The sequence below is a fragment of the Tursiops truncatus genome, chromosome 20 (genome assembly GCF_011762595.2).
Source record: "Tursiops truncatus isolate mTurTru1 chromosome 20, mTurTru1.mat.Y, whole genome shotgun sequence".
Classification (NCBI taxonomy): domain Eukaryota; kingdom Metazoa; phylum Chordata; class Mammalia; order Artiodactyla; family Delphinidae; genus Tursiops; species Tursiops truncatus.
In genome coordinates, this window is record NC_047053.1 from 56,737,037 (window position 1) to 56,879,111 (window position 142,075).

The 142,075-nt window shown below is 51.8% G+C and overlaps 1 protein-coding gene, 1 long non-coding RNA gene and 1 pseudogene across 3 annotated transcripts; 2 read left to right on the forward strand and 1 right to left on the reverse strand.

The window, feature by feature from the left end:
* Positions 1–7,274: 7,274 nt before the first annotated feature.
* Positions 7,275–9,668, forward strand: LOC109550473 (uncharacterized). Its single transcript, XR_002176982.3, has 2 exons — positions 7,275–7,421; positions 9,187–9,668. It is a non-coding gene; the product is annotated as an uncharacterized lncRNA (long non-coding RNA).
* Positions 9,669–11,178: 1,510 nt separating this feature from the next.
* On the reverse strand, positions 11,179–11,260 carry LOC117309925 (small nucleolar RNA U3; annotated as a pseudogene).
* A 5,413-nt stretch (positions 11,261–16,673) lies between these two features.
* On the forward strand, positions 16,674–81,658 carry RGS9 (regulator of G protein signaling 9). 2 transcript variants are annotated; one of them, XM_073798383.1, is made up of 19 exons: positions 16,674–16,848; positions 28,231–28,327; positions 31,857–31,907; positions 33,245–33,351; positions 33,548–33,599; positions 33,853–33,911; positions 34,916–34,992; positions 40,853–40,934; positions 47,816–47,887; positions 56,148–56,177; positions 56,908–56,969; positions 58,837–58,950; positions 62,200–62,315; positions 65,724–65,811; positions 66,283–66,421; positions 68,059–68,144; positions 70,674–70,791; positions 79,397–79,854; positions 81,239–81,658. In XM_073798383.1, the coding sequence occupies exons 1-19, from the start codon at positions 16,792–16,794 to the stop codon at positions 81,387–81,389; spliced, it is 2,016 nt and encodes a 671-aa protein (XP_073654484.1). In that variant the 5' UTR covers positions 16,674–16,791; the 3' UTR covers positions 81,390–81,658. The 2 variants fall into 2 exon arrangements, with proteins under 2 accessions (XP_073654484.1, XP_073654485.1); XM_073798384.1 differs by lacking the exons at positions 79,397–79,854; positions 81,239–81,658 and having other exon boundaries at positions 16,680–16,848; positions 47,816–47,878; positions 70,674–70,890.
* Positions 81,659–142,075: the final 60,417 nt, after the last annotated feature.

Consider the following 142,075-nt stretch of genomic DNA (forward strand, 5'->3'; position numbering starts at 1 on the left):
TTGAAGCATCAGTAAAAGACATGCAGAACCAGAGATGGGGCTCAAAATGCAAAGCCAGAGGGTCCTGTAATCAGGGGTCCTTGTGACTTAACAGGTGATACCGCCTGTAGCTCAGGCCAGGCCAGGCCTGGAACAGACTGCAGTTTTCTCCTACAAATTAACTCAGACTGGAGGACTCAGAGGGAGGAAGGAAAGATGCATCTGATCTTGCTTCTTGAAACCACTTTCCCTGAGGTCATCACTTTCAGGTGTGCACCAACATGGTTTACGATTTTTTTTTCTACTAATGTGATGACTTACCTTGACTGACTTCAGTATATCGCATCACTTGCATTCCTGAAATAAACCCTAGCTGGATGCTTGGTTTTATTTGCTAGTAATTTATTTAGGATTTTGCATCTAATATTCACAAGTGAGGTTTTTTCCCCCTCCTGACACCAACCAGTTCTCTAATTCTCTGACACCAACTGGGTGTCTAACAATTCAACTCAATTTTGACACTGTCGACTGAAAGGAAAAAACGCACAACCTAAAAGTTGTGAGTTGTGTTTTATTCTGGGACCTTACTGAGGACTATGGCCTGGGAGGCAGCCTCTCACATAGCTCTGGAGAACATTCCAAAGAGGCAAGGAAGGAGTCAGGATATAGAGGAGTTTTTGCTGAAAAAAAAATTGTGTAGTCGAATGTCAAAAGCTTACTGCTAATCACAAAAAACAGACGCGTCAAGCAAATGATTTTAGTCCTTTTCTGTGTATGGGAAGATGCGAGGGTCTGGGCTCTTTGAAATTCCGTAGATCTGCATCTTAACCCTCTGGGGCCAGTAGCCTGTTTTTCTGTATCCGGTGTTCCCCTCAGGGCAAACCACCAGGGTGGCCGCAGTGCCGCAGTGGCTGACGACTTGGCCGCGGGGCACCATTCTTTGCTTGCTGAAATGGCCGGCCACTTTTTTTTGTCTGAAATACTAATTACCTGGAGTTAGGTGTAGGGGGCTCAGTCCCACAACACCGCCCCCACTTCAGACACCAGTCCCAGGCTCAGGTCGCCAGTACTTCTGATCAACTGGCCGTAAACTGGGGGCTTCCACATGCCCGCCCCCCACCCCACCCACCAAGTTTAGATATTTCATTAAACGACTCACGGAACTCAGGGAAGTGCTTTACTTACTGCTACCGGTTTATTGTAAATGACAGCGTTCTGTAATAGGCAAATGGAAGAGAGGCATAGAGCAAGATATGGGGGTGAGGTAATGCTTGGAGCCTCCAGCTGTCTCCGGGCAAGTCACCCTGCTGGTACCTTGATGTGCTCACCAACCCAGAAGTACTCTGAACCCTGTCGTTTAGGAGTTTTTATGGAGGTTTCATTATGTAGACACGATCGATTGAATCATTGGCCATCGGTGATTAGCTCAATCTCCATCCCTCTTCCCTCCCTACGGTTTAGGGGGCTGGGCTGGAAGTTTCAATCCTCTAATCAAGCCTCTTTCTTTCTGGTGACCAGCCCGAAGGGCCTCCAGGCACCAGCCACCTCATCAGCATACAAGAGACACTCGTGTTACCCTGAGATTCCAAGGGGTTCAGAGCTGTGTGCCAGGAACCTGGGCAAAGGCCAAATATTTATTTTTATTATATCACAACGTGAGTGACTGGCCAGTGATTTTTCCTTCTTGTAAGATTCTAGTCCAATTTTCTATCAGGGTTATGTTGGCCACGTAGAGTTGGGAAGTATACTCTGTTTTTCTGTTCTCGGGAAGAGTTTGTGCAAGATTCGTGTTATTTAAATATTTGCGAGAACTAACTGGTGAAGCCATGTACGCTTGGAGTTTTCTTTGTGGGAAGTTCTTGAATAACTTCAATTTATTTATTAGATATTAGATATTAAAATGTTCGTTTTCTTCAGTGGGCTTTGGAAAGCTGCATTTTTCAAGAAAATTTTCCATTTCTTCGTCTGAAATTTCAAAATTTTAGTGTGAAGTTTAAAAAATAATATGTTTATTAATCCTTTTGATGTCTGTAGGCTCTGTAGGGACATTCTTTTTCATTTCTAATATTGGGAATTTGTTTTGTTTTTGTAGGACAGTATTGTTAGTTTACCATTTAATGATATTTTCAAAGAGCCAGCTTTTGATTTTGTTGATTTTCTCCGTTGTATATTTGTGTTCTACTTCACTGTTTATCATCTTTCTCATTTACTTCCTTCTATTTTCCTTATATTTAATTTGCTGTTCTTTTAATACATTCTTGAAATAGAAGAATAAATCACTGATGTCCAGCCTACCATTTTTCTAACGTGTACATTTTTTTTGGATGTCTTTCTTCCAATGAATTCTTTTTTTTTTTTTTTTAAATATTTATTTGGTCGCACCAGGTGTTAGTTGCGGCTCTTGGGCTCCTTAGTCGTGCCATGTGAACTCTTAGTTGCGGCATGCATGTGAGATCTAGTTTCCTGACCAGGGGTGGAACCTGGGCCCCCTACATTGGGAGTGTGGAGTCTTATCCACTGCGCCACCAGGGAAGTCCCTCTAATGTGTACATTTTTAAGGTTATAAGTTTCTCTCTGTGCCCTGCATTAGCTGAATCCTGTGAGTTTTTATATAAGTTATGTCTTTATTATCATTCAATTAAAAATATTTTCTAATATCTGGGGGTTTTCTTTAGTTTATGAATTATTTAGGAATATATTTTAAAATTTCCAGACAATGCATATAATCTTTTTATTACTGATTTCTAAGCTTAATTCCACTGTGGTCAAATAACATTCTCTGAATGCTTTCAATGTTTTGAAATTGGTTGAGGCTTTCTTTATAATTCACTATACGGTCAATTCTGGTATATGTTTCACTTACACTTAAAAATGTAAATTCTGTCATTGTTGAGTACAGAATTCTACATATAGCCACCAGGTCAAGTTTGTTAATTGTGTGTTTTATCTTCTATATCCTGATTGGTCTTTTATCTGCTGGTTGTATAAGCTATTGAGGAAAGTGTGTTAGTTTTTCGCTATGATTGTGGATTTGTCTCTTCTTTGTTTAATTTTTGCTGTATGTATTTTGAAGTTATGTCATTGAATATGTACAGATTTGTGACTTGTTATCTTCTTGTTGGATTGACCCATTATGATATTTCTTTAGTTCTAGTAATGCTTCTTGCCTTAAAGTCTTATTTGATACTGGTATAGATACACTTGATTTCTTTTTGCTAGGGTTTGTGTATTCTATCTTTTCCCGTCCTTCTACTTTAATCATTCTGTCTCTGTATATTTAAAGTGTCTCTCCTAGAAGTTACATGTTTTCTTTTTCTTTATCCCATCTGACAATCTTAGTCTTTTTCTTGTATTATTTAGTCCGTTTACATATAAAGTAACTGCTGATATAGTTGGATTTATTCCTACTTTCTATTTTTTTTTCTATTTGGCTAATCTGTTTTATGTTCCATTTTTCTTTTTTCTTGCCTTCTTGTGGATTAATACAATATTATCTCTTACTCTATTCCCCACCCCAAACTTGTAGGTTATATGTTCTGTTATTATATATTATTTTCTTTTAGTTGTTATCCTAGAGATTAGACAATATGTAATCTTATCTTATTTCTGTCTAATACAATTTATTACTTTTACCAGTTTCCCAGTACTGCTAGAACCTTAGACAACTTTACCTTTCCTAAAAGTTTCTCCCTTTCCTCTTTTTGTGTTGTTTCATACATTTTTAGTTCTACACATAAATTTAACTGCACAAGACATGATAATTGTTGGGTTGACATTTAATATTTATTACTAATTCCCCATATTTTTATCCTTTCTGGTATTTTTCATTCCTTCCTGCATTTCCATGTTTCTGACTAGGATGATTCTTTTTTTTTTTTTTTAATGATTTTATTTATTTTTGGCTGTGTTGGGTCTTCGTTGCTACGCGCGGGCTTTCTCTAGTTGCGGTGAAGGTGGGCTACTCTTCGTTGCGGTGCACGGGCTTCTCATTGTGGTGGCTTCTCTTGTTGCAGAGCAGGGGCTCTAGGCGTGCAGGCTCAGTAGTTGCAGCACGCAGGCTCAATAGTTGTGGCGCATGGGCTTAGTTGCTCCACAGCATGTGGGATCTTCCCGGACCAGGGATCGAACCTGTGTCCCCTGCGTCGGTAGGCGGATTCTTAACCACTGTGCCAGCAGGGAAGTCCCAAGGATGATTCATTTTCATTCTGCATACCTATTGACAATGAATTCTCTCTTGCCTGTTGTGACCAGGAAATTATTTTTAAAATCTTTGCTGGTTGTTCTATGAAATTAATTAGCAGAAAAATTATATTTGGCCTTTCTCTTATGCCCCTTCCCTATTCAGACCGTTCTCAATCATAAAATTGGGGAACACTGTAATGCCTCTTATGGGGTGAAGGTCAAGGGCCTGAAAAACATCAATTGAGAATATATCAACAGATTGAAGGTGAGGGAGATCTCAGTAAAACGCATTTTGATTAGCATGTTATATGTACATATATTTTAATCGAAATATAATATTCACTTAGAAAAGACAACATATACAGATCTTTCGAACATGTTTTCACAACCATGATTTTCACGGACAGAATGTGGTGCATATACTTTAAATCATTAAATTCTGTTTAAAGAAGCAGAATTTTGCATTGCAGGCACACGTTACTCACTGTTCAAGCAGATGGCTTCCTGAAGAAACCTGTGTGACTTTGCACTATGTGGCCCTCTCCATCAGACCTCCCTGACTGCCCCAGCTGTGATCTTGCTTCTTGTCAAGGTGCCCTCCACAATCCAGTTCACCTGTGCTTCAGGCAGACAGAGACAGGGTCTCCCAAGCAAACTTCTGGCTTCCTCTGCCCCCAGGGAGGAAAGTCTCTGTGTGACCACTCAGTAGCCTATCTTTCTGCCCCAGGTGCAACTTCACGGAGGTCCAGCTGGATGGCGGCTGTAAACAGAAAAGATTGAACCAAGTCAGTTGCATTGTACTCCAGCTCGAGAAAGAATATGGGGCGAGCATCTCTGAAAGAGATGTTCAAAGAGATAAAACGGTTTATCTTGTCTCTAGCACCATGGATGAGAGTGCTTTTACCCAGGAAAATGAAGATCTAGCTAACCTGACAGGTACATCTGTGGGGTGAAGACACCCAATGCCATTAAACTTGGGTATCATTCTGGTTCTGATTCCATGCCATGTGTCTCCTATGTGATATACCCATAGTATATGAATCTGGACTCCCATGTAGATCTTCTTTCAAGAAGGAACACACTGTTGGTGAATAAAGTTTGCCAGCTGCCTGATAGTTACATTTTTCACTAGAAAGGAATTACCTTACACTCTGGGTTTATACATTGGTCCCTTTTGAGTTTGGTTAGCATTAGTGTGTCCTCTGGAGCCTGGTTATCTCTGTGCGAACGGTGTAGGTTTCTGGCCCAACAGGATGGAGGACCAGACACTGGAACAAGGACACTGTAATGTCTTGTTACTGTCATCCTTAGGCAGGTCCTGCTTGAAACTGCAGGTTTAGTAACATAGTAAACTTCCAAGTCACTTCAAAGCTCCCCTTGATAGAGGTTTGCACCAAACACATGAATCAGCAGCTCAGTCATCGTGAATAAAGCTGGAGACAGTCCCTGTACTCAATTTTATTCTATAATGTTAGGGCAAGTTTCGCGTGAACGTCACTTCATATATACATACAACATACTTAAGCGTTTCTTAGCTGCATTCTATTTATAGCAGGAAATGTTAATCATGTTTTACTAAAGTAGGTCCTTCAACAAATGTCCAAGGTTTGTCATTCAGAAGCCCTGAATTGTAGAATTTCCACTTGGAACGATCTGTGTTTTTCAAAGTAATTATTCCTATTGCTTTATGAGTAATATGCTGACAATACGCTGATAATACCGGCGCAGTGATGTTAAGATGTTATTTACTGTCCATGATGTACGAAGGAGGAAGGGTGAGGAAGGTTCACTTCCTTTTCCAAATGTTAACAGCTTGTAGTACTTCATTATTTATGGACCAATGTCTCCAATGTCTGTAAAACTGAAACTATCCTTACTGAAATCCAGTCAGGTGATTTTCAGAAAGTTCTGAAATGTCTTTTGAGAAGTGAGAGTGACTGTTGCACAGGTCTGTGCTCACGCGAATGATTTATGTCAGCGTCTCCCAAAAATGTGTTCCGGTCAAAACCGCGTTGGGGAGATATTAATAGGGTGTTACTCAAGTTTCTGTGGTCAAATGCTGGAGAAACGCCCGCCTAAACAGAGTTAGGTGAGTTCCATTACTGCAAAGCTTCTCAGAACAATTTAATATTCTATCAGTAACTGTGGCAAGAGACCGCAGTTCAAATCCCAAACTTGTCCATCTTTTATTTTCCCCTGAGGAACACACTGCGGTAACATTCCCCCAACACGATCTTATAGTGTCAGAGAAGGTAAATCCGGTTCACTAAAGAACATATGCCACAGTACAGTCACACACAGTAGGACAGGATTACACACAGTAGGACAGGATCACATATGGTAGGACAGGATCACACAGTAGGATGGGATCCCACCCAGTAGGACAGGATCCCCCCCTGCAGGACAGGATCCCACAGTAGAACAGGATGGCCGACACCATCCTCACTTTAAAATCGAGGACACTGAAGTCAAAAAGTCTAGGCAGTCAGCACCTGTAACGAGCGCGGTCCTGAAGAGGAAGAACCGCGGCCCGTGCTCCGCAGGGGTCTAATCGCCAGGCCCACTTCCGGGCGACAGCTCGGTTCGGAGGCTCACCCACCCCGCCCCCCGCCCGGGGGAGGCCGTGCCGACCTTCCGGGCCGCCTTGTCCCCCGGCGCCCCGCTCCTTCCAGGGCGCAGGGCCAAGTCATGCGCCCCAAGTCCTCCCCCCGCATCTGCACACGACGAAACACGAAGACACACTTCTTTGTTTTAGCTACTTGGCTGTTTTTCACACAGGCAGCCGGTCGTTCTCTCAGATACACCAAGACAAGCCTAAATCACGTATTTTTAGGGCGGGTTTCACCACGGCTCGAGGAGTTATAACGAGGAAACAAGTCCACATCGCTGGGGGTTCGAGGGGCCGACCCCGATCCCCCACTTCGGGGAAGGGGCCCCAAACTTCCGGGCTCCGCGCCCCCCACCAGCTCCCCGTAGGAAACCCACACCCAGCTGGCACCCGGGCCCGGAGGTGGGGGCCGGGAATGGCCGCCGGCGGAAGTCCGCCTCCGGGAGCCTGCGCTTCCTCCCTAGGACTTTGGAGGTATCCGCGCCTCTATGGTCTGGGCCGGGCCCGGCCCCTCTGCGGGAAGGGAGGTGGCGCTGGGGACCGCGGAACCCTTGCCTGCCCTTGCGTGTCTGTGCGCACCTGGAAGCACTGCTAGCAGAGCGGCGGAAATTCCCCTTATCACGATGTTTAAAAATGGAGATGCAGGAACACGGTAGGGTACCCCCAAACTCCCCATCAGTTTTCTAGCCGGTTTTTTTTTACCAGTGCAGGCGCACATCCGTTTTTTAATGACGTGAAGTCTAGCTTTTATGCAATCACACAGCTGAAATGACGCTAAATAATTTTTTTAAAAAAAGGTTTTACACTGAAGTGCCTTTTGAACGTGAACCCCAGCCTGGGTGCTGGACCTGCGGCTCGTTTTCTTCTCCCAAACGCAGCCCTCTTCACCTCTAAAACGGCAGGGATGAACGGGCACACCTGTCATTCCCTTCTACCGGGGCCCCTTCTGGCTCACCTGTGGATTCAGAGGGTCACCTTAACAACTCTGAGATAGTACCCTCTTATTTGGATTTTCTGGTCTAAAAAGGGAAAACTATGCACGTACAAATACAGAATCTAGGAAAAATTAGAATTGTCTAGGTATAAGAAACGTAATAGCACCCAACACAAACAAGGGCGTGGTGAAATTAGTTCATTCTGGGCAAACAGAATGTAAATATGCAATCCTGCTGAAAAACTGCTTGGCGCTCTGTGTCAGAAGCCATTGAAGAAGTAAGTTCAGACTCTGACACGTGAGATAACCATCTGTGGAAAACTCATCCCAGGCCAACAATCCGAGAGAGAGAGGAAAAGCTGCGTTTCTGAAGTGACTCTACCATGGACAGCTGTTGATTTTGCTTGCCCAGCACCCAGTTTTCTCTGTTTCTGGTTTTAACACCATGACTTTTCTGTGGGAAACCAGCTAGCTCTCAGTGCACGACTGAGGCGGGCACAGGACGCAGTTCCTGGCTGATCCGAGGACCCTGGCATCGCATGGAGGTGAGGTGTGAAGTCAGAGGCCAGGCTGCCTGGGTCCCAGTCCTGGCTCTGCTCTTAATAGGGGCAAAAACGTCAGCTTGTTATTTTTTCTCTTTACTCATTTAAAAAAAATTTTTTAAATTTTATATTGGAGTAGAGTTGACTTACAAGTGAGTCATATATGTACCTCTATTCTTTTTCAGATTCTTTTCCCATATAGGTTATTACAGAGTATTGAGTAGTGTTCCCTGTGCTATAGTAGGTCCTTGTTGCTTATCTATTTTATATACAGTAGTGTGTGCATGTTAATCCCAATCTCTTAATTTATCTCCCTCCCCGCCTTTCCCCTCTCTTTACTCATTTGTTGCCTGGGGGTCTTAATAATAGACAGCGACTCCTAGGTTGTTGCGAGCCCTCAGTGAATGGGCAGGTACACGAAGGCCTGTTACGCGAAACCATTATGATTTAATCTGAGCAGGCTCTTACCACCTTTCTGTTCTTTCCTTTTCTTTTTTGCCTTCCACATGCTCCCACACCATCCACTGCACTATCCCAGAATTATATTTTATGTCTTTCTTTTCTACCGGAGACATCTTCAAGGCAGGACCGTGTCTTATTCACCTTTATACCACGGGTGCTTGACATGGTTCCCAGCCCAGAAACGGTGCTCAGTCAAGGTTGGTTGAACAAAACTGAATACTCCCTGACACAGAGCAGAGAGTGCCGGAACAAGGAGTGAAAATGTCATGAACCCTAGAGGAGAAACAAACGGGAAATGGCAAAAACCACATGAAACTAGAACAGTTTTCTTAACAAAAGAGGTGTGATCCCTGGAGATTGCAGACTCCATTTCTTCCTGGCCCTGGACTTGCTCTCTTATGGTGGGCAGGTGAGTTCCAGCAATAGACTGGTACCCAAGACTGACTTTCTGAATTGCTGCTTCTTTTTTTCTGCCGTAGAACCTATTTCTTCCCTTGGAGACTGGCAGGCGAAATAACCACCGCCTTCAAGGAAGTCAAATCTACCCGCAAGATATCAGATACCACCCTGCAAGCCCAACGTTCGTGTGCAGAACTTCACACATACGATGCAGAGTGAAGAGTGTGCTTAAAAGGGCAGGCTTCCTGAGGCGCGTGGAAGAGGTGGATTGGGGCAGCCAGAAAACCCTTTCTAAGGGGTGATTGCCCAGCTCTGAAGGTGATCTTGGTGGAGTGATACCAGCCATACAAGACTCCCTTGGAACCACACCCATCTGAGACGCAATAATTCTCAGAGTCGGAAGAGATGCAACCATTGAGTGTAGTGTAGGTCTTGTCTACAACATCCTAGACCGTGGCCTCTTAAGCTGCGAATATTCCAATGACTCCCCGTTCCCTGGTCCATGAGATCACCTCTGAAGTTTCTGGAACAGTTCTAGTTGCTATAAAGTTTTTTTGTTGTTGGTGGTGGTTTTTTTTTTTTTTTCTTTTGCGGTATGCGGGCCTCTCACTGTTGTGGCCTCTCCCGTTGCAGAGCACAGGTTCCAGATGCGCGGGCTCAGTGGCCATGGCTCATGGGCCCAGCCGTTCCGCGGCATGTGGGGTCTTCCCGGACCAGGGCACGAACCCGTGTCCCATGCACCGGCAGGCGGACTCTTAACCACTGCGCCACCAGGGAAGCCCCTAGTTGCTGTAAAGTTTTCTGCTCAGTGTTTATGTAACGATGCTCCAGTTCAGGTTTTGCTAATCCTTAGCAGTTTTTGGTGCTGCAAAATGAATCCAACAGATACAGAAGCATCTTCACCTCCCGTCCAGTGATTCTGTGGTCACTGATGTCACATTAACAGGAGTATTTACACCTCAGAAATTGGCAGTGCCACAGTCAGGTCTACCCCCGCCAGAACCAAAACCCAAACCCAGAGACCGCTGCTCACAAGCTGCTGGCTGACCTTATTCTTGGTGAAACTCATCGATTAGCAGGGGATGTAAGATGTTCACCAATGATGTCCCACCCAAATTTGTGCGTGAAAAAGTGCCACGGGAATGGCACCAACTCAGTGGTGAAGGAATGGGGAGGAGGGAGGTGTCAGCAGAACACCTGGTGGGAAAGACCTGGGGGGAGAAAATCCACCACAGTCTGGTGAAAAAGCAGACTTCAAGGCTGGCGAGAGAAAGAAACTCCATGTTGAGGGGCAGTGACACTGCAGGTGACAGTTCAGGTCGGGCCAGACTGGGAGAGAATTAATTTTATTAGGGAGGCGATAGGGAGCCGCTGAAGATTTTTGAGAAAGAGAGGGGGCCTCATAATAGCAAAACCTGGGGAAAATGATTTCTCTGAGCTTGCGCTTTAAAAAATTGAGGTATAATTCCCAAACCATTACAGTTCACCGTTTTCAAGTGTACAGTTCAGTCCTTTTAGTCTATTCACAAGGTCGTGCAACCATCACCACTGTCTAATTCCAGAACATTTTGATTATCCCCAAGAAGCAACTCCATACTCATTAGCAGTCACTCCTTCCTCCCCTAAAGGTTTGCACTTCTTACAAAACACCAAATTTGGTTGTCTGTAAAGTGACTTGAGTTTGACCCCAGGAGGGCTGTGTACCAAACATAAAGAGGGAAAGGGAAAGAGCAGGACTGGCTTTTCTAAGGTTCAGGTGATGTAACCAGACATTATCTATCTATCATCTATCTATCTATCTATCTATCTATCTATCTATCTATCTATCTATCTATCATCTATCTACCTACCTACCTAGAAAGAGAAGAGAGAGAGAAGAGAGAGCAGTATTAGACCCACACACAGGAGCCAAGAGCATGGGTGAAGTTGATCTTCAAATGCAGCATCTGGGTGATGTGGAAGCAATGGATGTCAGAAGAAAATTCTTTTTTTTTTTAACATCTTTATTGGGGTATAATTGCTTTACAATGGTGTGTTAGTTTCTGCTTTATAGCAAAGTGAAATCAGTTATACATATACATATGTTCCCATATCTCTTTCAGAGAAACTTCTGTAGTAACGAACTATAAAAATGATCCCTGAAAGTATAGTCTTAGAAGAAAATTCTTGCATGGGCTAATATTTTTATTTCCCTGGCATCTCCTGTAGCATTCATCTTCCTGTACCCTTCCAGACATTGCTGTTCTGGGGAAACCAAGGGAAAGAGCAGACTGTGCAGGAACTTTGGAAAATCCCTTGCTTTGGAAAGCCCTAAGAAAGACACTTGCTCTCCGTGGACAGAGGTGGCTGCTGGGGCCAGGACGAGGGGCTGGGAACCCAGGGTTTTGGAGGCTGAGCCACCCCACCGGCAGGGGGAGCACCTGAGCATCAGTAGAGGACCCTCGCTGGCACGCTTTGGGTTTAAAAATCCTTCGCGGGATGGGCATGTTTGACAGAAGAGAAGGATTTCAGTACGATTGATACAGATGGGGTGCACCAAGTAATACATTTTCTTGGGGTCTCTTCTCCTAAGGTGGGTCCCTCTTGCCCCTCTCCCCCAACCCTCCCCGATCACGTGTGGCAGGAATGGTTGGGGGCACGTCCAGGGTGGCACCCAGCTCTTCGGCTCTTTCGAATGTCTGCCACGTGGAATCCCGTTTTGGGATGGCCGGTCTAAGTCCAGAGAGGCCTCGCTTTGTAAGGAGCGCTAAATCCCACTTTGTTAAGGCTTCCCTGGTGGTGCAGTGGTTCTGAGTCTGCTTGACGATGTGGGGGACATGGGTTCGTGCCCCGGTCCGGGAGGATCCCGCTGGGCCCGTGAGCCACGGCCGCTGAGCCTGCGCGTCCGGAGCCTGTGCTCCGCAGAGAGGCCCGCGTACTGCAAAAAACAAACAAACAAACAAAAATCCCACCTTGCCAGCCTTCAGGCTGATTGAGCTGTGTATTTATTTCCGTTCACTAATTGAAGTCATGTGACTTTCAAATTGGAGGGGAATTTTGAATTCATCAAGTCGGGCTCTCTCTTATTACTACTGAGAAAGTAGAGACTTGGAGAGATTAGGTAACTTGATCAGATTCACCCCTCCCACTAATTCAGGGCGACAGAAAGCAGGTCGGGGGTTGCCTGGGGACAGCGCGGGGGAGGGATCACAAAGGGCATAAGGAAACTTCAGGGGGTAACAGATGTGCTCCCCGTCTTGACCGTGGGTGTAGTTTCACGGGGGTATACATGTATCGAAACTCATCGAAGTGTGCACTTCAGATACATGCAGTTTAGTGTATGTCAGTTATCCCTCAACAAAGCTGTTAGAAAAAAGTCTCACATCTGGTGAGAGGCAGAGCAGGGACCAGAGCACAGCCTGGAGGCCTTCACACGTCCCCTGAAGCCCTCAGCTGTCTTAAAACGAAAGCCTATTGCAAGCTGTGAAAACGCCTTTCCCCATAATGCCATTTTTTCCTTTTTTGAATTAAAATTTTTTTAAAAAAAATTGAAGTATAGTTGCTGTACAATATTATGTAAGTTACAGGTGCACAATGTAGTGATTCCCAATTTTTAAAGGTTATACACCATTGGTAGTTACTATAACATTTTGGCTATTATAAAGTATTCCCCATATTGTACAATGTATCCTTATAGTTTGTTTGATACCTAATAGTCTGTACCCCTTAATCCCCTACCCATATTGCCCCTCCCCTCATACCCCTCCCCACTAGTAATCACTAGTTTGTTCTCGGTATCTGTGCGTCTGCTTCTTTTTGTTACATTTACTAGTTTGTTGTAGTTTTCAGATTCCACATATAAGTGATATCACACAGTATTTTTCTTTCTTTGTCTGACTTATTTCACTAAGCATAATGCCCTCCATGCCCGTCCATGTCGCTGCCAATGGCAAAATTTCATTCGTTTTTAATGGCCGAGTAATATTCCATTGTACATATGGACCACATCTTCTCTATCCATTCCTCTGTCGATGGACATTTAGGTTGCTTCCATATCTTGGCTATTGTAAATAGAGCTGCTCTGAACATAGCGGTGCTTGTATCTTTTCGAATTAGGGTTTTTTTTCTTTTGGATAAATACCCAGGAGTGGAATTGTTGGGTCATATGGTAGTTCTGTTTTTAGTTTTTTTTTAATTGAAGTAGAGTTGATTTACAAAGTTGCAGCAATCTCTGCTGTACAGCAAAGTGACTCAGTTAGACACATATGTACATTATTTTTAAAGATTCTTTCCCATTATGGTTTATCCCAGGAGATTGGATGTAGTTCCCTGTGTTATATAGTAGGACCTTGTTCTCCATTCTAAATATAATAGTTTGCATCTACCAAGCCCAAACTCCCAGTCCATCCCTCTCCCTCCCCCCTCCCCCTTGGCAACCACAAGTCTGTTCTCTCTGTCTGTGAGTTTGTTTCTGTTTTGTAGATAGGTTCATTTGTGTCATATTTTAGATTCCACATGTAAGTGATATCATATGGTATTTGTCTTTTTCTTTCTGCCTTAGTATGATAATCTTTAGGTCCATCCACGTTGCTACAAATGGCATTTCATTCTTTTTTATGGCTTAGTAGTATTCCATTGAATATATAAACCACATGTCTTGGTTATTGTAAATAGTGCTGCTATGAACATAGGGTGCATGTATCTTTTAGAATTAGGGTTTTTTGGGGTTTTTTTTTGCTTTTCTTTTTTGGATAAATACCCAGGAGTAGAATTGCTGGGTCCTATGGTAGTTCTGTTTTTAGTTTCCTGAGAAACCTCTATACTATTTTCTATGGTAGCTGTACCAATTTACGTAATTGTCATTTTTAAAAGACCCATAGCTCCAAATCTTCTATAATGAGAAACAGTGCTGCCCTTAACAAAAACCAGTTCCAGCCTGACCTGCTCCACAGGTAGACAGAAGTGCACCCCACGGAGTTGGGAAGAGGGTGGGGCCAGAGGGAGGCGTGATCTTGTTCTGTTTTCCTGTGTTTATCTCTAGCCATGCTTGTGACAAGTATCACCTCTGGATGCATCCAATTCATTTAATTTAGGAGAAAAAAGATAAGGATGGGATTTTTATTCTAGGACTGTACTTGGTGGTGGTACCTGGTAGCCCCTGCTGGGCCAAAATAGTTTCTGAACAATCCCCAGTTGATGAAGAAGCAGGAAGCCTTCCAGAAAAGTTCCTCTTTTTCTCCGTCTCTCCCAGGTCAAGCACTCAGAGCCACACCAGGTGTGGTCAGCTTCTGAAGGTCTCAAGTAGCTTCTTCTGGAGAAGGTGAAAGGCAGGGAGAAGCGTAGGTGTGGGCTACGTAGGGCTCCACCTACACTTCCTTCCCTTTATTGCTGAACTGGCGCTGACCAGTGGGTGTGCAGAGAGGGTCTGTCTGTGGGCCCAGTGTGCTCACTGCGTGGAAATTAAGGCCCTCTGAGTTCCCTCCCAGAATATGTTTTCATGAGCTATTGCCTCTCTCAGCGGAGCTAGGAAGAAACATTCATGCATCTAAGATTTTTTAATATATATATGACTTTTTAGAATCGCCAGCATAATACACACTTGTGACAAAATGCAAACGAGACAGAATTATATGAAATGCAAACATGGCCCAGAGCACGGGCAGTGGCCCAGGGAGTCAGGTGAATTCAACATGACTTCTGTCTGAGTCAGGGAGACGTCTGTGCGGGCTGGGTGGTGCTGTCACCGAGCTGTCCCGAGTGCTTGGGGACACAGAATCAACTCCAAGATCTGTGCTCTGGGCTTCCACGCTATCGAAGACATTTAACCCATGGTGCTGCTTCTTCACGATTTGCCTCCCCTAAGTCCTTCCCACCCCCAACCCTTTGCCCTTCTCTGCCTGGCTGTGTGCCCTGGGAGGCTGATCCGGACAGGCTGCATCCCCGGGCCTCTATCACCCTCTGGCTTCCGGTCAGGACCGACAAATGGGAAGCACTCAGAGGAGAGAGAATCGGGGTATTTATTCCGCCAGCACCCTTTCTAGCCATGGCTGTGTCCCTCCAGGATGACAGCCCCCCACCAGGGCTCCGGCTCACCATCCCTCGGGCCTGGGTGAGGGCAGTGGTGTCCCACGGCTGCTCTAACCCTGACCCCTCTAAGAAAGTCTCTGCCTGCAGGCGGTCTGAGGCATCCATCATGGAGAGATGAACTGTTGAGGATTCTGCCTCTCCTCCCAGTCTGGGAGGAGGGCACAAGGGCTGAGAGCAGGACGTTTTAGGTTTTATCTCCTGTGCATTAAGCACGGTGGACTGAACTTAGTTGTTGTGTTGACCAGAGGTGTTGGGACATTTTCCTGGGAGGTGACCTTGGAACTGGGGTTTAAAGGGCACTGCTGTGTAAAGGACCATATCATTGTGTTTGGATGTGGTTTATCCTACAGGGGCCAGGCTCATGGAGATCCCATTGTATGGTATCCAGGGCAGCAGGACCCCCATATAGGTCCTGAATCACACCTGTGTGTTGATGAAGAGGAGGCTGCAGATGACTATAGTGATGACGATGGTGATGGTGGTGATGATGATTAGATGTCCACTTACCTGACCGAGTCACAGGAGAATTTCATTTTAGCACGATGTCCCTCTGCCATCTTGCAAGATAATACTTGCTTTTTCGGGTCAGTCTTTTTATTGGGGTATAGTTTACAGACAATGTCATGCTCCAATTTTAAGAGTACAGTTGGATGAGTTTTGACAAACATGATTACCTGTGTATAACCATCACTCCCATCCAGATATAGAGCATCTTAAACAACAAGGATTTCCTGTATAGCACAGGGAACTATATTCGATCTCTTGTAATAACGTATAACAGAAAAGAAACTGAAAAAATAGACCAGGCAGCTGGCCCAGCAGGGACTTCAACTTTCCTTCTTTATTCTTCACGTCCTTTCTTTTGTTAACCAACATCTCACCAATTCCACGTAGAATTTGCTTTTCCCCTAAACACTTCTAAACATTTTTAAAAATTTTAATTTTTTTATTGGAGTATAGTTGAGTTACAATGTTGTGTTAGTTTCAGGTGTATAGCAAATTGATTCAGTTATACATATACATGTACTACCTATTCTTTTTCAAATTCTCTTCCCATTTAGGTTATTACAGAATATTAAGCAAAGTTCCATGTGCTGTACAGTAGGTCTTTCAGGATTATCTATTTTATTTTATTTTTGCCATAAATGTCCTTTTTCTAGAAACTAATTTTTACTGGAGTATAGTCATTTTATCTATTTAAAATATAGTGGTGTATATATGTGAATCCCAAACACCGAAACTATCCCTTCCCTCCCTTTCCCGTGCCTGTCGCCCTTCCTAACCGAAGTCCCATCCTCCTTAAGGGCTCGCCCTCGGCCACAGACCCTCCCACGCGGGTCCCGGGCGCGCGGGGCTCACCTGCGGCTCCGCGGGCCCCGGCGGAGCCTGACACCGCCCTCTGGCGGCAGGTGGGCGCCGGCGCGGAGCACGCCCGGCCCGCGGCGCGGCGCGCTGATTGGCCGGCGCGGATTCGGGCAGCTTCCCGAGGGCGCGGGCGCGCGGGTCGGGGGCGCCGCGAGCAGCACAACCCAGCCCGGGCACGGGGACGCCGGCTCGCTCTCCGAGGGCTTTCTCTTCCCTCCGGTTGTGTCCAGGTTCTGCGTCCGCCAGGGTCCAGGATGACAATCCGACACCAAGGTCAGCAGTACAGGCCGAGGATGGCATTTCTGCGGAAGGTGAGCGCGGCCCCATCACCTGGGCCCGGGAGGGGCGCGGGGACCAACTCCGGGAAGTGCCGGCGGCGATGTGGGCAGGGGCGGGGGGCAGCCCTTGTGGTCGGTTAGTGCCGCTTGATGTCATTAAGTGACTTATTTGCCTTGTGTTTCTGTCTGTCCGTCTTTTAAAGACTCTAATGATTAGGTTTCCTTGTTACCTGTTTATAGTGGAGAATCTACAGCCGAGGGCGACTGCCGGCTGGAGGCTGAAAACAACCTGTTACTTGGGAGAGCAGGCGCAGGAAGGCAGTTCAGCGAGGCTGGGTCAGATTTGAGACAGTCTCCTGATACTATTAGAGGCTCCCAGATGTTAAATTAACATGTTTGCTGTTTTTCTGATTCAACACTGCAGTATTTGAAAGCGTGTCTGTGTGGTGAGTGTGTACACACAGACCGTGAAAACGGTGTGATTTGCAGGCTAAAGGGACACCCCACTTGAAGCGCTCCTAGATTCCTTATTCAAGTGTGTGTATTTGTGGATCTCAGGTCTCTCTGTGTGCAGCGGAAGTCAGGACCCTCCCCATGCAAAGGCTTTCTCAGAGCAAGTGGCTGGGCACAGGGGGTGTCCACACTGGGGACTTGTGCGGGGTGGAACGCACCTTGTGTGGTGATGTATTTGGGGATGAAATGGCTCATTTTGTTCTAGGCTTTTGAGATGACCGGTATCAGAAGGGGTCAGCAGAGGATTAGGTCCTGGGTCACTTGCCCGCCCTTCCTCCCACTTGCAGCCACTTTTCACAGTGTGGTGTCCACCGTCTTAGGCTTGTCTTGAGTAGAATTAGCTGAATGCTTTGTGACAGTAAGAGCCCTGCCCTGAGCCCTTGGAGCTCAGCAAATTGGCGTAGTCAAAACTGTCCTGATTTGTCTAAGACTTTCAACGCTAAAACCTGGCCAGTCCCGGGCACACTGGGACAGCTGGTCACCCTCGGTCCAGCTACTTGAATAAGCTTGTGCGTATTCCAGGTGGTAGAGGTGTGAGGATATAAAACAGAGGGGGAGTGCTGTCTCGCTGGGAAAGAGCCCTGAGAGCCTCTACTGCAGACACCACCTCCTAAAATCAGAGAAAACTGCCCAGACTGGATCTCTGAGAGCCATCAGGCATCTTCCAGGAGTTCCCAGGACTGCCGTCTTCTCCCAGACAGGGCAGCTCGAGCGCTGAGGCTCTGAGAGCGATTGTCTGGAGACATTCTGTTTGTTTTTGAGCCTCAGACATTGTGTTTCATCAGGACTGTTATGTGGTAGACATTCCTGTCTTTACCTGGGCCTTCTGACTGGTGTGTTGGTCTCCAGCCCATCCTCCTCCACCGCTGCCTCCTCTTTTCCACCCCAGCCTCCCGTCCTCCACCCCTGCCTCCTCTCTTCCACCCCAGCCTCCTGTCTTCCACCCCACCTGCCGGCCTCCACAATACCATTCATCGGCATGTTGGGTTTCTTTCGCAAACCGACATGGATCCCCTCGCTCTGAAACCCTCCGCTGGTTTCCCCCGTGCACAGGGTGATGTCCAGCCTTCCCAGCCCGGCCACTGAGGACCCTGCTCCCACTCACCCCTCCGGCTTGACCTCCCGCCGGCCTCCCACACCTGCCCTGCAGGGACACAGAACAGAGCAGCCCCCCTCACTCAGGGGGGCTCTGGCCTCAGTGACCTCCTCGTCTTTCCAGGAACCCTGTGCCCTTCAAGCCTCAGATCCCTCCACTGGGAAAGCCCTTCTTCCCCTTCTCACCGGCCGAGCCCCCGTCCCCCCCACTTCCGGGCCCAGCTCGGGGGGCCCCTCCGCTGTGACGGCTGGCTCTCCCCACCCCCCCTGCCCTGCAGACCCTGCCCGCACCTCAGCGCTGCTCTCTCCCTTTGCCTTGTTGGATGGGGGGAGACCCCCGTCTGTCTGTGTCTTCTGAGGTCCTCGGTCAGATCACAGAGCAGGTCCCAAGAGCCTGTGCCAGGGGGCCCTCAACCGTGAAGCAGCTGAACGAGGCGCCCAGCCTTTGGAGAGGAGCCCAGGCCTAAGGAATGTGGACTTGGGTGCAACTCTCACCCACCACTCAATGGATATTTTTGAAGTAGGCTGTGTCCCCAGTGGGGCCCTTACATGAGTGTTCTCATCTATTCCATGAGACAGAGTTATCATCACCATTTTACAGAGCGGGAAGCTCAGAGGGGTGAAGTCACTCGCCCCAGTCGTAGCCGCTAAGTGGTGGAACCAGGAAAAATACAGATTGTCGCCAAATGTGAACCAGTGCTGTAAGCTTTCCTAGGATGTTGGGGGCAGGAGAGGCCGTGGGAAGGCCTGCCCGAAGGTGCCTGGGGGACGCGGAGCTGAGAACTGAAGGATAAATGGGGGTTCTAGGCAGAGAGAAAGAAGGCTGTTCCAGGCAGAGGAACGGCGTGTGCTAAGTGCGTGTGCTAAGTGCATGTGTGTGTGGGATGCCGCACAGTGGACCGCCTCCCGCGGCCCCTGTGAGCTCCTGTCCTAGTGCTGGCCCGTCCCCCCTCCATCCGCCCCTCCCCCGTGACGTCCCGATCTCCACACCAGCCAGGAACAGCTGTTGCTGCCCTTGGGATGCGCCTCAGGTCTGACTGTCTTGGTGCCTCATGGAGAAGCCTCGACTGCTTTGCTTTCCTGTGTGGCGTCCGGCATCTCCTTTTGCTGCGGGGCAAGGGGGTGCGGAAACAAAAGGGAGGAGACCCGGGCAGAGCACGGGAGCTTTCGCTTGTATCATTCTTTCATTCAGCACGTGCACAGAGTCGTGCGCGTCTGTGCTGGGCGCTGTGCCTGATGCTGGGGACACTGTGGGATTAGGACACGGCCCCTTCCTCCTGGAGCTTAGGGTCTAATAGAGAAGGACCGCTGTATAAGTAAGAAGAATGTTCTGCAGGTTGTGGGAGGCGTCATTAGAGGAGATGCACGTATATAAAACGCAGAGCAGGGAGTGGTCAGTGCCATCTGGGTTGGGGACCAACAGCCTTCACAGGAGGGCTTGTAACTGAGTGAAGGTGTGAAAAATTAGTAGGTGTTTTTTTTTTTTTGCCAGGAGGACGGGAAGATGAGTGGCATTTGGGGGAATGCGGAGCTTGGAAGTGTGGAATAGCGTTGTGCCGTGGGAGAGTCTTCAGGGGTTGGGGTAGCTGGCCGGGGGGCAGGGGTGGGCAGGAAGTTGGTGATGGAAAGGCTGGTAGTGAAGGAGGCTCTGGAACTGGGGGCTTCGCACATCCAGCCGGGGGTCTGACGCTTTCTGTGTTCGCTGAGAAGCCATTTGACGTTTTAAAATCGGGTACGAATAAAACGAGTTGGTTCCCATGTTAGAAAGATGATTCTGATTAGAGGGTAGGAGTGCTTCTCCACCCTGGCTGCACTTTAAGGAACATTGTTATCAGGTCACCTTCCTTAGAGTTTCTCATTTACTTAGGAGATAATTAAGTAGTCAAGTCAGATGGAGTCCAAACATTGGTTTTTTAAAAAAAAAAATTTATTTATTTATTTGGCCACACCGGGTCTTAGCTGCGGCATGTGGGCTCTAGTTCCCTGACCAGGGATCGAGCCCCCTGCATTGGGAGTGTGGAGTCTTAACCATTGGGCCACGAGGGAAGTCCCAAAACGTTGGTGTTTTCAAAGAAAAGCTTCCCACGGACTTCCCTGGCGGTCCAGTAGTTAAGACTCTGCACTTCCACTGCAGGGGGCAAAGTTTCCGTCCCTGATCAGTGAACTAAGATCCCACATGCTGTGCGGTGCGACCAAAAACCAATATATATATATGTATATGTATAAAATCAAATACAGAAAAGCTTCCCAGGTGATTTGAATGCACAGCCCAGAGGAAAGCCCCAGGACATTTGGTGACATCTGGAGACATTTGGGGTTGTCCCAGCTAGGGAGGGGGCTGCCCCTGGCAGCTGGAGGGAAGAGGCAGGAACGCTGCTAGACACCTACGGTGCACAGGACAGCCGGCCCCAAATGTCAACAGCACCACCACTGGAGGGCGCCCTGGAGGCTGGGGACCTGCCAGGCCCAAGGCAGAGGCCGGGTGGGCCGAGCCGGACGGTCCAGGAGGGAGGTGAGGCGTGCCGCAGAGGCCTGTTAGGAGACGGGTCAGAAACAAAAGCAGAGTCCGCAGAAGCTGACCGGGGTCGTGGAGGATGCTTCCCGGGCTTCTGGCTGGGGTGGCCTAAGCGCCGATCGAGCGTGTGTGGTGCCCCTGAGGGTCCGAGAGGCTTCGGGGTGAGATGGCCCAGGGGTCTGCTGGCCTCTGGGCGGACAGGCTCCTTAGTGGGAGCCCCTTCTGTTTGCCAGACAGCCCCGTGGTTGCAGGTCACTTGCTCCCTCTCTGTACAGAAAAGTACTGATTATTACCATCCCCCGGGAACCTTCTCCGGCTCAGAGGAAAATCCCAGCCCGAGATCTCGCACAGGGAGTGACAGCGAGGGGCAGCGTGGGCGTGGAAGGTGGGATGTCGAGGCCTTCGGAGCCGTCGTTCCTGTTCCTTGGTGACACGCCTGCAGTCACGCAGAGGCACGTGGCATCTGACGCCCCCATCCCGCCCCCAGCTCGGCGTCACCCGGGGTTCAGCACCGCCTGGTTACCCCGCCGTCCTCGTGTGGCCCAGGATCGCGGGGAGCTGCGTGTGGGAGACGGGAGGGCGCCTGACGTTTGGGGCGGGGGTGGCCGTGCCTCCCTGTCTCTGGGGGGGTGCCCACCAGGCGCGAGGAGGAGGGCGCGAGAGTTGGCAGCAGTTGGGAGCAGAAAGGCAAGGGCTCCTCACCCTCTGGGGACCTGGGGACACAACTCGGGTTGTCCCCTGTCCGTGGTGGGCAGAGGGGCTCTTCTGCTGGAAGCAGGGCTGGAGCCCAGAGCCTGTATGACTGGGCTGGGGCCGCCACGGCAGAGCACCGCCGGCCCGGGCACAGTGTGCGCAGCGTGCTTTCCGGCGGCCTCTGTCCGGGGCCTGCAGACGCCGTCTTCTCCGCGTGTCCCCACGTGCTCGCCCCCCGTGGTGTCTGTGTCCTCATCTCCTCTTCTTCAAAGGACACCAGTCACACTGTCACAGGGCCACCCTAGTGCCCTCCTTTTAACTCAGTTACCTTGTCAAGGACCCTCTCTCCCAGTCCAGTCACATTCTGAGGTCCTGGGGCTTAGGTAGGACCCCAACCTATGAATTTGAGGGGTGGGCACCGTCCAGCCCATAACAGAGACGGAACCAGCAGCCTGAGTCCTACGGTTTCCTTGTTGGGTGCCTGGGGAGACCCCTCAGGGGAATTGACACACGGAAAGTTCTGAGGAAACTGGATCCAAACCCCAGTGGGCCGAACGCCCTCAGAAAGTTCTCGAGGTCCCTGTGGTGTTCCCTGCTGCCCTCAGCCCTTCTCTTCTGTGAAGGTGACACACCCGCCAGAAAGAAATCTGACTCCCCTCATTGTGTTCCTAAAATAGCTCTCATTATTCCTCCTCTGAAGGTTATTTTCAAACTCTTTATAACTAGATTTTTTTTTTTCTAATGCAGAGAGAAGGAATCAAACCCCCTGACTTTCTATTGGAGAAGCTCAGGTTTCTAACTCAGAGCGGGGGTTTCTCTTTCTTCTCCAATATATGGGCGCCCTGACGCCATGAAATGCTGCTGTTTCAGCTGATAAAAGTTTTGGAGCAAATGTGGACTTTCCTCCGGCAGTTACCCTGGGAAAGGGGAGGCCCGGGCTCCGACGTCAGAATGGCGGGCACTTCTGGGAGGAGCAGGTGAATCCGAGGCTCACGGCCAGCCAAGAATTCCAGAAAAGCATAACGGGAGAGGATGTGCATAAAAAAGAATGTCTGTATGCGTGTAACTGAGTCACTTTGCTGCACGGCAGAGACCGGCACAACACCGCAAATCCACTGTGATTCAGTTAGAAAAAACAACTCCAGAAAAGGTGACCCCTGCCGCCCGTGGCCCCTTGGTCCCCGCCCGCGTCCGGGGGAAGCAGCCGCCCTCCGGCCACCTCCTGGGGTGTCCCGCGCCCCCTTCTCCGCTGGGAGCCGCTCGGTGCCCCCGTGGCCCGAGACGCCCCCAGGCCCCGACCTTGCAGGAGGCCAAGCACTGCAGCTCCGAGTGGAGCGGAAACGCGTCATTTCCGTTCCAGAAGGATCCCGCGAGCCGAGAGCGCGTCTGTGCGGACGGGCTCGCGCTGGGTCTTGCACGAGGAGCCCCGGGCGGCCCTGGGCCCTGGCCGGTCCCGCGGGCAGCTGAGGGTCCGGCGCTGGGCCCGGAGCGGCCGTGACCTTTGCCCCTGATCTCGGCCGCTTCTCGGGATTGTGGTTCTGCTGCCGGTGCCGGTTTAGCAGCAGGTGGAAATAGGACAGCCCAGCCCTCGGCGCTGACCTAGGACGTCGTGTGTCCCCCTCCTCCCGCCCTGGGGACGTGGGGGGCCTGCCAGCTTCCGGGGTGGCGGGTGGCGTGTCTCCAGTTCGGGGCTCCCCGCCTGACCTTTCCCCTCCAGCGCAGCCTGGCCATCTCTCTTTCTCTCTCTTTTAAAAAAAATTCTGTTTTATTGTGGTGAGAACACATCACACAAGAAACTACCCTCCTACATTTTTCTAAGTGTATAATTCACAATGTTGTTAATTATAGAAACAATATTGCAGGGCAGGTTTCTAGAACTTACTTCATCTTCTTGACTGTAACCTCATGCCCAGTGATTGCATCTCCCCGTCTCCCCCTCCCCCAGGCCCTGGCAACTGCCCTTGCACTGGTTCCGTGAATTAGCCGATTTTAGGTAGTGGAATCGTGCGGTCCTTCCGAGACCGGCTTACGCACTTAGCATAACGTCCTTCAGGTTCATCCAGGCTGTCGGAGATTCCAGAATTTCCTTCCTTTCTTTAGGGCTAAGTCATAATCCCTGGATGTGCCACATTTTCTTTACCTGTTCACCCACCAGTGGACACTTAGGTGGTTCCACATCTTGGCTGTTGACCACGGTGCTGCTGTGAACTGGGGAGGGTCCATATCTCTTCGCCATCCTGATTTTGATTCTTTTCGATAAATACCCAGAAATAGGATTGTTGGATCATCTGGTAGTTCTGTCACTGACCAGGGTTCTTGGCCTCCTTGAGCAACAGAAATTGAACAGAGACCAGACAAGAGATTCAGGCAAGGCTTTACTGGGGCCGCTGCTGCAGCAGGGGGACTGAGAACAAACAACAGGTCCCCTTGCTGGCTGGCTGGGGGGGGGCAGCTGGCTCCTTACGTGGGGTGAGGGTAGGGGTGCGTCCGGGGGTCGGGCGGGAGTGGTGGCTCAGGCGTTCTGCCCACCCCTTGGTGGTGTCGAGTGCAGGGGGCCTGTGCAGCACCCTGCTGTCGCTCCTGGCTCTTCGGAAGTGGCAGCTGGGTTCTTTGGGCCTTTTTGTATCTTGTCCAGAATTTGCCCCAACTGGGCATGCGTGCAGTCTTTTTTCGTCCCTTATAGTTTCTTTGTATTTTGTTGCTTGAGGTGACGTGTGTCCAGGTGTGGGCACTGCCTCAAAGGGCCCCAGGTCCCAGCCTGTCTCAGTTCTATTTTTCATTTTGGGAGGAACCTGCATACATTTTGCATTCCCACCAACCGTGCCCGAGGGTCCCAATTCAGCCTTTCACTTTCCTGCGTCAGCCAGCGCGGGGCCCCTCGCACCGTCCCTCCCTTGCAGTACGGCGGCCGGCTGGGAAAATCCTTCTCGCTCTGTGTGATGTTTGGGGATCATCTCCGCCATCCTCTCCTCCTCCCGGCTCTTGCTCCCATCCCTGCTTTCCCTGTTTTTTGGTGCATAATTCAGTCTGCAGTCGCTGTCTAATAGATTCTTTGTGCATAGCGTGGTATTAGGTGCTTTCGCTGCTTCATCTCCTTTGATCTTCACAACATCCGTCTGACGACGTAGGTACTGTGCTCATCTCTGCTTTACAGAGGATGAGCCTTAGTGAAGTTTAGTGATTCACCTCACCTGCTCATTGGAGGATGATTTGAACTGAACTTTATTCGCACCCAGATCCCTAGTGTTTATCTTAGTTCATTTGTTTATCTTCACACCAATATCTTCCCAACTCTCTGAGGCCCGGGAGGCTGTCTTTTATCTTCCTGTACCAACCCCCCTGCCAGGGCTGGGCACCTAATACACGCTCAGTAAACATCTATATTTGGATGATTGGTAGAGCAGGGTTTTTATTCCCAGGCATCTAAAGACAGCTCTGCATGCACAATTTTAAAGATGCACTGATGATACGAACACTACTGATGTTAATGATTCCAACCCACAAACACTAACAAATCTCTCTCCTTATAAAGTATGTATCTTTTTTTATTATTATGCTGTATTATTTGACCTACATGTTATTTATGATTGTATTGATTAATTTTAAATTCTTTTCCTTTTTTCTTTTTTAAACCCCGCATTTGTTTATTTATTTATTTTTTTGGCTGTGTTGGGTCTTCGTTTCTGTGCGAGGGCTTTCTCTAGTTGCGGCAAGCGGGGGCCACTCTTCATCGCGGTGCGCAGGCCTCTCACTATCGCGGCCTCTCCCGTTGTGGAGCACAGGCTCCAGACGCGCAGGCTCAGTAGTTGTGGCTCCCGGGCTTAGTTGCTCCGCGGCATGTGGGATCCTCCCAGACCAGGGCTCGAACCCGTGTCCCCTGCATTAGCAGGCAGATTCTCAACCACTGCACCACCAGGAAAGCCCAAGTATATATCTTTCTGCTTATATATCTTTATATATCTGTCCTTACAAAGCATTTTTACACAATTACTTAGATTCTAAGAGGTAACAAAATGCTATCAATTGTGAATATACTGTCATTTTATGGTAGAGGAAGGGAATTCAGAGAGGTTGAGTGGACTCCTGCAGTTACGAGAGAACCTTGAGGACATGAGAATCTTGGGTTCCTTTTCTTTGGGCCACAAGCACACGCAAACTCTAAAAGGACTTTGGAAATTGTAAAGGGCTGTACAGTGTGAGGATGAGTTATTTTATGAAGCAGCAGGAGAGAAAGGATCATGTAACCAAGCTAGTTAAACCGGGGGAAGAGCGGCGCAGTGAGCCATTTTGCTTTGGGTTGTGGTTGGGACGTGGACAGGTTGGGTTTGAGGGGAGACCCTCCGTGAGCATCTGTCCAGCCGTGCGCAGCTGCCCTGACCTCAGGAGAGGGCTTCCAGCCGGAGGAGGACAGGAGAGGTCTTTGTTTCCACTTACTCGTTCGTATTCTGTGTTTCTGCTTTTGCTGCTCACTGAGCCTTAGGGTCCTCACCTGCCATCCTTTGCCCTTTCTGCCTCCTCATTCCTATTCGTCATTTTATGACCACTCCAGGAGTGCCTCTCCCGGCCACCTCCTCCCTGGCACAGGTGTGTTGTCAGGACACCGTGGCCTCACCCTGGTCACTGTACTTCCCGTATCGTCCTGTAATATCCTTGCACTAGACGGTGAACTCCTTAAGCTCAGGGACCAGAGCTCTTTATCTTTGGTTCCCTGAGTCCACCATGGCTGCCTGGTTGTTGAATGACGGACTGATCATTTGCAGGCACCTGGGGGGGCTGGGGGTGTGCACGGTTTTCCCCTCGCGAGGAGTTTCCTGGAGCATGAACTTTGAAGCGTCTGCACGTGAGGCTTTGTCGATGCCTGTCATCAGCGTTGACCAGAGAAGTGCTTGGTGTCTTTTTTCAATTGTGTCAACCCATCCAGTTTGTTTTAAAATATCCTTCAGTTAATTTTACTCCTATTAATTTTTTCAAGTGGAAAAATGTTTTGTATTCATCAATGTTAAAAAAAAAATACTCTGAAGACAATCAGGGCTGTCCTTGTGGGTGTCTCCCTGCAGTTCCAGCTTCCTCCGATGGTTCGTGGATTCTCTCTGGTGTCAACCCTCTCGTCGATGTTCGTGAATCGAGTTCTTATCTCTGACGGTCGTGTCCTTTGAAGTTGGGACATTTCCTTTCCAATCCCCTTCCAGACGTCGTGGCTATCTCAGCAGCCCTTCACAGTCAGCATTCCAAAAGCAGAAGTGTCTGCTCTCTCAAAGCGCTCCTCCTTTTGAAATTTCTATTTTTGTAACTGGCAACTCCGATCGTCTAAGTTATAAACTTTGCGGTTATTCTTTGCCACCCTCACTGCACCAGTCACTTGCACCTACAGTTAATCCTAGGTAATTAGAGTCAGAACGAGGGCTCTAAAAGCCATGCGTTCTTGTTATCTTCTCTGCCCCTGCCTTTATTTATTTATTAATTCATGCGCCGGCTCTTTACTGGGTACTGTCCACGTGCTGGGCACTGTTCCAGGCAGTCAGAATACAGCAGCAGACAGCAACAGACAAAAGATTTGCCCTCGGGACTTCCCTGGCGGCCCAGTGGTCAAGATTCTGTGCTTCCGCTGCACGGGACGCGGGTTCGATCCCTGGTCGGGGAACTAAGAACTCACATGCTGTGCAGCGCGGCCAAAAAATTAAAAAAAAAAAAAAGGAAGATTTGCTCTTGAAGACCTTACTTTCTAGGAGTGAGGGAGACACATGGCAAACGTTATGATCAGCAGGTAGATTATTTCGGACGTTGGAAGGTGAGTGCTATAGGAATGGGGGAGGAAGTTCGAGGTTGCAGCACGAGGTAGGATGCAGCTGGGCGTGGCTTCTGAGCCTATGAGGGGGAGAGTCGGGGGGAAGAGATCCCAGCCACGTAGACCAGTAGGAGAGCTTGGCCGCTGACTGAGTGGAATGGCCCTTGCGGAGTTTCAAGCGGAGGAGAGATACAGCCAAAAATAATTGAAAGTCTCGCACGGGCTGCCCTGCTGAGGACAGACCGAGGGGCGGAAGTGGGAGGGGTGGAAGCGCCATCATCCTGTGCCCGGACGGCCGCAGTGGTGGTGAACAGGCCCCTGCTTTTCCCTGTTGGGGCGGGTTTCTTCGTGCTTCGATGCTCCTCTCTCAGGTGTGGGCCCGATGACACCGCTCCCCAGCCAGAGCTGCTGGGACAGAGCCCACCCTCTGTGGCCCCCCTGAGACCCGGCCCCTCCCCTACCCCCGTCCCACTCCCACCCTGGGCGCTGTCGTTCTCCCGTGCCTTGTAGCTCTGTCACTTTCTAGCCAACAAAACCCTTTTTTTTTGCCAAGTCCCACCTTCTCCTAAAAGCCTCTGCAGCATCTCCTGGGCAGAATGAATCCGTCCGAGCTCTCACACCTGGGGAGGTGTTTGTGCCTCTGACGCGCGCGTTTAGTTCTCAGCTGCGCGCTGCCCACCTAGGCGGTGGGCTCCTGGGTATAAGGGCCCCGTGTTCCTCTTTGCATCTTTTGCTCCCTCGGTGCTGCCAGAAGGGCCTCACTCAGCCTTCGAGATGGTTCTGCTTAGCCAGCTTTGGCGGTTCTGTCTTGCAGATTGAAGCCCTCGTCAAGGACATGCAGGACCCAGAGATGGGGGTCAGAGTGCAGAACCAGAAGGTCGCGGTCATCAGCGTCCCTCACGCCATGACGGGTAATGTATCTTGTGATTTGGTCTTGGCCTGGAACAGACCGTACACAGAGGTTGGCAGACTATAGCTCGTGGGCCAGATGCGCCCCGTGTTCTGTATCTGTGAATAAAGGTTTATTGGAACAGATGCACGTCCTCATTTATGTATTGTCTGCAATGGCAGAGTTAAGTAGCTGTGCAGAGACCGTGACGTGGCCCACAAAGCCGCGTATACTTACTGCTTACTTGCCCATTCGTGCAGGCTCCTTCTGGGCGAGGAGTCAGAAAGGAAAGAGAAAGGAATCCAGTAGGTCCCCTTGTGAAGCCATTCCTCGTCCCCAGGAGGTCATTTTAAAAACTTCTACTGTTGTTTTTTATTTGATTGTCTTGTTTGATTTGTTTTAATAAAATCAAGTAGCAGAAAAAATACTATTTGGCAAAAAAAAAAAAAAAAAGAATTGGCCTTTGTTTTCTCCATCCTTCCCTGTCTTCTAATTAACATTCAGACCCTTCTTGACTCCCCCAAGGGCAGGGCACCTTAGTCTCCTTTCTCTGGGGGCGGGATAAAGGGCGTCATTTCAGGATATCGGCAGAAGGGGCTGGACCCCCAAATAAGAATGCATTTTGATCCGTGCGTTGCGATGGTTTTGTGATTTTGGTAAAATCCGTGCGTTGCGTTTGTTTTGTGATGTTTGCAGTAAGGAGTCCCTTTCCCACCGAGTCGTGTTGTTGGCAGAGGGGGGCAGCTTCTCAGAGCGCGAGCCTGGGACTCGCCGCTGTGCTGAGTCCCCTGTGAGCCCTCGCTCTTGACCCCATCCATGACCTGAGTATTTGTCACTCAAGGCACTGGGGTCTCTGCAGAGGCAAGCCGGCCGGAAGGAGGCGTGTCCCAGCCAGCACAGCATCTCTCGGGCTCCCAGAGTGTGAGTGACAGACGGCGGAATGATTGGCATGCGACAGGCTAGCTCACAGAAGAAAAGAAAACTCCAGTGGTCTAGACTTGGGAAAGACTAGGACCCAGAGCAGCCTGGGCGCCCCAGGACGTTGCAGGCTGCCTCTGACCCCTGACCCCACCCCCTCCCAGCTCCTGGTTGTCATGAATTCTGGTTGAATTCTCCACTGGATTGGGCAACCCTCGAGGGGAGAGATCTCGTCTAGCTCATCTGAGTAACCCCTGCGCTTAGTGCAGCTGGGGGTCAGGGTGGAAGTTTAACAAAAGTTTATCGAGCGCGTGAATCAATCCTGGTCTCGAACTGTCCAAAGGGCACTGGACGTTGACTCAGGCACCCTGGGATTGAATCCTTTGGGTGCCTTTCTTTTTTTTTTTTTCCGTGTAGCCCTAGTCTCCATTTCCTCATTTGACAAGCAGAAGTAGTGATCCCTGCCCCAGGGGGTGCCTGCAGGAACCAGACAAGGCTCTAGTGTGCACTGGCCGGTGCTCAGTGACGCCCCACGGGGCCCATAGCTGGCTGTGTCACCACGATAAGCGTAGGGAGAGATGTGACCCCCCAGCCCTTTCTTGCAGCCGGGGACACGGAGACGCAGAGTTCTAGCATCTTGTCCCCAGGTCTCTAAACGCATCCAGGGCTGAGCGTGGGCTTGAGCCCGGCTACACCGCTCCAGCGTCCATGCTCTCATCCCCCGTCCGGGATTGCAAGCTGCTTTCCTTCCTGGCAGGTGGGGCCCCTGGTTCCCTGGATTTGGTGGGGGGCCGCCCACCCAGCCACGTTCTGCCTTGTTCATCCTACTCGGGTGAGTCCCAGCTGCGGTCAGAGCCCAGGAGGAGCCCTGTCCTGCAGTATCGGCCCTAATCAAAGCAACCGGGATCAGTGCCACCCGACTCCTCAGAGGGCAGGGGACTCAGGACTTAAGGGGACGACGGTGGCCGACGTGGGCTCTGAGCAGCCTGTGGTGCTGTCGGCATAGATCACGTGGTGGACACACCGGGGCCCCCGTAACCTCATTCGACCCATTTCAGGAAGCGGTCAAGTGGATGAGAAAACCTTCAGCGCCTTGGTGGGGAGCGCTAACCTGTCTGCTCTCCGCCGGGGGCTCTCTTTCCTGGTCTGCACACCACCGTGTAGAGACTTGGGGTGGAGAGTCTAAAACACCCAGTCCTGGGATTTTTAAGTAGGGGTTTAGGTGAAGAATTTTGCTTTTGAATAAGCAAAGCGCTGACTAAAGCCAGGAGCCACAGGGGAGCCTCTGAAAGCCGTCGCGGTGGGCATGTGGGCGTGGAGAGCTGATAGCTGGATATCTGTGGCCCGGGGCGTGCGCAGGAAGGGCAGTTACAGGGGGTCCACCCTCAGCCACACTGCGGGCAGCTCCTTCAGCCCAGAGAGTGGGGGAGGGGCCCTAAGCCCTCCCACCCCCCCGCGGGTGTCAGAAGAAACGCCCCTTGGCCACCCCCAAGTGAGCGAGGAAGTGTCCTTTGCGACAGTCCGGCTACAAGGACACAGGCAGCGGGGTTTCAGACCCTGACCCTCCTCCTTGGTGTGTTTCGTGGGCCGGTTTCCACACAGGCAGGGGACCCAGCTCGGCCTCTGGAAAGCAGGCCGGGGTGGCTGGAAAATATGGTTGTTGGCATTTGCAAGATGACGTCGGAGTTGGGGTGCATCTTTCTCCCGAGATGATCCCGCCCGCCTCCTGCAAGGAGTGTGTTCTGCCGATGGGGCCAGAGGGCCCGGGCCGAGTGGGAGGCCGCGGCTTCCCTGGGGTCCTGCATCAGCTCTGGACTTGGTGGGACCCGGCTTGCCTTGGCCCTTAGATCAATCTGAACACTTGCTGGGGGCGGAGGGGTGCACATTCCCTCCTGCTCTTGTCCCCGTGTGCCTCCCCTGGTTTCTTCCACGCCGGCCTGCAGTCTGCGTCGCTCCCAGGCCAGCCCCTCGGCTTCGTAGGGCCCAGGGCGAGAGGGCGCACGGAGCCCGCATTCCACGGTCTGAAGTTGTACATCACCCCACAAAGTGTTCCTAAAAAAGCGGCTCATCTTAACTGCTTCGACAAAAGCGTCATTACAATGACCTGGAAAGCCAGGTTTCGCTTTAGAATTCTCTGACTCCTCAGAGTTCTGCCTGGGAACTTGGGGGTGTGGGAGAACCAGCCCTGCCCTTGGCGCACCCCTTTCCCCTCCCGTCCCTGGCTCCGGGCTCCATTCAGAGTTCCACGGACAGCTTGCTTTGGGTCTGTTTTTTTTTTTTTTTTTCATTGTTAAGTCTTAGTCTGTTTACTTCCTACTCGGTGAGTGACAGTCCAGGCACCAATTATTGTAAGGAAAGAGAATAAGTATCACAAGAGAGGTGAAGCCTGAAGGGTGTAGGGGACGTTAGGCTGGAAACCTGGCCAGAGTCGGATCATGGACGGCCCCGAATTATGGGCTGCAGGGTTCGGACTGAACTTTGCTGGGGAGAGGGGAGGAGGGGCATCCCTGAAGCTTTTGAGCAGAAGGACGAGATCACGGCTGAACAGGGAGGAGGCCGGCTGGGCGACCGTGTGGAGGGGGGCGTGGAGGTCGGGGAGGCTCTGACGGTGGCCAAATGCTTCTGCTTTGCAGGGAGTGATGTTCTGCAGTGGATCACCCAGCGGCTGTGGGTCTCCAGTCTGGGTGAGAGCTCGTCTTTTCCTCTGAGACCAAGGGCTGCTGTGTGCGCGTCACCCTGGGGGCATCTCTGGAGGGTAGAAGCTAAACGGGGGTCAGCCCGCGTCTCTGAGAAATTGACATTTTAATTGGAGAGATGAGAACTTCATGGGTAATCAAGAAAGACTTCCTGGAGGGGGTGATGCATACGTACCCTTGGTCGCCAAACAAGCGATGCCTGTGAATCCTGGAGGGAAGCTCAGAGGGTCTGTCTTCCCAGCGGGGAAATTAGCAAAGACGTAAACATGGAATGAACCAGGAATGGAGCGGTAACAGGGGAAATGGGGAGTAGTGACTTCAGCTGGGTGTGGAGGGCAGTGGACAGGTGGGGTGCACCTGGTACATTCTTGGATTCCAAATTTTATCTGGGAGAGAGGCAGTGTAACCCACGCAGGGTTTTGCAGCGTGGCGGTGTGTACAGTAATCAGATTTAAGCTGGGATGTTAGGCAGCAGTCTGAAGGATGGATTGGAGCAGAAAGCCTCAGGGACCTGACTTGCCACTAGCGAAAAGGCTATTGGTACAACGAGGGTCTGGTCTCTGATAGAGGGAGGGAGATATGAAGAGGGAGGGTGGGGAGGAAGCCTCCCCGCTCCTGGGAGGCTGAGCTGTGGGATAGGATGTGGGTTGGGTCATTGGGCCTGCAGGATGGGAGGGCTGGGATTCTGTCTTGATGGTAGAAAGACACCTGCTCTCACTGGTGCCTCTGAGAATGAACCAGGACAGTTATCCTTTAATCGCTGCAAATCCAGAACCAAGACTGTGTTTCTGAGCAGACTGGAGGCGGGTGGGAGTTGAAGGGACGTGGGGAGGAGCCTGGGATCTGGACCCAGGGTGCAGACAGAGCTGAGCTTGGGGTAGAAGTTGACCATAAACACAGCCTCACCTTCCTGCCCCTCGGGATGAAGAGGTGTCTGTTGGTCAAGCAGAGACGTTCTCTCCCTGCGCCTCTGGACTTCTCCAGACCCAAAGGGCCCAGCGATGCTCCTCCAGGATTTCCCCACCTGTCACCCCAAACGCCTGCAGTGGATGACCTGTGGCACCGTCAACACTGGGGTCACTGACTGCCCTCCAGACTTACTTACATTCGGGGGCTGGGCTGGGGGACCCTCCTTTTAGCCGTGGCTACCCAGCTGGTACCTGTCCGCAGCTAAGTTCAGGAGCCACTGTCCCCACTTCTCGGCTGAAGTGCTGTTAGGATGGGGGTACCTGCCCTGAGTTTGGGGTGCTCTGCGGGGGCGGGGCCGTGAGCTTCTGCGCTTGGCCCCTGCTCTTAACTGCCTTGTCTCAACCCCTTCTCCCCAGAGGCACAGAACTTGGGCAACTTTATTGTCAAGTACGGCTACATCTACCCCCTGCAAGACCCCAAGAACCTCGTTCTCAAGCCTGACAACAGCCTCTATCGATTTCAGGTGAGCCTTGGCCTTGACCTTGGGTGTTAACAGGGGATTAGTGTCATCTGAAAAGGTAATTGGTTGGCTTCACATCCTCACAGATCTTCAGAAACAGTGGAGGGGGCTAAGGCAGCTTTATGTTTTAAGCTAGAGGGCTGGGGGCCGGGGGTTCACAGCCCAGTGTGTAAGCCTGCTTCCCTGGTTTCTCTTGTAGACACCGTACTTCTGGCCCACCCAGCAGTGGCCGGCTGAAGACACAGACTATGGTAAGGCTCCGCCCCTCCTCCTATGCCTTGGGGAGGGCTTGCCATGCCGCTTACTTACTTGCTGCGTTTTGGTGACACTTGGCTTGCTGTCATCGCGACCTTTATGTCAGTTCTCACCTGTATTGGGAGTGATTCCCAGGGGAGGGACTGGGTCAGCTGAGTGTTCTCTTCACTGAGCTGAGCACGACAGTCTCACGCATAGAGGGGTTTGAAATATGAGGATGATGGGAAATGTCATTGTTTTCTTTTCCAGCCATCTATCTGGCCAAGAGAAATATCAAGAAGAGAGGGATTTTAGAAGAATATGAAAAGGTACAGAGATGCTTTCAAGTATAGGTCCTTATAATTGAGTGGAATATAGTCCTGAGCTGTTTTCCTCTGTTCCCCCCATTAATCGATTCATATGTACCCTCATCCATCCCTCCATCCCTCATCCATCCATCCATCCATCCCTCATCCATCCATCCATCCATCCCTCATCCATCCATCCCTCATCCCTCATCCATCCATCCATCCATCCCTCATCCATCCATCCCTCATCCATCCATCCATCCATCCATCCATCCCTCATTCATCCATCCATCCATCCATCCCTCATCCCTCCATCCATCCATCCCTCATCCATCCATCCATCCATCCCTCCATCCCTCATCCCTCCATATATTTAGAAGCAGCCGGCTGAAGTAAATTCTCCTCCGTGTTGGGGTTCAGCTTCTCCTGCTGTAACTCAAGGCCTTGCCTCAGTAACTCCTGGGCTCACAGTAGCCACCACTTCCCTCTTGCTGTCCCGCAATAACAGGACTTCATTAATATGTGTGATGATGCATATTACAGGACGGACACGTTTGAACTTGAGTTTGAGACGGGGAGACACGAGTGCAGACTTGTTTTAGGCAGCATGAGTCATACTCTCAAGGAGCACACTCTAACCCTCACAAGGCTAGACTTCTGGGCAGGCGGCGACAATCTTGCTGCTTTTTGCCTTTTACAAACATGTTTGCAGAAAGCCGGCGCCACAGCAGCTTTGTGGGTTTGTTGTGCTCTGTGGCTGAATATTAAGCTCCCATATTCTCCTGCACACTGCCCCCCTCTTCCTTATCAGATTTGGGGTACACTTATTAAAAAAACCAAGCCAACTTGTGGCTTCTGTGGTGAAGGCTTGTGGAGCTTCGGTGCCGCCCTGTGAGTGTCTGCCTCTGCACAGCTGGGCCGGGAGACCGTCTGGCTGGGTCTCGTTGTTGACTTAAGGCTTCCTGCCCTCTGCACGCAGCATAGGTTGTGGGGCTCAGTGTTCTCATTTTGTTTTCCTCCTCTAGGAAAATTATAATTTCTTGAACAAAAAAATCAACTACAAGTGGGACTTCGTCATCATGCAGGCCAAAGAGCAGTACCGGTGAGTCAAAGATCTTGTTGGTCCCCTGGCTGTCTCTCCTCCTCCCTTCCTTCTTTGTTTCTTTTTAATAAAATAAACTTTTATGGAGTGTTTATGTGTTAAACAGTGGGTGAGGCATAGGGAAGGTAGAGGCATCGTCTAGCGAGCCCAGCAGACAAGCAGACAGGCCATGGTGCCTCAGTGAGTTGAGAGCCCCACGTCGGGGTTTGGAGAAGGAGCTGCAGAAACAGCATTGAATCTGGAGGCTGCAGAGGGTGTATCCAGGTGACGGATGGTGATGGTAGATGGAGGGGAGAGGAGAGGAGAGGTGGGAGGGAGGGTGCTCTAAGCAGACAACCAGAGTCTGGGGGCATGGGAGTGCCCGCCTGATGCCGTCCCTTGGAGCTGGTACAGAGAGTGCAAAGCCCCAAACTGGCGGAACTGAGGCTGGATGTGTTAGCAGGAGCGGATCGGGAGAAGGTTTTGTGCTCAGGGCCGTGGGGAGCCATGGAAGGATCTTAAACATGGGAGAGCTGTCATCAGAGTCACCTGTTAGAGCCCACTCACCGCTCACCCTCATTTGCCAGCTCAAAACTGGGCCTGAAGTTCCCCCTGGGGGCCCTGCCTTGTCTGTAAGGGCCAGCTGTACATGTTGGGGAGCGTGTATCAGTCAGGACGAGGTTAGGCTGTCGTAACAAACGTCACCCAGCAATCAGAGGCATGCAACCACAAGGCTCATTTCTTGCTCGTGTCACGTGCCCACCGTGGGCCAGCTGGGGCCCTGACATGCCTGCAGCCACTCCAGGACTCACGTCACTTCTGCGCACAGTTCACTAGCCAAGGCAGCTCACGTGGTTGTGCCTGCTTCAAAGGAGGGCGCACGGGGCGTGCAGTCCTCCTGTGTGTCCGAGATGCAGGAGGGTCAGGAATACCTGGGGACCAATACCCGTGATCACCAGAGCAGTGAGTCCGGCCGGCCCGGCCTCACTCACCCTGGCAGGTCCAGACCCCAGGAGGTCTAGAGCGGCTGGCACATGGCTGGGCTGGATGGTGGAGACCCCGTCCTCCTGAAGCAGCCCTGGAAGAAGCGTAGTGGTGGGTGAGTCAAGGTTCTCCAGAGAAACAGAATCTCTGTGTGTCGATCTAGCTGGAGAGGAGGTGGGGGAGGGGAAGGAGGGGGGAGAGAGAGTAGAGAGATTGAGATTTGTTACAAGGAATTAGGCCACACAGTTATGGAGGCTGAGCCGTCCCCGTACCTGCAGTCGGCCAGCTGGACCCCCAGGAGAGCTGATGTTTCAGCTGGAGCCTGAGGGCAGGAAGAGACCAATGTCCCAGCTCGAGGCCACCAGGCAGAGGGCACGTCCCCTTATTTGCAGGAGGATCAACCTTTCTGTTCTATTCAGGTCTTCAACTGAAAGCACCCTCATCCGAGGACATCCTCACAGACACCCCCAGAATAATGCTGACCTATCACCTGGGCACCCCTGGGCCCATAAAATTAACCATACCAAGCGGTGAGCACCGTTACACAGGCTGCCGTCCGGGCAGACAGGAATCCGGAAGGCAGGATGGCTTTGTTGCTCACGGTGGGGTGGGGGGGGAATTTGTTCTCAGGCCTGAATTCACGCGGAGGCGCATTATGGGGAGGGCTGGCTCTGCCCTTTCGCCGTGAACGTGCCTCTGCCTGGGTGTTTTTCAGACAGAGCGGCGGGGGGAGCGGCGGGGGGGAGGGGGCAGTTTGCTAACCTTTGTCACGTGCACTTGTGTGTGAGGCTCCACTGGGTGGGTTCCGTGCACTGTCTCATCCCACCCTGGGGAGAGGAAATGCCGGGAGCAGTAATTCTTGTCGCCTCTCACATCTGCAACTGGGGAAGCGGAGGCTTAGAGGGGTCAGAATACTTGGCCAAGGTCACTTGGTGGGGTCGTGGTCCAGCCTGGCCTAGTGCTACTTCCACTCAGTGGGCGGTTTTTAGTGCCTACTGGGTTCCAGCACTGGGCCAGGCCCCAGGGACACAGAATTGACTGGGATGTGCCCCCGCCCCACCCCTGACCCCTCTCCACCTTCCTCTGCCTCTCTGCTCCAAGCAGGATGAGCCCATGACCCAGAGGACTGTGGACCCCTGAGCTGCCTTGCAGCACAGAGGTACCCCCAGTGGCCCCCGCAAGCCCCGCCACTCAGGCCTTGGCCTCAGCCTGGGTAGAGCTCTGAGCTGCCCACATCACGGGGCAGCCCCTTGGCCAATCGTTTCTAGACGCCTCGGGATGGGCACTTCCTGAAAGCCACTCTCCTCCTGAGGTGCTGGCTTTTCCCCACTGATCCTGTTGCTTCCCTCAAAGGCTGCCTCAGATTTCAGGTTTAGGATCTGTGATGGTTAATTTTGTGTGTCCGCTTGGCTGGGCCAAGAGAGTTGGTCTAGTGCCTAGAGAGTTGGTCCAGTACCCGTCTCAGATGTCACTGTGAAGGTGTTTTTTAGGTGAGATTAGTATTGAATCAATAGACTTTAAGTAAAGCGGATGACTCCCCCCAATGTGGGTGGGCCTCATCCAAACAGTTGAAAGCGTTACGAGACTGAGGTTCCCAGAGGAAGAAGCAATTCTGCCTCTAGACGGGCTTGGACTTGAGCTGCCGCATCAGGTCTTCCCTAGTCCTCCAGCCTGCTGGCGTGTCCTGCAGAATTTGGACTTGCTAACCTCCCCAATCGTGTGAGCGAATTCCTTGGAATAGATAAATTCTGTCTCTGTCTCTCTCTCTTTATCCTCCTACTGCTTCTGTTTCTCTGGAGAAGCCTAACTAATACAAGTACAAGGTCTCACCACAAAATCAGGTGGCCATGTAGTCTGGCTCACGAGGCACCCATTTCGTTCCCGAGTCTCTGCGCACAGACCTCTCTCCTGAATCCCAGACTCAGCATCTCAGCTATAAACTCAACATCTCACGTTGACATCACACCTCAGCCTAACTTTGTCCATACTTGAATGTTTTCCCCTCGCTCCCCAAGCCTTCTCTCCCTTCAGCATTACACATATCAGTACAATGAACCCCCATTCACCTCTCCCCGATCCGTGTCCTGTGTTCAGTCATCCAGTCCCGCTGGTACTGCTGGCAGAATCCCTTCTGCCACACCCATCCACTTCTGTCTACTTCCATCACCCTGGAGCCAACCTCACTGTCAGCTGGGCCACGGCAGCATCCTCTGCTCCCATATGCCCCCAGTTTTGAAACACAAACAGGATCCAGTCCCACCCTTTCGAGAGAGAACCCTCAGTTCAAATGTCATGTGCTCAAAGAAGCTTTTATTTCTTTTTTCTTGTTTAATTTTTATTGGGGTATAGTTGGTTTACAATGTTTTGTTAGTTTCAGGTGTATAGCAAAGTGAATCAGTTAGACATAGACATATATACAATGTTTTTTAGGTTCTTTTCCCATCTAGGTCATTACGGAGTACTGAGCAGAGTTCCCTGTGCTGTACAGTAGGGCTTTATTAGTTAGCTAGTTTATACACGGAAGTGTGTGTATATCAATCCCAATCAAATAAGCTTTTCTGATTAGCTGTTATTCTGCACACAATCATCCTGAAACTCCATGGCTCAGAGTGGCAACAGTATTTTATTATCTCTCAAGGGTTCTGTGGGTCTGGAGTTTGGGACGGCTGGGCTGGGCAGTTGTGGATCAGAGCCTCTCAAGTGCTTGCAGCCAGAGGGCTGGAAGGTCTGCCCTGGGCTTCCTCACAGCACCAGGCATATAACACTGCCTACAGGTGGTTGGAAGTCCCAAGGGCAAATACTTCACTGAGGAGGGTGGCAGCTGCCCCACCTTCGATGGCCCAACCTCAGAAATCACACGGTGTCATTTGTCATATACTCAGTTGGTCAACACAGCCACAAACCCCACCTGGTCTCAGTGGGGGAAGACATAGACCCACCTGGCAGTGGAAGGAGGGTCACAGGACTGTAGACATACTATTTAAAAAGTACCACACTGGCCATCCCTGATTCTGCACTATAGTGCACTGAATGTGTCCTCACAGCTCACGACACAATTTGTAATTTTATATTTACTTCTTGACTATTTGTGGAATGTTTAGACCTAAAGGTACTCAAGGAAGGGCAGGAAATATGTCTGTGTGTCAGTCTGCTCAGGCTGCCGTATCAGAGCATCGTAGACTGCGTGTCTTAAACAACAGACATTTATTTTCTCAGAGGTCTGGAGCGGGGGAAGTTCAAGATCAAGGTTGTGGCAGGGTTTGGTTTCTGACGAGGGCTCTCGTCTCAGCTTGCAGACAGCTGCCTTTTTGTTGTGCTCTCACATGGGGGAGAGAGATGGACAGAGAGACTCTTCTGTTATCTCCTATTACCAGGGCACTAATCCTGTCATAAGGGCCCCACTCTCATGACCTCATCTAATTACTTCTAAACCCTAATTCCTTCTTAAAGGCCCCATCTCCAGATACTGTCGCACTGGGAGTTAGGGCTTCAACGTGTGAGTTTTTGGGGGATGCAAACGTTCAGTCCATTACAGTCTATTTGGTTCACCCGAATTCTCCCAGTGTTTGGAACATAGTGGAGATCAGTAAATACATGATTGAGTCAAAGTGTCATCGACTAAGGGATACTGTTGCTATAAAGATCACAACATGACAAACTAAGATAATTCTTTGTTTACTGGTTCTCTTGAATGCCGTTCATCACCACTCTCCTCCAATAACCTCTGTCACACAAGAGCAAAGCCAGAAAGGGCATTGCAGTAAATTAGCGATCAACTCTATTGCCAAGGTGGTCCAGCATTATGGAAAGTCCACAGTGCCTCAGGCCATCTGCAGCCCACCTTCCTGAGGACACGGGGTAGTTAACCCGGTAGAAAATCCATTTCAGTTGGCAAGGGGGAAGTTGGAGTGACAGTGTTTATAGTTAATTTCCAGAGGATGTTGGCAAACACCCCCCTGGAAGAGCACTCTCCACCCACCTGGCTCTCTGGATATTATGTTACTCACAATACATGAGCTGGCACGTAAATCCGCCGACTCTGTCTTGAGGAGGGCGTGTGCGTCATCCTGCGTTGCCTGGGCAAACAAGCATCGCCTAGCGGAGCGCACGTCGCCGTGGCAATGGCGCTGGATGGGGTATGACAATGAACACTCCCTCACCCCTGTCATTTCCTACCTGTGATGGGAAAGAGGGAGACTGAGAGATGAGAGGGAGCATGAATAGCCTTTCACAGAAATCAGCTGGGCTCAGAGAAACCCTGCCTTGCTGCGAACTCTTTGAAGTGACAGAGTGGCACTGACGGCTAGAGAGAAACCAGAACTCCCCAGGGCCCGCGTTTTCCCCATCCCAGGCTCTGGCATTGCCGTTGCCTCCTGACTCCGGTGTTGATTATGTTGTTTATCAGAGCAGGGAAACATCCGGAAGCCAGGTGGGCCGAGAATGTTGTCCACGCTCACTGCAGTGGAGACGCTGGGGGAGACGGTCTGATCCTCGGGCTGGTCATGGGGGCACGATCGCATCACACGCTGGTGCTCTCAGGGGGAGCTGGACTCGGGGACCAGATCCCTGGTTCGGGTCCCACCTCTGCCCCCTGGTGACAGCACGACCCTCAGTGGGACATTCAACCTCTCTTTGCTTCAGCCCCTGAACTGCAAAATTGAGAATTGCTCCCTGGGAGGGTTCGAGTTAATACGTATAAAAGTGTGTTGCAGGGTACTTAGCACATAAGGGTGATATTAATGTTCGCTCTTTTCATGATTCTCATTATGGCAAAAGCAGAGATTACTCGGGCAGATTGGGAGAGTGGTCCGGAATGGGGCTCAGCAGGAAGGGCGTCCATCCGTGAGCAACAGATGCAAAAGCTTACCGGCCTTTAACGTGGGTTTTGGCTTTTCAGGGCTGGAAAGGAAAGGAATAAAGCGGACAGGTACGCGCTGGATCGCCAGGAGAAGGCGTACTGGCTGGTGCACCGATGCCCCGTGAGTGCCACCTCCCCCCTGGTTTCACCCGTCTCTTCCTGCGCCCGACCGCTCCCAACCTTGCTCCCCATCCCCCTTTTGTGGCTCATCTCTGCCTGGAGCTAGAATTGAATCTGCAGGAGCTGTTGCTCGCTGTGGAGTAACATCCACGGGCCTCTGGCTGCAAGAGGAAATTCACCGTCTGGATGGAGTCCGCCCGTGGCCCATCCGTTGCTGTTAGGACTGAGCGCATTTCCGTAGCGGAGGGACCTGAATGAGTCTGCCTCGTGTGAGGGCTAGGACTCGATGCCTTAGAAGAGGAGTGTAAGAAGGAAAAGGTGGGACACGTGTAGGGAACCGGAAGCCGTGCGTCTCTTGCTGCTGTCCTTTTCCTCTCCGGATCCGGTCCCCGGCAGAGATGGGGGCGGGGATAAATGTGTGCTCGGCCTCAGGGCTTAGAACACGTGGCGTGTCTGGCTTCGGGACGTTAGGTGGCCTAGAGGCACAAGCTGGACATGCGAGATGCGACTTGTAGCGGCTCCTTACTTGGGAGGGAAGCCGCGTCCCCAGCGCGGAGAAGCAGGCTGTAACCGCCGCCCACCGCGGGCGCCTCTGCCGCCTCGGTTCCCTCCCGCATCAGACCCGTGCGCTGCCTGCCGGGCACTGGAGGTGGGAGAAGCGGAAGGAATTCTGCGAAGTGGAGCATTCGGAACACACGTTCCTCGTCTTCCCCCTTTAGTTTTCTTGCCTGACCGGGAACCAAGTTCTCAGAACCGGAGAGCGGACTGCGTCCCTCACGGGGCCAAAGCTTCTGGAGTTTTGAACTTGGAGCCCATCAGACTTGGGCCGTTTCGCTACTTTTCTTTCTGCATCCAAGACAGGCAGCCGTAAGGTGTTCCAGCTGCGAGGACGTTGGTTCCGATACCTTGTTGCCGAGGTTAAGGCCCTGGGGTTGAGGCGTGTTTGCTTTTGCTTGGTTTCAGGGCACCTCCTCCAGTTAGACCACGTGGCCGACGCCCGACGCAGGTCCCCGGGGGCCTGAGCGGAAGGCTGCTTGGCCGAGCACAGGGTCCTGGAGGTCAGAGCCCACACCCGCCGTCCCGCGGGTAGCGCAGGAGCGAGATCTTTGTGTGCGAGGGAGGCAGGCCGTGCTCAGCCCATATTGTCATCACATCCTGAAGCCGGGGGGGACCCTTGGTGAGGAGAATGGCGAATGGTGGATAAGGCTCTCAGGTGGTAAGAGGCGCTGGTGCCCCGTGGCACCCGTGACCGAGGCGGTCCTGCTCCTTGTAGGGTGGAAAACGGCCTCTGTATCACGTGTGGAGACTCCGTGCTGTGGGACGCCCGTGTGCCTGAATCCCTTGCCAGGCGACAGAGTCTGTGCACGCGAGCTGCCCTGGGACCCTCTCCTCCCCTCTGTCCCTGCAGCCAGGAGGTCTACAGGGACACGACGAGAAGCAGATTATCCGCGTTGTTCCCAGGCCTCCCGGGGCAGCTCTCGGCCCCGACGCCGGGCAGGTGGCCAAGTGGCTCTTCCCTGTGTGATACAGAAGCACAGACGTTCAACAGTGTGTCCCTGACAGTGGCTTCTACCACCACCTCCCGCACGATCCCCACTTCCTCCACCTCCATCACCTGCGTTGTCACGGTCACCGTCACCGCAGACCTGAGTGGAGAACTTGCGGTGCCCCGGGCTGTGCGCCAAGCATCGTCCTGCACGCGCTTTCTCGTTCCATCTCTGCGGCCCTACCTGAGAGGCTACGTGATTAGTCCCGTTTTGCTGATGAGGAAGCAGAGGCCCAGGGCTGCTGCTGACTTGCCAGTGACAGCCAGTGAGCGAGCACCGGGCCACCTGGACCCACAGACTGCAGAGCCTTCCCTCCTGGTCTCCATGCTCCTTTGCCTCCGGTGACAGTGTCACGTGATGTTGTTGTGCGTTTAAGGCCTTTTGTCACCTCCTTGGTCACTAGAGCATCACGTGGTTGCTGCCACTCTCACGCACATGGTGCCGGGTTCAGAGGTGCCTGTCCCTCACTGGCGGCACTGGGGGGGGCCACGTGCAGAAGGAAGCCTGCTGTGCTTGGAGCAGACATGAAGCTCCCCGGACACAAAACCTCTCTCCCCGCCCCGGCCCCCTCACTGCCGATCCCCTCGCCCAAAACCGGACCAGGAGTCGGGGCCGGGGCCGGGTGGCCCTGGCTCCTTCTCTCCCTGACTTTCGTAAAGCCTTCAGCCTCTCGGTGGCCCAAGGGCGTCAGGATGACGGATGCGTCCCGTTTGAAGAGCGTCCGGTTTGAAGTCTGTCTCGGCTGGAAACTGAGCAATCTGACCGACAACGCAGCAGCCCAGGCGCTTGGGGGCCGTCAGACCGTCTCCAGGGGCCCCAGACACACTGTCAGCTGGGTGGGAAGGAGCCAGCCGGGCAGACAAAGCATTTGGCTGGGTGGGGTGACTGTAGCCAGCTGCCGTACTTACCGAGCACATTCATCCCCTGTTCGTTTGTCTGGCCCTGGATCCGCGAAACCTTCCCGGGGCCCTGAGTCTGCACCAGCCGGGGAGCCGGGCGCCGGGCATGATGTAACAGCCGAAGGCCGCTGAGCACCTGCCACGCGCCCGGGTTAAGCCCTGAGCCTGGCTGATCCCAGGGACCTGACGGAAATGCTGTGACATAGGGGTGTCATTGCCCTGTCGTTCAGGTGGGGAGATCGAGCCTCAGGAAGCCGCAGCGGCCTGGGCAGCGCTGGGACGTGAACACACCTCTGTCTGGCATGCTGCTGCCACGGAAGGTGCGCCCACGGGCAGGCCCCTCTCTCAGCTCAGGCAGCTCCAAGTGCAAACTGCTGACACTGGAGAGCCATGTTCCTCTCACACTTTTCCCCAGCGGAACAGGGTACAGATCTGGGCACGAAGCAAACGAAGGTTCATTGTGTAAACGGACAGAAGGAGAAACGGTTCCTTTAGAAAAGTCATCTCGGGGCCCCCCGTGCATTGTTGCTGTGCCATCTGTGGCATCCGTGTCTCCCCAGGATACAGGCCGCTGACACGTGGACCATGGGTACAAGGAGGATGCGGTCCGGGGACAGAGGCGGCCTGTGGCACGTGTGCTCTAAGTCAGGCGGTTGCTGGTCCGAGCGTCGAGCTAAACGGCCTTTGTTTCAACCACAAGTGCAGACACTCACCCGAGAGGATGTCTGTCCTCCACTTCCTGCTGAGGGTGGACTGAATGTCCAGAGAGGGGCAAAGTAAATTAAGTTACAGCTCCGTGACTGGACACTGTGACACTGTGAAAATAATATTTCAAAGGCCATTTATGAACCTAGGAAAGGGGTCTGACATACAACGTTTTACCATTAAAACAGGATGGGAGACTCCATCGACTCTGATCCAGATTAAGAAAAAAAGCCCCAAACATCTGCTTTGTGAATTTCCACTCTGTGCCAGGGGCCCAGGAGGCAGTGGGGGTCTTTCCACTGGGAGCCGAGACAGACGTGGCCCTCAGGGAGCTCACAGTCTGGTGGAGGGGCTGAGACTGGAACACACAGATGAGTGTGCCCTGCACGGGTGCGGGGACAGCTGTGAGGGCTGGGGTCCTGCTTCAGACCAGGGGTCTGGGGCCAGCTGTCCGCGGAAGTAACGTTCACGCCAAGATCAGGCTCCTCCAACCCTTCCCTCGAATTCTGTGTCTCCCTGTGTCAACCTCATCTCTCTCTCTGTCCCCTGTTTTGTTTTGTTTTTAAAACTATCTGGTGTTTTATTCATTCTTTGTTTTCTGTGCCGTGCACCAAAAAGGTCCAAACTGTACGTCAGGGGAGAGAGTAATGGTGAGAAGAGGAGAGAACAAGACAAGGGACGGGAGGGATGCGGCGCAGCCACGTGGCACCGGGACGTGGCACCAGCGCCCACCCCGGCCCTCTCCGGATGCCGGCTCTGGGACTGTCCCCTCCTCGTGGGCAGCCCTTGGGGGTACGAGGGTCCTTTCCTAACCTGAGTTAAGGAGCCGTTAGCAGATTGTCTCTTGGGCTTTTGCGTCGGGGATGTTCTCGGGCACCACGCCTTGGCGTTCAACTTCCTCCAGCTGGAGGGGGTGGTGGTGGGCTTGGCGTCTCTGGGCAGGCGGGGCTTCCTGCACTTGGCCCGGGCTGCACGCGGCTGCGCGGCTCCCTGTCTGCTGACAGCCCACCGCCAGGCCACCGTGGCCCTTGTGTCCTGTGCGCCGACGGTCAGCTCTGCGGTATCTGCGTTCCAGCTGCCTCTTGCATCCCAGAAACTGTGTCAGTGGTGGCTCTGGTGACTGTTGTGGAGAACAGAGACCCCCATGCTACCTGGTGAATGAGTGGATGAATGAATGAGTGCGTGAGTGAATGAGTGAGTGAGTGGGTGAATGAATGCATGCATGAATGAATGAGTGAATGATGAATGAGTGAGTACATGAGTGAATGAATGAGTGGATAAGGGAATGAGTGAATGAATGAATGAGTGCGTGAGTGAATGAATGAGTGTATAAGGGAAGGAGTGAATGAATGAATGAGTACGTGAGCAAATGCAGCCTGGGAGTCTCCCCAAACAGCAGCAGGAGAAAGGCAGCCCTGCGGAGAGTTCTGAAGGCAGGGCCCCGGGGTGGGACCGCAGCTCGATGGGAGCAGCTGAGGGGTGGGGAGGGCCGGCGGGGACCGGCCGCAGGACAAGGCCCGCGGGCGGCTCCAGCTCAGGGTCCTGCGCCGGTTACACAGGTGCACCGTGGAGCAGCTGAATTCACATCAGAGTGTGGATCAAGTGCAGAGCCAAGAGTTGGAGAAGGGGTCCAAGACACGAGCAGACGACTGCACGGAAGCCCCTGAGGCTGGAGGGCCTGCTGGGGGGCAGGGGCCCCGAGGGGGGCAGCGTGTGTGTGTGCGTGTGTGTGTGTGCGTGTGGCTGTGCCGGTACGTATGTGTGTGAGCTGCAGATGTGAGCACATGTGGCTGCGTTCGGGTGTGAGTGCACACCTGTGAGAGTGCGAAAGAGTGATGATGTGAGCTGTGAGTGGGAGGGGGTGTGTGCACGTGAGCGAGTCCTTGAGTGTGAGAGTGAGTGTGCGTAGTGTGGGAGTATGCGAGTGTGTGTGTGTGATGTCTGTCTTCCGTCACCCTGGGGGGAGTTCTTTGTACCAGACGGGTGTCCGCACCAAACAGAGGAGGTGGAAGACCCGAATCGCTGGCCTCGAGGGGCTGAGAGACCGAGCGGGGCTGGCTGGGGAGGCCGGATGGAGACAGGCACACTGAGGCCAGCTTTGGGCCAGGTGTTCACACACGCGCCCTTACGATGCACACGGCCGTTGCTTGGTAACGGTGACGCCCTGCTGACAGCTTCGTACTCCATCGTGTGCTAAGCCCTCACGAGAACCCGACAGGCAGGAGGGATCGTCCGCGGTTCCCAGGGTGGGAAGGGCGGCGAGGAGAGTAGTTGCCAAGACCTTCCTCCCAGCTGGGAAGCGGCAGGACCGGGATTGGAACCTCTGGGTGCCTGACGGAAGCCTGGACTCTGCAACACAATGAACTGTAGAGCGGGAAGGGAGTCGGGAGTCCCACGTGCCAATCCCAGTGAACTCTGATTGAGTTTGCAGGTTGTTTATCCATCTGTGCACTCACCCTCCATCCATCCATCCACCTACCCACCCCTCATCCACCCATCCATCCATCCATCCATCCACCTACCCACCCCTCATCCACCCATCTATCCATCCATCACTTATCCATCCATCCATCCATCCATCCGTCCACCTACCCACCCTCCCTCCCTCCATCCATCCATCCATCCATCCATCACCTACCCACTCTCCATCCATCCATCCATCCATCACTTATCCATCCATCCATCCGTCCACCTACCCACCCTCCATCCATCCATCCATCCATCCACCCATCCATCCATCCATCCATCCATCCATCACTTATCCATCCATCCATCCGTCCACCTACCCACTCTTCCTCCCTCCCTCCCTCCATCCATCCATCCATCACCTACCCACCCCTCATCCATCCATCCATCCATCCATCCATCCATCACTTATCCATCCATCCATCCGTCCACCTACCCACCCTCCCTCCCTCCCTCCATCCATCCATCCATCCGTCCACCTACCCACCCTCCATCCATCCATCACTTATCCATCTATCCATCCGTCCACCTACCCACCCTTCCTCCCTCCCTCCCTCCCTCCATCCATCCATCCATCCATCCATCACTTATCCATCTATCCATCCGTCCACCTACCCACCCTCCATCCATCCATCCATCACTTATCCATCTATCCATCCGTCCACCTACCCTCCCTCCCTCCCTCCATCCATCCATCCATCCGTCCACCTACCCACCCTCCATCCATCCATCCATCACTTATCCATCTATCCATCCGTCCACCTACCCACCCTCCCTCCCTCCCTCCATCCATCCATCCATCCATCACTTATCCATCCATCCATCCGTCCACCTACCCACCCTCCCTCCATCCATCCATCACTTATCCATCCATCCATCCGTCCACCTACCCACCCATCCATCCATCCATCCATCCATCCACCTACCCACCCTCCCTCCCTCCCTCCCTCCATCCATCCATCCATCCATCCATCCATCCATCACCTACCCACCCTCCCTCCATCCATCCACCCTCCCTCCCTCCATCCCTCTCCCCATCCCTCTGTTTTAGGTTCTGGGGATGCTGTGGTGGTGGAACAGCCCCATGAAACTCACCAGCTCGCCTGGAGAGTCGTGCACACCCCTGCAGCTCCCCACAGGCTGGGCCACGCCCCTCAGCTTGGCCTCACGATCGGCGGCTTGACCAAGGTCCAGAGTTAGTCAGAAACCGGAGACTCTCCCAGCAGCGGTTCTTATGTCGTTTTTCTTTTTGTTTCCCCACTCAGCCGGGAATGAACGACGTGCTGGACTATGGCCTGGACCGAGTGACCGATCCAAGTGAAGTTCAGGTAAAACAGGTAGGTCTCTGCTGCGTACGCTGGGCGGGGCCTAGGTCAGGGTCTCAGGCCGGGAAGGTGTCCACATGTCTGTTGTCTGTTTGTGTCTGTGGGGCACTGGTACCTCCCCTTTGAGACTGCCAGAGAGGGGAGGCCTATGGGCTGTGTGGTGTCAGAGCAGGGAGGCCATGGCAGGGGTTCTGGTCAAGAGAGACCGGAGTCGGCAGCGTGCAGGTCAGAGCCAATGGGATCTAGATGGCTGGCTTTCAGACTTTCCTGAGTCACTTCCCCCTTTGAAAACCCGATGAAAGTTATGAACCCATTTCACCCAGGGGTGTGCAGACAGGCATTTCAAACACAATTTCTGCCAGTCCCCCCTCCCCCGCCCCGAAGTCTATAGGCCCCAGGCTCACAACCCTTGAATCAACTTTGGGTTTAAACCTTAATCCGCGTGACAGGACCTGGACTGTCCCACTTCCTTTTGCATCTCGTTGGGTGGGATCTTTGCAAAGATTCTCCTGTGCTTTTTATTTTAAAAGGACCCTTTCCCCCCAGTAGGCCACCATTGATGATGGCTGGCAGATTTCCTAAGATGGGTTTTTATTTAAAGAAAGCTGGTGCAGAAGCTGCTGAAAGAGTGGGCATCCCGGTTAGGGTTTCCCGACCATAGCACTGTTACTCGGGGCCAGACCGTGCTCTGGGGGCTGTCCTGTGCATTGTGGAGTGTTCAGCAGCATCTCTGGCCTGAACCCCCTGGAAGCCAGTAGCTCCGAGCCTTTCCCTGCCTGCCCCTCAGTCCCAACTATCAAAACTGTCTCCAAACTTTGTCCGGTGCCCCCCGGCGGGGCTGAGAACCACAGATGCCAGTAAACCAGCCTAAGCCCACGTAAACTGGCGGTAGGTGGTTTCCTTGCTTTCTGTCTACCGTTGTCTTTGGGCAGCAAGGGGTCAGGGGCCTTGTTAGCCTAGTGTGTCATCCGTGAGCCAGTGCCTGAAGCCCTGGGCGGGAGCCGGGGGGGTGAGCCCGGAAAGGAGGAGGAAGGACGTCGAGGGGCAAGAGGAGGGCGCAGGCCAAAGCTGGCCCGGAGGCTCTGACTCGTGTGTGCTGCCCACCGGGACCTGGAACTCAGGATGGCTTTGGGGACCCCCCCAGTGTGTGGGCTGGAGGCTTCGGCTGGAGTCCCCCTGGAGGGGACGTCGCGTCCCCAGAGGGCATCCCCCGGGGCCGTTGCTGGGACCCTCATCCGTAATTCAGAGTCACCCTTCCTTTGATGCACGCTTGGCACTGTCAGCCTTCAGCGGCCTTTCCTACGTTCCTCTCGTCAGATAACAGATCATTGCCAGGGCCTTGTCAGGCTCGGTTACCAAGGAAACAGAGTCATCAAGGAAAATACTGAACCCGGCTGGGAGATTTGCAGTTATTAGGAATCAGGCAGCTGTGGAAACCTCTGTGGTGTGGCGGGGCGGGGGGGGGGGGGGGGGGGGGGGGGGGGGGGGAGGGGGGAGGAGGAAGGCCCATCGCTCGCTCGGACCAGGCGCTGCTGTGTGTGTGTGTGTGTGTGTGTGTGTGTATATGTGTGTGTATGTGTATCTGTGTGTATATGTGTGTGTCTGTGTCTCTGTATGTGTGTGTGTGTCTGTGCGTTGTGTGCATGTGTCTGTGTGTGCGCCTGTGCACGTGTGTGCGCCTGTGCACGTGTGTGCGCCTGTGCGCGTGTGCGTGGGGCGGGATCTCTAGCTTCAGCCCTGGCAGGACAGCGCAGATGCTGAGTGAGCTGCTTCCTCTCGGGCACTATCTGGGGTGCCTTCGCAGGAGGGCGCCAGGCCCCGCCGCTGAGGAAGTGTATCCAGGCTCCCTGGCGGGCAGGCTCGGGGCCGAGATGCTCTCAGCCCGGAGTCTGCGCAGGGGCGGGGGGTGAGGCTGCGGCCGCGGCACTGTGTGTCCGGGGCGCTGTCACTGCTGTTTACTCTGTGCCTTCTGTGTCTCTCTCCCACCAGCTCTCTCTCTCCTGTCTGCACTCTGGCTGCCCTGGTGCATTAAGAAGAACAAAGAACCGTAATCCTCGTGCGCACGGGGCCCCTCCGTCCTCCCCTCGGCCAGCGCGGGTCACAGCCAGCTGTTAGGGGCTGGGCTTTACCTGTGTGACCCTCCCCACAGTGGGACCCAGTGTCCCCTGTTTATCTGGCCTGAGAGGAGAGGGTCCGGAGGACGGGGCGTGTGTCCAGGAGGCCTTGGGGGTGCAGAGGCGTCGGATGCTGCCTCGTTCAGAGAAGATCTCGGTGCCGCTTTGAAGAGATGACCCATTTCCGAGAATTCGTAAATTCGTGAAAAGATCTCTTTTTCCTTAAACAGGGGAAAATGATCCAAGAGCCACAAACACCATCGAGCACAGGAAGGAGGCTGTGGGGTTGGCAGGTGTCCACGACCCTGGGTGACCCACTTCCTCAAGCTGATGGCCACTGGCCGCTGGGGCACCCAGCCCTGGGAGGAGCCAGCCAGAGTCAGGGTGACACACAGGGAGCGTGTCCTCTCTCAGTCCTGATGCCTGGAGGTGGGGGGCCACCTTCCCGTTATCAGAGGATTTGGCCCTGCAGGGAGGGGCTGAGTGGTGGCCGGGCCCCAGCCTGCTGTGGGCAGCAGTGCCCGGGGCCGGCCCTCCCTCCCCGGCCCCGACAGGGTCACCAGGGTCGTTTTGTGACGAGGGCCAGTGCCGTGTGCTCGAGGGAGCTCTGACACCAGAGTGACTACAGCTCCGCCACCCCCTGGAGCTGTGACCTTGGACAAGCTCTTGAGCTCAAGGTCTCAGTTTCCTCATCTATAAAATGGGAATAAGAGTAGTTCCTTCCTCAGGGGCCTCAGCGAGGTCATTTATGTGAAGTGTCTAGAATGGGATCCGACGTGTACACTGCAGCTTTCACTGTCATTACAACTGTCTCCCTGCTGCCAGAGAGCGTTTATGGGGTCTGGAGGCCCTCGACCCTGCTTGGGGGACTGTCCCTCGCCAGTCTCCTTCTTGTCCTTGTCTCTTCTCATCCTGCTGCCCTGGCTGGGGGTGGGGGGAGGCAGGCACACGCCAGTGTCCACACCCCTGCCTGGTGCGTCCAGTATTAAGTACTGTGCTCTGCAGAGCCCCCGCCTGGAGCCCTCCGTGAGCAATAACCCCTCCCGCCATGTATTCCCCCAGCTGGGGACACACGGCTGTCTTCCTGGGGCTCCTGCGTGACCGGTGGTGGCAGGGGCAGGGCTGAGGCTTGCCCACAGCTCCCTGTGTGCCGGCCGCGGGGCCGGCCGCCTCCCCCCGGTCGGGGCTCTGTGCAGGTTCAGCAGCTCACGAGGCAGAAGCTTCAGCATCTCTGCTCCACAGTTGAGACAGGCCGAGGGACCAGGCAACGTACCCGAGTCACACGTCTCGGAGACGGTGAGGCTGGGGTTTGCGCCCCAGCGGACGGGCCCCTGAGCCCACTCCGTGTCCTGCTGACGGGCCCTGATGTCCGTCACGCAGCTTCCAGAAGCTTTGCTGGATTTTATGACCTTCTTCCAGCAGCTTGGGAAGTGAGGCTTATATAAGTTCCCTTTTTCAGAGGACAAAACGGAAACAGACAGATTGAGCCGTTTGCCCAGGCTGGGCCAGCCCCGGGGACATTTAGGTCCTCCGGGTACCACCTCTGCTCCCCGACCACACCCTTCGGTCCTGCACCCAGGGCCCCTTTCAGGAGCAGACGGCCTGTGCTCAGGCCCCCAGCTCCACGCTCAGCAGCCCCGCACCTGCCTTGATGTTCTGCTGTCTTAGAATTCTTACTACTTTTTCGGACCAGGGGCCGGGCGCTTTCATCTTGCCTTGGGCCCTGGAAGCTGTGTGGTCACCCCCCCGCCCCAGCCTGATCGGGAAGGACATGGCAGGACAGACCTCGTTCGGAGGCTCACAGCCTCGGATTCTCGGCTCCTTGGCCAGCCGGCTGCCCCCATCTCTTTCCTGTGTCTGCTTTGCGTTAACGGCCTCCGTTCCCGGATTTCCTGGTTTCTGGCCTTTGACCCATTCTCTGCTCTCCAGGCCTGTGTTCCCCGGTTCCCTGTGGTTCTCCCCGCCTTGTGTTTCACTCCATGGCTTGCTGGGCTCTCAGCCCTGTTTGCACAGATTCCCGCCTGGCTGCCTGACCCCAGGGTCCCTGCCCAGCCCTGTCTGGGGCTCCCGCGCCACTGTCCACTGTCACCCCAGGGTCTTCCAGGGCACGGCCTTGAGCCCTCCTGCCCTGTGACAGTCGTCTGCAGCCTGCATCTGGGTTTCAGGGCCGGCAAGCTGGCTGCAGAGCTGTGTAAACAAGATCTGGATGCGTCCCTATGTGGGCAGCTCTGCGAGTGAAAAGTCCGAAGTCAGAACCCCAAGACTGCAGAGTATTTGACAGTCCCTTAGGCGAGTGTTCCTGCTGTAGCGACACCTGTCACTGGGATGAAGGATAAAGAAGTGAGTTCATCCCAGGTGGACCAGCTGCCGAGAAAGCCAGGGTTGTGCGTCCTTCCACGGCGCGACCAATGTGTGTGTGTGTGTGTGTGTGTGTGTATTTTTTTTTTTTTTTTTGCGGTACGTGGACCTCCCACTGCTGTGACCTCTCCCGTTGCGGAGCACAGGCTCCGGACGCGCAGGCTCAGCGGCCATGGCTCACGGGCCCAGCCGCTCCGCGGCATGTGGGATCTTCCCGGACCGGGGCACGCACCCGCGTCCCCTGCATCGGCAGGCGGACTCCCAACCACTGCGCCACCAGGGAAGCCCGTGTATTTTTTAATAACTGCACGTTAATGTTTCTTATGGCCTTTGGCTAGGTGATAATCATATTGAAAGTAGGTTGTGAGGTTTAGCAAGTAAGATACAGGATGCCCAGTTAAATTTAAATTTCACATAAGCAGCGAATAACTTTTGTTGGCGTGAATATGTCCCCAGTATTGCCTGGGCATCCTGTATTTTATCTCGTAATTGGGGCTAATGCCATACCCTGAATCTTCTCAGCAGCAGTATCTGAACCCTGATCAGTAGCCAGGGTACATTGAGTCCCCGCCTTATGCCAGTCACTTAAGGATTCTGTCATTTGATCCCCCCTTTTCTCTTCCCTTTTACGAATGAGAAAACAGAGGCTTTGAGATGCCAAATATGTCATCCAAAGTCAGGTCACCAATTAGTGACAGAACAGGGATTTTGACCTCTCTGACCCCAAAGTCGATACTCTTTCTTATAACAACTCCCACCCCATCAAATTCTCTCTCCGTCTTTCAGAAAAGTCCGGAACCCTCTCCCTCACTTCCCGGATACACGTGCACTCCTAAAAGCACAGAGATACCCTATATGTCAATCCACAGGAGGCAGATCCTATGTACAGCTTTTTTTTTTTTTTTTTAGTATTTATTTGGTTGCATTGGGTCTTTAGTTGTGGCAGGTGGGCTCCTTAGTCATGGCTCGCGGGCTCCTTAGTTGTAGCATGCGAACTCTTAGTTGAGGCATGCATGTGGGATCTAGTTCCCTGACCAGGGATCGAACCCAGGCCCCCTTCATTGGGAGTGCGGAGTCTTAACCACCGCACTACCAGGGAAGTCTCTGGATGGCTGTTTTTAGAAATGCTGAAATCCACTCGGACAATCCAGGGTGGAGGTGGGCAAACTCTTAGACTCAATCAAATCCACTGCAGTCTGATTCCCAGGAGATAGCTGGTAATTTGGGGACTCAAGAAAACCCACAGCAAACCACACCTTCGACACAGAGCCCTAAAGGGACAGCAAAGTCCAGAAGGGAATTAAAATATAAAAATTTTAAAACCCTGAAGCTTGAGATAATGACCCCAGAAATAAAGGTATTAAACCAAAGTCAGACCACGCTAAGTGGACTAGAAATGGGTGTGCTGGCGACCGGTTTGCAAGGACAGCTCCCCGGGGAGCCCAGAGACCATCGGACAGGCCGAGAGTCTGCCTGTCTTGTCTGTGTTCGTCCACGCAGGGTCCCCGAGGCCAGAGGCCAGTGGCCCACAGGACGGCTCATCCTGGGGCCTGGGTGCTTCAAAGGAGGGTGTTTACGGTGGTACCTGCTTTATAGTACAGTCGCCGTCTTTATACCAGCGCTCGTGTTTCCGGACTCCAGCTTCACGGAAGTATCATTGGCACAAAACACATGTAGGTTTCAGGTGTACAGTGTGTGACTGGATGCATGTAGATATTGCAGGATGGTTACCGCCAATAAGGTGGGTTAAAAACACCTCCACCCCCTGACGTAATTGCGATTTTTGTGGTGATAACGGTTAAGCTCTACTTTCTGACCAACTCACAAGTATCGTTAATTGTAGTCACCGTGCTGTGCTTCAGGTCCCCAGATCTTATTTCCCTTCTAGCTGGGAGTGTGTTTTACCATCACCAGTGTTACTTACAGAGTGTCTTCTGTGTGTGTGCTTCCTCTTGTGATTGGGGCCCTGGCACTCTGTTTTGTTTTAATTTTAAACTAAATGGCCGGACAGAGAAGACATTTCATTCAGCTTCAGGGCAAGGAGGAAGGCATTGGTGAAGAGAGCAGATCATTTTCTGTCTTTCCTGGATCACTCCTCGGCTTTGCAAAGGGCAGATCTGGGTTTGAATCCTGCCTCAGCCGGTTACTGACCAGGAGATCTCAGGGCCTTGGTTTCCTCAGCTGAAAATCAGAAAAATAAAACCTTTCTCCCTCAAACTCTGTAAGGGCTCAGAGAGGTGTAAATTGCTTTGTACTATTGTTTGGTGGTTATTGTTACACAAAAGTCCAGCTCCCCTACTCTGACCCCAGGGTTCTTTTCTACCTGAAACATGTGTCTTCTAAAACAGCCCTATGTTAGGGCTGTTAGAGAATTGGAACAGATAATCAGTGTGATTGCCAAAATATTTGGGGAGTGTTCTCAATTTTTTAAGTGGAAAATTATTCTGTTAACCTTAAAATACATCTCCATTTTTCTAGGCCTCCAAGCACACTGCAGTCATCATTTGTTTGACATTTAATGAGCATCTACTCTGTGCCATACATTATGCTCAGGAAGATGAACATGGTCTTCCTGCTCTTAATGGTGCTTAATGGGTGATACATAGATTAAACAAAGAGTCACACAAACAAATATTGAATTATACTTGTGATCAGTGCTATGAAGAAGGAAGTTTGGGAAGGGGTGGCAGATTAGAGAGGCCTACCTGAGCATTACCTTTCTGAGTTAACTCTCCCTACCCCACCCAGGAAGAAGGATTTCCTGCGAAAAGCAAGCCCATAAAAACAATCTAATGATGCAAAATGAAACCCAGCGTGGATTAGAAAGGAGAGACTTGCGCATGACGTTCCAGCTCAGACCTTCCTTCCTTCCTCGCTAATGGGCTCTGGGCCAGTACTTACTTTACTAACTGGCTGAGGGAGATCGTGTCCTCCTTGGACTTCTGACTCTATTTCAAGCGCAAACCTGGCTGCACTCAGCAGCACGGGTTTTAGCAGCCAGCAATTAGATGCTCAGCTTGAAGTGTAAGAGTCAGCTCCAGGCAGCCCCTGGACCAGACCTAGGAAAACTGAATTGGCATCACCCACCATGCCGAGCCTCCAAGATTTGCGTGGGGCAGACAAGTGGTACCGGGGAAGCATGTCAGATGGTAGGAGAGTTTAGTAGGAGACGGGTCTGAATGGTTTCCAGGAGCTTCCAAGACCCTAAACATGGCGCCCCTCTTGGAGCCATCCTTCCTCGACTATGACTCGAAAAGTCCAGAGAGGGGACGCAAACTTCCCCCAAACGGCTTCAGAGAGGATAGGGCCCGGTGTGAGCTCTTCCATGTCACAGCTCAGCTCTTGGACTCAGCTTGCAGCGGAGGCTTCTCTTGAGTCTTTTAATTGTGTGCTTTGTTTTTGACAGCGTGGCTTTTCCCCCCGCAACATATGGTATTGGTCAAGTGGCTAGTTTCTCCCCCCCGCCCCCCGTTCGTTCCATTTCAGACGTTCTGTAGGCGCTACGCTGGGTTGGGAGCAATCCCAAGCTTAGTCTTGAACTCATCTTGGCTTTTAGGAGAGTGGGATAAAGTTACAGTGGTAAAGCATCCCCTTCCCTCAGCAAACCTCGTAGCCGGTCTTATTCTCTAGAAGTTGTGTAGAATAGGGTGGAAGGGCTGGTGATGGGGAAATTCTATCCTTTAAGTCAAAAGAGACGGGCAGTTTTCTCTTGGGGAAGGGTTTTTGTTTTTCAAATGGGTAATTGGACTGTAATGATTTCATGACATCTGTTTAATGGTTTTTGCTTCTTTGTTTTACAGAAACAAACAGTGGTTTCTGTCAGAAAAGAGGTAATTAGTCTCCCAGTTTCAAGGGAATCTGATTTTTAATCCTCTTACAAATCATGTGTACTTCGGCTTCATGCTCTGCACTCAGTGATGAAATGAAAACCATGTGTAACGTTCAAACAGCTGTTTCCCAATTAACGGACGGCACAGAAGCCAAAGCATCTCATGTAAGATCTGGCTGGGGCTGCCGCTGAGGCTCAGGGTGCGAGATGCCCTCCGACGGCACAGAACTGGGGGGCGTGGAGCGGATGCCTCCACCCTGGTCCCTGCTGCTACAGTGACAGGGCCGCTCAGCATCTGTCCAGGGTGACAAGCGACCTGTGTTGGCAAATCTTGTATCCGGGGTGCAAGACAGAGAGCCCTGGGAAGGGTTGGCCGTGAGGTTAGTTAGATCTGCTTCTGTGAGTCAGAGGCATTTGGGGGAAAAGCTAAGCTTCTGTGTCTATCCCATGTCTCACTTTAACGCACCTTAGAACTTTTTTTTTTTCCCAGTTGGTGCCTTTTCCGAGACTAACACACGATGAGATGAGTGAAGGAGGCTCCTCATTTGGAGTTGGGGGCCACCCGTCTGCTGCAGACCTGAGCCCTGCTGGTCCTGGGGTGGCCGGCTTGAGGGAACGGAATGGGGTGCTTTGATGGGGACATGGCTTCTGGTCTGGAGCCATACGTACGTGTCGGCGTTGGCGACACCCCCGTGGGGCAGTTGGACATCTAACAACTGTTTCTCTTCCAGATCATGTATTACCGACAGGCCTTACTGAGGTCCACGGTGAAGTCTTCCGTGTCCCTTGGCGGGTACGTCCCTGCTTTGCTGGTCTTGGTGGGGTTTGCACAATAGTTAGGAGGGGGACTGCTTCAAGGCGAACTTGACGAGTCATAGGTTGACGTAAGAACCTGAAGGACTCACGGGGACAAAAGCAGTCTCTTGGGGGTTTAGTTCCTGGTTCTTCGCTCAGTGCTAGTCTTCAGGTCTCGGGCCAGGCAAGATCAGGGTTGGCTGAGGCCCTAGACCAGCCTGTCTGTGTGGATGGGAAAGTGGGAAGAGTCAGAAGTTCACCGGCTGGATTCTGTGTTCAATGTACTGATAAGTATCCGTTGTTAATGTTTGAGTTAAAATCCCGTTGGGAGAAACTGGAAATTTATGTTGGATTCTTGAACGTTCAGGCTACTTGGATCCAGTCTCCCAGAGGGCATTGTTTGGAAGACATGAAAAGGTTTAGTGCCCCCCAAATGTAAGCAATTACCCTTTCAAAATGTGGAATCCCTTGGAGGCGCGCCTTTCTAGCTCTGCAATTTTTCTGCACACTTGAAAATGGACTTGGATGATCTCTGGGGACACACGACATGACTAGTCATTTATTCTGCCCACAGATACCGATCGGGGTGGGAGATACTGTGTTTTGTCCAGTGCCTTTCTTCCAGTGCGGTTAGGGTTAGGCTCTTGTCAAAATCTCCAAATATCTTCTGACATCCTCCCAAGCCCGTAGTTTGCAAAACTACCACCTGCCCGAAAATACGTGCCCTGACCTCACCCACCTTTTGCAGTGACTTCTGTCTGCGGCTGCTGAGTCAGATGGGTCTGCACGCGGGTACTCAGTGGGCGCTCACTTTGGATTCTAATGATGCTTATTGTTCTGTGATAAAGCCAGACCCATCTGCTCTGATGTTCCAGAAACCCAGTTTCATGAAACCAAACAAAGTCCATTAGAGGCGGTTCAGAGGCTACACTGGATACCTCGTAGGCCCACTTTCCAATTTTTGTTTGTCTCAGAGCCTCATTACCATAATTTTGACATCATTATAGTGTTTGGACCTGTGGATGCATCTTTTTCCCCTTCCCTTCAGCTGCTCCACTGTAAAGGTCTGATAAGAATAAGAAGGTCGTGGGGGAAATGGAGCCCAGAGGCTTGAGTTCCGCACGGAACTGTAAACCGAGAGCTCTGGTGTGTCTCTCGGGCATGGTCCTGCTCTATCAAACGCTCATGGCTGTGGGCAGACTTTGTGGCAGGTGCCTTACGTGTATACTACGGATGCAATCCCCACCTGTAGGGTGAAGGCATGCCAGGTTTTTTCCAAACTGCCAGATACCAGGACACGTGTTGACTCAGAAGGTCTAACCCGACCAGGAGGAATTAGCTCTTGCCCACGTTTGTCTCAGTGAGACCACGGCTGTGAATACTGGGTCTGAGTTCCCAAATGCAGGCATTATTTGACCAAGGGTGGACCCCAGGGTGGCACGACAGAATCTCACCGAGTCCGTGGCGACCTTGTGCTCCCAAGATGGCGCCAAGACACCTGTTTGAACACGTGCAAAGAGCCAGCTTTGCATTTTGAAAACTCATGATCCGACGTAAAGAGGCTGTATTTTAATGAACTACGTACGGAGGAGTCACAAAGAACTGGTCTGGGAGACGACGTTTCACTTTACAACTAGAATAGGACAGGTCTTGGTGAGGTTTCATTTCACAACTAGAATAGGACAGATCTTGTTCAACACCTGCCAATCCCGAGGGCTGTTAGAGCGTTTTTCTAAGAAGACAGTAACAAGCATGTAACTAAATCCGTCAAGTTGAAGGAGGGCAGGCTGGTCGGTCAACCTGAGTGTTGATTTGGTCTCTGGGGTGTTGAACTTCTAGGGAATCGCTTTCCGTTTGCTTTTCAGGATCATCAAGTACAGTGAGCAGTTTTCGTCCAACGACGCCATCATGTCGGGCTGCCTTCCTAGCAATCCTTGGGTCACGGATGACACCCAGTTCTGGGATTTAAATGCCAAACTGTATGTATTCGAGATATCGGGGTCCTTTTAAAAGTAACTTTTTGAGTTAGAATTCACACACCGTATAATTCACCCACTTGAAGTGTACAATCCAACGGTTTTTACTCTATTCATAGACTTATACAGCCATCACCACAATTTTAAAATATTTTCATCACCCAAATAGGAACCCCCTACCCTTTAGCTATTACCCTCCCCTCCCCCCAAACCCTCCAGTCCTAGGCAACCGCTAAACCTTCTGTCTCTACACGTTTGCCTATTAGGGACATTCCCATCAATGGAATCACACAATCTGTGGTCTTTTGTGATTAGCTTTTTTCACTTAGCATAATGCCTTCCAAGTTTATCCATGCTGAAGCAGGTATTCATACTCAATCCCGAGTTATGGCTGAAAAATATTAATGTACCTGCACACGCCACATCTCGTTTATCGGTCCATCAGCTGAGGGACGTTTGGCTTGTCTCTGCCATTTAGCGATTGGGAATAACGCTGCTGTGAACATTCGTGTGCTAGTTTTTATGTGGACATATGTTTTGCATTTCTCTGGAGTATGGAACTGCTGGGTCAAGTGGTAACTCTGCTTTAACAATACATAGATCATTTTTTTTTGTGGTACGTGGGCCTCTCACTGCTGTGGCCTCTCCCGCTGCGGAGCACAGGCTCCGGACGCGCAGGCTCAGCGGCCATCGCTCACGGGCCCAGCCGCTCCGCGGCATGTGGGATCTTCCCGGACCGGGGCACGAACCCGTGTCCCCTGCATCGGCAGGCGGACTCTCAACCACTGTGCCACCAGGGAAGCCCATAGAGCGTTTTTGAAAAGAAAACAATCATCTTCGTGGCTTTGCAGTTTTGACTTCTGACTAGGGTAAAAATAAGTTCCTGGAAGGCAGAGCCCTAAAGCTGCCTTAGGGATTACACCACTCACTCCTCTGCTGTTTATGAAATTTGAACAGTTGTTGCTGCTACCTGTGCCTGCATAAATCTGTCATCTGGAAGAGGGGGCAGAGGCCAAGATGCAGGGGGGAAAAGCCCAAGCTAACATAGGGGGCAAGAAGAGGGGGACAGCTCAGGGAAAGCTGGAGCAGGAGGGGCAGAAGGGGCTGGAAGGAGCATGTGGGGTGGGGGGGGCTGGAAGAACAGAGAGCGTCAGGTGCATGCCCAGCGGGGTCAACGCCAAGGCCATCACCACCTAAGGCACGAGGATCACCCAGGTGGCACAGACCCGGCCAGGTGAGCGGGCGTAGCAGCGGAGGCCTTTCACCCCTCCGCGTGGCCTGCTATGGGCAGCGGACAGGTGAAGGAGGGCGCTCACCGGGAGTCGGGGGCCAACCGCAGAGCCCAAGACTCTAGAACCAGCTTCTGGGGAGTCTTCCGGGGCCTCTAGTTATTAGGACGGTTTTCTGGAGCTTGTGTCTCTCGCGCAGTTATCAGGGAGAGGCAGGCTGCACCTCCCTGTGCACAAGGACGTGCAGAGGTCGGCTCTTGTGGGGGAAAAGGCAGGGCCCCCTGGCCAGGACAGGGACCGTCCTGAGAGGGTTTGGGAAGGAGGCGTGGGTGCTGCCGGGTGCTACGTGCAATGGAGAGTATGGAAGCTCGAGGTAGAGATTTGCTGGTGAAGAAAAGAGGTGATGCTTATGTAGGAGCCCTTGCTCGGAGGGTGCTGGGCGGATGCCAGATGAGCCCCGGCCCCCAAAAGCGGGCGGCCTTCTTCCTAATGGTTTAGATTTTAGAACGATATCAACATTACCTGGGAAGCTTAAAAAAAAACAAAAACAGGGACTTTCCTGGTGGTCCAGTGGTAAAGACTCCACGCTTCCAGTGCTGGGGACGCGGGTTCAAACCTTGGTCTGGGAACTAAGATCCCACATTGCCGTGCAGTGCGGCCAAACAAACAAAACATAGCAGACAGAAACCCAGTACCCAGCCCTTATCTCCAAAGCCTCTGGTTAATTGGCTGGCTTGCCTCCTGAGCCCCATTAGCCCACTGATTTCAGTGAGCAGCGAGGGTTCACAAGACCGGCTCGGAGCGTCCGCTCCCAGGGTTGGCCATGGGCCGGCCGCATCAACGTCCTCCAGGCGCTCGTGGGAGATGCAAGCTCTGGGGCCGCACCCGAGCCTGAGTCAGGAAGTTGGGGGGTGGCGCCCAGCAGCCCGTGTTTTAATGAGTCTCCCAGGGGGTTCTGCTGTCCGCTGAACTTGGCACACCCGTTTGATGCCGGGCCCTGCTTCTTACTGTGTGGGCCCGGGCAAGGGTTTACCCTCTCTGAGCCTCCGTCGTCTTGGAAGTGCTATCCAGCTGGCCGTGTTCCCTTAGGGACCCAGCGATGGGTGTGTGTGTAAAGCACAGTGCGTCACAGATGGTGACTCCGTAAGTGGTAGCTGTTATTCCGGGATCCTTATTGTTTCCACGCTGACGTTAGGGAGGCGTGAGCTCGCCTGACCGACTCGAGATCCCACAGACATCACTTGTACCCAGTCACGGTCTCAGCTGTTGCACCAGTGGGCAACGTGGTGTCTGGGACTTGGGAACCTCTGTTTCCCAGGGGCTGTGTTGGGTTACGGAGAATTCCATAAGGAATAGGAGAAAAGCCAACAGTTTTCTGGATTTTCTAGACCGTGAGACCCACACTAGCTGGGCTCGCTAGCTAGTGTTAGCTGGGCTCGCGTGTCCTTCCTGAGATCGAAGCGTGTTCAGAATGAGCGGCGGTGGAGTGGGCCTGGTGTCGTAGGGGAGGCTCTGGGAGAGGGTGCACGGCCGGCAGGGCCTGTGGGGTGTCTGCCTGGAGGCACGGGGCCTGAAGCAGGGCAGGAAGGGTCACCAGATGTTCCCGTGGGAAAGGGGTGTGGAGGGGGTGGCCGTGGCCGCAGCACCCATCACCGGGGCCGTTCTGGGATTCTCTCTGGTCAGGTGTGGCAGGCTGGCCCCCTGGTCTCCACAGGCCTTCGAGGAGGCGTGCATGTCCCTCTGCCCTGAAGGGTTAGCGTGAGGCTCTCTGCTGGGGGCCTCCTTCCCCCCGCTGGGGAGGCCAAATCCTGAGACGAGGCCCAGGGGATGTGTCCGAGGCTGCATTTTCCAAGCAAGGGGTTACTCGGCTTGTTTGTGCGGGTACGGAGGAGGGGAGGGTTGGGTCGCGCCCTGGGCGGGGGGACTCGCGGAGGTTAGCAGGGGCTGAAGCCCCCTCGCCGCACGCAGGCCCCCTGGGTGCGGCCTGAGTATCCGGAGCATTTACAAACTGTGGTCCTTGCAGGGTGGAATTCCCAACCAGGATGCGGGTGGAACGATGGGCTTTCAACTTCAGCGAGCTGATCCGAGACCCCAAGGGTCGACAGAGCTTCCAGTACTTTCTCAAGAAAGAATTCAGTGGTGGGTCTCTCAGTTTTTTAAATAAAACATTTGCTTTTAGAAATACTCCTGAATGTCCAGCCTGGGGCTCCGAGGTCGCTCGGCAGGTGTTTGCATAGCTCTACTTGGGCCGACTCCATCCTGGACCCGGTCTCTCCACTGGCTCCCGGGGGCCCCGCAGTCGGGGGAATCGCTTTGCTCACAGAATCCACGTGGACACGACTCAGGTTTCCAAGGCTCCACCCCCTCTGGCTGCCCTCACTGGCTCGCCCTGATCCCTGGGTCTCCCACCCCCGAGCTCCCGGGTCTGCTGCCGCCATGTACCTGGTTCTCTTCCGCTCAGGGCTCCTCTGCCGTGGCCGCCCGTGCAGTTCACCTGGATCCCATCCCCAGAGGTTCCTTTTTAATTGGTTTGGGGCGGAATCTCTGAAGTCTTGAAAACCCCCCAGGCGATTCTGACATGCGGCCATGATCGAGAGCCACTGTCTCAGCTCCTGGTCTGCTTCCTTGGAGGATGTGAATGGAATGGATGGGGCCACATTTTATACCCCAGCCGTCCGGAGGCCCCTGCAGCCTCGTGAATACACTGCAGTGGGAGACACCTGGGAAGAGCAAAGGCCAGACGGGACCAGCTTCCCTATAGGTGGAGCGTTCCATGGGCTTCACCACCCTCCCTGAAAAGTTTACTTTTATGGGGTTCCTTTATTTCTCTCCAAGTCCCCAGTCGTGGGGAGCATCGCATTTGAGCCTTGACACGGCCTGGCTCCCCAGGACCCACTGGCCTGTGAGAGTGCACCTGAAGGTATCCCACGGGACTTGCCATGAGCCTGTTCGACTGCCGGATGCACACGTCACATGCTAAGATGGATTCTTGAACATCGCTTTTCTCCGATCAAGCCTAACTGCCGCGAGGTGATAAAGCCCAGAGCAGCTGGATGGGAAAGGGAGCTGCTTTTAGAACAGGCCGGAAGCAACTGGTGAATAAGTGGATCCGCCGCCATCTAGTGGTCGGCTAACAAACTACACTCTGAGCTTATCCCACCCAGGCGTTACTTAGTGTTGGTAAGAATCCATCCCCAAGATTTCCCTGCGTTATTAAAAGAGCGCTATTGGTGATCTCGGGATGAGATTCCCGAGGCTTCCGGTACGAACAGAACACGTAAATAATCAGTTCATTTAATTAAAATTGAAAAAATTGAGATATGCTTCACATGCTATGAATTCACAGACCGTATCATTCACATGCCCTTTTAAAGTGTGCCGTTCAGTGCTGTGTCGTAGGTTCACAGAGTTGCGCAACGATCACCGCTATATAACTCTAGAACCTTTTCACCACCTCAAAAAGAAACCCCTGACCCATAGAAGTCACTCCCTATTTCTCTGTCTTCCTCTGCTCCCAACTCCCCAGCACACGCCCAGCCCTAGGCAACCACTAATTTACTTTCTATTTTCATGGACTTGCCTGTTCTGGACATTTCCTATGAATGGAATCATACCATATGTGGCTTTCCGTCCTCTTTCACTTAGCGTAGTATTTTCAAAGTCCGGCCACGTTGGAGCATGTAACGATGCTTCATTCCTTTTCATGACCAAATAATACTCCATTCTGTGAAGATACCACATTTTGTTTATCTACTTCTCAGGTGGTGGACATTTGGGTTGTTTCAGCTTTTTGGCTATTATGGGTAGTACTGCTATGAACATTCATGTACACATTTTTCCGCGCTCATTTAATTTTTTTTTTTTTACCCTGGTAAAATATTCATAACGTAAGACTTACCATTTTAACCATTCTAAGTGTAGAGTTCAGTGACGTTAACATCATTGTGCACCTGTCATCACCATCGGTCTCCGGAACTTTTTTATCTTCCCAAACCGAAACTCTACCCCCATTAAACACTAACTCCCCACTCCTCCACTCCCCGCCAGCTCTTGGGAACCATTCTACTTTCTGTTTCTATGAACTTGACGACTCTGGGAGCCACATATAAATGGAATCAGACTGTAATCGTCCTGTGTCTGGCTTGTTTCACGGTGCACGCTCTCTTCAAGGTTCATCCACATTGTAGCTATGTCAGAACTTCCTTCCTTTTTAAGGCTGAATAATACTCATTGTACGTATGCACCACATTTTGTTTATCCATTCATCTGCTGATGAACGTGTGGGTTGTTTCCGCCTTTTGACTAGTGTGAATAATTGCTCATTTAATTTTGCCCTTCAGCAATTAACCGTCTTGCCGTGGGCAAGGTGGTCTACAGGGCACTTGCTGTAAGACCAATGGCTGTCACTTAAGAGCACTGCTGGCCTGTTTACTCATGCTTGTGACCTCGGTCCCAGGAGCACCCTGAATTTCATGCTGAAGAGGAAGGATCTCTATGGAGTTATGGGACAGAGGTCAACTAGCTTAGGATCGTGCAAACTTTTCCAGTCTAAAATACCTGGGAGCCTTCCAGAGAATACTGGGAATGGAGAGGAGGGGATGGTCTGGTCCATTTCCGCCCACCATGGCATTCTGTGATTCACCTCCCCCCTGCCCCACAGGCACACACACACATGCACACACGCGAATACACAGACACGTGTGCACGCACAACGTACACACACACACATGCACACATAAGCTCTTGCTCTCCCACTGGACTGACCCCGTTTATTTTCTCAGGCGAAAACTGGCCACCTGGGATGGCGCACCGAGGCGTTCCCACTACTGGGGGCTGGGAGAATCCCCCTTCCAGTTAGAGAAGGTGGAAGGAAACAGGGTGGGGCAGAAGCTGGCTTTCCCCCTGGGCCCAGAGGCGCAGACTCTCCGGCTCAGGTGACCAGGCCTTCCTGAGAGCCAGCCCGTCAGCATCGCTGCTTCGGCAGCGTCTCCGTGAGGGTCTTTGGCTGGAATACGCCCCGCGAGGAGCCCTAAGAGACGGGCTCTCTGTGCACAAAGGAGGTGGGAGTCACGTGCGTCATCGACCAGGCGCAAAGTCACCAGGACCCTTCACGGAGAAAACCTACAGAGCAGAGACGCATGCGTCCCAGCCTAATCAGATGTCACTTGTCCAAGCAAGGTGTGCGACCTCCTGGATGAAGAGGAACGAGACCGCCTCTGGCGCTTCATCTGAGCTCTGAGTCGTGTGCCCCGGGGGAAAGCGCAGGTTCCCGGCAGACACGTGGGCTGCACACACAGGGCACGTGGCCCCCTGGAGCACGTAGGTGTGCTGGCCGGGGTAACAAGCCTCTCGGGGCCCTGGACAGAGGACGTGTGGTCTTGTCCCCGCCGTAGTCGCTGCTCCAGGATGGGATGCACCCCAGCTGACCCGTTTCTCTTCTTTCCTCCCTTCCCCTCCCATCTGGACTCCTGTCCGGCTGTCCCCGTGGACCCTCCCCCCTCCCCCGACCCCTTCCCCCCCCCCCCCCCCCCCCCCCCCCCCGCACAGGGGAGAATCTGGGATTCTGGGAAGCCTGTGAGGATCTGAAGTACGGAGATCAGTCCAAGGTCAAGGAGAAAGCGGAGGAGATTTACAAGTGAGGATGAGCCAGATTGGTGGGGAGGTCTCCCCCCGGCACCCCAGCTGCCCCCCCCCGCGGTTACGCTTGAGGTCGGAGACTGGATAGAGGCCCCCCACGCCTCGCGTGCCCATCAGTCACCTCACCTCGAGCTGTGGACACCTCACCCCTGCTCCGGGAGGCTGGAGGTCCTGGGAGAAAGCTGGGGGAGGGTCAGCCCACCCACTTTTTGCTCTCTTTCTGCCAGAGGTTGGGAATTCCAAAGTCAAACACAAGTTCACATTCCCGATGCTGGCAGGGCTGTTTTCTTGCTTCTAGGAAATGTTGCTTGATGGCCTGTTCAAATGCTTTAGTGTCTCCTAAAAAGACCACTTCCAGCCCGGGGGACCCAACCCACAACTGTCAATCCCTCGCTCCCAAGCAGCTGTGAACTTTTCATTCACTGACCTGGTCTGGCTACTTTTGCTGACGTCTTCCTCCCCGTCTCAGGCTGTTTCTGGCCCCAGGGGCGAGGCGGTGGATAAACATAGACGGCAAAACCATGGACATCACAGTCAAGGGGCTGAAGCATCCCCACCGCTACGTGCTGGACGCCGCGCAGACCCACATCTACATGCTCATGAAGAAGGTAGGCGCGGCCGTGGTGAGGGTGCACGGAGGCCTGGAAGCGCTTCCCTCCCCAGGTACCGGGAGGGTTCTTTAGATGTGGGGAAAAGGGGGAGAATGCGTGGTTACTGCTTTGCGGTGTTAGATGCAGGGTTGTCAGCTGTCTCTGCCTCCTGCCCGCTGGGCTGGCCCCTCCTTGTGCTCCTGGGCCCTCTGGCCAGGGAGGGCTGCCTGCAGAGGCTGTGTGCCCTGTTTTTTTTTTTTAATCTATTTTTTAAATTTATTTATTATTTTTGGCTGTGTTGGGTCTTCGTTACTGCGTGCAGGCTTTCTCTAGTTGCTGCGAGTGGGGGCTGCTCTTCGTTGCGGTGTGTGGGCTTCTCATTGCGGTGCCTTCTCTGTTGCAGAGCACGGGCTCTAGGCACGTGGGCTCAGTAGTTGTGGCACGTGGGCTCAGTAGTTGTGGCTCGCGGGTTCAGTAGTTGTGGCTCGCGGGCTCTAGAGCGCAGGCTCAGTAGTTGTGGCAGCACGGGCTTAGTTGCTCCGCGGCATGTGGGATCTTCCCGGACCAGGGCTCGAACATGTGTCCCCTGCATTGGCAGGTGGACTCCCAACCACTGTGCCACCAGGGGAGCCCCTGCGTGCCTTCTTAAGGCTTCTCACTCTGCAGTCGTCGCATAGACCGTCATGACATAGTGGCTGCACCAATGTACATTCCCCCCACCGTGTAGGAGGGTTCCCTTTTCTCCACGCCCTCTCCAGCATTTGTTATCTGTAGACTTTTTGAGGATGGCCATTCTGACCGGTGTGAGGTGATACCTCACGGTGGTCCTGATTTGCATTCTCTAATGATTAGCGACGTGGAGCAGCTTTTCATGTCCCTGTCGGCCATCTGTGTGTCTTCTTTGGAGAAATGTCTGTTTAGGTCTTCTGTCCACAGTTCTCATGACCTTGACTGCTACTACTTAGTCTTTAGAATGGTACCGTTTCAATAAATTTTTTTAAATTCTCAATTGGTCGTTGAGAAATTCTCCTAGATGTTTCTGTGGGCTTTGTCCCATGTATGTTACGACTAGAGTTTGCAGTCGGCTTGTGGGGAGCAGGCGTTCAGGAAGCGGCTTCCCTGGACCTGCCGAGGGTCCCAGCAAACAGCCACACAAGAGGAGTCTGAGCCTGGGGCTGTTTTAGGTTGAGCTGGGTTTGGTATCCTCTTGCCTTTCTACTGAAATTCAGGGGAGAAGGGCTTGTGAGTGGGCTTCGAAGTGGAGGTAGCGGGTGGGCAAGGTTGGAAGCAGGGGTCTGCTGTTTCGTGCGTACTTCGCTGGAGAGCCCTCGAGATTCTTTGGGGGCGGCTGTGGACCAAGGTTCTCTAGCGTGAGGGGCGGCAGCATCTGGCCAAGACCCAGCATGTCCCACTCCCCGGGTCTCCGAGAGGGTGCATTTCTAGCAAGTGGCCAGGGAAATGGTTGCTGCCGGCATGGGGACCACACCTGAGCACCGTGGCTTTAGACACGCATCTGAATGCCTTGCACACAAGGATACACATCCTCTTCACTTTGCAATCTCACTGCTGAGGGAAGGCTGGGGAAACGGCCAGTGGATTCGTTTGATGTGACACTTTCCCTCTCATGATAACTGTTTTTCTCTTGTTCCCGCTAGGACTCTTACGCCCGCTACTTGAAATCCCCAGTCTATAAGGAAATGCTGGCCAGAGCAGTTGAACCTCAGGAAACGACCAAGAGAAGGCAAGTGGAAGGGGCTGCAGCCACTCATGGCCTGCTGCTTTGTTCACAGGGAAAGGAGGGTCTCTTTCAGCCACACGGCTGTTATCAAGATATTTGCTGGATGAAAATATTGGGGACTGGGAAGTATTTCTCACCATGCTCTGAAATCACGCTGGCAAGATGCAGACAGTAATTACTGCCAGTAACTTCTGTTTCCCTAACACTGGTTTCACAGAGTTTTGATTATGGGCTGGGATAATGACCTTTATTACAGATGGAAGCATCTCATTGGCTTTTTAATTGCTACGCTTCTCCGCCTCCAAACTGATGTGTAGGAATTAACTTAGCTACATCCTGGTAATGTCCTTTGTAATGGCCTAGGACCGTGGAGAGGAGAGCAGACTGCACCCCAGGAAAAATATAGACTCTTAAGGAAAATGTACAGGGAAACGCTAAGTATTCTTGCTGAGCCGGGGGGACGCCCTTCTTTGTTCATTCTCACCTTCCTCATTGGAGATATGGAGCCTATCCCATCTGGCAGAGCCCTTGGGCAAAGGATGAAATGTTCTGAGGGGCAGTTTGAGCTCCTTTTTTTGGGGAAAAAGAAAACTCAACAGGGACTGAAGATTCAAAAGAGTATCCAAACGGCAGCTTGAACAAAGACGCAGGACTTTGGCGGAGGTTTTCCCAGCGCCAGCGCATGTCCTGTCCGCCCCTCCCCCGGCCCCCCCTTAGTAGATGTTCCCCGCCCCGTTTGCCAGCTCAGCCCACGCTGGGCTCTTTTTCCAGAGTCTCCAGTCAATTCAAAAGAGGGGTGGTTGGACCAGAGCCTTTGTCAAAGGAGCTTAAAAAAAAACCCAACTTGGTTTCATTCTTGAGGATAATGGCCCTGTTATGAAAAGGAGAGAAAGGAGGTCTTTGTGGTGCTATTCTTCTAGGTTCACGGGGTAAGGAAGGGAGTTCAGTGTCCCTGGGGACTTGAAAGCTTTTCTTTAAGCCACAAGAAAGGGTCATAATAGCTCCAGAAGTTCTGCCAGGAAGTAGTGGGGAAGGGAGGAGAGCTTCGCATGTCTCTCTCCAGATGCTTTTTAAGTTGGCGGGAAGGGAGGAGAGCTTCGCATGTCTCTCTCCAGATGCTTTTTAAGTTGGCGGGAAGGGAGGAGAGCTTCGCATGTCTCTCTCCAGATGTTTTTTTAAGTTGGCACAGACCTGAGAAATCAGCTGAGATCTTTTGTGGGGCATCCGGGTGCTTGGCTGGGACGGCCCTAGACCACAGGTGCAGTGCTCGGCTGTGAGGTCGGGTACCGCTGTCCGGTGATGCTGTCACCGCTACCGCGAGTGAGAACACCTCCGTGGGACGTGGGAAGCCCGGCCTGGAACTCTGTGGGGATGGCAGGGCGGGTATGAGTTTGCCCCGTGACTCTCAGGCGTGAGACAGCGCACAAAACTTAATTTTTCCAGAACAAGTTAAATGGAGCTCCAGGCAGGCAGGGCTGGTGGGAGCCCTGACTTACGGGTAGGGGAGCCCTCTTCCTCCCTAGGGTGGATGCTAGAGTTCCAGGGGCTTACGTGGTCCTGAAATTTGGGGAGGTCCTAGGTTTTAAGTCTCCCCTTGCTGCTGAAATGCTCATTTTCCAAGCCTGCTTTCCATCGCCTGCCTCACTCAGAGCTTTGTCGTGGCTCCCGAGGTCGTGGTGGAGAGTTTGGGGTCGGGGATCCACGATTGGCTTTTGTTGAAGGGGGCTGACGGCTCGCGCATGCGCACAGTGCTTTGGAGGAAGGGTCCGCCGGGTCTGGTGCAGGCGCACATCGCACGCCTGCTCAGCCCTCTTCAGGACCCGTCCCCTTGCTCTGCCCGTGCAGGCTCGCTCTTCGATGGCCCCGCTCTTTCCTTCCTTTTTAGAACCTTGGCTTCTGTGGTTTTTTTTTTTTTTTTTTTTTTTTGCGGTACGCGGGCCCCTCACTGTTGTGGCCTCTCCCGTTGCGGAGCACAGGCTCCGGACGCGCAGGCTCAGCGGCCATGGCTCACGGGCCCAGCCGCTCCGCGGCACGTGGGATCCTCCCGGACCGGGGCACGAACCCGTGTCCCCCGCATCGGCAGGCGGACTCTCAACCACCGCGCCACCAGGGAAGCCCCAGAACCTTGGCTTTTGAAAACAAGCGTTCCAATTCTCCCTGGGGGCCAGAGCCCCTGGGTTTCCAGTATCCAGACCCTCCTTGTCCGCTTCTTTCTGGAAGGGCCTCCAGGAAGATAAGATGCCTCGTTGATTTCTAAACCTCATGAACGGTAGTCTGTACTTGGCACCATCTGAGTCTTCCTGGCCGCGTCTAAGCCTAAGATATGATGGCAGCTGGTCCTCAGTCTGGTCCCATCCTCCCAGCGGGGAGAAAAGAGCCATGGCTGGATGTGCCTCTGAGGGCCCCCCGTGAGGTTCCCCGCGGGGATAAGGGGCCGATCCGGAGTCCGGCCTCACCTCCCGCCAGGTGTGCCAGTGTCGCTTCGGGGAGCGCGTGGCCCTCCACCAGCCACTGTTCTCTCCTCCCTTTCAGCTCGAGCCTCCGGTTCATGCGGCGTACCCTGCGCTCCAGCCCAAGCCCCGTCATCCTCAGGCAGCTGGAAGAAGAAGCCAAGGCTCGGGAAGCGGCCAACACGGTGGACATCACCCAGGTCATGAGCAAACTGGATCGCAGGAGCCAACTCAGAAAAGAGCTGCCTCCCAAATAAATGCACAGTTACTTATTTATTCCTGGGGGTGGGGGAGAGTCTAGAGGGCTCTGCGCCCCGTTCAGGGGGCGGTGGGCCAGTCGGGGTCACCCCCGACTCCTCGGACCCCTGTCTTGGGCTTCCTCCTATCCCTCCAGATCGCCAAGGGGCCGGGCGGGCACGGGGGAGGGGGGAGAGGGGGGCTGCACCTGACTCCGTTGCTGTGACATCGCCTGTCTTACCCTCCGGAGTCCTTGGGGGTGAGAACCAGAGAGAAAAGCTGCTTCGTGAACCGCCATTGGCGAGAAGGGCGTGGTTAACTACCCCCAGGGCGTCGTTCCGCGTGTTTGTTTCCAGTAGCGTCCAGAAGCTCCTCCTCCCGTCTCTCCAATTTAGACTCTGCCTCTAAAGCAACGGGGACGGAGCGCCCCAGCCAGGGGCTGGCTGCAGGGCTCCGCTGTAGATGCCCTTTCCTGGGGCCCCTCTGTCACACCTGCCTGGAGAAACTCTGCTGAGACATTTCTTTTGAGCTTGTTCTTAGTCCTAAGTTTTGAGGGTTGGCGGGCTCTCTCCTTCGCTTTTGCCTCCCCATCCCCCTTTTACATGATGCCAGGGGAATTAGTAGCTTGTAGGAATGAAGGCCTTAGGCCAGAGGCCTCCAGAGAAGTCCAGGTAAAATGGAGCATCTTTTTGGTTAAAGGACGAAGGGGCCGATGTCTTCATTCATGGGAGGAGGGATGGTTAGAGGCCTGTGACATTTTCAAAATGAGTCAGGGTCAAAGATAGTACTCTTTGGGATATTACCTAGATGTTGGTGCTTCCCTCCTCCATAGCTTTAGGTTAGGCCAGCCTGGGGTCAGGGGTGGGGGGTGGGGTGGTCAGGATAGTTCCAGCTCTGATCTTGGAGGCCTAAAGGTAATTCCTGAAGTTGGGTTTGCTCCTGTACACCTGTGTAAGAATGCAAAAGAGATAAAGCAAGTGGATGAGCAGGTACCGACCTTCTACATCAAAAAGACTCACTCAGCAAATTAACTGAGCACCTATTATGTGCCAGGCATTGGTGAATAAAATAGACATGTTCCCTGCCTCATGGAGCTTATAGTCCAGGACTGACACAAAAATAAGGAAGCCAAGTGTATCAGGTAGCTGCTGCTGTGTAACAAGCAAACACACAACTGGAGTGGTATAGAAGAATAAGTGTTCATGGCTTATGCATATGGGGTCATCTTTGTGGTTCTGTTGATCTTGGTGGGGCTCCTTCCCACACCTGGTGAGGGTTGATCTGTGGCAGCCTAGGCCGGGATGAGTTGAAGGATTCTGCTCACATGTTTCTTATCCTTCAACAGCCTGGCCTGGGCATGATCCTATGAGGATGGCAAAATTGCAAGGGAGTCGGGGGAAGCACATAAGATTCTTGAGATGAAGGCCTGGAACTGGTGCCTCATCTTAATAACCAAAGCAAGTCACAAATCCAGCCTAGAATCAAGGGCTGGGGAAATCGATTCTACCTCTTCAGTGAGAGAAATTTCAAAGCCTCCTAACAAAAGACAGGGAGATGTGGAGGGCTGAAGAACTGAGGCCATCCTTGTAATCGGCAACTCAAACAAAAATCTGATAAAACCCATAGAATGTGCTTTAATGCACACAGTGCCGTAGTAGGGAGGATGCCGCGTGTGTGGACTCGGGGACTTTCTGAGGTGGCGGCGGATAAGCAGAGGATGAAAAAGATTTGGCCATAGAAGGAGTGCAGGTGAGGCAGGAAGAACTTTCCAGGCAGAGGGAGCTGCATGAGCAAAGGCCCAGAGGTGGGAAATGGCTCAGACTGAAAGGCCAGATGAAAGGAGCCTGGTAGACAAAGGGGCAGTGGTACAAGATGAGGTCCAAGAGGTGGGCAGGCAGGCCATTGCGGGCTTTCCAGGCCATTGTAAGAGGTTTGAGGCTCTTGGTTTCACGTTAGCAAAGGGATTCTATTACTCTCCCCGTCTTCCCCAGTCATAGCCTAGTTTACACTCTGGAAGAGCAACTACAGAGATGCTTGGTTCATCTCTCTTTTGAAGAATGCTGGAGTCCTCCAACTCAGGGGGAGCGCCTCAAGCAGAAATTTCAGGTGATGAGCCATTGTAAACTGAGTGACATGAGGGAAGGGACCGTATCTCACTCACTATTTGGAACCTGATGCTTTATACCTAGTGAATTCTGCATAAACATATTACATACATGGATGGATGGATGGATGGATGGATGGATGGATGGTGGGTGGAAAGAGCCCTGGGTTTGGACAAGGCCTCTTAGGCTCTTGTCCTCATTCTGTCGCTAGCCATGTGGTCCTGAGCAGGTCACTTCACCTCTCTGCTTCATAATTTTTGAAATGAGGGGTTGGGACCAGATCCATGTTTCTCAAACCAGAGTCAGTGAATTCCAGGAGCATACCCAGCCTGGGCCATCAATTTTACTTGAAGATTTGCAATGGGAGGGAAGTTAGATAGTTTTTTAAATTTCACATTAAAATAATCATGAATATATTACGAATTAGACTGCAAGCTGTACATGAATTTTTTAAGATAAAAGCTGAGACATCAAAGATATCTCATGCCTGGCTGTGGTGGACTCGGGCTTTTGCCCTCAGACTCCTGGGAGAGCATGGCTGCCCAGTTCTCCTGCTGTTTGGCCTACTTCCGTGGGAAAGTTGGAGAAGCATGGAACTGGAGGTATTTGCCCTCCATCCTAGTTACCCCTGTATGAGCTGAGGTTACACACCTAGCAAAATGGTGGTAGGGTGGTGGGAGAGTTGAAATGCACCTTGAATTCTTCAGGACACAGAGTATGTCTTGTTCATCTTTGACTCAACGATTCACCAGCCCACTCCTCACTCATGAGACGTGTCTGCTTCATGTGCCTGTCATCCTCCTGCAGAGTGCCCAGTGCTCTGTGTCAGACGCATTGATGGAAACCGTCTCAGTGTCAGACACACAAGAATCCCCAGTCAAAGGAGAGGCACAGACATGTCAACAAAGTAGGTTATCGTTCCTTATTGGACGGATGAGTGCTTCCACATTACCCTTCTGAAGGAAGGGAGATGACACATGGCTTCACTTCTGGATGTGTTCCACAAGTGTATTCTACATATTTTTTATTATTAAAGTATAGTTGGTTTACAATATTATATTAGTTTCAGGTATACAACAGTGATTCAATATTTTTATAGATTATACTCCACTTAAACTTATTATAAAACGCTGGCTATATTCCCTGTGCTGTACGTTACATCCTAGTATCATTTCTTTTATACCTAGTAGTTTGTACCTCTTCATCTCCATCCACAAATGTATTTTAAACACCTGTTTTGTGTGAGAGCCCATGGCACAGATGCAAAAATGGACGAGGTGTTCTCTGCCCTCAAGGGGCTGACAAGGGTACATGGAGGCGACATAGGCTGGGTGGTGTGCAACACACTAGCGGAGCACAGAGATGGGGGGGAATTGTCTGGCCTGGGGGGTCGAGGGGGATCCACCAGGAAATTCTCATGTTTGGTAGAAAGGAGCCCTACCCAGTTTTGAGGTTTTGGAAGTGTGTCTGCTTCTAGACTCCAGCCACTGGTATCTGCTCCTGCCAGCTTTGATGCACTAACAGTAGCCCCACAGGGTCCATCTGAATCTCAAATGGTGTAAAAATAGTATTTATTTGGACAATAGTATTGATACATTTAAATTACTATGATATTCTCTATCCTGCCACGTACTTAGGCACCATCTTAATTCCACTAATGCCGTATTGTAAACAGCTTGAGTTTCTCCACCCATGTGGTGTATATCTGATGCTAGAATGTAAGTTATGCCGTAAGGTACCAGGATTCATTTTCAGGCTTGGCTTTTAGAGAAAAGACTGCTTTTGTTGTGAGGGTTGAGTGGAAATACAAGGGCTAGGGAGCAGAGTGCTTAGGAAAATGCCTGGCACATAAGTGCTCAGTAAATGCCAGCTGCCGTGGTCGTCATCACAGCCATCATTATTATTACCATCACCACCATCATCCCCATCATCCTTACCATCACCATCACCACCATCATCACCACCATCATCACCATCACCACCATCATCACCACCACCATCATCACCATCACCATCATCATCACCACCATCACCATCATCATCATCACCACCATCAACACCATTATCACCATCACCATCACCACCATCATCACCATCATACCATCATCACCATCACCACCGTCATCATCGTCATCACCATCATCACCATCACCACCACCATCATCATCACCATTACCACCATCATCACCATCACCATCATCATCACCATCACCATCACCACCATCATCATCACCATCATCACTATCACCACCATCATCACCACCATCATCATCACCATCATCACCATCATCATCACCAACACCATCACCATCATCACCATCACCACCACCATCACCATCATCATCACCAACACCATCACCATCACCACCATCATCACCGTTACCACCATCATCATCACCATCAACACCATCACCATCACCATCATCATCACCAACACCATCACCATCATCACCGTCATCACCATCACCACCGCCATCATCACCGTCACCATCGTCACCATCATCAGCATCATCACCATCATCGCCATCACTGTCGTCATTGTTGTCATCAGTATCATCATCACCAACCCTAGTAGCTTCATGGTCTTAAAGTAAGCTTGTTCTTCCTTGCATTTGTCAGTGTTGCCCAGTACAGTGGTTCATTATTCTTTAGGGCATTTCCTGAGGTGTATTTAAAGGCTTGTTGACCCAAACCATCTTACTTTCTCTTCTCTCGCAGAGTCTAGCTCTCCAGGGACCATTAGGATATATTTGAGGGGAAGAGAGTGGGGAATTGATGTCACGTCGTGTGTCTGCAGTTCCTAGGAGAGGGCTGACCAGCAGCAGCGTAGTGACTGGTCAGTCCATGGGTCCCCAGTTTTGTCTGTTCAAGATGGGAAGGTCTTGTGCTGGGCGGTGGCAGATGAGCTGACCGGTAGGAGAAATGGGGTGTTCGCCCACATGGATTTTTCCCCACGGGGCCAACTGTGCTCATTCGCTTTTGGGGGCAGCAGGGAAAGGGTGAGTGAGAGGGGCTGGGAAGGGGGGGCTGGTGCATGGCATGTGGCCCCCGGAAGGTGGCCCTCTCCACCTACCTGCTCTCAGGAAGTGGCCACAGGGTCTCCTGCAAATTCTCAGCCAGTTTCTGTACGGAAAGTGAGTCGCGTCTCTGCATCATCTGCTTTGCTTTTCATTGAAAGCCTGTGCTCGTGTTCTCGTGCCACCGAACGCGCTCCGTGTCATGCTCCTTCTGCAGCAGAATAAAACAGCAGCACAAAACAAAGCCAAGCACTGCTTCACTGTGTCTGTGTTGTGTCATTTCTTTGCCACGTGCCTCGCACGCTGCTGCTTTGCTGCTTCACACCCGTGGTGGGTATGGGAGGGGCCAGGGTCGCGGTGGGAGTGTGTAGAAAAAGGCATCTTGCTCAGAGTGTCCAGGGCCAGTCGGGCTGATGCCTGTTTGCCCAGAAGAAGGGACTTTATCAGGCCAGGTAAGTGAAGCAGGACAGTAGCCACCTTCCTAACGTGTCCTGTCATTCATCCTGGAATAAAGCAGGTGCTAGGCGGAGGAGTGGGGTGGAGAGGAAGGGCCAGAATTGGGCGGGGGGATGTGGCGGGGCTTGGCTGTCCTAAGCTGTATCGTCTTGGTCGAGCTGCATCATCTCCATGAGCCTCTGTTTTTTTATCTGTAAAGTGAGGATTATAGCAGGAGTTGACCGCAAATTCTGAGTGAGTGGGATTTAAGGTAATGAACTGGGGGTGGGTGTGTCCTCGCTTAACTCGATGGCTCTCCATCTCTCTGAATAAAGCCTGGTTCCTAGGTTGGCGTTTTGGCCCAGGACCCCAAGTCCCATACAAAACCCCCAGGCTATGGGCTGGCAGCGTGGATCAGTAGGAAAAGCAAAGCCTTTGGGGTTACACGGACCTGGAGTCAGAGTCTCATTTGGTCACTGTATTAGTTAGCGATCCCCAAGGGACAAATTAGCACCAACAAGCACCATTTACCGGCTCATAGGTGGCCAGGTGAGACTGGGCAGGTGTCTCTGTTCAGGGTACACAGTCAAGGTGTTGCAAGGCTGTGTGTGTTCTCCTCTGGAGGCTCTTCCACGTTGTTGGAAGGATTCCGTCTCTTGTCATGGGACTGAGGGCCCCATTTTTTTTGCCAGCTGTCAGCTGAGGGCTGCTCTCAGCTTCCAGAAGCCGCCCGAACTCCTTGCTGCACGCTCCCCACCCTCCATCTTCCAAGCCAACCATGAACTCCTCCCTCGTTGAATTCCTAATCGTGCTCCGCACCTCTCTGACTTCTGTCTCTCTGGCTTCCAGACTCAGATTTGAAGGGATCAGGTGATGAGATCAGGGTCGCTGGGATAATTCCTTTTAGAGTCACCGATGCCGTATGCCATAGCCTGACCTTGGGGATGACTGCCCCGTGGCATCCACAGCTCACACCCATCCTGAAGGGCAGGGGCGGGCATCTTGGTGCCCCCTTAGAGTTCTGTGTTCCACACTCACTGGTTTGTGGTGGGAGCATGGGGACGGTCCTCAGTATTCTGGTCTCTAAAATGGGGTGGTAATAGATGCTTTGCGCACCTGGCACATCGTAAGTGCTTCATAAACTGCAGGGCCGTACACCTGACAGTCACCTCCCAAACCCTTCATCAGGGCCCAGCCATCCCTCTTGTTTTTCTCCTTTGCAGACTGTGCCCTGTAGGACACAGGTGTCGGAAGCGCAGTGCACAGCTCTGCGAACTTACTGGGTCTTGCTTACTTGCAGAGCATCTCCTTCTCACAAGCAAAGTTTGCGAGACAGACTTTGCTTTCCCTGAGTGCCCCCCATGAGGTTCTCCTCCAGTGGGCTGGGGTGGGCCTGGGATCTGCATTTGTAACGGGCACCCTGCGTGATTCTGACCTGCAGCCTGCACTGAGACATCCGGCTGGCGTGACACACGCAAACGACGGAGCCAGTGAGCATGGTTTTGCAAAATCTGCTCACCGTTCCCGCATTCCTGGGGCTTGGCTTCTGGAAGCCTTGGTTTCCTCATCTGTAAAATGGGCATAATAAGAGTTGACTCCTCACCGAGTGGCTCTGGGAGATAAATGCAATAGTCCACATAAAGTGCTCAGCCCAGAAACTCACATTTGCTAAGCTGTCACTGCGTGTTAGCAATAATCACGATGATGATTAGTGTAATAACCCAGTGGCCTCGGCTCCGGCCTCAGCTCTGGTTTGTCGGCCTGTCTGAGCAGTGGAACAGCATCAGTGCCTCCGAGCTGCTGTTTCAGAACCGAGTGTTGCTTGAGCTTCAGGGAGCCGGTGGGAGAGAGTGGAGACCGCCCTCCCCAACCCCGGCGGCAAAGGTCCCTGTGGCCCCCTGGCCTTGCTTTTCCTCTCAGGGCTGTTCTCGGATGTGCCCTTCCCTCTTCAGGTCGGGACCAGCACACTCCCCAGAAGCCAGCAGACTCCAGCTCAGCGCCCGGAGCTGCCCTCCTTGGGCCCCAGGGCAGTGCCCAGGCCCCCGGGGGCAGGTGGCTCCCTCTAGGCGGGACACCTGTGTGGCTGTGACAGTTTCAAAGAGGGTTTTTCTTCCCTGGAGGCATTTCTCTCTTGGAGGCAGTGTCGGTCCAGCTGTCCCAGGAGCCCTCTCCCCGCCAGGACCAGCACAGCCCCCAGCTCCATCCACACTGGGCTTTGATGTGGCACATGGCCAGGGCAGGCCTTCGGGGTGACAGGGGGGACACAAAGCAGGCCGAGGAGAGGTGAGAGCAGAGAGCTTTCCTGCTGAGGATTCGGATTCTCGCTTCTGCCGTTAGCTCAGATGAAGCTCTCGGGCTCCTTCCCGACAGCCTGCCTGACCCCACGCTGCTGCCCCCTGGTCGGCCCCCGTGGCCCAGGGAGGCTGATCTGCTGACCTACTTCCCCTTTCCCCACCGATAACCTCCTTGTCTGTGTTTCCAGGCTCCTTCTCCGCGGAAGGTCCAGGTCCTGCTGCGCTGCCTGCGGGGAAGGGCATGGGAAAGGGTGGGCGCAGTCATCCCCAGGGGTGACCCGCGGACGTGGGTCGGGGCTCAGGACAAGACGGGTGGTCTTAGGCCTGGAAGGATCAGCTCTCCTCCTGGCACCTCCGCTGCTCTGTGAAAAGGGTGTTAGATGCCTCCCGACTTCAGGTGGTCCCGAGGATGGAGCAGGGAGGGCATGATGGACGGTGGGTGCAGGCGTTGCTCGTTGGGGGCGGAGTCCCAGGCTGATTGGAAATCCAGCCTGGCCACGCCCCGTGTCCCAGGCCTGGAAGAAGGACCGTCTGTGCCCTGGGATGCAAACCCCAGCCCTGGGGACGTGGCCAGGGCTTGGGGACGGGCAGGCCCCTTGGTGGGAGGTCTGTGTGCGGCGTGCCGTCGGCCCAGGTGGCTGAGTCAGCCGAGCGCGGCCCGCGGGCCGTGGACCGGCCACGCCGCTCACTACGCGCTCTCTCCCTCCTTCTCCGCAGCCGGACCAGCGCGCGGCCCCCAGCCCTCACCTGACCGTGTACACCGGGGCCCCCCTGCCCCCCTCTCCGTCCAGCCCCCGCTCCCCGCGCTGCCGCTCGCCGCGGAGGCCCTTCCCCTCGCCCGGCCGCTTCCTCCGGCGGCCCAGCAGCACCGTCTGCCCCTCGCCCATCAAGGTGGCCTTGGAGGGCTCCCCGGGCGAGGAGCCGAAGCGGGAGGCCGCCCGCGGGCGCTCGGATGCTGAGACCGGCGGGGCCTCCGCGGACCAGCCGCGGCCCCGGGCCCCTCCCAAGGCCCGCGTGGCCCTGTCCCTCGGCCGGTTCCTGAGACGAGGCTGTTTGGCCTCCCCGGTCTTTGCCAGGCTCTCCCCCAGGTGCCCCCCTGTGCCCCACGGGAAGGTGCAGCCGCTGGGGGAGGCGGGCCGGCAGCTGCCACGACCGAGGTCCCGGAGAGCAGCCAAGTAAGGATGGAGGGTGTGTGTGTGTGTGTGTGTGTGTGTGTGTGTGTGTGTGTGATGGAGGGGTGTGTATGTGTGTGTGTGTCTGTGTGTGCACGCGCGGGTGTGCGTGGATGTCTGGTGAGGACCGAGGCTCTGTGGTCTGGGGGCTGTGGGGGCTGGGCTAGGGGGGCAGTAGGGGGCTGGGTAAGGAGGATTCTGGGAGAACAGATACAACCCACAGGCCCATTAAACCCCTCGGCCTCTGGGTAGTTTCCAGACATTCAGTGCTGCCCTCTCCTGTCTTTCTGAGGAAAAGGAGAAGAGTGTCTTTCTTTTCCATCTTCTTTTCCCCTTTTTATACTCTTCCACCCACCCTGCTCCACCCCTAAAACGTTAATCTAATGAATCCATCGCATTTTTTAAAGGGCCGGAAAGCTCAGTGGCAGCAGTGGGACCCACAGATGGTGCTGGGGCCCCGCACTCCCTCCCCTCCCCCACCCCCTCCTGCACACACCTGCCCGGTGGCTCAGAGGGGCTGCAGGGGTGCTGACAGTGTCCAGTCTCTGCGCAGGGGCAGCCCCTCTAAACCCCATCGTGGGTGCTGCTGTTCCCACCTCTGAGGACCCCCTGCCCCGAAGCAGCTCCTGGGTGCAGAACAGAAGCTCTGAGGGGCGCTTGATCGCTCCCGGACCAGGGCAGAAAGAAAAGTTACAGACAATGCAAAGCAAAGAATCAGCCCCCATCTTTATTTGGTTTTGGGGGGAGACAGCAGGTGGGGGGGCAACCTTGCACCAACCAACAGGCTCCTGCATTGGGCCCTGCCAGGTCTGGTTGAAAGAAGGCGCCTGCTGAGGTCCTAGGTTGCCATGGATACCCAAGTATCCGGCTTCTGCTGTGCACTGTGCATCTGGGGATGGGGGAGGGGAGGGGTCAGGATCCAGGGCGAACATATCTGTTGATTCCTCCCAACTGGCTCTGCTGAGGGAATGTTCTAGCTTTGTGGCCACAGCCAGGCCACACATACAGGCTTGGGGCTTTTAAAACCTCTGTTCTCAGTGGCCACCACTTCATGAGAAGGCAGTTTAAAGGGGCTGAGATTAAGTCCCGGCATGTTCTATAGGAACATCCTGAATTCATCAAAGCCATACAAACTCAAAAGCCCCTTGAAAATGAAAGTAAAGCATTTTCTGAATTATTCTTCATTCAGCAAGAAAATAGGAGTCTCCCTCCTTCCCCAATGAAAGTCTCCCTCCTTCCCCAATGAAAGGGATCCGCCCAGCCAGTCCCTGCACACACAGCCTTTGGCAAATGCACCTGTGTCCACGCCCCTTCAGGGATGTCAGGGTGAGCTGGGGACTTGGTGACCTCCTATCCCCACCCACCTGCTTTCCTCTTGTGCCTGAAGCTTCTTCCAGATCAAAATGGATGTGCCTACGGGGAGCGGGACCTGCCTGGTGGACCCAGAGGACACGAGGACAGGAGAACGGAGTGACCAGGCCATAGAAAAGGAGGTCATCTGCCCCTGGGAGAGCCTGGCCGAGGGCAAAGCTAGCTGAGCCCGGGGCCTCGGGCTAGGCAGTCGCTCCTGCACACTCGGCTGGATGGGGCCGCGGGACATGCTTGCTCTAAACCAAAGTGCATTAAGATCGTATTTGGGGACTGGAGAGACAGGATGGTTGGATGATGGAGAAGAGTGCTCTGGCTGGGCTCCCCCTGGCCAACCCCTTCCCTCGACCCGGACCCTTGGTCAGAAGAAAGGCATGTGGACCAGAGGACTTGACTTGCCGCCTTAAAACCGATAAAAGGTTACCTTGTCAAAGTGTTTTTGGATTGGAATGTTAGTGTGTGTCTGGTTTTATTAGCTATTTATGAGATAATCTCAAGTCTTCTTTGGTTTTCTGGACAAAGGGAACTGAATCACTTCAAAGAACTCCCTCCCTGTCTAAACTGGTTTTTATGTGATGCTCTCATCAACGGCCCCCCCCCCCCCCCCCGCCCCGGGAGGAAGCCCCAGGCTGTGGCATCACACAGGAAGAGGAGGCTGGGGAAAGGCATCCTTCTAGAATGCCAGGTGTGCTCCGATCCCCCCAGAAGCAGAGGCCAAGATGGGATGAGGTGGGCAAGGGGATTGCTGGGGGAGACACCTGTGAAGGATGATGGGTGGAGGCTGGAGAACAGGGTGAGGGCTCTTGGACCGTGGTGCGGGGCTGACCTCTGGGGAGGCGGTGGGCAGGGAGTCTCAGATAGCGGAACATTTCCAAGAAAGTTTTGGCCAGGCTGCCCGGGTGTCCTTGAGCCTGTGTCTTGTGAGAATGGTTCTGCCTTAGGACCCCCACCAAGCAAGGTCATTGGCTGGGAGCCCCTGTGGGCAGCCTGGCCGTGGTGTGGACGTGCTGGGGACCCTCGGTCCATTGGGACCCTCGGTCCATTTGCCTCTTGAGCGCACATTTTCACGTCCGCTGCACGAACATAGGAGGCACTTCTGGAGGTTTGCGCCTCGGTGCGCCCCGCCCACCTCTTCTCCAGTTATTAACTCCACACGCCTTGATGGAGCCCCAACGAGCATTGACGGAGCGCCCCCTATCGGTGCAGTCTGCGCTGAGCCCTTGTGGACTCAGCTGTGACTTCTCAATTCGTGGAATTCATCTAGAGCACCGGTTCTCAGCCAGGGTCCAGCTCTGCCCGCAGGGAACCTTGAGCAGGGCCTGCAGACATTTTCAGACGCCATGACTAGGGCGGGGAGTGATCCCGGCATCGAGTGGGCAGAGGCCAGGGACGCTGCTAAACATCCTACAGTGCACGGGGCAGCCCACACCCCATGACAGAAGACGTTCTGGTCTAAAATGTCAATGCCGCCGTGGAGAAGCCCTGGAATAGGAGTTACGGGTGACGCCCTGTGCTGCTCGACACTGCCATTGGTTTCTGCCCAAAGCCCTGAAATGTTGCCCCAAAGGGTCCCGCTGGGCTCATACTTGGATTGGACAGTGGGTTGAGATTAAGGGTTACATGGTGAATAAAACATTTCTTAAAAGTTGCCTGGAAAGTCCTCATAGGAAAAAAGATAGGAAGTGATTTGCCAAACCCTCATGCTCTCTTCACTTTTAATCGTCAGCTTCATCAGAATCCAATTAGCAGGTAGGAGCCCCTCACTTGCTTTTAACCTCAGACAACTTACCTTATTTAGCCCATAAGTACTGGGGCCGCTGAGCCATCTCTCTGCACGCCTCTAAAGATGAACGCAGGTAGGTGTGTGCCCAAGACCTCGACTCACTGCCCCTGCAGGGAACACAGATGCTTCACCCCTGAAAGGGTGTCTCATCTTAGATTCTGCAGAATCCACTCTTCGGGGCTCACAAGAGTCCCTCGTCTAAGGGAAAGGAAACATTTCTCCCAGAGAGTAAGTGAAATCGGCCAGATCTTTCTTGGAAGGCGAGCAGGCCAATTAATTTGATGCCTTTACTTGCCAAGCTCGTCTACAGTGAGATTAAAGGCAAATCCATACCCTACCAGCAGCCAGTGTGTCTCGAAATCAGGAGGATTTCAACCCTGGACTTGCATACTTGTGTTAGGCGGCTGTACTCCTAGGCCCCCAGGGTCCCACGGAGAAACAAAGCCCACACGCTCCCAGCATCAATGATGGGAGACTGGAGGATTCCCGGGTTGGACTAGGTGAGGTCCGGGCCAAAGAGCAGTAACAAAGAACGCTGGAAGGGAGGCAGTGGTTCACACGTGGAGGAGTTTCTGTCTCTGTCACATCCTTGCTCAAAGGCAGGAGGCGGCCCAGGTGAGTGCGCGCCCAGGAAGAGCGGAAATCCAGGGACCGAGGTGTTTCCACCTTGCTGCTCCACCCCACCCCCACCCCCGGCGCTGGTATGATTATTCTCTGTCTTGTCTGGACATTAGAATCTTCTGGTCCAATCAAGTCAGAATCTGGAAGTGGAGCCCTGGCATCAGAGGGCTGTTTTAGAGCCTTTGCCCAGGTGATCCCAAGGTCCAGACAAGGTGGACAACCACGGCCCTGGGGTAGTGACTGAAGCTGATTCACCACCCCCATGTCCGTGGTCATGCCTGGAAGACAGTGGGAAGAGAGGAGGGGAGGGTGTCATTTCCACCCACCTCCCATTGGCCTGTACTTGGTCACGTGGCCACACCTGGGTGCAAAGGAGGCTGGGAATTGTAGTCTTTCGTCAGTCCAGCTTGTGGCCAGCTGAACTTCCGGAGGTTCTAATACTGGGAAGGAAGGTGGGGAGAACGGATATTGGTGGACACATAGGCACTCCCACACTGGAATGGTTACACTGGCTTGGTTGGGGGATGGGAAAATGGGAGGCTGCAGGAGGTGGGGCAGGAGAGGATTGGAATGCTATTTAGTTTTTAGGTAGCCAAACAGTTTGTAAATATCTATGAAATGCAGCCATGCTCTGTCCCATGGCTGGGTGGCTTTTCATTCATTCAGATGCAATGCCTGTGAGGTGCCAAACACCACGAAAGGGGGTAGGAAAGCTGCTTACCTGTGGAGCTCTGTTTTTGCTCAGGAGAAGCGGGGGAAGTTGGGTCTGTGGGTCCTCGGTGGAGCGTAGGGTTGGAGATGCTTGAGCTCCCCTGCGCCTTTCCAGCTTGGGACGGCTCCTTGATTTCTGTGAACCCAAGGTGATCATTTGACTTTCTTCCTAGGGTTATTTGGAGATACATAAAATGAGGTGAGACACATGTAACTTTTTGACTGTTCAGAACTTTATAGGGTGCAAGAAGAAAACAACTGTATTTCCCCCCCAACACACACACACACCCCATTCTCCCTTTATTTTTATTTTTTTTTTTTGCGGTACGCGGGCCTCTCACCGCTGCGGCCTCTACCGTTGCGGAGCACAGGGTCCAGACGACGCAGGCCCAACGGCCACGGCTCACGGGCCCGGCTGCTCCGCGGCACGTAGGACCCTCCGGGACCGGGGCACGAACCCGCGCCCCCCGCATTAGCAGGCAGACTCCCAACCACTGCGCCACCAGGGAAGCCCCCCATTCTCCCTTTAAACCTACACTGTGCATTCTTTCTTTTCCTAACCCTGAATGAAAGCTCTGGGGAGTCCCGTATCTTTTCTGGTCCCTTTCAGAAAACAAATCCTCCAAGCACTGTCGGTGACAAAAACCATCTCGATCTAATTCTGTTTGCAGTTCAAACGTTAGCGTAATGAGCAAACTCAGCACTTCGTCCAGAGGTCCAGCTCCTTCCTTCCTGCAGCCTCTGCGCTGCTCCGGGCTGGGCCGCCTGGGGTGCCCGGGCTGCGGAGACAGGGGTCAGCTTCTTCCCTCTTGTCTGCCCTGCGCTTCTTTTCCTCCTTTCCCGCTCACTGTGGAGCCTCTGGCCCCTGGAGCGGGGAGGTGGGAGAACAGGGAAGCACTTAGTTGACTGACGCAGAAACCACCCGTCCTGCTGACTCTTACTTGGGTGGGGGGTTTCCTCGATCCTTGAGGGCTTTCTGGCTTCAGCTTCCATAGTGAGAAGGGACCACGAGTCCCCTTGCTGGTTGCATGAGGACCTCTCTGGGCCCTTGAGCGTTCCCTGGTCCACATCTTAGTTGTGGTCACGTCTCCGGTTGCCTGGGGCGAGATTCAAATGGCTGCAGCCACTCCCTTCAGTGCAGCCCCTCCAACGCCAGCATCCTTTTGCCCCAACAGGGCACCTGGTCCTCCCTCCGTCCCCTCTGCTTCGTGGCCTCAGCTGACCTTCACTTTCCTCCAGTCCTGCCCTTCTCACTCTGGAGCACAGCCAAGCCCCCTGAATGGCCCTGTGACACCCCCTCACTTAACTGAAGAGAGGGCACAACCGCTCTTCCCCAACAGGCTGGACTGCAAGGATGCCTTTTGGTCCACCAGGTGGGCACACCTGTCCAGCACCTTGTCTGGACTTGGGCGAGTGGTGGGCACCTACCGGTTTATTCTCAGTCTTTGGGGCCACAGCGGAAACAGAGACAGAATCCCGTTACCTTTGTCAGAGTTTTGGGAATGTGCTTACTTTCCTCCTTTTGACAATTGACCACCAGGGCCATTTCTCCAGGAGTCCTCAGGCGTTCGTCCCTTGGCCCTCTGGGGAGGGGACCATCAGTGGCCCCCTGGAGGCTGTGAAATCGTTTATCCTTAGAGGAGACAATGCTGCCCGTTGCTAGTTTTAGGAAACGGAAGACGGACCGTGACGTCTGCGTCAGCCGAGGGCTCTGGGGCCCCAGGGTGCAGAGAAGGCGAGCTGGGGGTCTGTGTGTCTGGGGACACGGGGCCTCCATCCCCTCAGCCTCAGAGGCCCCGCCCTTCGCTCTGGGGACAGTCCCCTCCCCACACTTCACCAGAAGGGGGCGTCCCAGGCTCATGGCTCCCCAAAGAGAGGCGGCTGGGCTTTCCCCTTAGGGATTCAGAGACCTGTTGTGGAGAAAGTCCTTTGCTTGTTGGAAAGCCGGATTGGGGTGGCGTGGGGAGCAGAGGGGACTGGGCTTCCCCACGCACCCCGTCCTCAGCCCCAGAGCCCCCGGAGCCGGCGAGGTGGGAGCTGATGGTGGCTGGGGGGTGGGGGGTGGGTCGCCGCACGGTCTCCTGGCTGCTGTGCCCTGAGGGGATGAGGGGCCTGTGACCTGTTTCTAGAGGCTTCGGATAAGTGTTGAGACTCTGCCGAAAACCTCGTGCAGAAAGAAAACTCCCTCCCTGGCCTGTGGACCACGCCAAGTGAATGCCTCCCTTTGAGGGTCATCTCTCCGTGTCCAGCTCCAACTCCTGGCACCGCAACCTGATTAAGCCCCCTTCATCTCCCCCTCCTCAGCCTGAGTGATTCGTCAGCTCCTCCGTTGAGCAGGTGAGGTTGGAGGCTGGGGCATCCGGAGGCGCCTGCGCGGGGTGATGTACGGGGGTAATAAATGGTGTCAGAAAACAAGCTTTTTCCACTTCTGGTGGGAGGGCGCTGTATGGCCACACGTTGATGACGAATGCCTCTGTCTTCCTTCGATTCTTTCCCTTCCATCCCTCATTATTTAATTAATTTATTATTATTATTATTTTTATTTCTTGTGGCACGCGGGCTCCGTAGGTGTGGTACGTGGGCTCTAGAGTGCAGGCTCGGTAGTTGTGGCGCACAGGCTTAGTTGTTCCGCGGCATGCAGGATCCTCCCGGACCAGGGATCGAACCCGTGTCCCCTGCATTGGCAGGCAGATTCTTAACCACTGCCCCACCAGGCAAGTCCCTGCCTCTGTCTTCCTGATACCAAATGTTTAGGGAGAGGGGGCACTGCGTGTGAGACAGTGTGCTGGGGTCCAGTGAGATTCGACTGACGTGACCAAGCCCATGCTCTGGGCTGGTCCTGGGCAGAATTCCTGCAGGACTCTGCTCAGAACTTTGAGAAAGAAATCCTTTCTCCATCTTCTAACCGGCTCTTCTTCCTCAACCCGTAGGCAGCCGCCAAGCTGTGTTGTCCTGACGTTCCCTGTCTTGGGGAATTAGGGCTTTGGACAACCACAGCTTCCAGGCTTACCTGAAAGAGTCCCTCCATGAATTCTTGCTTCATTTCATTCTCACTACAGCGCTGTGGGGGAGAGCACCTCTACCTTCATTCTGCAGGTGTGATTTCCCCACTTGTAACAGGTAGAAGCACTCCAATGGAATCTAATGCACCTTATTTTCTTTGTGGGTGTGTTCATTAAAATTCAATTTTGGAATTAAAAATCCATAAAAATACAATGAATACCATGACCAACATCCATATGCACATGACCCAGAATTAACTCATGTTAACATTTCGCCCAGATTACTTCTAATACTTAATAAAGAAGCAGAACAATACTTCTATACTCCTCCCTGCGTCCATCCTCCCTTCCATCTTCTATGTCAGCAAAAATGAACAGACAATAAAGATATGAACGGATGCTTAACACCACTAATCTTTATGTAAATGCAAGTTCAAACCACAACGAGGTGCCGCCTCACCTCTGTTAGGAGGGCTACGATCAAAGACCCCGGAAAACAACAAGGGTTGGCAAGGATGAGGAGAAATGGGAGCCCTTGTGTATTGTTGGTGGAAACGTAAAATGGTGCAGCCGCTCTGGAAAACAGTAGGGTTGTTCCTCAGAAAATCAAAAAACAGAATTGCCATATGGTCCAGCAATTCAGTTCCTTGGTCTACACCCCCAAGAACTGAGATCATGGATTTGGACAGATATTTGCATATTCATGCTCATAGCAGCTTTATCTGCAAGACCCAAAGGTGGAAACAACTCAAGTGTCCATCAGTGGAAGAATGGATAACTGAAATGTGGTCTACCCATACAGTGGAATTTTTTTTTTCTTTTTTTTTTTTTTTTTTTGCGGTAGGCGGGCCTCTCATTGTTGTGGCCTCTCCCGTTGCAGAGCACAGGCACTGGACTCGCAAGCTCAGCGGCCACGGCTTACGGGCCCAGCCGCTCCGCGGCACGTGGGATCTTCCCGGACCGGGGCACGAACCCGCGTCCCCTGCATCGGCAGGCGGACTCTCAACCACTGCGCCACCAGGGAAGCCCGATACAGTGGAATATTATTCAGCCTTATGAAGGAAGAAGACGCTGACACAGGCCACAACATGGATGAACCTTAAGGACATTACACTGAGTGAAGTAAGCCAGTCGCAAAAGAACAAATACGATATGATTCCAGTTATATGTGGTCCCTGGAGTCGTCAAATTCATAGAAACAGAAAGCAGAGGGGTGGTTGCCAGGGCCTGAGGGTCAGAGGGGAATGGGATAGAGTTCCAGTGTGGGAAGATGAAGAAAGTTCTGGAGATGGATGGTGGTGAGGGTTGTACAACAACGTGAATATACCTAATGCCACTGAACTGTTAAAATGGGGCTTCCCTGGTGGCGCAGTGGTTGAGAGTCTGCCTGCCGATGCAGGGGACGCGGGTTCGTGCCCCGGTCCGGGAGGATCCCACATGCCGCGGAGCGGCTGGGCCCGTGAGCCATGGCCGCTGAGCCTGCGCGTCCGGAGCCTGTGCTCCGCAACGGGAGAGGCCACAACAGTGAGAGGCCCGCGTACTGCAAAAAAAAAAAAAAAAAAAAAAATTGTTAAAATGGTAATTTTTATGTCATGTATTTTACCACCACACACAAAAATGGAAAAACCATTTGTACCACAAGGGCCATATGAAAAGAGGCTGTTGGCTGGATTTAGCTCCAGAGTCAAAGTTTGCCAACCTTGATGTTATTATTAGTACCATTACGGTTTTAAACAAATGAGTCACTGTGATTGTTATTATTGTTTATTATAGTCAACGCTGATTTAGCTTCAACTGCATGTTTACCCAGCTCTTTGCTCACCGTCACCCCTAGGATCCCACTTCCTCTTTCCAGGTCCACTTTCTTTTTACTAGAGTGCATCTTTTAGTGATCTTTCATCAATGGTTTTGATTAGGAAACTGAGTTTTTTGTCTGAAAATGTCTCTGTTTTACCCTCATTCTTATTGTACCCTAACACTATTTTTTTCTTTGAGTATTGCTTTAATTTATTTTTTATATTTATTATTATTTTTTTATTGAAGTATAGTTGATTACAATGTTGTGTTAATTTCTGCTATACAGCAAAGTGATTCAGTTATGCACGTATATATATATATATTCTTTTTTTCATATTCTTTTCCATTATGGTGTATCATAGGATATGGATATAATTCTCTGTGCTATACAGTAGGACTTCGTCGTTTATCCATTCTATTTGTATAATAAAAGCTTAAATCTGCTCATCCCACCCTCCCACTCCATCCCTCCCCCAACCCCCTCCCCCTTGGCAACCACCAGTCTGTTCTCTATGTCCACGTGTCACGATTTTTATCATTACCATTAAATGATTATTTAGCGGAATAAAGAATAAGTTGAGTAATTTCCTCTCTGCATTTCAGATATTATTTCATCCTTCTGCCCTGTCTTGCTGCTGATGAGAAGTCCAATTGTTGTTATTTTATAGATTTTCTTCCCCCTTTCACTTCCAAGAAGAGGTCTTTATCTTGAGGGTCCTGCAGCTTCCCTGCCGTGTGTCTAGAGGTGGGCACGCTTCTGTGTGTCCTGCTCAGGATGGTGCTTCTTCAAGCTGAGGAGTCATGTCTTGTTTCCATTCTCAAAATTCTCATCCACTGTCCTTTGAGTAAGGTTCCTCTGCCCTCTCTTGGCAGCTCCTATTATATGTTTGTTATACCTTAGGGAGAAGTCCTGTCTTTTATCTGATCCCCCTTTTCCTGTCCTGGGCAGCCCTTCAGGTATTCCAGCTTGATGGAAGGGACCTAGGTCTGATCCACCAAGTCTCTGAGCCTCCTGTTGTTCTCCCCCAGGGCCTATGTAATTGTTATCTTCATTTAGTATTATTTCTGCATTTTATAACAGAAGGGAGTCCGTGTTAGCTCAGCTGTCCTGTTGCTGGAACTAGAAGTTCATCCGGGGTCTTCTTTTCCACTGCAGCACAGCTGTCTGACATATATATATATATACACACACACATATAGATAGATATGTATATATACAATATAACATATATAATATATATTATATATATGTATATATACAATATAACATACATAAAATATATTATTATACACATATATTTATAAGTATACATTTCATATAAATTCTCAAATTATACTATTTCCCTCTCTATTGTAGCTCCGTTTAAACAGGGATCTCTGGCTCAAGAAAATGCATCTCCAAACTTAGAACTGTGGTCACCTCAGCGAGCTGTGGATGCGATTTGGTGGCAGGGAGATTTATACGGAACGTCTTGTGAGGCTGACTGTGGCTCTGGCCCTGCTGTAAAATGCCTCTTTACTCTCCACCCCAGATGCACAGATGAGTTTATACCATCCACTTTCATCATTCCATCCACCCATCCATCCACCCACCAATCCACTCATCCATCCATCTATCCAACCATCCATCTGATAGCATCCACTTGGACCCACCAATGTGATATGAAGCCTATTTTAAGCTGAAAATATCTGAACAAACAGCAGTAGCAGCAAAAACCTTACCTGATTTTTTTTTTCTTTCTGACTTAAAGCCTCAAAAATACAGCTGCCATAAATCCCCTCTCTGGGAGGTTTACAGCCAGAAAGGAGATGGACCACTTGCACCTGCCTGAGAAATCACATAAACAAAGCCTTATCAAAACTTTGCATACCCTTTGCTTGTTTCTCCTATTTGTTTCTCGTTAGTTTCCCACCATTTGCTTCCCCTTGAAGTCCTAACCTCCCTTTTGATTAAGATGACATATAGACCCTTAACTAGCTGTTCAGGAGCCATTTCTTTGGGTGCTCTCATGCTCATGAATAAACTTTGTCTTTTCTCTGTCAATCTGAGAATTAACCTCCCTTAATTAATCTGTTAATCTGTTCTTTTGTCAGTTAATTTGCAGGCCCCCAAGCAATGGACATAAATTGGTAGAGGGAAAAGGTTTTTCCTTCCTATCATTTCCATCCATCCATCTATCCAATTTCATAGGCCAACTAGGCATTTGGTATGTTGCCATGAATAAAATTAGGTCCTGCTCTCAATAATTTATAGTTTAGCTGGGAAACATACTTTCAAACTAAGAATTAGAATACACTCTATTAAGGGGGTGGGGGGCAGAGCATCACAGCTAGAAGCCCACTGCCTGGTGCACAGCACCTCCGGGCAGATCCAGGTTCTACCCTTTCCTAGCTGAGTGACCTTAAACATTTGATAAAACTCTCCAAACTTGGTTCTCTCATCCATAAAATTGGGATCTGTGTGATACCTGCCTCATACAGGGGTATGAAAATTATGGGAAATGTTATGTAAAAAAAAACTCCATTCAGTGCCTGGTACCTAGTGAATGCTCAATGACTATTTGCAATTTTTACATGCAAGGTTGTACTGACGCAAGGAAGAGCCTTCATAAAGTCTTTCTGACCCCAGAATGTGGCTCTCTGTGAGTTGGGCTTCTGTGGGGAAGGATTTCGTTCCCTTCAGGAACATGTGAAACACATCAAAATAATCTCAGAGCTCTGACCTTCAATAAAATGCAAAACAACGTGGTGAGATGTTATCCATATAAAATGAGAAGGCATGGAATGAAGGAGACACCCATCTCGGTGAGGAGCTGGCATAAAACACCTTCTGGGATCCAGTTTCTAGAAGCCCAGGGAATGAGGACAGACCAGAGCCTATTTCAGCCAGCAGGGAAGCATGGCTCCCTATTCTGGGAGGAGAGCAAGCTTCATTCCCAGTAGGGCGCAAACCTTTGACCCAAGCCGTTAGCTTCTATTATGCATTGATATGCTATTAATTAGACGTTAGAGAGACTTAGGTTATGGGTTTCTACTTGCCTTGCAGCATCCCTGGTGCTGGTCCTTCCCTGTATTAATCCTCTATACGCTCTCATTCTTTGGCTTTGAGGCAAGGAGAACTTGAAGCATTTGTACTGCATATTACTCTCACCTCAATCAGTTTCAACAAAGGGGACTTCTCCAGGGCAGGAGTCATGTCTATAACCTCATCTTTGTACAGCCCCCAAGGCAGTACCACATTTAGTTTGGGGTTTAGGGGGTTGAGGATGTCGGGTCACCTATTAAAATAAAAATCTCCTGATTACACAGCAAATGTCCAGATACGTCACTATGCATTGAGACTAATACTGTGAATTGGTGACCCTAATATTACCTCACTTTTACATCACATATTACTTTCTATTATTTTTATTGAAATAGGTGAAAAGTCAATGACTTCACAGCAGTTATGGGTGTCCAAATTTTTATGTCTTTAAAAAAAACAAAAATCCCGTGACTTCTCCGGTGGTCCAGTGGTTAAGACTCCCCGCTTCCAATGCAGGGGGCACTGGTTCGATCTTGGTCAGGGAACTAAGATCCCAAATGCTGTGCCGTGCAGTCAAAAAAACAAAAAAAAACCCCTAATGGTGAATTTACTGAAACGTTAGTCATGCTGGATTCGGTTGGGCCCTAAATGCAATGAATGGAATCCTAAGAAGAGGAGATGATACACAGAGGCACACCGAGGGAACTTGAAGACAGAGGCAGAGACTGGAGCTATGCAGCGACAAGCCAGGGGATGCTGTGAATCGCCAGGGCAATCAGAAACCGGAAGAGGCAAACAAGGACACTCCCCAGAGCCTTCAGAGGGACACTCCGCTCTGAAAACAAGGACACTGCCCTGCCTGCACCTTGATTCCAGACTTCTAGCCTCCAGAGCTATGAGAGAAAGCATTTCTGGTATTTTAAGCCCCCTAGTTTGTAGTACTTTGTCACAGCAGCGCTGGGAAACCAATACATTTAGTTTGTATCATGGTTTGATTATTCTCCTGTAGATGAACTTTAAGTTGTTTCCAAGTTTTCATGAAAACAAACAATGTTGCAACCAACACCCTGGTGCATTCCTCTCTGGGCACATCTGCAAGTACCTCTCCAGGACAGAAACAAAAAAAAGAATCCCTGGGTTAAAAAGTATGCATATTTTAAAGACCAGTCCACCATAACAAATTGCCTTTTTTAAAAAAATTTTTTGGCTGCAGTGGGTCTTCGTTGCGGTACGCGGGCTTCTCATTGTGGTGGCTTCTCTTGTTGTGGAGCACGGGCTCTAGGCGCGCAGGCTTCCGTAGCTGGGGCGCACACGGGCTTAGCTGCTCCGCAGCATGTGGGCTCTTCCTGGACCAGGGATCAACCCTGTGTCCCGTGCATTGGCAGGTGGATTCTTAACCACTGCACCACCAGGGAAGTCCCCAAACTAGCTTCTTAAAGCTCTGTACTAATTCAGATTTCTACCGACCTGAAGGTCTGCGGACAATCATTTCCTTGCACGCTAGCCAGAGCTGATATTGACACTGTTACATTGTCTGTGCTGCACCTACTCAGCGCTGAGACCGCCTGGGCTCCAGCACTGTTTTCTAGAGTCTAGGGCACGAGGCCAAGTGTGCTGGGGCCTCAGTCTCTCTGAGCACCCCGACCCTTGGGGGACAGGACAGTGGGGACGGTCACAGAGACTGAAGGGCATGTGCCTCCCCGCCTCTCCTCTGGGGCATCCCAGCCTCGCTGGGGCTGTGGGTGTTTGGTGTTTGGTGTCACTGTCACCCGGGGTCCCAGCCTACAGCTTAACAGGAAGCGGAGGAGCCTTTATTATGACCTCAGTTACAACGCGTTTTGTGTTGTTTCAATATGTGGTTTATTTTCCCTAGAAGCAGCGACGTCCTTGGGATCACGTACAGGTCAGTCATCTTTGCATGGATGCAAAAGACACAGAAAGGTCCGGTTCCTGGAGGGTAGAGGAGTGAGACTCTGTTTCCAGCCTTCTTTTGGGTGTGATTCCCTTGAGGCTGCTGGTGCCTCCACATCTTCCCCAGCAACAAACTCTATGTCTGGAGCCGTAAGTGTGACCCAGACGTCACACTTAACAGGTTTCAGGGTATCAGTTACCAGGTCGGGCCGTCCTGACCCCAGAAAGTGACTCAGGTCCCCCGAGTGCACGCGGCACGCTCATAGTGGGAAGACCCACCCGGGAGAGGCTGGCTCCAGGGTTGCTGAAACAGGAGAGGCGGGTTCTGCGATGACTGCTTAAAATTCGTGTTGCCATGGCAGCGTGGCATTAGGCCACGGGTGATCCGGCTGCACAGAGCTTTCATCTCGGGGAAGGCAGGGTTTCTTTTGCTCTCGAGCTGGTTCCGAAGGGACCCTGCCTTGGGGTCAAGCTTTGGCTTTGCTCTTGCGCCTGGGGGTTGTCCCAGAAGTGAAAAGCTGGGGACGAGAAGACAAAGAAAGAGGCCCTAAGAAGTCATCTAAGCCCTGAGACTGAGATTCTAGTCTGGGGGTGTTGGCCGGAAACCCTCAGGGCAAGAGATCTGGGTCTGAAGAGAGAGCAGTTGGGCGGGTCTGTAATGAGGGATGCGTCTGCGCTGCTTGACTTGTGAGGAAACGCCAGTGAGCTGGTGTGTGTGTGCGCTTAGCAGCTGAGCCAGGGAAGAGTTCTTTATCCACACATGTGTCCTGGCTCGGCAAGTCTCAACAACCTGAGTGATTTAAGGGTTCACTGAACACCCGTTACGAGGATTTACTGCATGGCTGCTGCTGGAAGGTGCAAGAATGGATCGCATGGCCTCAGCCCTCAAGGGCTTTCGGGTAGTCAGAGCGCTAAAACCTGCATTAAAATGATACAAAGCAGAATGAGATCAATTGCCTGGGGAGCCCAGAGCTGCAGAGAAGGGAGAATCACCCCACTGGTACCGTCAGGGGTTCCACAGATGAGCTTAGGTTGAAACTTAAATGATGGGAAGAGGAGAAGGAAAGGGTTCCAGTTCTAGAGGGACCCACAAGGACAATGCGGTGGCCAGAGGGTAGAGGGGGGAAGCATTCCAGAACAGTGAGGAGCTCAGTTTACTGAAGGGCCAGGAGGAGGTGATATTGTAACTTAGTTGGACCCCAGAGCGGAGCTCAGGAGGATGGACTTAACTTGACAGGTGATGGGAGAGTCACAGGAAGCTTTTGAGCCTGACAGTGGCTGATCAGAGCCACACTTTGGAAGAATAAATCTGGGGACAGGGTTTGAGATGGATAGAACCACAGCAAGCTTGTGAAGTCTCCATAGGGCTGGAGAGGTAAGGGGACTGCACAAGGGTGACAGCAATGGGACTAGAAAGGAAAGAGCAGCCCAGAGGTCCAACAGGCGTGAAACGTGACATCAGGGGAAAGGAGAGGGTGAAGGCAAAGGCGCTGAGACTGGGGAACCCTGTGAGTTAGAGAACGGAGCTGCCTTTGATGGGACCAGGAAACCAAGAGGAGGAAGTGGTTTGGGGGAGATACATTCATGACGTTGAGTCTGAAGACGCCGAATGGGTTCCTGGGAGAGGAGACGGGAAGGGTGATGTAGCTTTTGTGGGCTTCCTCAGAGACATGATGGGAGCGTTGAAGGCCTGGTGTTCGAGGAGGATATTGAGGGACAGAGCAGAGGGAGAGAAGAGAAGAGATTCAAGCGCAGAATCTGGAGGAGAATGAAGTGAGAAAGGGCCAGAGGAATGCGGAGGGTGCCTGGCAGCACTGAGGACCCACTGGTGGTTAGAGACCATGAGTGCACGTTGATGGTGCCCAGGGAGGATGTGTCTTGTGTGGCCACTCGATGTCACAAGAGTTTTCATAGGCAAATGCCTCAGCCCCACCACTTACTTATGTGTCTAGATATGTGTTCGTTAGTCCTCTCTCCCTGTAGGCTGACTCTGCATATTTGACCTCATAAGCCACATTTTTGGTGACTTTCAACTCTTTCTTCTTTTTCCCAAGACAAAACTGAAATTCCCTGGTGTTATCACTCCTATGTAGAATACAGAAAAAAATGCTTAGTCCTCAAACAACTTTTTCTTTCACCTTTCTCTTCACCCACGTGACCCACCATGTATGATGAGGGGTATACAGGTCATAATATTATTTTTTCCTTCCCTCATTGGTATTTATGATCATCTACGTTCTGTGTGTATCTCAGTGGTTCTTAAACTTGGCACTAAAGACCTTTTTATTATTCCATCAACATCCTGGTGTCCATCAACAGGAGAATGAATAAACAAACTTTGGTATATTCATACAGTAGAATGCAATAAAAAAGCAATAAAAAGAAATGAACTATTGATATATACAACAGCATTTCTAAATCTTGATATGAATTTAGAGCTTAAAAAAATTTCTTACAAAGTAATTCCACACCTAGGAGTCTAGTTGGAGGAAATTATCTGAAATGCAGTGTTATTTCCTAAAGTAAAAACAAACAAACAAATAAAAATCCCCAAACAAACAAACAAAAACTCCCTAGCACTTTAAGTACTTCTGTAATATTGCCGTTAAAATTATTTTCATAGGGCTTCCCTGGTGGCGCAGTGGTTGAGAGTCCGCCTGCCGATGCAGCGGAATGGGTTCGTGCCCCGGTCCGGGAGGATCCCACATGCCACGGAGCGGCTGCGCCCGTGAGCCATGGCCGCTGAGCCTGCGCGTCCGGAGCCTGTGCTCTGCAGCGGGAGAGGCCACGGTGGTGAGAGGCCCACGTACCGCAAAAAAAAAAAATATATATATATATATATATATTATTTTCATAGGTGACATTTAATGGTGTTAGAAAACGCTTGTGATAAATGAAAATAGAAGATAAAGCGGACTGTACAATACGCATTTAGCAATAGACAAATGCAGTGAAAAGGTAAATTGTGCGAGGTAGTTTTTTGGTTGGCTTATTTGAAGAGCATGCCTCATTTTTCCCTTTCTCTGCATTATTTCCCCCCGTAGAACAGTGGTGGCAAATTGTTAGTCATGGGCTGAATTTGGCCCACAATCACATTTGTTTGGCCTGGTGTTTTAAAAACAAAAAAGATTTCCAGTATTTAAAAATTGAGATATTTTACATATAAATTCTGATTTTCAGGTCCTCTTGAAGATCTGGCAACAATGTTCCCACATGGCAGCTCCTCATTGGAGCTGTGTAGTGGCTCCCACAGGAAATGCGCCCTCCGATCATTTTTGTTCTCACTGGTGCCTCGTGTGCACCACCTTGCCTCCACAGGCGTCTGCTTGTGCCATCCCTGATTACATGCTGAATTTAAACCTTGGATTGTATCAGAGCATCTTTTCCTCAGCCATACCACTTCAGCCCTTTGCCTTCAGCTATGGACTTTGTTACTGTAATCACTGCAGGCAGTTGTTGAGAAGGTGGCTGTCTGCAAGTCACAGGGTAAATGTTTCTCTGCACTCAATGCTAGAACATACCTCTGCTTCTTTCCAGCTATGTTTTCTTTTTTTTAATCCCATGGATGCCTTGAATCAGGTGACCAATCATGGCTCTCTCAGCACTGGCTTCTGGGAAGATCAGAGCCAAGTTGTCCGTAAAGTACAGTGTGTCAGAGCCGCGCAACACGTGCTGTATGTATAGAGAAAAGAAGGGAAGGAGGTGCATTTGAGCATCAACAGCAACAACATAGCTGTTTTCCTAAAAGCAGACCCTGAGATGGAGATTCGTGTGCAGGTGATTGACTATGGAAGTGCTTCCAGGAGAACCTGGTCAGGGAGGGGGAAACAGGATAGGGATGGGGAGGAAGCCGAGTCAGAATGCAGTCTCAGTGTAGTTAAGAGTAGCTGCAGTCTCCTCCCACAGGGAAGCTCAGGAGTGTAGATTATGCCTCACCACATGTTCTACTCCTTCGCGTATAGTCTGCCCAGCCACCTCTCCCTCTCTGCACACTCAGGCAAAGCAGCGCCAGGATCCTGAAGGTAGCCCTTCAAAGAGAGTCACAGGTGCTGGTGGTGAGAAGCAAAGCCACACTGGACCCAGGAGAGGAGCTCCAGAAATGGTCGGAGGAATCCGTGGGCTCTCAGTGGAGCACCAGAGTCCACTCCCCAGTGATCATTTCTGAGAGGCAGGCTTATGTGTGACGATTACACTTTCTGTACATTTTAGTAATGTTCAGATTTCTACATGATTAGAATATATTATTTTAGAATTGGAATAAAGACTAAAATAAAATGTTAAACCATCTCTTGATACTATTTTCCTCTGGCTACTGGTCTTTCTTCTTTCCCTCTTTGATAAGCTCCCTTTAAAGAACATTTAAGATAAATTTAAGATAAACTTTATTTTTCATATTAAAAGCATGACAAAAGTACTCCACAGTCATTGGAGAAAAGATAGAAAATCCAGATAAGTAAAAAGAAGAAAATAAGTGCCCCTGATCCTACCACACAGAATAACCACTAGGATCACCTTCAAATATATTCTTCAGTGTGTATGTCAAATATCAGTACAAATAAGACAGTGCTGTAAATATCTGGTTTTTAAGGTATTTAGACAAACTTTTACATTTGAGAATAGTTTTAGATTTACAGAAAAGTTGTGAAGTAGTACAGAGAGTTCCCACGTACCTTTCACCCAGTTTAATACCTACTTTTTTCACTTAATTTGTCATGAACACTTTCCCATGACAATAAATATTCATCTCAACATCATTTTAAATCATCAGATTGTATTCAATTGTAAGGAATATAGCATATTTATTGAACTAATCCCATTTTGTTGGCTATTTGGGATATTTCTAATTTTTCACTTTTACAGGCGTTTCTTACCAAAAAATTCCTAGGAGTATTGCTTGTCAAGTGAGCAGAAAAATTCAAATGCTCTTCATGCCTGTTGGTCATTCGCCTTCCAGGAAAATACTCTCAGCAGAATATGTAAGCACCCATTTCACCTACTGTGGGTACTACAATTTTAAACGTACATTTTTAAAAACACCACTTTAAATAGAGTTTGGTTCCCTAAACCCATCATGCCCCTTCCTTCTTCCAGAAATGTTCTCACTCTTTTATCATCCTGCCTGGTAAACACTGATCCACTTTCCCAAGACTCACTTCCAGCAGCACCTTCTCTAGGAAGATCTTAGGTACCCCTCTTCTCTCCCCTTCCACCCCCTACTTGGCCTTCTTCTCCTTTGTGCTCAGCTCTTGAGGTCACCTCAGGCAAGGTCAAGTTCTCAGCTTCCAGTCTGCCAACATGTAACACATGTGCCGTAGGTCCCTAAGGTGGTGGGAAGACAGAGTCTGGTTATGTGTTGAGTGCAGTGATCCAGGTAAGAAGATGGTGTGGAGGGGATGGTGTGGGTGGGAAAGAGGGATTGATTCTGGAGATAATAGAGAGGTGAAAGCAAAGAGTTTGGTGACCGGGTTGTGGGGGGGTGGGGGTGAGTGAAAAGGGAGAATCTAGGTGTCATTAATCAGTGCTCTCCAGAGAAAGAGAACCAAAAGGAGATACACAGATAGGTGTGTAGGTAGGTAGATAGATAGACAGATATCGAGAGAGAGATTTTAAGGAATTGGCTCACATGATAGTGGAGACTTGGTGAGTCTAACATCTGATGGGGGAGGGAGGCCGGGGAGAGCTGCAGTTTGAGTCCAAAAGCTGTCTTCTGGCAGATTTCCTTCTTGCCCGGGGGAGGTCAGCCTGTTCTTCTGAGGTCTTTGATTGGATGAGCCTTACCCATGTGATAGAGGGCAATCCGCTGTACTCAAAATCCACTCGTTGACATGTTCACCTAATCCCCAAACACCTCCACAGAAACATCTAGAATAATGCTTGACCAGATACCCAGGTACCGTGACCCTAAACATCACACAGGGGCAGGTCCCGCTTCCTGACTCGGTCTTTGACCGGCTGCGTGATGTTCTCAGGCTGGCGCCTTTTGCTTCGCCTTGTCTTCTGATCAGATCTTCAGTACCTCGACGCCCTGATTGCCCACAGCACCAAGCGCCACGTCAAGCATCCAGTAGGTGCTCAGTGATCCCCCCGCCCCCGTGGTTCATAAACTGGTTCCAAATTCAACTCACCCTTTGTTGAGTAGCCATTCCAGGCCAGCACTCTGCTGGGCTCATTGACCTACGTGGGCTTCTGCTGTGCCAACGTCACTACCTTGTAAGTGTAGTGAGTCAGGGAATGTAGTTGATACAGAGCTTTGGAGAAAAGTCTAGAAGGCTTAAAGAACACTCCAGGGGTATGGGTGATGGATCTCTGACCTTTATCTTCTAGGGTTCAGTTCAGACTGTTCTGACGGCCATCCATGATACAAAATACATCTTACGTGGTGGAGCAGAGGAGGCTGTGCTCCGTGTACATTCCCTTGGTCTCCCGTAGCGTCATCACAGACAGTTTCTCTCCACTCTGTCCCATCCCTCTGCCTGAAGTGGCTCTCTGGCCACGGGTGCATATCTGGTCTATGTATGGAGCCTCCTAGAAGCGACAGGGCGCTAATATCCAGGCGAGACCCTGACCGATGGAGGACAAGTATTTGTGGACCAAGGTTTCAGCTCCCTCATTTTTGGTGGGACAACTCAGACTGTCCCCAGAGGGACGGAGCTCCAGTGGCCCATGGTGGCAGCCCAGTAATTAACTTGCAGTTCATTGGCTTTCTTCCTTCTTCTCTCACTTACCCCGCCTAGCACAGAACTTTCTGGAATCACCCCCCCCCCCAGATAAACCACTTGCCCCCAGATCCTTGTCTCAAGGTTTTTCTGGTGAGGAAGCGGTGGTGGTGATGCTGTATGTTGACCCAGGGCACTCAGATCTGAAATAGAGTTTCAAGGAACAATACTTAGCCTAATACATCCCATGCATTCTGATCTCTCCTTTTCTCTTCTCTTCAGTTCTGCTGGACACAATCCACTACATTGATTAGATGACTCGCTCATGGGTCTCGGCCTGCAGATGGAAACATCACCATCCCAGAGGGCGGGTGTATTCAAAGGAACTGGGTCTTGATCAGAAGGGCGGTTTGATAGCTGACCTCTTCCTTGGGGGGTACAGCGGGCAGCTGAGGTCAGCCAGGGCGGGGGTGTTCTAACAGCCCGGGGACGCCTCCATTTCATCAGATTTCAAACCAACACTTCTTGTCAAGGGGCTACTTCACTGGCCTCTGCTGACCATCCTGGCACGAAGCCAGATAGAAACAATGCCCCTGTTTTCTCTGCAGTCCTCCGGGTCACCTCGAAGAGGACCAGGGCTCCGAGTGAGGGTGGGGAAGCAATTAGTGAGGAGGAGATGTGACCTTTCAAAGGTCATCAGCTGGGGTATGATTAGCAGACGCTCGGAGGTTTATTCCAAGGGCCTTTCCTGACTGGAAAAACAACAATAAAAGAAAAAAAATGCCCCAATCCCACAAATGGGGTGGAAGTTGAACACTTTAATTCATAAGGAAAAGGACTTGAATAATTGATGCTGCTGCCATGCCAAAGATAATTTCAGCTCGCTCTCTATCTCACAAAGACACTTAGCATTGATTGAGATCAAAGCCCCTAGAACCCCTGCTGCTGGGCTGAACGGCAGAGCTCGCCGCCGCCTTTCTCTGCTCTGATAATGTCGTCTTTATGTACTTAATAAACTGCACACTTCAGTCAAACTACATCATTACAGAAGACTTAGGGAGCTAATAATTTAAAAGCAAAGAATTTCCTCTGTTCCTCACTTTGAACCAAACAACATTCTGTTGAATAAGGAGCACATCAAAGTCTTGTCACTATTACCAGTGTGGATTGAGCAGAAGGCCATACAGAGTGGGTACTTCAGTCATCGAGGGGGAGAGAGAGAGAGAGAGAGAGAGAGAGAGAGAGAGAGAGAGAGACCGAGACCGAGACCGAGAGAGAAACCGAGACACAGAGAGAGAGAGACAGGGAGAGAGAGACAGAGAGAGACCGAGACCGAGACAGAGAGAGAAACCGAGACAGAGAGAGAGACAGAGAGAGACATAGAGAGAGACAAACACAGAGAGAGAGACACAGAGAGAGAATAAAGATATTGGCTGATCTACCCAAAGGCAGTGCCAGGTGTTTTATTATTATTTTTCCTACCAGGCAAGCATCAGGTGGTTTGCATATTCAGTGAGCATCTTTGTTGCACGGATGTACTTGAACGAGGTCATGGTGCCCGCTTTTCACCTTGGCCCCATTCTGGACTTTGTCTCAGCTGCCTCCGCCTGCCCACCCCCTCACGCTCCTGGACCCCCAGGTTCTGTCTGCTGGCCGCCTCGGCCTCTCTCCGTGAAGGGCAGCGAAGCTCCCTGCCGCCTTCTCGTAGTGCTGGCTTGTTTGTTACTGCATGGCTTGTCTGTTCCCACTTCGCCCCGAGGCTCACTGGCTCGCTGGGTGAGGGCAGCCCGTGCACGTGTGTTTGGGGAGATGCGTCCATTCAGAGCAGGGTGTCCTGGGATGGAGACCCCCATTCCACCAGCACACACGCTCGTGCTGCCTAGCTGTGTGGTCACGCGCTTTAAAGAGTGACAACCACACAAGGCACCTAAGACCTCCCACCTGACGCCCCCCACTGCTATTGGATGGGTGTTTCAAGATGGATTCTCTGGAAGGGGTTCCCAGGGAAATGATCTACTGATCGAGGAAGGCTCTTAGGAGAAAAGCCTTTAAGGAAGCGGCTAGAGCCACGATGTGGTTCAGCTGAAGTCCGGTCTTTTTTTTTTTTTTTTTTGCGGTACGCGGGCTTCTCACTGCCGCGTCCTCTCCCGTTGCGGAGCACAGGCTCCGGACGCGCAGGCACAGCGGCCATGGCTCACGGGCCCAGCCGCTCCGCCGCATGTGGGATCCTCCCGGACCGGGGCACGAACCCGTGTCCCCTGCATCGGCAGGCGGACGCTCATCCACTGCGCCACCAGGGAAGCCCCTGAAGTCCGGTCTTAACCTGATCCCGTGCGGAGCTTGGGAGCAGGAATGGAAACACGGGTTGTCCCACCTTGAGTCCGGGGAGCTGGCCTTGGCACCCCGTGTCAGTCAGCCGCTGGCTGCGGCCCGCCCTGGGGACGGGGCTAACCTGCCAGGCGCTTCTCACGTGGGTGGCTCCCATAGGCCAAGGGCGACGCCCCAAATGACGGTGCAGCTGTGAGCCCTTTGCAGTCAACGCGCCCAACAGGCGGGAGACAGGTGCACCGGGCTGGCAACGGGGTTCTGGGCAGGGACCGTGGAGGGTAAATCAAAATAGTTCTCAGAAGATTTTAGAAAATGTACCTATCGTTTAACGCAGCCGTTTTGTTTTCTCGGCCCTTGTTTATCTATTTTACATATAGTAGTGTGTGTCTGCTGATCCCAGACTCCTAATCGATCCCTCCTCCCCTCTCTTTCCCCTTTGGTAACCTGAAGTTTGTTTTCTTTTTGAAAAAATTTATTTATTTATTTATTTTTGGCTGCGTTGGGTCTTCGTTGCTGCGCGTGGGCTTTCTCTAGTTGCGGCGAGCGGGGGCTACTCTTCGTTGCGGAGCACGGGCTCTAGGCGTGCGGGCTTCAGTAGTTGTGGCTCACGGACTTAGCTGCTCTGCGGCACCTGGGATCTTCCTGGACCAGATATCGAACCCGTGTCCCCTGCATTGGCAGGCGGATTCTCAACCACTGCACCACCAGGGAAGCCCCATAAGTTTGTTTTCTATGTGGATCTATTTCTGTTTTATAAATAAGTTAATTTGTAACATTTTTTTTAGATTCCATGTATAAGTGATATCATATGATATTTGTCTTTCTCTGTCTGACTTACTTCACTTAGTATGATCATCTCTAGGTCCATTCATGTTGCTGCAAAGGCGTTATTTCATTCTTCTTTACGGCTGAGTAATATTCCATTGTATTTATATACTACATCTTTATTCCTCTGTTGATGGACATTTAGGTTGCTTCCATGTCTTGGCTATTGTGAATAATGCTGCTGTGAACACTGGGATGCATGTATCTTTCTGAATTAGAGTTTTCTATGGATATATGCCCAGGAGTGGGATTGCTGGATCATATGGTAACTCTATTTTTAGTTTTTTAAGGAACCTCTAACCCAGCAGTTTTGTTTTTAGGTTTTTATCCTGCGGAAAATAGAGATATGTAAGAAGTTGTGTGGCTGTCATCATCACCATCTTCACCATCTTCATCATCCTTGAACGAACACGTTTTTGTCGGGTACTTTACATCTTTACATCTACCATCTTATTTAATTCTTCCAATGACTCTGTGAGGTAGTGCCAGTGTTTTATAAATCAAGACACTAAGGCTTAGAGAGATAATGACCCTTGTCTTAGAACCCACAGCTGAGCGTGGCCTGCCCATGGGACGTGCGTGGCAATGTTATTTATGGTAATAAAGATTTGGAGATTCAGACAGTCCCCGACTTACAGTGGTTTGACTTATGATTTCTCAACTTTAAGGTGGTGCGAATTTGGATCTTTTCCTGGGCTGGCGATGTGAGGTCCGATCCTCCCTTTTGAACCTGCGCAGAGGCAGCCCCTGCGACGCCCAGGCAGCCGGGGGATCATGCGGGTAAACAGCCAACACACCGACAACCACACTGGATCCAGACAGCCATTCTGGTTTTTGCTTTCAGTCCAGGATTCAATAAATGACACGAGATATCCAACACTTTATTATAAACTGGCTTGTGTTAGATGAGTTTGCCCGACTGCAGGCTAACGTTAAGTGCTCCAAGCACTTTTAAGGTGGGCCGGGCTAAGCTATGATGTTTGGTAGGTGAGGTGATTTAAATGCATTTTTGACTTAAGATGTTTTCAATTTACAGTGGGTTTATTGGGAGGTAAACCCCTCATGGCTCAAGGAAGATGTGTCATGTATTTCTCCGACGCTGGGTGCACTAAGGTAAGTGACTGCACCGCATGCAATGGCACAGCATGAAGTCAATAAGATGCCATCATGACACAGGCGTGGTCCATACGGCATCGCTAAATGGAAAAATCAGGCCGCAAAGCTGCGTCCTCCTGGGGTGCGTGTGCGCGCGCACGTGTGTGTGCAGACAATGTCTTTTAAGCATTAAGGGATATTTTTGCGTCTCCAGTTCCTTTTACCCTTTGCTGAACCTCCTCGCAGACACTATCTCGGAATTAAAGTTCAGCTCTTTGGTGCTTATTGCCTCGGGGAAGGGATGTAAAACAGGAAGCAGTGGAAAAGGAGAGGCTCAGGGTTTGGGGCTTGAAAAACAGAAGGGTCTTGAGGGCTGCAACAACAGAAGGCATGATGGATAAACTTTCCCCCATCTCCACCCCTGAAAATGTCCCCTGGGGTTAAGATTGGAGTTGGGGAGGGACAGAGGGATGTTGGGGAGGGGGTAGAGGGAGAGAGGCTGAGAGTTTAGAGGCTGGAGGGTTCCTGAGAAAAAGTCTTGGGACTCCCGCAGTGGTCCAGTGGTTAAGACTCCGTGCTTCCCCTGCCATGGGCACGGGTTCGATCCCTGGTGGGGGAACTAAGATCCCGCCCTGAGGCACGGCCAAAAACAAAAAAAGAAAAAGCCCTGAGCCTTGCTTGTCATTTAGGCGGAGGCTGCCGGGGGCTGCAGAGGTGGAGTATCCTTCAAAGGCTCTGAGAACCAAGGGCATCGGAGGCAATTCCTCTGAGGCCTTTGACCCCAGAGAGAGGGTGCTTTGTGGAGAGGATCCTGTGATGGGACCTCAGACCGCCTCTATGGCATGCCCCGGCTTGCCGCCAGCTCTAGGGGACCTGCGGGGCCTGCAGATGGGAGTGAGGGGCAGTGGGCAGCAAAGCACATAGATGGATGCCCAGACCCATGGACCAGATCCCCCGGCCCCCAGTTCTTCCTCATCTCCCTCCTTCTCTCCTCCACCCACCCTGAGAATTTGGATACGACGCCAGGGAAAAGAAGGGGATTGAACTGATGAGGTGAATTCCTGCCTGCAGGGGGATGGGCTCATAACAGAATTCAAGCTGAACTAGAGGAAATCAACATCTATTTCTTGCCCACCTGAAGCTGGGGACCAGGGTGTATGGACAGGAAAGGAGTAAGAGGACACACCACAAAATTACAATTTGGGGGTTATCGCTGAGCGATTTCTGTCTCCTTCTGGGTGCTTTCGTGTGGTTTTCATGTGTTTGGCAACAGAACATCCTTAATTTTGAAATTAGAAAAAAACCTATTTCAGATCCTTCTCCAACAACAACAGTAAGAGTCCACATTTACTCAGGAAGTTCAATATGCCGGGCATGGGGCTGGCTACTTTATATCATCCCATGCGTTCCTCACAACTGCCACGATCACACTTTACAGATGAGCAACCTGAGGCTCAGAGAGGTTAAGCAACTTACCTGAAGCGGCAGAAATGTGTTAATCGTCCAGATCTGGCTCCACGGAAGCAGATCTGGTTCTCTGCTCTTTCCATCGTGCCCTGTTGTCTATCAGACAACTTTTTTCCCTGCTGAACGCAAAATTAGCCAAAGCATCTGGGATGGGGTTAGAGGTTCCAAGAGAGCACAGGTGCTGAGCAGAGCTGGCCTTGCCAATAAACAAGATGAGTCCGCACAAAGGGCCGACCAGCATGGGGCCTGAGGACACAGCTGTCTGTACAGTGTGAAAGGAAAGCTTGCCATGATGAATTATACTGATGCAACAATGAAAGAATCGTTTTTGAAAGAATTGAACTGTTTTTAAAAGACAAAGACACATGAATCACATCAACATTGATCTATTCAGTGTAATTTTTGAACCAGGCAGTCTTTTTCTTTTTTAAGGTACATTCTCATTGAAGTTTGACATAAATAGAGAGGCTCACACGGCGAACCAGGGGACAGCTCGATGGGTTTTCACAGGCATTTCAAGAACCCCAGGAGCCTCCCTGGTTCCCCCTTCCAGTTTCCTTCCCCTCGATAAAGATAATACCCACCCTGACTTCTAACACCTTAGGTTAGTTTTGCCTGATTTAAACTTTGTGTGGGTGGAACTTTCTGAACATCCTATAAATAGATCATACAGTATGTTTATGAGATTTGCCCATGACGTTTCTCTAAAGTTTGTTCAAGCTCATTGACATACAGGATCCACCGAGTAACTACATTTATCGACTGGGAGTCTACGCGGTAGATCTTACCCATCCTCCTGCCGACGGGCATTTGATTGTTTCTAATTCTTTTCGTGTTGTTTGGTGAATGTGTTTCTTTGGGGCATATACCTAGGAGTGGAATTGTTGGGTCATAGGGTCTATGTGTGTTCCGCTTTGGTAGATTCCACCAAACAGTTTTCCAAAGTGGTTGTACCAGGTTACATCCCATCTCACAGTGTGTAAGAGTTTCTCGTTCTCTGCTTCTTTGCCAACACTTGGTATTTTCTATTTCGATGGGCACGTAGTGGTATGTCATTGCCTTATTGAAGCTGAGTACCTGAATGCCTCTTCATGTGTTTATTGGCCATTTGGATATCTTTTGTGTGTGTGTGTGTGAAGTCCTGTTCAAGTCTTTTGTAGAGAGTAGTGCTATTTTAAAGAATAACTACTACAGTCCTTTGTGGTATAATTCTGGTTCTGTCGATTAAGTTGGACACTGCGGTCTGTGTGGTGTGATTTTTTATGTTTCCTTACTTAAAATATATGTACCAACGAGTCTTTTCACTAATGCCTGAAATGTCTACATCAAACTTTCTTTTGAGGTAAGACCTGCACATGTTAGGCAGAGAGAAAGGTATGATAGGTTCTTTTAAACTGTATGGAACAGGGGTGTGCTCAGGCTGTGTTAATGGGGTTTATGATAAGGGGACCCGGGGAATCTAGAGAGATAGCAGCTGCACAGCCATGCCCCACAAAGAACGGGAACACCTTATACCATAACAGGAGTTATGGGATTTTGATAGCCAGGTTTTTCAATAGGGCATTTCAAGAGTTAGGGTATTTCCATGGCAACGCCAGTCATCCAGCAGAGTGACCTGGTCCTCCTATTGCCCTTTGAGCAGAAGGCATCTGTTAGCTCCTGGCCAGTAGGTCCCTGCTGCTATTGACATAGTGGCATCAGATTTCTTTCTTCCCATTTCCTGGATGTTGCCATGTGAAGTTTCTAAGTCTCAAACCATCTATGACATCTCCTGTCTTCTTCTCTCTGGGTGTCTTTCAGTGGCTTCCCCCACCCTGTAATCACACCTCTCTCTCCTTTTCTCTACAAACCTCATTTTTCAGTGAGAGAATCTGATTGGACGGCCACTGTAGGTCACTCCTGGTGAGTAGAGCTCTTCCACCAAAGCACCGCAAGGGCCACTGGCCAGCCGAGACCACTGCTCACGTCAGTCGGCTGTGCCAGCATTGGTTGGTTCAAAACACAGCAACACACGCATAAGCACCACTTCCGACCACTCTGCTTGGAAGGCGATGGTGGCGGAAGCTCCGATACACACAGACGCCTCTCCCATAGGCCAAGACATCACGAGGCATGGACGCTGCTCCCGTTAGTCAGATCAGCGGGGCCCACAGGGAGAAAGACATGGCAGAAAGAATTCTTGTGAGGCCCTTGAGGCTGGGAGACTGTTCATATATGTTTGTTATTTCTAATAACAATCACAGGAGGGAAGCAGACAGTGTGTTATTTCCGTTTTAAAAAGGAGGGGGTTAAATTCCGGTACATTTCAGTGGCTCCTGTAATTTGCATCTTATAAACAGTAGATCTGGGATTTGAACCCACCTCTGTCGTATTGTCATCATTCATTCTATGGCATCCTTGCAATGGCTCGGGGCACCTCTCTGGGAACTGGACACATCAGTGAACAAAGCTGACCTACTGGTTTTCAAAGAACTGAGCCCTGCGGAGGAGGCCAGGTCTAGACAGGGGGCTGTATTAGTCAGCATTGTAAGTGACAGAAGCCAACTCGAACCAGCTTAAGGGAAAGCGGGTCTTGATTCAAAGGATACCGAGCGGGTAACAGGGCAGCTCTGAGGACCTCAGAGCCACAGACTCTCACTGCTTCTTCCTGGGGGGGCATCTCCTTCCTCTCAAGCAGAGAGCACGGCTGCTGGTAGCTCTGGGGTCCCATTTATCACCATGGTATGGGGTGTATGATTAGACCATCCTAGCAAACGTGTCCATCCCAGCAACCAGGGAACTGGCATTTTTCGTGAGAAGTTGCAGGTAGGGAACAATGCTGAGAAGACAAAAGCTAGTTCCCCAGGTGCCTCAGAGGGGCCCCCCTGAGGAGCCGGGAGTAATAAGAAGATGGGATTCACAAGGGATTTGACTCCAAGATGAACGTGGTCTATATTCAGGCAATATTCATTGAGTTCCTTAAAATATCAGGCCCTGGGTGTGCTGCTCCGAACAAAGGGGTAAATCAGATATCGTTCTTATCCTTGACAAACTCAGTCCGGCCGGAAGATAATGATATTTGTCTCACATTAAGTGATAACAGACAAAAAAACTGCTGTGACCACGTGGTCAGGACAGATGGGCCCCTCTCAGACCCAAGGGAGAAACCGTGATTGGACGAAGCCAAGTGTAATCCCCAGTTCTATGGATTGCCTTAGGGGGTGGTCACGTGACCAGATCTGGCCAATGAGACGCTAGGAGAACTCCGTGCGGAGCGCTCGCGCGTCTTCGTGACTTGAGAATGGCTGTGTGTGGAGACGGCATTGGGAGAGGTCGCAGCTAGATTGGGATCAAACCAAGGATGGAAAGTCAAATGCTGGGTTTCACAACATGGAAAGAGAGAAGCTGATTCCCAGAGGGCCTCGTAGAAATGCTGTGCCAATCCCAGAAGCACCTCGCCCTGGATTTTTTCTCGGGTATGGTGATCAGATCCCTTTGGCCACTGTCAGGCACTGTACACTTGGGAGCAGGACAGATCACGGACAGCTTCTTGGGGAGGAAATTTTTGAGGTGAACCCCGCAGTATAGACAGATGTGTTAGAGAAGTGTGGGGTGGGGGAGGGGAAGGAAGGAGCACCCCAGAGGAGCAAAAGGCAGACTGCACGGCATTTCTGTGACTTAGCCTTTGATATCACGTGGCATCACTCCTATATCCTCTCCTGGTCAGGCAGCCCTCAGGCCCAGCCTGGTTCAAGGGCAGGGGGATGCCAAGGTCCTAGAAGAGCATGTGGGGAAAGAAGACATTATTGGCTTCTTTGACATTATTGGCTTGAAGGCTTCGAGATTTGGCCGGTCACCCCCTTGGTCCATGGTGATCCGGCGTGAACACACCACGCTTGTCAGTCTGGAAAGGGGACGATGTGTCTGGCTGAAACTAACATAACATCGTAAATCAACTGTGCTCCAATATAAAATAAAAATTAAATTAAAATAATAAAATTTAAAAATAAATAGCCGGCAGAAGGTGTTACGAGGGAGAGGCTCGAAGCACTAAGTCCCAGTCAAATAAGCCTTCCGTGCCTGGAGGCTGGGACTCAGGCAGATGCACGCTTTTTCATTAGAAAAATGAGAAAATCTAACTAGATACCTGCTCACATCCCTCTGAGGCTATTCCACGACGATTCAAATGGTTTTCAAAATGGATGATAATTTAGAGTGTTATCTGGCCCGATTTTCTCACGTCTGCGGCGAGAACAACCAAACTTTCGGAACCCAAAGACCTGACACCCACTCCGCTCCCTCAAGACTCCGTCACTTGCTGATGGCTGGTGGACGGGGAGAGAAGAAAGGCTGTGACAGAACCGCTGCCGGTTACAGGCAGCAGGGCTGGTTAAAGACCAGCGGTAGCTGCTGTTGTGATGGTGCGGTGAGGGGCGGGGGGAACCCGCTCAGGCAGCAAAAGTGGAAGAAAAGAGCTGGGAGCCACAGAAAAGCTGCTTTGGGGTTGTTTCCCCCAGCAGTTGAAACACAGAGCATCTCTGCCTAGACTGGGAAAGGAAACAGGCCCAGCTGCCTTGCGGGACGCGATTTCTGAGCGGTGGCCCCGGGAGCATGTGAAATGCCACTCCGGGCAGGCTTGCGGGGATGCCAGGCTGCTCTACCCAATAGCTGTTGCCCTGACTCCCCTCCTTCAGAAAGGAAACGGCAGGCTTGTTACTGCTTTGCTCAGGACCGGGGATTATGGAGCTTAAACTCTCTCCTTCAAGCCACGTTCAAGTTTTTGACTTAAAAGGGAAATGTTTCATTTTAGGCCAAATGCATCCCCCTCTTTCCCCCTTCCTGGCCCAAGAACAAAGCAATTCAAATCAGAAAACAGAGGGAACTCCGTGTGCACTGTCCACAGGGACCCGGCTCCCAACTGGATCTGACGGAATTTGATTGAAGTACAACTGAACCCCTCCGCGTTTGTTCAAATGTCATTTCAATAGAAACGTTTCAAATCTCTGCCAAGGAACTGCCCAGGGGGTGGCGGGCAGCTTGGGCCGGAGACCGCAGGGGCGGGACACAGGCGAGGCTGACTCAACCCAGCTCAAAAGGGTGGGGGGGGAGGAGTGGGAAACGGGGAGGAGGGGAAGGAAGGAAGGGGGTAGAGGTGGGCTTTCTGGGCAGGTCTTACACTGCAGAGGCAAGATATAAATGAGACACAAGATGCCTGGATTGTGGCAATGTATTTTCCTTTTTTTTTTTTTTTGACACAGACAGATTCAAAGCCTGGAAGGATTCATGATCAGAAGACGGATGAGGCTTCAAGACTTGGCTGGTCGCCCCCTTGGTCCACGGTGATCCTGCGTGAACGCACACGCTTGTCAGTTTGGAAAGGGGATGATGTGTCTGGCTGGCCTGGGCTTGTCAAGGCAACTGAATAGGATTTGGTTTGAGGTTGGGGCGAGGAGGTGGCTCTTGGTTTCTTACCCGCGTTTTTGGTAAAGGCGGCCGAGGTCAGGGGCTTGATGGACAAAACAATCTTTAAAAAGTAGACCTAGGGGCTTCCCTGGTGGCACACTGGTTAAGGATCCACCTGCCAATGCAGGGGACACGGGTTCCAGCCCTGGTCCGGGAAGATCCCACACACCACGGAGCAACTAAGCCCGTGCGCCACAACTACTGAGCCCACATGCCACAACTACTGAGCCCGTGCGCCACAGCTACTGAGCCCACATGCCACAACTACTGAGCCCGTGCGCCACAGCTACTGAGCCCACATGCCACAACTACTGAGCCCGTGCGCCACAGCTACTGAGCCCACATGCCACAGCTACTGAAGCCCGCACGCCTAGAGCCTGTGCTCCGCAACAAGGGAAGCCACTGCAATGAGAAGCCCGCGCACCGCAGCGAAGAGCAACCCCTGCTCCTCGCAACTAGAGAAAGCCCGCGCGCAGCAACGAAGACCCAGTGCAGCCAAAAATAAATAAATAAAATAAATAAATTTAAAAATAAATAAAATAAAATAAAAAATAGACCTAAGTTGGAAGACTCATGCTTTCTCGATTTCAAAACATAGAGTAAGCTACGGTAATCAAAAATGTATACAAAGCTATAGGAATCAGGACTGCTTGGTCCTGGCATGAGGATAGACCTGTGGATCAATGGAATGGAATTGAGAGTCTAGAAATAAATCCATATACTTATGATCAGTTGATTTTAGACAAATGTGTCAAGACAATTTGGTGGGGAACGAATAGTCTTTTCAACCAATGGTGCTGGGACAATGGGACATCCACAAGCAAAACAATGAAGTCGGACCCCTCCCTCATACCATATACGCATATGACCTCAGCATGGGCAAAGACCTCAATGTAAGAGCTAAAACTCTTAGAAGAAAACATAGGTGTAAGTCTTCATGACCTTGGATTGGGCAACAGCTTCTTAGATATAACACCAAAGGCAAAGAAATCCCCCCAAAATTGATCAATTGAACTTCATTGAACTTCAGTTGATCAATTGAAGTTCAATTGAAGTTCAATTGATCAATTGAACTTCAAAATTAATTGCTTCAAAGGACACAATCAAGAAAGTGAGAAGACAGCCCACTGAATGGGAGAAAATATTTGCAAATCATACATCTAATAAGGGCTTCACATCCAGAGCTCTTGTAACTCAGAAACAAAAGGACCACTAACCAATTTTAAAAATGGACAAAGGATTTGGCCATTTCTCCAGAGAAGATGTACAAGCCAATAAGCATATGATTGACGCTCAACAGCAGTAGCCTTTAGAGAAATGCAAGTAAAAGCCACAATGAGGTAGCCCTTCACACTCACTAGGACGGCTGCAATAAAGAAGACAGACAGTAACAGATGTTGGCAACGATGTGGACAAATGGATGAATAGATAGAAATTATTCCTACGAGGGAATAGTTTTCAGCCATAAAAAGGAAGGAAGTACGGATACATGCTACCACAAGGATGAACTTTGAAAGCGTTATGCTATCTGAAAGAAGCCAGACACAGCAGGCCACACGGTACACGAGTCCATCTGTGAAATGCCCAGAATAGGCAAGTCCACAGAGACAGAAAGTAGACGAGTGATTGGCAAGGCCTGAGGCTTGGAGATGGGGTAGGAAGGACCGTGGGCACAAGGTTTCTTTTAGAGGTGAGGAAATTCCTGATTTTAGAGGAATTATATAGTGGAGATGGTTGCACAACTTTGTTAACATACTAAAACCACTGAATTGTCTACTTTTAAAGAGTGAATTTTGTGGTATATGAATTATACCTCAATTGTATTAAAAGGCCATGGGGATGAATTTGGGGGGCGGCTTAGGAAAGCTAAGAGAGCACGTGAGAGCTTAGGAGGTAACAAGACTCACTTCTCTTGGCCACACTAGGGTTTTTCCTTAACTATCAGATATCAGTGAGACATGCAGGAGGTCACTCATGCGTAGGGACAGCGGCCCAAACTAAGTGACCGAGACATGCATGTTTTGGTCTCATTTCTTCCACTGCTAAGGGACTTTAATCCAGTCATTGGACATCTGATTTTCTCTTATACACGTAGGTGGCTCCATACAGAAGAAGGAACTAGAGCTTCAAAGCCAGGCAAGGTTGTGTTGCATCTTGGTCCTGCCCTTTGCTCGCTGGGGGACCTTCGGCAGGTTACGTGGCTGCCCTCACCTGCATTTTCTCATCTCCAATGTGGGTTGCTGGGAAGATGCAATGGCAGCTCTGGGCACCTGGTGCATATACCCAACATGCCTTGCTTGTCCCTCCTCCTTAACTTCCCAGAGTCTTGTTTACACGTGACAGAGCACGAGTACAGGAAGGCTGGGCGAAGGGACAAATTATACTCCCCCCCGACCTCACGCACCCTCTCCAATAGGAGGGGAAGCTGATTACAGCCAAATCCCCCAGGTCTACATTTTGTCTGAGGGCAATGTCCGAATTCAGCTGCCTGTGCTCTCTCTCTAGGGCTGCCCCCAAAGGATGGTGGGCAATCCCATTCCAAATCCCTCAGGTGTAGACTTTGAGGGCAACTCCCCGTGAGTCCTACAAGAATTCAGCTGGACCACAAGGCTCAGGGCTGGATGCAAACCACTATAAACTAGATAACACCCATGAGTTTTCAGGAACCCAAGCTTCTGTTGCCCCCTCTCCCCACGCCCCTGGAGAAATTCAGATTCCTTGTCAGGTTCCCAGGTGCCTGCACCACCGCAATGGCTGCCACGCTGTCACTGGACGTGCCCTCGTGGCCTCCCTGCCGCCCCCTCCTTAACACCAGAGAGAGCCTTCGGTGGACGTGGAAACTGAGTCAGACGGTTCCTTCCAGAAGCCACTTCCGCCTCTCCCCACCCTCCCTCCCCACTCTCTGACACGCAAGCTGATTTTCCTTCTCCATCTCTCTCAAGCTGCGAAGGGTATGTCTTCGTAACACTTGTCAAAAATTAAAGTGAGACCTGCTTTCAAACGTTCTGTCTGTGCTTGCCGCCAGGAAAGCACGTCTGTCTCCAAAGAATTTGCATCTACGGTTCCAAATATGCACTGGTGCGCAGACGAAAGAATGTCCTCCCGCTTTCAAGCTGGGTTTGGCGTGACCTCTAGGTTTTAATATTTTCAACAAAGTGTCATTTGACAATGCCACCACGCTCAGCAACACCCGAAAAGTGAATGTCCTTTTGTACACGTGTAGCCTGGCTTGAGAGTCAGACGAGAAGAATTAGCCCAGAGCCACCTACTTGATTTTATCTTCTGCTTTCACCCTTTATTTAATTTGAAGAACCTGCACAGAAGCAGTATTGTTTTCATTTCTGGGTTTTAACTGCTGTTTTGGTGAAGGGGGTCAACGTGAGTTTTTTTAAGAAGCCCGAGGTGTCTGCAATTCCTAACACAACAGTGGCAAGTCAAGCCCTTTCTCCTGTGTCTCCATCACCACCCTCACACCCAGCCCCCTGCCACGCACCCTCTCCCCAGCTCCAGCAGGAGGGGAAGCCGATCACAGCCAACCCCCCCAGGTCTAGACTGTGTCCAAGGGCAACGTTGCACGAGTCCTGCAAGAATCCGGCTGCCTGAGCTCTCTCTAGCGCTGCCTCTAAAGGATGGTGACCGGGGGGCGGGGGGGGGGGTTTCCCACTCAGAGTGGTCGGCTCTGGCCACCCCCAGACAGGGAGCCCCACAGGGGCTGTGACAGGCGCAGTCCCCCGGGTGGCCAGGAGGAGGCCGTCTTGTGCTTCGGAAGGTCCTCCTTCAGGACCACGGTCCCCGGCTCTCTAGCTGTTACTCCCTCTGCCCTTCAGGCACAGAAGGCTCCATCTTGACAGAAGCGGCGGCCACCGCACGGCTCTGCCCGTCCATCAGCTTGTCAAAATAATCAGCGCTGCCCCAGGCCACGCCGCCCAGTTGGACTTAGAAGGCGGCCCAGCGGTGGGTTTCTCAGCTTCATTCAACACCCCGACAGGCCTGGGGGCCCAGGATGGGCAGGTTGACACAGACGTGAGCCTGTCCAGCGCCCGAGCAGGTGTCCGATAACCTCATTCACCACCCTCCCCGTGGAAAGCCCCCTCGTGCTGGACGGAGGAGAGGCCAGTCTTTGGAGAAGACTGGGGGGGCCCATCCGCTGCCTTGTGCTACGGGCTGGCTGTGGGGAGTGGGAACTTGAGCTGAGGCTGGGGGCCATGGCGTCCGGTCCAGTTTCGGGAGAGCGCATGCATGCTTTCCATAAACCCTCCATCGATTCATCATGGCCGCCCTCGAGATGTTAGTTTTCCCATCTACACCCCCGAAGACAGGCTCAGATTCACGAAGTTCTTCGCCAGAGGTGACAAAACCAGGGGGTCTGGGAGCTGGGCTCGACTGGAGGCCCTCTGAGCTCTCGGCCCAGGCCTGTCCTCCTGCCCCACCTGTACAAACAGACGTGACCCTTCGGAGGCGGAGGAAACAGCCAACCATCATCACGTGCTTTCAACCCGTAAGAGCCTTTCCACATCTACTTCCGTGATCTTGCGTGCTTCTCCCGGGAGATCTCTGATGCAGTGGTTGGGGGAGACGCCAGTCCTGGCTCTGCCTCTCCTCCCTGCTGACCTGTCCCCCAAGGGACCCCACCCACCGGGTCGGGCAGCCTGTTCCCCGGCGCCCTCTCCTGAGAAGCCCGCTTGGGCGCAGTGGCCTTCGTGGGCCCCATGAACCGAGGGGACCCGCCTCGACCAAAGAGGAAGGAGAGGACATGACTCTCTCAGAGCACCTGGGACGGCTACCACGTGACCCTGGATGTGCAGTGCTTGGGGACAGCTTCCGCCCACCTGTGCGTCCTGGACAGCAGAGGAGAGGGAAGACGTCTGAAAGTTCTTTGAAGTGCTCTATCTTCTCTAAAGAAGAAATTTCCCAGAAAATTGCATTCAACTTCATCACCTATCTGCTTCCCTTTTCTCTTTCTTTTTTTAAAAAAATTGTAATAAAACGCATATAACGTACAATTGACCATCTTAGCCGTCACCATCACTCACCTCCAGAACTTTCTTGTCTTCCCAAATTGCAACTCTGTCCCCATTAAACACTAACTCTCCACCTCCCCCGTCCCCCAGGTCCTGACAACCACCTGCTACTTTCTGTCCCCATGAATTTGACCCCTTTAAGTACCTCACATGAGTGGAATCATACGGTATGTGTCCTTCTGTGACTGGATTTTTCACGTAATGTCCTGAAGTTTCATCAATGTTGTAGCACGTGTCAGAATTTCCTTCTTTTTTACAGCTGAAGAACATTCCAGTGTGTGTGTGTGTGTGTGTGTGTGTGTGTACACACTACGTGTTATCCTTTCATCTATATCTGTTTCTTTCAAATAAAATGTCTTAAAATTACTGGTTAAACAGATTATTTGCACCGTAATAAAGCCTGGCAAATAGGGCCAGGGGTGAGCAGACGTTTCCTTAGCCGCCAGATAGTAAATGTTTTAGGCTTTAGAGACCATTATGTTCTCTACCACAATCACGCGACTATGTAACCGCCGTGGTGGTATGACCACCATGGACCAAGCAGAAACGAACGGGGTGGTTTGTGTTCCAATAAAACTTTATTTACAAAGGCAGGCCATAGGGCGGATTTGGCCTGTGGTTTATAGACACCTGTTCTGGGGGTCAATACGGTATCTCATTGAGATCACAGGTTAGTGGGATGATTGAGTTCACACAAAAAGCTTCCCTCCCAGGCTCACATGGTCAAGGCCTGGCCAGCACGCTCCGTCCCAGCCACGCTCAGCCCTCATCTTCAAGTTCTGTGGCCTCGTCTGCCACCCTCTGGCCAAAGTCCTTTTCCCAACGCGACTGATTCTCAGATGACCCAGTCCTTCCCAGCACCACTGCCCCATGTTTGCCAAATACATCTGCCAATGACTGAACGACAGTTGTGTACAAGAAGATTTTCCCCAAGAGGCCCTCAGTCCCTCAGGTCCCAGATGGAAATAGACACCTGTGGAGTTGGGTGTTGCATCTCCAGATGCCAGGGGAACCTGATGCCCAGCACTGGCCCAAACAAGAGCCCTAAGTCACTCTGTCCCAGAGGAAACTTTGTCGTTTCTTGCCAAGTATCCCTGTCTGTCTTCCCTTCCTGGGAGGGGTTTCACCTGGGATACTCGGCCCCCGGACTGGGCCTCTTAGAGATGCTCTCTCTAAACCAGGAATGTCTCAGGAGCAGAACACAGGAGCCTGGGCACCAGGCTGATCGTGCAGCCGGGAAACAAGATTCCAAGGGGAGACTTTCTCCTCTGCCTTCTGGAAAGCCTTAAGATATATATGTATATATATATATTTTTGCGGTACACGGGCCTCTCACTGCTGTGGCCTCTCCCGTTGCGGAGCACAGGCTCCGGACGCGCAGGCTCAGCGGCCATGGCTCACGGGCCCAGCCGCTCCGCGGCATGTGGGATCTTCCCGGACCGGGGCACGAACCCGTGTCCCCTGCATCGGCAGGCGGACCCCCAACCACTGCGCCACCAGGGAAGCCCCTTAAGACATTTTAAACAACAGCTTTCTTAAGGTGTAATGGACATATAATAGGCTGCACATAAAATGTACAACTGGACAAATTTCGACGTATATCTATATCCATGAACCATCATCACAACCAAGAGAGTGAGAAGCTCTCTGTCCCCCTACAGTTTCTTCATGCCCCTTGTTAATATTCCCTCTCTCTCCTCCCCACACCTTTCTCCTCAAGTAACCACGATCTGCCTTCTGTCTTTATAGATTAATTTGCATTTTCTGGAGCTTTATATAAATGGATTCATGGACTTCTCTGGCGGTCCAGTGGTTAAGACTCTGCACTTCCACTGCAAGGGGCGCGGGTTCGATCCCGAGTCAGAGACCTAAGATCCCACATGCCATGCGGCGTGGCCAAAAGATTTAAAAAGAAAAAGGATTCATAAAGTATGTACTCTTTTTTGGTTCACTTCTTTCGCAAAGCATAATAATTCTGAGGTTCATCCGTTTCATTGACTGATTCATAGTTTGTTCTTTTTGTTGCCGACAGCATTTCACTCCAGGTGTAGAGCACAATTTGGTTTTTCATCCCCTGTGGATGAGCATTTGGGTTACTTCCAGTTAATTAGGTCAAGTTGGTTGATAGTGTTGTCCAAACCTACTACATCTTTGCTGATTTTCTGTCTACATGATTTAGCGATGCTATAGAGAGGAGTGCTGGGATCTCCAGCTATAATGGGAATGTGTCTCCTTCTGCTCTCAGGTCTATCAGGTTTTGCTTCATGGATTTTGAAGCACTGTTATTAGAAGCAAAAATGTTCAGGACCGTTATGTCCTCTTGATTCACTGATCCGTTTATCATTATGAAACGATTTTGTTTATCTCTGGTGCACGGCCCACAAGGCAACATTTTTGTTGCGTAAACTCGGTTTCACCAATCAAGGCTGCAGTGACTGAGTCAGCCCCTGATGGGAGGCTGATTCAGCCTTATACTTGGCCCGCCTGGACGGGCTGTGCGAGGTACCATTTCCAGTTTCCTTCCCGTGTTTCTCCACTGGGAGGGGCTTCGTGAAAGCCAGACCCAGGGTGGGACTGGGTTAGGGCTGGGGGCCCAGGACTTGGAATTGCTTGGTTTATCGCTGGGCACGATCCCCAACCTGATGACGTATGAAGACCCGGGGGTGGCAAAGAGGTTCTGATGACCCTGTCTAGACTCTGAATTTATTTTTAAGAGACAGTTTTGCTGGAACCAGGTCCCAGACTGTTCCGTGTGTTCTGAGACGGTGCTCAAAGGACCGTCTGTACGGGGGCCATGTCCTAGGTTTACAGTTTCCTGACTAAGTCCGCCATAAACTTAACTGTCTTTTCTTGGGCTTTGAAGCCCTAAGACTCCCCTTTTGGCACGGGGCTCCCACCCCCCGCACACACCCAGATTCCTGGCAGGAAGCACCGGCTGAGGATCCAGTGCCAGGGCGTTGGCACCCTTCCTCTTCAGGAGGTGACGTCAGGGAGAAGCCACGTTGCCAACAACATGCTAGAGCGTTTGGAAGCAAGTGCCCGGGCGTTGCTGCTTCTAGGCCCTGTCCCGAGTGCTGTCTTGGGCAGCAGGGATTCCAGCTCATCAGCTCGTCTGCCCAAGCCCACCCTTCCATGGCGTAGGAGCTCTGCCGAGTCTGCCAGGTCTTACCCATGTTGTCTTAGATCTCGTGTTGTTCTCACTACAACTCTGGAAGCCAGGTATTAGTGTACCCATTCTACAGAGGAGGACACTGAGGCCCGGGTGAACGGAAAGGAGTTGAGCGAAGATACACAGCTAGGAGGTGTAGAGCCAGGGCTCAAACCCAGGTCATCTTGTCCTAAATTCAGCGTTCGTTCCATTATGCTGCACACCTGTATCTGTTTCCTATGGCCGCCATGAAAATTATCTCGAAACTGGTGGCTGAAAGCAACAGGAATTTATTCTTTCTATGGTCCTGGAAGTCAGAAGTCCAAAATCAAGGTGCTGGCAAGGTAGGTTCCTTCCAGAAGGAGATTCCACGTCTCTCTCCAAGCTTCTGGCGTTCGATGGCTTAGGGGTGCCTCGCTTCGGTCTGTGTTTGTCTTCACACGGGTCTTGACATGACCTTCTTCTTTGGATAACAAGGAAATAAGTTGGAGAGTTGGAGGCCCGGTGGGAAAGGTAGTCCAAGACGGAAGGAGGGTATGGAGTCAGGGACTTCTGGGCCTGGGCAATCAACTCATGCTTTCCACGCCTGAGCCTCCTTCCTCCTCTGTAACATGAGGCTAGTGATCTCACACCTCAGGGGCTCTCGTAAGGGTTAATTGTACGCCAAGTGCTTCGCCCCAGGCCTGGCACCAATGAATTGAGTTGTGAAAAAAATAGGATTGATAAGATGGCTCGTGTTTCACTGCAGATAAAGCCCGCAGTCTTTGCCGTGGTCAACAAGACCTTCCAGGATACGGACCCAGTCCTTTCCGACCTCACTTCTGACCCCTCACCCCTCTGTTCTTGGCATTTCAGCTGCTCTGACCTCACGGCTGTCCCCTGCATCTGCCCAGGGGCTTTGCATCTGTAGCTGCTTCTGCCTGGCTTGAGTCTGGTCTCTCTTTAAAGGTCATCTGATCTGAGACCTGCCCTGGTGTCCCTATTTAAAATGCTACCCAATCAATCAATCAATCCATCAATCAAATTCCACCCCGGTCCTCCCATGTGTCCCCGTTTCCAGCTCTCTGGCCCCCGTGGGCTGCTCTCTTTCTTCTTAGCACTTAGCATTAATTGATGTATTAAATACTGTTGACCCTTGAACAGCACGGGGTTTAGGGGTGCCACCGTGTATTAACTTTGCAGTCGACTCTCCATATCCTAGGTTCCTTATTTGCTGACTCAGCCGACCGCGGACTGTGTTGTACCGTAGTATTGACGGAAAAAAACCCCTGCATGCAAGTGGACCCACGCAGTTCAAACCTGTGTTGTTCAAGGGTCTATCGGATTTATTCATCTGATGATTTATTTCTGTCTCCCTCCATCAGAGTGCAAGCTTTTAGGGATCCTGTTTTGTTCACTACCAAACCCCTAGCGCCCATGACAGTGATCGGCAGCTGGTAGCTCTCAATCTGTCTGTGACATGCATGCATGAAACCCGACTGGGCGGCCCAGTCGGTAGTGTAATTCACGTATGCAATCTTGCCCCACGAGCCACCTTTTGAAGAGGAAAATGACATTGAGCATCTACCACCTACTCCAGGCACTATACTCGGTGTCTCAATCTACTTTTATAGGTGAAGAATCAGGATCAGAGAGGTTAAGTCAGTTGCCCAAGATCACACAGTTCATCAGTGGAGAGATGGAATTCATGCTCGTGTCTGCCTCTTTCCTGCCCCGGGCCCCTCAAGCTGAGGTGTTCCTCAGCTTTTGATTCTAGAGGAAGAAAATGGGGAGAGATGGAATCTGTCCCTGAGAGGGGGCTCCCTGGGAAACTCTCCAACCTCGGCTCCCAGAAGAGGGTCCTGGCCTGTGGAATTCTTGGCAGGAGGCAGGAGGCAGGAGATGGGCCTGGACCCTCCTGTCACTGACCTTGAAGAACTGTCTTCAGAAACTCTTTTCATCTAAAATCCCCTGCATCTTCCAGCCACCCACATCTTGAGTCATGTCAGCAGAGCCTCTCATATTTGAGATTCTTTCCCCGAGTTCCTGACCCCAGCATTCTCCAGCACTGCTCTCCCCTGCTTTCTCCCCTCCGTGGTTACTGGTGCGTCGGGGAAGGAGGGGGGAAGCCCGGGAGGGACCAGACGTTAGCGCCCCGCCCCCATGGGGGACGGGCGGGGGAGCAGCAGGTCGTCTGGGGCTGTGCCTCAGAAAGCCCATCTCTAGGAACGTCTCCAGAAGCTGCCATGAGAGGCTGGGGTCCTCCAGGGGATGTCTGGGGTCAGGGGCCATGGGACTGTGGCTCAGCACGTCCTAGTCCAACGTCAGAGGCACGGTCCCGCTGCACACGGGCCGGCAGAGTCGTCCTCAGACAGCAGGACCGCGCACCCTGGGCCTCCGAGGCCACCTTGCACGGCTCCCTTCCCGCCACGGTGTCTCCATCCGGACTGAACCGAAAACGCGCACGGAGCCGACGTACAATGTGTTTGGGGCTCTGGGCCTTCCGTGCCCACCTTCCCTCCCCATCCACTGCCTGCTCAAGACCTAGCCCAGATCTCAAAACCATCCCGAAGGCTCCCCAGCTTAACCTGCTCCAGATTTTGACACCGATGCCAGGATGTGGGGTTTTCCCCCAGCCACAACCAAGCAATTCTCTGCGACACCAGCAGGGTGTCCTACAGTTCAACTCAGCTCTGACACGGTCTGCCGGGAAACAGCATCAGATCCCACAGGCGCAGGGCTCGGTCCTACAAGGCTGCCCCTTGCCCTTCAGACACCAGCTGCAAGTCCAAATTGTCGCCCGCGTGTCTGACCGAACTGCTACAGATCCGAGGGTCCAACGACCCCCGCCTTGGGTTCCACTCATTTGCTAGGGTGGCTCACAGAACTCAGAGACATTTTACTCACTAGATACCCGTTTATTGTAAAAGGATGTGATTTATGAGCAGACGGATGGAAGAGATGCGTATGGTGCAAGGTATGGGGAAAGCTTGCGCGCCCTTTCCAGGCACGACTCTCTCCTCACACCTCCACGTGCCCTCCGCACCCGTCCTTTTTGGGGTTTTTACGGAGGTTTCATTACCTAGGCAGGATTGACTAAATCATTGGCCACTGGCGACTGATTCAACCTCCAGCCCCTCTCCTCTTGGGGTAGCGGGTGGAGGGATGGGATTGAAACTTCCAACAGTCTAATAACTCGGTTGGGTCTCCTGGCAACCAGCCCCCATCCTTAGGTGCGGGTCCAAAAGTCATTTCATTAACATAACAAAAGACACCTTGATCGCTCTCATCACTTAGGAAATTCCAAGGGTTTTAGGAGCTCTGGCCAGACAGGGACCAATACCAAATATACATTTCTTATTATAAATCATCACATCACGTTGCTCAACTCAGATCCCTTCAAACTGCAGGCCACATGGGGCCCAGGTTCTCTCTAGAGCAAAGTTCTGACGGGAAGGCTCACTCCTGGGTCAGGCTAAGCCCTGGAGGCACGCCGCCGCTCCAGCCGCTTTCTGTGGCCTGGCTTTCCCTTTCTTCTTCCTGCCCTTTGTGCGTGCTGTCCCTCCCGTGGGCAGTGTTCCCCCCAAACTTGTGTCCTTCCCAGAACCGCAGAATGTGAACTTCTTTGGAAGTAGGGTTGTTGCCGACGTAATTGGTTAAGCTGTAGGCCTACTGGAGTAGGGAGGGCCCCGAGGAGACTCAGAAACGTTTGCAGAGGAGAAGCCAGGTTAGACGCAGACAGAGATTGGCGTGAGGCGGCCGCAAGCCCAGGACCTTCAAGGCTCGTCTGCCACCACAAGAAGTGAGGATGGGGCAAGGAAGTCTCCTCCCTTCGAGCCTGGCCCTGCCAGCACCTTGAGTTTGGACTTCAGGACTGTGAGAGAAGAAATTTCTGTTGTTCCCAGCCACCCATTTGTGGTGCTTTGCGACGGTGGCCCTGGGGAACTAGTACTTGCTGCGTGGACACGGCTTCTCCCCTCCCGCATCACACCTCACTTTGCGACCTCACCAGGTGGGGTCCTCCCAAAACGAATCATGTATTTTTCCTATTGGAGCAATTTCCTTGTGGTCCCTGGAGGGTCAGATTCAGGACTGTGGTTCTCTGAGTCATTGCAGGCAGGTTGCAGCCTGTTTCCCAGAACACCTACCAAGGGAAGACTCCCCCTGAATGAGCTCCGTGGTTGTCCTTGCCATGAAGCCGTGGGCGCCCTCAGATCCCCTTGCCTGTCTTCATCCCCGCTCTGGGCTGGCGTCCTCGCTCTTCTTGAACACTGAGGCGGAAACTCACACCTCCGGATATGGAATCTGGAATCACTGATGAAGGGTCTGGAGAAATCCTGTGTGCCCAGCAAGCACGCCTGCTGGGCAGCCTCGTGGTCAGGTGGTACCCAGGGAGACGACGCATCGTGTGATGATGCTTTGCACCTCTCCTTGCCCCCTTTCTCCTCCCGTCATCCCTACTGCCTTTATCCCCACAAATAAAGCATCAGCACTTTCTTTTTTGTCTCCTGGAGGGCCCAGTCTAAAACAGTGGTCAAATAAGCTAGGGAAATACTACCTATTTTACCCCACTCCCTGCTTCCGGAGTCAGGTACGCACATAAGCATGTCAAAGACTGAGCAATTCTGCAGTAACCAAACAAACAAAAAATCTGTTTATCTTACAGGCTAACATTTATTGAACACTTACTCTGTGGTAAACATGATTCGAAGCATTTTACATGTATTGACTTGTTAAAATTCCCATGGCCACCCTCTGAGGTAGGTATTATTATCTTTCCATTTTACAAACAGGGAAACTGAGGCACAGAGCATTTAAGTAATTGTCTAAGGTAGCACAGTGAGCCAGTAGAGAAGCCTGGCCCGAGTGCCTATGCATAGTCATAATGCTGTATATACTCTTGCTTTCAGTCAGAATTGCCTTTGTTTTTGGATGATGGATTTAAAAAAATCATATCACCTACGAAGATCTACTGAGCCGGTTCTACCGAAAACAGTTTGCTCCAAGTTTATCTTAATTTCCTGCAGAAATGTCGTTGCAGCCAGCAGTGATCCTTCTGCCTTGATCTGCTCAGAGACCTACCCCAACTCCCATGAGCTCACAACTTTGCCCTATAATAAATGTTTGTAGTGGGGAAGGAAGGAAAAAAGGAGGGAAAGTTGTCCTTATAAAAAAAGCAGGATCCCTGTCTTAAGAGCAGGAACCCTGGAGAGAAATTCAGTGGTACTTTCGATTCTCAACTGTGGCTCCCACATGGAAAGAGAGAGTCTTCTTCTACTGCATACATCATCATCAGTTGCTCTGTTACTTTGTGGCTTCTAAATGTGGGGATGGCAGAGGAGAAAACCAGAAGAGGCTGCTGCAATAATGAGACACAGTTCCCTGGTTTCTGGAAGTGGAGCTGCCTCGTACAGTCGTATAGGTTGCACACTGCACAACTGTAGGGGTGGCCATTCCCATGACTGTCCATCGCACGGTTGCCCTGAGCGGGAAGCACACAATCCAGCAACCACAATGCTGAGGTTTGGGCGCGGTGGGGTGAGGGTAATTGCAGGACTATAGTCATTCCAAACACAATCTGTCTTATCTGAGTGGCTCAGGGTGGAGTCCATGCCATATCACAAAGCACCAGGAAGGCCTGACACTGGCGCCTGGAAGGCTGCCCGGTCTGAGGCGAGGCCTGAGCTCTAGCGGGAGTGTCTGCAGTGGCATCGCCCTGACAACCTGGCCCTGAGTGCCCACTTCCGCCCAGTGTCCGGTGGCCCCTATCAATGGGTTGGGCCGGGTCATTCTTTGCTGTGGGCGTGCTGCCTGGTGCCTTGAAGGATGTTTAGCACATCTTTGGTCTCTACCCCCAGGTACAACCAAAACTGTCCCTAGACATTAGCAATGTCCCCTGGGGAAGAAGGTCACCTGGGATTTGCAAAGCAATGCTTTCGAGGTTAACTCAGTGCTGTCTAGAGGTGGCAGCTGTGGCTCTCGAGCGCCTGGAATGGGACTGGTCCACACTGAGATGTGCTCTGCAGGTGAAATACACACCAGATTTCAAAGAGTTGGTATTGGGTTGGCCAAAAAGTTAGTGTGGCTTTTTCTAACACAGCTTACGGACGACCCCGAACGAACTTTTTGGCCAACCCGTTACAAAACAAACCAAACTGAAAAGAGTGTCAAAGATCTCCATAACAATTTAAAGCCTTGATGACACATTAAAAGGACAATATTCTGGATAGGTGGGGTTAAAATATAACACTCTTTTCATCTATTTCTTTTTACTTTTTTTTTTAACGTGACCCCTAGAAAACTTAAAATTTACATGTGGACTGCGTTTTCTGCTGGAGAGCGTGAGGCTAGCTGCCCCCCCACCCCCGTCATCCAGGACTCAAGGTAACATTATGGAATGAATGTCCTGGGCCTGCCTCTGTCTTACCCTGGCCCCCCTCCTGCCCCAGCCCAGGGAAACTCCTGCTGCATCTGAACACCCAAAGACCGTGCTCAGGCCCAGCCCCTTTAAAAACACCCGATGGATGAAGTGAGAGAGTGACATGGACACTGCCAAACGTAAAACAGACAGCTAGTGGGAAGCAGCCGCATAGCACAGGGAGATCAGCTCAGTGCTTTGTGACCACCTAGAGGGGTGGGATAGGGAGGGTGGGAGGGAGACGCAAGAGGGAGGGGATATGGGGATATATGTATATATATAGCTGATTCACTTTGCTATAAAGCAGAAACTAACACACCACTGTAAAGCAATTATACTCCAATAAAGATGGTAAAAAAAACCAAAACCAAACCAAACACCCCGTGCTTGAAACTTCACCCTGTCAATAGCTCCAGGGAAGAAAGACCCAATAGACCTGCTCCTCTACCCCAGCTGGGCATGCAGGGACTCCCCCTATCCTCAAAAGCATCTGCATTCTTCTGTCCCCCAGTCATGGGGTTCTACTGTTCTTCCCATTCTGGAACCATTCCATCAGTTTCTTAACGCTTTTCCTGCTGCAGTCGTCCAGATGCATTGCTCTGATCCTGCTGGTTCCCCCGTTTAAGAACCTTCAATGGCTGCCTCAGGACCCTGAGAGAGCCCAGACCCCTTAGCTGGCTGTTCAAAACCTGTTGCAAACTGGCTACAATCCACTTCAGGGGTTGGGACTTTCAGTCACAGGGTTTCCTTCCTGTTCCAGACAAATGGGTTTACTTCCTCGTATGTCCTCTGCCCTTGGCATTGTCTCCTCCTGCCAAAGCCTATTCATCCTTTAAGACCCTTTTCAATCTCTCCTCTAAGAAGCCTTCCATGTTTACACAATCCATGGTCACCTTTCCAATTGTCAGACTACATCTGCACCAAGTACTTGGGAACAGTCATCTGACTGTCTTGAGGAAACCCTGGTATCTATTCTTAAGTGACTGTATCACTCCAGCTTTTCCTGGGCTTAGATCTTCTTTAAGCACAGAGTGTGTAAATTCCTCGGACTTGCCTTCTAGGAATATACTCATGAGAATAACTAGACCCGATATTTAAGTATGAAGGCTCTCCCTCTTACACTGGAGAAGGATGGCGATCACATTTAAGCCTCTTGCCATTTCCTAAAACCCCAATACTGTGCAAGGTGCCTCTGGATATTCACAAACGTTGGCTGGAGACTGAGGCCCCCATTCAGAAGGACAAGTCAGCTGGGACGGGTTCAGGCAGGAGAGAACCTTGGCGATGCTGTGGGTGCATGTGTCGCCACCTCTTTGCTGGGACTTAGATATGCGTGTGTATTCGCCCCACCTCTCATGTTCTTCTCTGAACAGGGGGAGGGTCGGGGGGCATGGCTGGGAGCGGCGTCCCGCGTTCTTAGACACAACATCTGAGGTGCAACCTCCCTGGCTGTCTTCTCAGTCACTGATTTCCTTGGAAGTGGCCATGCTCTCCTCCTTACAGCCACCTTACAGCTCAATATCTGAACAGGCAAATTATGGCAATTAACCAGAATGGTGGCCTCTTCTCTCTGCATCAAATAGTGCCGGGCCCTGGAGATGGGGTTGTAAACCCTGACTCAAAGGGAGACGGCCAGCCGAGGAGGACGGTCCTTCCTGAATAACACACTTCATGTACAATCGACCTGCAAGAGCTGTTACTGTCCCTCCATTTATATGACGGAAAAACCACCCCTTGTTTATCTGGCTCTAAATGGCTCTGTGCCGTCTTCTTTCTGACACCTAAGCTGTGAGCAGCCTCTCATCATCAGGGGCTGATGCTTCGCCATAAAAGTGACCCCTTCCCTTTGGCTTTGTCCTCAGAGCAGGACAAGAGGAAGAGAGCTGGGTCTTCCCGGGCCTTCTCGGGGAGTCTAGCCTGGCCCGGGAAGGGGCAGAACAGACGGAAAACGCTGCCAAGTAACTGTGTCCATCTGCCGTCTCAGGCCTGAGCCTGTTCCAGGGCCTGTTCTCAGAGCCGCCGGTAGGTGGCTCTGTGACACACTGATCACGTCCCCTCGGGTCCTGCAGGAGGATGGGCACCAGAAAGCAGATGCTGAGAGGCCTTCCTCCCCCTTGGCCCAAACGGCATCACCCACCTTGCCCAGGGACGTTCTGGGGGCTCCTCAGGTCCTCTCTTCTTGGCAGGAAGCAGGAGAGGGCATTTTAGGGACTAAGAGAAGGCTGGGAGGACCAGAGCAAGTGTGACTCGATGGGGAGACCGGGGAGAGTGAGGTTTGTGCAGAGTGGAGGAGAAGCTGGGGGCGGTGGGCGCACCCTCAGTGCCAGGTGGGCAGGAAGTGGGGGAGGAGGGGAGGGGCCCGGTGGGAGCAGGGTGCTGTCACAGAGGCGCTAATTGCACAGCCCCTGGAGGAAGGGCTGAGTCTGGGTTCGTCTCTGCTCGAACTCCTACATGCTGTGTGGCTTTAGGTAAATGACTCAACCTCTCTGTTTCCATGGATTCATCCGTCAATTTAAGAACGCTACCTCATAGTGTTCTCGAGATAAGAGCCCACATGAACAGTGCCTACCACGTAGTAAAGCACTCAGTGGATCTTAACTATTGCTTTTTTTCTTATTTTTTTTCTTTTTGGCCACACCACGCAGCTTGTGTTCAATCCACAACCAGGGATTGAACCCACGGCCCCCTGCATTGGAAGCGCAGAGTCTTAACCACTGGACAGCCAGGGAAGTCCCTTAGCTATTTCTTATTAAATAGAATAGGCAGGCTGGAGAGGCTGGTGCAAACTTACCCTCCCCCCACCTCACACACACACACACACACACACACACACACACACACACACACTCCCTTTAAAGACAGGAAGGGGAGGCAAGAAAATAGGGCAGTGAACAGGAATGGTCCTTTCCCTTTGGCGGTACAGAGAGCTGATACCACCAGGGGATTAGACTAAGTCTCCGTGATGAAGGAAGGCTCCCTTGGAGACGGGAGAAAACAGTGGAGAACTTGGAGGCCAGATTTATTCAAACCAGCAGGACCTGTGGAGGTGCACCTGAGGGATCCCCGAGGGACTGGTGCATGCCTGGGTGGGCCTGTTATCCTAGTGGCATCACAGAGGACGAGGGGGCCCCAAGAGTGGGACGTGGCAAATGACTACTCACCTCTGAAGAAGGAAAAGAGCAGAGAAGCCCCGTTACCCAGTGAGCCGCAGGCTGAAGCTTTCCTGGGAAGATGCTAGAACGGATCAACAACCATCTGGGGGGGAGGAATGGGGTGGTACGGCTTAGTGACAAGAGCAGGGGCCCTAGGTTTCAAATCCTAATTCCCGCACTGATTACGTGGCCACCGGGCAAGTGCATTAACCCCTCCAGTTCCTTCTACCTGCCCTAAGGACCCAGTGAGCTAATCTATGGAGTGCTAAATAAAGGATGCCCGTTACCGTGAGACGGAGGAAATAGCCAGGTGACGCTGTGACACACTGATCATGTGCTGTGAGGAGCACATGATCCCAGACCGATTCAACTTAATTCATCTTCACTTTAAGGCAAAAACAGGGCATGTTGGGGTTAACAGGGAAATCCAAGCATTTTGCTAAACCAAGGCTCAGACAAAAGTAACTTATCCAAGGTCATAAGCTCATTAAAGGCAAAGGTGGGATCTGGTCTCCTGACTTTAAGTCAAGTGCTTTTAAGACGTATTATTGGGATTCCCTGGTGGCGCAGTGGTTGAGAGTCCGCCTGCTGATGCAGGGGACACGGGTTCGTGCCCCGGTCTGGGAAGATCTCACATGCCGTGGAGCGGCTGGGCCTGTGAGCCATGGCCGCTGAGCCTGTGCGTCCGGAGCCTGTGCTCCGCAATGGGAGAGGCCACAACAGTGAGAGGCCCGCGTACCGCAAAAAAAAAAAAAAAAAAAAAAAATTATTATTACTCTTCATCCTGATGTCAAGACTTAATTGATAACAGCATTTCTACAAATGTTTCTTGAAGAAATAGTAATAGGTGTGTCTAGAAACAGGGTTTTATAGATAACTAAATTTGGGGAATGCTGAGTTTGAAAAAATTACATAGGATTTTTCTTTTTTTTTTTTTTACTGCAGGACTTCTCAGAGCCTTTACTATGTGTACACACATTGGGAATCTCCTAGAGGCCAGTATAGTGAAAAGCCTTTCTCAAAGGAATTAACAGTGCTACCGTTGTTTTCTTGGACCATTTCATGGAGGTATTCATGGAGTATACAGTTAACTCTTGAACAAGGCAGGGGTTACGGGGTGCCAACCCACCACGCAGTTAAAAATCTGAGTATAATTTATAGTTCATCCTCCCTATCTGTGTCTCCTCCGTGTCGACGGCTCCTCTGCATCCCGGGGTCCTCCCATCCACAGATTCAACCAACCACGGATCATGTAGTACTGTAATGTTTACTACTGAACAAAATCCTTGTCTAAGTGGACCCATGCAGTTCAAACCCGTGTTGTTCAGGGGTCAGCTGTAGCTTGGGTTGCACTCGCATGTGTGCTTGTGTGTACACATTACATATAAAAGCCTTTGATTTGGGCATGTCCGTGTAGTAGCTGAGTATGAAGAGTAACTAGCTCTCAAGTCACGCTATACGTTCAAGTTCACAAATAAACAGAAATGTGTATCGTTTAATCGCCGTTGATTAATGTGCGTGTGTGTGTACGTATATCTAAAACAAGAAGGACTCACCCCAAAAGACAGCACTTACACCTGCATGGTGGGATTACAGGTTATTTTTATTTCCTTCTTATGCTTATCTGCACTTTGTAAATGTTCTACAATGAACGCACTTTCTAGGGCCAGCAAGGGAAGCCACGCTTTATTGCATAATCAGTACTAGGGCATCGGCTTGAAAGGATGCCGCCCCTCTGGGGATTAAGTGCCGGGCCTCTCTTTACTAATGACTTAAACAAAAGGATGGAGGCTGTACTCATCAAATCCTCACATGATGCTAAACTTGGTGGAGTGGCTCCCGCTCAGAAAGCCAAGAATAAAGTTCAAAACAACCACGACAAATTGAAAACACGACCCTACAAAAACCGGATGAAACTCAACAGTTCAATTAGACAGGGATCTATTTCGGGCTGAAAGCGGCCACCATATGTGGAGGATGAAGACGGGACCAGCTCCCAGTGGGTGACCGGCACCAGGTGAGCACCCACTAGGTGCTTTACCCTGAGCTACGGATCAGGGCCAGACACGGGGATGGAGAAGAAGGCCCACTGGGGATTGCTGTCCAAGGGACCACACTTTCTGAATACAGACTCCCAACAGAGTGGTCTGGCATGAAGAATAACTCCCGGTTTGCTACAGGGAAGGGTCTTTGAAATCTAGTACCGCCACCACGTGACCTCGCCACATGGGGATGTCATCTGTCCCCTGCCAGGTTGGGGGACACTTCAGTGTCCCATCCCTGTGTAGGAGGCACTCTGGGGCCTGCAGTGTGGAAGCAGAAAAGTTAGACGTTCTGGGACGTTTTACAGGTTTATGGGGACCATCAAATAGAATATTTGAAACCTGAACCATCTCCAAAAAGCCCGTCCTGGAGACTCCGGGGCATCTGGTCGTAGTCAACCGAGCACCTTGCCTTCTTCAAAGCCGGCTGGATTCCACACGCATAAAAGGCCCGTGACATGCCCCGGCCCTCAAGTTCTCCAGCTTCTCGGGTCCGCATTCGTCAGCTCCTCATTAGGCCGCTGCGTTGGGTCTGTGTCACCCTCCTGAAAGGGCTTTGGGGAGGTTGGAGAGTGTCCAGCAGGAGGCACAGAAGTGATCAAAGCAGTGGAAACAAGGGCCTGTGAGGCAAGCTTAAAGGAATTGGAACCATTTCTCTTGGAAAAAGCCAGGGAGTGCCTGAATAACTCAACTCCAGAAACAAACCGCACCAACCCCACGTTAGCCTGACTGTCTTCCATCGATGGCTTTCATCCGAGGGCCCGACCGGAAGCAATCCCAAGAGCTCCTAATCCCAAGTAATCCCATGCCTAGGGCTCCTGGTCATGCACGTAGGACGCTCCGAGCTTTCTGCTAAGAGCTCTGCATAGCCATCATCTCATTTCATCATCGCGACAGTCCTCTGACAGCCCTGCCTGCAAACGAGGTCCAGCACAGAAGGTATGGAACTTGCTTCAGTTCTTGCTGGGATCCAGCTCCAGCAGTCAGTCTCATGCTGTTTCAGATGATCTTCCAACAGCAAGGGTTCTTTCTGGTGCCCTTTACGAGAACATCCTCATCTCACGTTGTATGGCATGAAACGTGTGGGTGACTGCTAGCAAGGAAAACGTGCGAAATGACAGAAGGTACTGGGCTGTCAGCAGATTCGGTTCCAACAACGAGTGCTATACAACCACGTGGTAAATACAACCACATCCCCCTACGCTACATCTGGAGTTACAGGCCGAATTGTGCCCCTGTCCCCCCGCCCGCAATTCATATGTTGAGGTCCTAACCCCCAGGACCTCAGATCATGACTGTATTTGGAGACGGCTCCTTTAAAAAGGTCATTAAGGTAAAAGGAGGTCATCAGTGTGGGTCCCAATCCAACATGACTGGTGTCCTTCTAAGAAGAGGAGACTGGGGCACGACACAGAGGGACGACCACGTGAGGACGCAGGGAGAAAATGACCGTCCGCAAGGCACGGAGACGCCTCAGAAGAACCCTGGTGACACCTTGATCTCGGATCTCCAGCCTCCAGAACTGCGAGCAAATAGATTTTTATTGTTTAACCCCCCCCCCAGCCTGTGGTACCCTGTGACCACAGCCTCAGCAAACGAATACACCGAGAAATTCTCAGCCAACCCCCTTTTCAGAAGGGGAAACCGTGTCTTGGAGGATCCGTGTCCACTGTGATGGAGGGAGCCTGCGGGGGAAAGAGATTCAAGCCCCTTTCTGTGACCTGGGTCCCGTATTCTCTCCAGCACCCCCAGGAACACGGAGGAGAGAAAGAAAGCACGCGAATACCACACAGCACACACCAGGTGTGGGTGGGGAAGGGGGTCAAACCTCGACTGGTCCAGGCTGTATTTCGATTCCACATTTCAGTGGATTCGCACAGAGTTTTTTTTTAATCAGTATATATCTTTAATTGAAGTATAGTTGATTTACTATGTTAATTTCTGCTGTCCAGCAAAGTGATTCAGTTACACACATATGTACATTCTTTTTTATATATTCTTTTCCACTATGGTTTATCACAGGATATTGAATATAGTTCCCTGTGCTCTACAGTAGGACCTTGTTGTTTATCCATCCTGTATATAAAAGCTTACATCAATTCGCAGAGAGTTTTAATAGCGAAGTTAAACATGGGATGGGGCAACCCTGTTTACTGAAAAAAAAAAACCCAAAAAACAAACAGGGGCCAAGGACCTGGCAAGGCACACTTACAATGTAAGTCTGAAAAAGCTTCCCCGGCTCCTCTGGGGGGGATAATACAACAGATCAGAGTGTGGAAACACAAACCTGGCCCATCTCAAACTCCAGCAAAGTTCTTGCAGATCAAAGAAGGACGCGCTGGCTATCGTCCTGCCAGGGAAAATGTGAATTAGGTGCTGGTAATTAGGCCTCCACTTAAGTGCAGGGCAACGATGACCACTGAGTAAAGAGCAATAGAGGATTAATCCGCAGACCCCAGCTTGGGCTCCCTGGGCCAACGTGGGAGATGGGGCTGGTGGGGGACAGGGGCCCAGAGGGCTGGGGGCTCCGAAGGGACCAAAAGGCAACCAGGATCTGGCTGCCCCGGGAGGAATCTGGTTTCTGAATGGGTGTTGGGAGGCGGCTGGGGGATTTGCTCACAGACCCTGGACCAGAGCAGCCGAGTCCTCTGATTTCTGCCCGCCGAGGGTGCGGCCTATACATGACATAGTGATGGCTACCACCTATGGTACATGTGTGAGTACCAAGTACTTTGTATCTGTTTTATCTTGAGGCATCCCTGATGTTCCAAGATACCCTTACTTTACGCGGAAAGAAACGGAAGCACAGAGAGGTCAAGTAACTAGTCAGAGGTCACACAGCTCATAAATAGCAAACCCAGGTCTTGAACCCTGGTCCGCCTTGTTCCAAGGGCCCTGTCCTCTCCGATTCGCTGTGGTTTCTCTTTCCCTACCGTCTCTTTGCTTTTCGGTCTTCCCAGTGTTCAGCCTGGTGCTCGGTACTGAGCGTGGGGCTCCATTCTGCCGGATCAGGTAATAGCCACGGTGAAACGCCAACCAAAGCACCCAACTCCCTTTGGACCAAAGTATTACTGAGTGTTCCTCAAAGTATCTGTTTCGGCACACTGCTCCTCAAAGAAAGGTTTCTGTGGTCAGATAGGAGCCGGGACGACGCCTTTGAAGCCACCCTCTTTGAGAACCACAAAGCACTTTGAAGGTAAAAGGCACGGAGGATGCCTGCCGTCCCGGGTCCCAGGGCCCAGCCAGGCCCCTGACTCCAGAGGAGCTCAGCCAATACTATACAAGTGAAAGAACGAGCGACCGTCCTACTGGAAACGTCCAGGAGGTTTAACACGGTAGGTTAGTCTGCTCAGGCTGCCGTAGCAAGACATCACAAACTGGGCGGCTTAAACAACAAAAATTTCTTTTCTCCCTGTTCTGGAGGCTGGAAGTGCAAGGTCAAGGTGCCGGCAGGTTCGGTGTCTGGAGAGGGCAGATGGTCAGGTGGTGGTGGGAGGGGGAGGTGGGGGACAGTGGAGAGAGAGAGAAGGACAGAGACAGGGACAGAGAGACAAAGAGAGACAGAGAGGGAGGGAGCAAGCCCTGTCACGCCCCTTCTCCTAAGGGCACCAATCCCATCACGAGGGCGCCCCCTTCAGGTCCTAATTCCCTCCCAAAGGGGCATCTCCAAGTGCCTTCACACTCCAAGTGCCTTGGCATGAATGTGGGGGAGACACAGATATGTGGTCTATAACACAGATTGAAAAGGATTCTGTTTCTTTCCCCCTCCCCCGCCCTTGGAAATTGAGAAGAAGGGGAGTGAAAGAGAGAGAGAGAGAGATTGATGGAAGACTGAATCAGCTCAACCTGCACACCGAGGGTAGCACAAAATGACCTGACAAGGTGGCCACCTCCGAAGATGAGGGCAGGAACGAGGGAAAGCCAGTGAGTCCCTGTAAGGAACGAGTCCCGCTGTGGCCCCGTGCCGAGCCCACGGAGGGATGGCGGGTCCCTCTGCGGCAAACTTGGCGCCCCTTGTGCCCACAGAGGTTGGCAGGATGGGGGCTCAGGTCGTGGAGGTGCCCACAGTGCCCTGGGTGACGAGAGCTACAGGGTCCCCGGGGAACCCCCATCTCCGGCTGCTGTTTCCCGGAGTGGGGAAAGCCTGGGATGCCTCCCTCCAGGAAGTGCACTCAGGCGAGAGGAACAGGGTTCTCATACCGCTTCCATGAACTTGACGCATCACGGATGCTCTGTCCTCAGAATTTCATCTGCTAAGTGACCCCCCCATAAGTTCCCTTCAACAGCAGCATACGATTCCATGATTCAGCATGGATCTAGGGGGGCTTGGAGCCCATCTGCCTGGAAGCCAAAAGGTCTGGCTCAGTGGGAAGGAGAAGCCCACCTGGCCTCGCCTCCCCTCTCTGAAGCAGGAGCCCCATCCCGGTGGGCCCACGGCCTCACGGCAGAGCCCGTTTGGAATACTTTTGTTCCATTCATGGGCTTCTAATGGAACCAAAACCGGGCTATTTATATTTACCGATGGTGCAAACTTCAGTGGAACGTCAAATGCGCCAGACTTTGTCAGGACAGAGCAACGTGAGGGAACTTGGCTGAGAGAAATCAGAGCCCCCCGCTCAAGACGTCTTTCTGGACCCAAGATGCACAGGACCCTGAACAGGCAGGTGACGAGAAACGCCAGGAGGCTGGACCCCTTGGATGGAGGGCGGCCCCTGCGACCTGGGAGGAGAGTTGGTCCGGGCTTGTCTTGCTGGAGGACAAAATGGAATCATTGTCTCTTCCATCGTTCCTTCCGAGACAACTCGGGGGACCAGGCAGCAGGCGTTTCATCTCCAATCATTTTCAGCCAAGGGAAAAAAACAGATGGTAAATAGCACTGGAAAAAAAACTTTTTTGGAATTAATATTAATAAAAGATATGTGGGCGGCTCTGGCTGAATCCCAGGGAACCAGGGGATGAAGGGAGAAGGAGGCAAGGGGTAGGGCCGAGCCGACCGCTCCCCGAGGGATCCCCAGGGGGCCAGAGGGCAGGGTGGGTGGCAGGGCACCCTTGGGAGCCCAGCATCTGGCGGGGGCTGGAGCCCTCCAGCCATGAGGCGCCTGTCGAGGCCCTGAGCTCCGAGGGGGGGACAGGACTGCCCGGTGCTCACAAGGAGCACTGGCATACCTGGGCCCCGCTTCCAGGGCGCAGAGGGGGCACGCGGGGGTCCTCACCTCCCCGGCCCTCGCCAGCTCCTCTCGGCCAGTCCCCACATCCACCTGTCAGCAACTCCTATCGGCTGTCCGCTGGCTGTCCAACTGTCTGTCCTCTGAGAGTCTGGATTCCACGTTCAAGCAGAGACACTGATCGGGCTCCTTCAGGATTTGTAGGTTTCGTGGGGGAGGAAAGAGTGACAGGCAGTGGGTCCTGGGTGCGGAGGGGGAAGGGCAGGTTCCTGGGGACACTCGTTTATTCCACGAAAGCTCTGGAGTGCGGTTAGGTGCTTGGGATTGTTCTAAGGAACAGAAGAGATGAGGGCCCGACCCTGCAGGATCTTCCAATCCAGCCAGAGAGAAGCAATCGTCAAGCAGTGCACACTCACGTGTATGTCAACGACTGTCAAGTTCAGTTAAACCATAGGAAGTGACAAATGATGACAGTGTCGTGAAAGAAAGAACAAGAATGCGAGGACAGCTTCCTGGGGGTGAGTCTGCATCGTGTTGATTAACAGTGTCTCCAAGCTTCCTTCTCCCCTTCATCCCAGGGTGGTGTAAACTTGGAGAAGAAGCCGGAAGAGGGTAGGCACCATAGGCATTAACACTGAAAAAATAAAGTTACCCAGCAAGACAGAAACCTCCACCTGGGACCACCGCCTGCTGTCTTGTCTCTCTGATCTTGTTTCTTTCTTTGTTTTGGCCTATAGAAAGCTCAAGATGGAAGCATGGTTCACCTCCAGCGACAACCATGGAGGGTTTCACGCGATGTCTCTTTCTGAAGTAATCTCGTTCCCAGCTCTAGCGTTTCTTCCCTTCTGTGTCATTTCCCTCGTGGGATATTTTTAATTTGTATTTTATCTTATTATACACGTGTGCCCCCCTTTTGGTATGCTGTTTGAAATCCTTTCTGAAACCCAGCAGAGAAAATATAAACAAAACAGGATGCAAATTGATGGGGTTCAATTAAGACCAAAAAATCATCCTTGTTTTCTGTGATTCGAGATGGATCATAAACCAGAAGGTAAACGTTGCCAGAAAGGACATTATTGGGAGAATTGATGACACCAGAATATGGACTATGGACTGTAGATTAGGGAAAAGCCTTGTCTGAATGGAAATTTCCCAAATTTGGTAATTTACTGTGGTTACAGAAGAGAATGTCCTTGCTCTTGGGAAATGCACCCTAAAAAGGGTAAAGAAGTATGATATCTGCCAACTCCTCTCAAATGGCCCAGAAACGGGGAGGAAAAAACGTATATGTATTCATATACATTTATATACAGACGTCTTTTTGTATGTATATATAAATGTATATTTATATATAGTGAGAGAGAGAGAAAACAGGGCAAGAGGAAAGATTACAATCTCATCCCTGAAAAATGAAAGCATTTGTACATCTAAGTGGATTTGCCTCGCAATTTTAATTACAGTGGGTGTCCTTTTAAAAGGGGATCTCAAAAAACAGATTTCGTCTTGCTTTCAACGCTGCCTGTCTCCTTCTGCCCTCTCCCTGAGGACTCTCACCGCCCCTACCCACAAAACGCTAAAAGAAGACTGCATTTTGGAGCGATTCCGGGAAGAATTGTTTTCAGATAATTAGGCATGGGCTGCAGTTGCCTCTGGCATCGGTGTAGATACAAAAATCCCATCTGGAGGATCAGCAAGTGTTTAAGCTTTGAAACTTTTTCTTCTGGAGGCTTTTATTAATCCACTGGGGAAACGCCTCCACCTTTCTCTCCCAGCCCCCACTTCTCGTCATTTGCAATCCAGCCACTTTGGGCTTCAGAAGAGAGAGTGTTGCCAGCGAGGGTCAGAGCAGGCTTTCTCGAATCGGAAATCAGCCCTTTCCACTGACTCAGCTGCACTCCAGCCCAGCACCCACCCTCCCCCCACCCCTCTCCCCGCCCCCGCACTCCAGGCAAGATGCGCTTGGGTGGAAAGCTCTGGCAGACACTGCTGAGAGCCCACCTGTACCTGTTATTCAGGAACGCTCAGAGCAGGATGCTGTGGACCTTCTCTTCACCCCCTGCCCCTACTCCTGAGCCATCAAGACTCCAAGACAAGGAAACGACCCTTCTAAGAAGACCTTCCGGGGCTTCCCTGGTGGCGCAGTGGTTGGGAATCTGCCCGCCAATGCAGGGGACACGGGTTCGAGCCCTGGTCTGGGAGGATCCCACACGCCGCGGAGCAACTGGGCCCGTGAGCCACAACTACTGAGCCTGCGCGTCTGGAGCCTATGCTCCGCAACAAGAGAGGCCGCGACAGTGAGAGGCCCGCGTACCGCGATGAAGAGTGGCCCCCGCTCGCCGCAACTAGAGAAAGCCCTCGCACAGACACGAAGACCCAACACAGCCAAAAATAAATAAATAAATAAATAAATAAATAAATTTATAAGAAGACCTTCCGCTCTGGCGATGTCCCTGCCATCCTATCCTGTCTTCAGACCACGGGCGGACACCCAGCTCCCCCCAGCGGGGCTCAAGCCCAGTGCAGGGACTTCAGCCTGCGTCCAGCCAGTGGAAGTGGTCACGCTGGCCCCTCTCCTTGGTCAAGGCTCGGCACAGCGGCCTCCTTACGTACCTGCCTTCCTCTGACCACGGACCCTCTCACCCTCCTGCAGGCCCTGCTGCCCTGCACTTGCCGGGTGGACGGTGGGGTGGCCCCCATTCAGTGACCGTCCTTCTCTCCGAGTCTCCAAGTTATGGGCAAGCTGTGAACCTGACTTGTTTAGTCCGCAGCCATGCCCGTGTGATCTGATCAGGGGTCAGTATAGTCCATGTCTATGGGTAGGAGAGGCAGAGAAAACATGGTGATGGCAGGACGGCCTCCAGTGAGTAAAAACCGTGATGCGAGCGCAGAGACACAAAGCGATTTTTCTCTCAGCGCCCAGCAGCGCCTCTTTATCCCCGTGGCCCATTCGTTTGCTCTTTTCAGCTCTCTCCTTCAAACCCTCTCTTTCCCACAGCTCAAAGTGGCTTTCGAAACCGGAGCTCTTTAACCCTGACAATCAGGCCCCCGACGATGACCGTGATCACCCCCAGAGCAGAGGAGCTGAGCCCGGCCAAACCAGGGGCTTGAGCCTGGGACACGTGGGCCCCCCGCCCTACAGGAGCTCCCGGCAGGGGTGGGAGGGAAGCCCGGAAGCCCGGCTTCCGGTTCGGGTGGAGAAACTGGGGCGGAGCCGGTGGGTCACCGGGGCTCGGGGGCTCTCCAGCCAGGAGCAGCGATGGCCGTGGGCCAGGGTTGAGACCTTGAGCTTTGCTCCATCTCCCGGCCCAGCCCCTGGCTCTGTCCTCTCCCCACCCACCCTGCCCCTGACACCCTCACGTGGCCCTCAAACTGCCCAGGCCCTCCAGCAGGGAACAGAGGCCCGGGTTCAAGTCCCCTCGTAACCACCTTCCAGCTGGGTTTACCTGGATGTCTCTGGGCAGGTGGGGTGTCTGACCTCGTAACGTGGTCCTTCCTTCACCTGCCCAAGCTGGTCCCGCTCTTACGCTTAAGCCAGTGGGTGTTTATTTTCCCTGCAGCCTCTCTGCTCTCAACCTACAACCTAGCTTGTACTGAGGTTTGTGTAGGCAAAGGGTGACTGTGGTCCCCCTTCCAGGGAAAATGTTTTCTTTTAATTTAGACCTTGTGGCGGTATGTAAGGGGCTAAGGGGATGACAGGCGGCGTTTAGGAAGGGGGTTGAAGGATGTGTTAGGACAATCCACTTCCCCACCCCATCATCACAATGGCGACCAGGCCCACCAGAGTAATTACAGTTCACTGCTGGGCGCCAGGCTCATCCTGACCGATACCATTTAAGACAGGTTGGCATTTCCCATGTTGTAAATGACGAGTCTGAGACCTGAGATGTTGCAGTAACTCAGCCAAGCCCCCGTCGCTGGTAAGCAGCCCAGCAGCCTTTGCAACCTCAGTGCCTCAAACCTGCCCTGATCCTCCATCCTGAATTCAAGGAGCTCCCACAAAACAGTCCAGGGGCAGCATCTTATCCATCCATTAAAAAATGTATATGTGCATATGTCAACAGGTGCCGTGTCCCGTCCTGGGACTTGGGGGAAAGGAGGGTGTCAGATGGACGCAGCTCTTGGGGAGTTTGCAGTGCAGATGGTGGAAAAGGCCCAGAGTGAAGAGAGAAGAATCTGGCAGGGGAGAGGCCATGTTGGATCAGGTGGTCCAGGAGGGCTCCTCAGAGGAGGTGACTTTGGGTGGAGATCTGGAGGGTCGAAGGAGCTGAGAGAAGCAGAATCTGGGTGGAGGGGACCACGAGGGCAAAGGCTCAGAGGCAGGACCCAGCCCGGCAAGTCAGAGGATCTGAAAGTGGCCTGTTGTGGGTCGGAGAGACATGAGCATCGAGGTGGGCTCTGCAGGCTGTAGGAACGTGTTGGGACTGTATCTTATTGGAGGGGCTCCAGCCGGGGTGGGATGCTCTGACTGGTGCTCTGAATAGACGGCTCTGGCTTCGGTTGAAGGGTGGACCCCGGTGGGGGCCGTGGGAGCTGGGAGACCCTCCAGGAGCACCTGGGAGGAGGCCAGCATGTCTCACACCGGGGAGAAAGGAGCCTGGAGCCACAGACTCAGGAAAAAGAAATAGTGAGACCCCAGCACGGGCGCTGCCGCTTTGCTGAGGCCGAGAGAGGATGGAGCGGAGGTATGAAGGCCCTTGGGGTGGGGCTCCCCCTGGGGGGTGTAACTCGAGGACGAGGCGCCTTAGAGGCACATTCAAAGGGGTCAGCTCAGAGCTGGTGCCCGCCCCAGAGTCACTGCCAGAAGCAGCCGCCCGAGCGGCACCCAGGCCCTCTGGGCAGAGACAGAGGCAGGCGCCCCAGAGGTGCCCCGCCTGCGATAGCTGCAGGGCGAAATGTCCTGTTTCAGCTCCGCTTTGGGCCCCTGGGCTGGGGGCCTTTGTGAGCTCCTGCCCCGAATCACATGGCGGCTGGTCCAGAAGGTGAGCAAACCCCTCACACAGTTGTCAGGGGCACCGCCCGAGGGGCAGAGCAATGACAGCTAAGAGTTGTGCAGAATTTACCAAGAGCCAGGCAAGTCCTGATTTGAAGGCCTGCACGTGCATTAGCCCTTGACGCATCTGCAAACAACCCTATGAGGGGGGCACTACCGTTACCCCTACTTTACACTGAGAAAACAGGAAGGTGATGCACAAAATGGCTAAGCAACTTCCCCCAGGTGTGAGAGAGAGACAGAGAGAGAGAGACAGAGACAGAGACAGAGAGAGAGAG

What these genes read in the sequence shown, in the direction of transcription:
- RGS9 (XM_073798383.1), top strand. Translation starts at nt 16,792, where the DNA reads ATGACAATCCGACACCAAGGTCAGCAGTACAGGCCGAGGATGGCATTT. An exon ending in CAGGCCAAAGAGCAGTACCG is followed by an intron (nt 34,993 to 40,852) that starts GTGAGTCAAAGA and finishes TTGGCTTTTCAG; the next exon opens with GGCTGGAAAGGAAAGGAATA. An exon ending in AGGTCCCGGAGAGCAGCCAA is followed by an intron (nt 79,855 to 81,238) that starts GTAAGGATGGAG and finishes TTGTGCCTGAAG; the next exon opens with CTTCTTCCAGATCAAAATGG.